Raw genomic sequence first — 125,557 nt, 5'->3', positions numbered from 1 at the left:
TAGAAGCATTTAATTATGGATAGGAATCGCGAAGCCCATAATATATTTATACCCAAGCATTATTTTTCTCCGTCTGGTTACAATATTTGTTACTAGAAACATCGTACAAACACAGCATTTTCTGAACTTCAACAATCAGAGGCTCTTCAAAACTCATTTCAATTGAACAAAATCCACGTGTTGTTTACTAACATTACTTAGATGCATCAATACATCGTTTCTTAACTCTTGTTTTCAGTTCTTCTTCTTCTTTACCACAATATTGTTTCTGATTGGCTGTTATTTCTGACGTCATTAGCGACATCGCCGAAGTGACGAAACAGCCTCGTCGCCAAGTGAGCTGTCGCGCATCGCGGGCGATGTAGTTGTGATTGGCTGGTTTGGTATGACGTCACGTCACGTCACATCGCGCCGCATCGCGGTATTGTGAAAAGGGCTTTACTCACATTTTTCGTATGTTTTACGCATGCGCGCGCATATTCGATGAATTTGCGTTACAAAGAACGATGTTTGTTTATTAAGTAAAGTATAATTTGGAAATTTGTCGTCATTTTTTTTTTTTTTTTTACTGTTTATTAAAGGTATTGTGTGTGTAGACAAAGTTTGAGATTGGAACAGAAATAACGCAAGAAAGTATTGTTTACAAATTAGAAATATGTATGTTTTTGTTTTTTATTATCGCGTATTTTCACGTTTTTTTTTTTGTTATTATCTTAAAAGAGATAATATAAAAAAAGCCGCATTAATGAGATTTAATTGTTTCTTGGTTAACAAAAACTGTTAATTATCAAATATTGTTAATTGTTTATATTCTACTTATTATTATTTACGCGACGTCATAATGTACGCGTACGCAATACGACTCAATTCGTTGGTGCAACATAACATAGCTTTTTAATGCGGTTTCAGAAGTAACGAGTAACGATACGATAGTAACGAGTACTAATTGTTATAGTAACGAATACATACGGGTACGCTTTTTTTCGTTACTTTTACACATCTAGAGAATAATGATAATGGTGTATTGGTGTGACGTGGTCACAAGTTGGAAAAACCTGGAGGATGGGAAAGGGAATATTTGGAAACGTGTGATTATTGGCTAGCACTGTTACTATGCGGGCGTATTTGGAAGATAACGTGGTGAGTCAAAACAAGGATGAAAAAAGGGAGGGGGATGCGGACAAAGAAACCCTTCATGACGTCATGTGTCGCGGACAGTCTATCTATCCAGGCGCCCGCAATGGCACGCACCTACGCAATTCTGTTACAGCGCCCGGAGTTTTTAAGCAATTTGAACAATTTTTTTAATTTTTTCGTATTTGGACAGATGATGCAAAGGCACATATTAATGTATAGTACCTCCATTCTATTACTGACACCACAGAGAGTATTTTTTAATAAGATTCCATTACTATTTACTTGCATTTTTTGGAAATCTATATTATTATTTTAATAAATTGGTGATTTTTGTTGGTTCCTAAAAACCTTTACGTTAAATCGCTGTTTTCGTTAAATCCGTGTTCGCAAAATCGGGGTTCTACTGTATATGCTAAAACTAATATTGTTTCCCGTTATCAACATGCCTCTGGTAACTGATATCTGTCATGGAGTGGATCTAGGTGGTCAGCTACGATAGTTCATTGGTGTTAAGTAGATTGCAGCATGCACCTTTTCCATATTTATGGCAAAAAAAAAGTATTTATTGCCAATTGCCAATGGTTTCTTCAATTCCCCTGTTTCACTTATGATTTTATCAACACTTCTATAATGTATAAACATTGATGGATGCTTTTAGTAAAATACCTAAAAATCCCATCATGTTTTATTACATCATGTGCAAGATTAACAGAAATCAGCAGAAATAAAACAGTTCACACCCATCCTTTTCCCCTTGCCGAGTATAAAGGTTCCTTTGGCCAGAGATAAACCCACAACATTAAGAAAAATTATAAATGGGGTGATGTGAAATGATAATTAAAATATCAATCCCTTGAATATTTTAATGAGTTTGTAAGTTCACTCCACCTCTTTAGATAAACATTTAGGTCAATTGCAAGTTCATGAATTTAAGGGGTTCTGCTTGGTGAACTTGCTGTTACCTGTTTCAATGTTGCCAATGGATCTGAAATGCTCTGCTGGTGCACCGGCTCCAAACCGAGTACAAACTCTGAAAGGAACCTGGGACTGGGTCGTGACGGGACCTTCCTATGGAGCTTGAGCTGCCCAGGGATGTTGACGAGAGAATGCATCCTCGCCAACTCATTCTACAGCCGTCTCCCGCGTTCTCAGTTACCAGTAACTCGCTCGAGACCCAGTTTCCACAACAATTTTTTTGGCCTCCCGCTCTCGTGCCCTGGGGAGGGTGAATTCACCGCGGTCAACTTCAGGTTGGACAGTGAGTTGATTAACCACTCATCATCATAGAGGTGTGGTGATATCACTAGACAAATTTTTTGCTGCTAGTAATGGGTATTGGTCTCATCCAGCCCAGAACTATTAGGTTGCTCTGGGGTCTGGTCTTGGTTCAGACTGCTCGCTAAGGCAGTAAGTGTGGGTGTTAATATACCTGAACTGATGCATGGTGTCACTCTCACTCTACTGCTGGCTGACTGTCCCGCTCCACTGTGTGCACAGCAGGATGACCTTTACCCTAGGCAACACTTGTGTAAAGGTTAATAGGCTGTGAATGGTTTTGTGAAAATTCCTGAATAGTTTCTTCATTTAATAATATTTTTTATGAAATATAAATAAGTTTCAATGTATATGTATGGTGTCGGTTGTATACGTATCACATTTCCAGAGCTCACGACGAAATACTTAGTAAGTCTGAGTAAGATGGCATCTGCCAACAAACAGGTTTAGTTGTATAACATTCATAGAAAAGAGAGGGAGGGAGATAACATTGCAAGGAACACATTTCGACGAGGAAAAGGATGGCACGGACATTAGGAATAATATTTCATACGTTGATCAAGTTAACGAGTTCAAAAGTTTATTAAAATCATTTCAATAGAAAAAAAACCTTCAAAAATCAGTTCCGTGCCAATTGGACTAAAATAATCAAACTTGCTGTATGTGTTCTACTTAAGGCCCTGTCACACTGTCAAATTTTAGCTTCCAACACCTTCCAATATGTTGGTTCCGATATCTTTGAGGGTTGTGACGTCACGTTAAACGTCACTATCGCAGCCATGTTTTACTTATAGGACTGGTTCTAAAATATGTTGGATGTTGGATGGGATCAGCCAATCAGAGTTATCTAAAATAAAGCGGCCGCTTTTGTTTCTGTTTCCGAAGTGTAATAATTTAAATATCAGCAATGGCAAATACTACATGGGAAAGAAATGCAGTAATTGAACTAATACTATTTTATTTCCTGCTGGAATAATTTTTAATATTTTCCTCCAATTGAATCTATGTACGAAAGTGCAGGTTATATATTTGACTTAAATAAGTTACTGTAGTTTTGGAATATTATGGTCCTTAAAACAGAAAACATCTTGTATTCAACTTACGATCATTATTTGATAGCTATACCAGTTTTGCTTATGTTCATGTATTTTTGATACACTAAATTAAAACAGCAAGCATTGCGTACAATATGTGCCATCAGGAATGAGGTATCAACTAGGATATGCATTTCGGAACTTTTACCTACAAATCCAAATTAATAACATCTAAAATCAATTTTAAAATATTTCAATTCAGAGACTTAATGTAACTAAAATTATTTTGGCTTACCCAATCAATCTTTCTTATAAGTTATAAGTCATTGTTCACCTTATTTCACAATAGCAGCTACTCTGTAAGTATTGTCTGGAATTTAGACTCATAATGTCCTAACAATAGATGGTACTGACCTATGTTAAAGCAGCATCTCTGAGTAAGCAAGTAGCTCTGGTGATTTGCAAGAAAGTCCTAGAAATATTAAAATTCTTCCTACGTATTCAATTATTATTATTTAAGTTTTGAAAGTAATACCATTTTTCGTGAATGTAAATATTTGTGGCAGATCCTTTTCAATAGGCCTATACTTCCCAGGCTGTACGAAACAAGCATACCTGGTCTAATATCTCATTTAAAAAATTATTTTAAAGAGATAATGCGACAGGTGAAGTAAGCTTAAAGGCTCAGGTTGAGGTTTGTAACAGTAAATACACTAATTCAAAATAAAACAAAATTGCCAATTTCTAAACACAGCAAAAATTAACACGTTCGCTTTAAAGTATAGGAACAATTTTGATGAAATACAAGTGAAAGTGTCCATACAACAGCAGCTAGTTGGGTGAGAAAATAAGCGGAAATGAGAAGGGATATTCCTACTTGCAGACTTATATTTAATTATATGTTTTATTCTTACTAAACATACTTTTAAATATTGTTTTTGAAGAGCACTATAAATTGCACCACAAATTTCAGGTACAAATTTTGAGATGGTGTTGTGTGGAATACTTGTAGAGAACATAAGGGACTTATATGATTCCCCTGTCCCCAAAAATCTTAATGTAACTGCCAGCCTCTGCTTTGCTGGTATAGACTGGCGCAAATGAGTATCCTTCTTTGCAATGTGAGACTCCACAATTGAAAGAAGAAGATCAAATCTTTCAGAATCCTTTCTTAAATAGTTCTGAAATGAATCGGCATCTTCGTATCGAAGTTCATGACAAAAAGGGGTAAAACACCTTTTGTTTGCCGGCAAAGTATCCACTGTCTCGTCCACCATCTGCGTTTCCTTTTCTTAGATTTCTCTTCTAGTTTACTGACACTTGCTACAATTGCAATTACAGCTTCAGCTTTTGAAACACTTTGATGCTTACTTAATGCAGGCATTTCAAACACCTGGATAACGTAAATTTTAAACTGTATATGATTACAATATACCTAAATTTGAATATAACCTACTAAAAAAAATCCCACGTTCCTTGACCCTAATATTTGTTTTTGATTCTAAATACTGTCATTTACTGTTCTATACAGAATGTTTGGTAGAACGAGCTCACTCAAAGAAAATTGATAGTGTGAAATGACTTCAAATATATTTTACAGTGCTCATCAAATAATATTGAATACAATATATCGTTACCCTAATTGGTAAAGCTCGTAACTCCATTTTTTTGCCAAAATGAAATTTTAATGCCAACTTCTAAAGCAGAACTGGTCGCATCAATCGTATAATACAGAGTAACCAAGCAACATTCTGTTATTGTTATATTTGAGATAAAACAAAACACGTAACTCCAGTATGAATTTTTGCATGTTTGCAGACCTCGTAACTCCAAGCAATAGCAATGTTATTGCAGCAAAAACGTGCAAGTACTATGTTTGATTAATCCGCAAAGTTGTTTAACATTATTTATGCAGATAACTTACTCAAATAATGAAAATTAATGTATTAAGAGATCTTTTACATTTTAAATTAAGTTATGTTGCATGCACAAAATAGCTTTAAACTCTGCAACAAAATGAACAAGGAGTTACGAGGTATACTAATATATGTTTTTAGCAATGCTATAGGTTGTGGTTCAGTGTAACAGGAGTTAAGAGTTAATTTGTATTATTAAATGTGGAAACAGGTCTTAGCATTTCATAGCGTATTCATTTTGGAGATACTGAGAGAGAGTGTAAAAATCGACAGCGCTAAAATATTCTTGTATATTTACAGAATGTCAAGAGGACACCAAATGGTTGCGAAAACCCAAGGAAGTTTAATCATTACAGGAATTTTTTTCTAGCTTGCCTAAAATTGAGTCTCACTATTGCCGTAAGAGGACATCAAAGTTATACCTTGAAACGATTTGGCAATCCAAAAAGGTCTTGTACCTGTTTTACAAAAATGACTGGTGCACAAAGAACAATGTTGCTCCATTATCTGAATGTAAATTTGCACAATGCTTTGAAGACAACTCGTTGAATATATTTTAACCCAAAAAAGATGCTTGTAACTGTAACATTTGTGAATATTTTAAGACAGGCAATTTGACCAATGAAGAATATGAACTACATATTTTAAGGAAAGATGAGGCAAGGTTGGAAAAGGATCAAGACAAAGTAAACCCAAATATCGTCACTTTCACTATGGACTTGCAGGCCTTATTACTTCGTCCTAAATCCAATGTGTCAGCTCTATATATTAGAAGATGAAGTTAGTTGTTCATAACTTCACGATATTCAATGTAAACATAAAAGAGGGGTTTTGTTATCTGTGGCACGAATGTGAAGGTGGAATATCATCAAATGAGTTTGCAACCATTATTTCCAAATTTGTGGTATCTCAGCTAGCTACCTTTGCCTGAAGGCAAGCAGACAATTGTACTGTACAGCGATGGCTGTACTTACCAGAACCGATGTTCCAATGTAGCAAATGCCTTGGTCCATGTTGCATCAAACCACAATGTAACAATTGAACAAAAGTTCTTGGAAGTCGGCTACGCCCATATGGAGGCAGATGCTATGCATTCATGCATTGAACGCAAGCTCAAAAAAACACATTAATGTGCCTGCAGATTATGCAAGTATCTGTACAGAAGCCCGAAAAACTCCTGCACCTTATACAGTGCACTATGTGGATCACAAGTTTTTCAAGAATTTGGATGGAAATGCATGTTACAAAAGTATCAGGCCAGGAACAAGCGTCGGTTCTCCACGAGTTGTGGATATAAATGCTTTGAAGACCAAACTATACAGTTCAAGCTTAATTTTTCAGATGAATGGGAAGATCTACCCCAAAGGAAAAACAACTGTAATTCCTACTGCAGTGGAAAGATTTCCAGACCTCTTCACAAACATGATTTCAATCAAGAAGAGGAAGTTCGATGACTTGCAAAATCTCAATACCACTTTACAATCAGATTATCACAGTTTTTATGATAATCTACTTTATAACTAATCCGTGTTATGCATTTAAAATTCATCTCAAGTTTAAATTATTGTATATTCTGTTTCATATTGTCTTTTCGAAGAAAGTCAATACTTGTGTATTAGTATTTTAGTAAACAGTTTAGTAAACTTTTATTCAAACAGTAAGATCTACTGCTTTTCATTATTGAAGTAATTGTAAGTGAATACAACTCTTTACTATCTTCTTTAGTACCTACCATTTTGTAAATCATCATGTTTGATACCCGATTGAACATTGTGAAAAACACGTGTATCCCAAATAAACTATGTGCAAAACTCGTAACTCCTATAGAAAATTATTTAAGTAAATAATGTGAATGTTACATGTTTAAAATTATGTATGATGGTATTATAATGATAAATTTTAAGTTACTAGTTACTTATTCATTATGGGTAAAATTCTACAATGTTTTTTACTTCTCCTGTAAAATTTGAAATTTTGGAGTTACGAGGTTTACTAATTAGGGTAACGATATTTGAAGACGTATTTCATCCAAAATCATCCTTCAAATTTTGTTGTCCAATATATTAAAACAATATATTTGACAGTGTGACAGAGCCTTAAGTCTACTGTCTTGTAAACAGAGAACTTGTATAATTAAATTGTGTGTCAAATATAGTTGGCCAATATAAATATAATTAACTGCTATTTACTTAAAAAAAATTACAATTGTCTCCAAATATTTCAATGAATATATCAATAATTATTTTGGTTTCAGTGTAGATCTGTTTTTAATTATTAAGATAGGTACTGATAAGATTTTGATTTTGATTTTTGTGCAGATTCATTATTGACGACCCTCGACAGCGCGTCTTGCCAACAGTGCAATGTAGTGCAGTGAGGCGAACAACCAATTCACCGAGCCGAATGTCGCCCGCGTGGCAATTGAAACACAGCCATGTAACTGTATTTATTAATTAATTGTAACTAATGTAACCAAGGAGTGATAGACAATGTTTTTATTGCATTAATTATATAGATTAGCACGACTAGACTGAGAATATGGCTTGTATTATTCCTTTTCCACACGAAACATTTTTGTGGTAAGCGAGCCAGGGTAGCGCATGGAGGCCTCGGGCAGTTTTACATAATCTCGAGTCAGAGATAGGCATGTCCGCACCACGGCGCCCTTTAAACTTTGTTTAATCATTGACCATGTTTCATTAATAGTTTCCAAATATTTTTCCATTGGCTCGGCAGACGAACTTTCCATGGCTGACTTAAATCTACCAATCACTTAACTTAGGTGCCCACACAAGGGATGTTTTAATGGGCTAAGTGAATTTTGTGATTTTAGTTTGAAGTATCAGTATCCCTGCCACTGTGTCCTTCGTATTCCTGACAAACCCATATTTGTGCCAGTTTTCATTGATTTCCTGCACCATCAAATATCATAAATAGATTTCCTTCGCTGTCTTGATTTTAATAATCAGCTGTTTTCCAATTTCTTTTAATCCATTTGATACTATCTCCTTTTGCTTCCTCAGTTTGTTTAACTCTTCCTCCAGCTCCTTTACCATGTCCTTCTGCTCACAAAGTCTGATGATCTCCTTCACCCCTCTTCAAGTTCCCCCTTAAACTTCTACGCCTCAATCTGCAACTCAGTCTCCTTACTCTCAGTTTGCCCCAGCTCCTCCCATTCTGTTTCTCTTACGTGATCCTGTACTTCGTGCCACTCTTTTGGCCAGTATATTATCCTCGCTTATTACGTTTTTTTTATTTTCACCATCACCTGCTCTGGCCTATAAAATCCTTTCTATCAGTCATAGACTCACCTTCTTTCAAATAATCAAACCTTTCCGTTAATTCTAGTTCCTTGCATTGAAGACATAGCAACATTTCGTCCTTCCATTTCCTTGCGTAAGCTTCCACTTACTTTTGCACCACCCCTCCTTCAACCACTTTCTCACAGGGCAGCAATACCTGTCTTTTTTTTTTTTTTTGTGTGGAGGGAGAGGTGTGGTATGGAGCACATGGCGAGATGAGGTGATAAGGCAGGTAGGAAGGCTAAAGGGGAGGAAGGCGGCTGGTACCGATAGGATAGGAAACAGCCATCTCAAATTAGGAGAGAAGGAGGTCTGTAGATACTTACAGGTACTATGCATACAGTAACTGGAGGAGGGATAGCTGCCAAGGCAACAGAAGGAGGCAGTGGTGGAACCTATTTTCAAGGAAGGTGGAGATAAGACAAAACCAAAAGATTAAAGGTCTGTCAGGTGATGGAAAAACTGATAGTGAGGTTGCCGTCGCCCGGGTTCTCGTCTTCGAGACTCGGCTGGGTTCCTAGCGGGAAGGCTGTTTTCTTGCGGAGAAGCGTGTCCGGGAGGGCGCCAGGCTAACGCGGTGGTTAGCCACGAGGTGGGTCGTGAGGTACGAAGGCCCCTGCGTGGCCCACTAGAAATGGCGGTGGTGGTGGTGATGTTAGTGGTCCCTAATGTCTGCTGTACCACTGGCCCTACACAGCAAAGGACGCTGATCCCAAACTGAATTGGAGAAGTTCACAAATAACGTACACGGTTTGGCACTGTCGTTTACACGTCGCGCACGGAGTGTGCGGAGTGGACGTTTAATTAATGTTGGCAATTACCCTTACAATTACAGTCACACGATTTCCCTACATTAAGCACACTATCATTATACACTGGGTGCTCTGATGCGCCATCACTAAAATTACGTCCTCACACCAGTCGAGGTTGAGGGAGAGAGTTTGATTGGAGTCGGCCAATCCCGTAATTTTGAAGGGCGACGCGCAGGCCCACCTTTGTGGACCGCAGCTCGCTATTAAATTAAGTAAAGTCTTCGATTAGATGTGGCCAGTGCCTGTGCACTCGGCAGTTAATTGAAAGTCTGTTATGGCGGACGTCGGCCCGTGCCGTATATTGCACTGCCCCGCATAATGCGTTGTGCGGGGCGTGTTAAGCTTACGTGGCTGGGATAGGACCTACACCGATAAAGGACCGGGCGAATACGGGGAGTGATTAAAAAAGGTTTCGAAGTTGGACTATAGTTACCAGAAGGAAGTTCAGTGAAGACAAAGAGATGATGGCTCCCCGTGGGACGTGCGTCCGTCCCGGTCCGCGAGTCACGCTGTACTGGCGTCTGGCCCTGGCGCGAGGGGAGGGGTGAGCATCCGGTCGTGCCATAGTTTCTAAAGTTCCGTTATTCGTCAAAAGTTATATTAATAACAAAATGTAAGTGGCTCTAAATTCACACAATAAAACTTAATAATTAACTATATATATATATATGTGTGTGTGTGTGTGTGTGTATAAATATATTTTAGAAATTACATGTAACAAGTTTGTATGAAATAAGTTTGAATAATCAGAGTCACACTGGAGACTATTCGTCGCTTGATGACTGCTCCAGTGGCGCTTGATAAATGATAATTTGGGGCAGTTTTAATTAAGTCACATATTACACTATTGAAATCAGGCTGAAGGCCGCAAGTGGAGATCTCACAGCTGTTTTACTAAAAAAACCACACATGAGTGACCCGGGCACTCCTACATTGCACTTGTGTTGCACGGTGTTGTTAATTTAAAGTGGCGTATTCTTTAATGTGCCATCAGCCGGGGTTTCGGGTGCGATTCCCGCGGCGAGTCTAAGGAGCTGTACGTGAAAATTGGGGTGTTTTCCGGGAGGGCGCCAGGCTAGCTCTGTCGTCTAGCCGTGAGTGGGTCAATCGGCACCAGCGTGTCCCCTAGACTCGGTGGCTTGACTTGGGTAAGTAGCGACGGCCGGGTTAATCCCTGCACCGTAGAAAAAAACCAACCCGGAGTCGCATGGGGAGTTGCGCTGAAAAAGGTATTTGGTGATGACTATAGTTACTAGTCGTGAGGAATCAGAGACAAAACTTGAAGGCTCCCCACGGTACGCGCACGTCCGCTCCGGGCCGCGAGCTGATCAGAACGGCCTCAGGCGTTGGCTTGCGGGGGGGGGACACTCCCTCCATGCGCCAAGGTTACGCCGCTCGTCTCATTTGGGTGGAGACTTAGCGAGGGGTGCGTTCCGCCAGCAGGAGCCAGTACTGCGGGCTGAGGCTGGGCTAATGGCCTTCGGTCGGTACGACGTCAAACGCCCCCCCCCCCCCCCCCTCCTGAAGAAGCCCGGCCTTGCACGCGATCAGGCTCTGCGGCGGTTTGCACCCCTAGCATGTCGTTGACTCCCAATCCTGGCGCCTGGGGTGGCTGTGGCTGGTGGGGCCGGCGCTCTGGACCTGGTGGCTGCGGCTGGTGGGACCACATGGAGGCGTGATGAGGTAGGTGGTGGTGTGCAGTGTTGTGGTGGTGTGGTGTGGTGGCCTAGTTTTCACAGCATGTCCAGGCGGTTGGGGCTCTGGGCGGTCGCAGGTCGTAGTGCATGTCCACCGGTGGTCGAGTTTCCTCCGTCGTGCCCTCAGGATAGCGGGGGCCGCGGTGGCACCTCTGGGCCCTCCCGAGATCGTTCTCGGCCAGGTACCCCGGGGGCCGCCTGTTTCTGGCGGGTCTCATCTATTGGTGTGTGGGCGGTTCGTCGGGCGCTTCTGGTGGGTCATGAGGTGTCCAAATGGTGGTTCTGGTGGTGTTGTTGTGGTCTTCCGTCGGTGTTGTACGGCATTTGCTCGCGTCGTGGTTGTTGGATGGCCCTCTAGAGTAAGGTTGCCTCCTTCGTTCGGGTATACCCGGGGTTTCTCCTGCCTCGTCGTCGGGTTCCTCCACGATGGGTGTTGTACCCTCAGGTAGGGTTGCCACCTCCTCCTCTGATGCGTGGGCGATCACTGGCCCAGCCGCACAGAGTTGTAGTTGTTGTCTGGCGGCGCCGAGTACCACGTCGTCGGGTTCGTTGATGATGGTGGCGGTGTCTCCCAATAGGCCCTCCAGATCGCTCAGTGAAACGTCGGTGATGGTCACCTGTCCATGACGGGTCATCTGTCCTAGTTGGCGTGATGTTGTCATCTCGTGCGTGGGATCTTGTGCGTCACTTGGTGTTTCCAGGTCGTCGAGGGCCTCTTCTGGTGTCCTGGTTCGGATGTCGCGGTCATGCTCTCCTATAGCCGGTTCAAGCTCGTCTGCTACCTGTTGTTCATCATCGTGCATGTCGTTGTGTGTCTCGTCGTGGTCGGGTTCTTCCGGCCTCAGCTCACCCGGTGTTGTGGCCAGTCGTAGATCGTCGCGGTGGATCTTCCAGATGCGCTGCCCCCCGAGTCTGATCAGATATGCGGTCATGCCCACGCGTCTCTGGATTTTGTAAGGCCCGCTTCAGCGCGGTGCCAATCCGGCGCAGTAGTTGCGGGGGGCTGCAGACAGCGGGTGGACCCGGGCGTAGACTTGGTCTCCCGCTCGGACTAGGGGTGGCTCCCGCGTGGTCTTGGAGGTGATATTCTATGAGTAGGTCGTTTGTCGTCGTCGTGCGTCTTCATACATGTCTGTCCTGCGCTGGTTGCGTTCCTCCGTCCCTTCTCCATCGTGCAGCGTCCCGTGGGTGGCCCATTCGCCTGGGAGGTGCAGGTTACTCCCTTATACCATCTCTGCAGGCGTGTGGCCGGTGGCTGCGTTCACAAGACGGCGGATACAGAACAGGGCATCCGCGAGGTGTTGGTCCCACTTTGAGTTGTCGTCAGTCAGTCGGAGTTGGATCTTTAATTCCTGGTTCCTGCGTTCGGTGGGGTTTGCTCTGGGATGGTAAGCTGGGGTGGTGTGGTGCTGGATATGCACCCGCGCGCACCAGTCCTGCCATTGCTTGCCGATGAACTGGCTGCCATTATCGGTCAAGGCCGACCGTGGGTAGCCCCACCGAGGCAGGAACTGCTGCGTCATGAGGTGGATGATGGTGGACGCCCTGGCATTGCTGCATGGATATTCCTCTGTCCACCTTGTAAACAAATCCGTCACGACGAGTATGAACCTCTTCCCTCTGGGCGACCTGGGGTAGGGCTTCATCAGGTCAAGTGCGATGGTCTGGAAGGCGTGGGTCGGTTGTCGTGGGTGCTGATGCTGCTCCCCGTAGCGTCGGCGTGCCTTGCGGACCTGGCAGACCTCGCACTCCCGGACGTACTCCCTCACATCCCGTGCCACGCCGGGCCAATGGTAGTGTTGGGAGACTCAGTGTCGTGTCTGGTCCGTACCAGGGTGTCCTGCCAGGTCGTGGTTGTGGTAGAACCCAAGACGTCCTCGCGCGCCTCGGGAGGCACTTTTGGTATTTCACGACCCAGCCGCTCCAAGCGCTAGGTGCAATATCCGGCCGCACTGGTCTCTCCACGTCGGGTGTAGTTCGTCTCCGGCTTGTTGTCGTCGTCGGGTCATTTCGGTTGATTGACGTTGAGCGGTCATGTCCCGTTGGTCGACGTCAGTTGCGGTGTCGATTAGTGGGTCGGTTTGGTTGGCCTCTGTCGTGATCCGTAAACAGGTGTTTAGTGGCGAGAGGTGTTCGGTGTTGGGACCGGGCGGCAGCATGTCCTCCCACTCCTCTTCATCGATGACCTTGTGTTGGTCGCTTGGATGCCGCGACAGAGCGTCTGGCAGCTGGTTTTCTCGCCCTGGCACGTGCTCCACCACGAAGTCGAAGGACTGGAGGAGTAATGCCCACCGTATGAGTTTCCCTTTTCTGCCCTGCATTGTCTGGAGCCAGGTGAGGCAGTGGTTGTCGGTCCGGAGAGTAAAGGTCCGGCCCTCGAGGTGCGGCCGGTACTTTTTTACTGCCCAGATCACCGCCAAAAACTCCTGCTCATTGCTGTGGTATATACGCTCAGCAAGCCCGAACTTCGCGCTGGCGTACTCCACTATGTGCTTGTCTCCTAGGTGGTCAACTTGAAACAGAACGGCGCCTACCCTTAAGGCCCTGGCATCTGTCTGCAGGATGAGTGGGCGTTCGGGGTCAATATGTGCAAGGGTGTGGCAGCGAGTGAACGCGCTCTTCACCTCCTCGAACGCGCGTTGCGCATCGCTGCCCCAGTGGTAGCGCCTTTGCGGTGACAGCAGGTCGGTGAGCGGTGCGATTACACGAGAGAATTCGGGTATGTATACCCTCAGCCAATTGATCAGACCGATAAACCTTTGGAGCTGCTTCCTCGTACGTGGAGCCTCCGCGGTCGCGATCTTCTGGAGATGGCCAGTCTGAGGCTGGCTCCCCTCCGCGTTGATGCGGTGCCCCAGGAATTCCACCTCCTCGGTACCCAGGTGGCATTTAGCGGGGTTCGCGGTCAGGTGGTGGGTAGCGAGTCTCTCGAGCACGAGTGCTAGGTGGCGGTAGTGGTCCTCCCATGTCTCCGAGAAGACGATAACGTCGTCTAGATACGCGAGGGCGAACTGGCCGAGGTACCCTTTTAGCACCCGCATCATCATTGCTTGGAATGTCGCTGGTGCACACTTGAGCCCGAAAGGCATGGCCCTGTACTAGAATCGCCTGCCATCAGGGATGGTGATGGCGGTTTTCTCCCGGTCTTGGTGTTTGATTGGTACTTGCTAGTACCCCGACTTCAGATCTAGCGTGCTGAACACGCGGGCCCTCCCGAGGCCGGATACCGTCATCTCGACGCTGATCTGCGGGGGTGGTGCGCTGATGGTTACAGCGTTGAGGGGGTGAAAATCAGTACAAAAACGCAGGATACCATCCCTCTTGGGGGCCAGAACGATACACGCGTTGTAGGGACTGTTGGAGGGTTAAATCAACCCACTGTGCAGCATTTCAGTGACCTGCTCCCGTAGGATCCTCTGCTCCTTGTAACCATAACCCCGGGGTTATTCATAGATGGGTTTGTCGATGGTGGTCGGGATGGAGTTCTCGGCTACAGTGGTGCGCTGTAGGGGCTCGGCGGTCGCGAACACGTCTCGTTGTTCATGCAGGACTTTGTTGACTGCACTACGGAACTCCGGTGGTACATTGTGTTGGAGGTCGTCTAGGGTTATGGTTGGGCCTGATGGACTAGGTGTTCGACCCACCGCATACACAACGAATCTCTTAGTTCGCCCCACATTGATTTTAGCTGGCCCCATCTCCAACACAGCATCGTGTTCTGTCAGCCTGGTTTCCCTAACACAAGCTCTTCCCCCAAGTCCCCCACAACAACAGCGGTCACTGGTGTAGTTAGCTCCCGAAAGTTTACCTTCACATTCGCGTGTCCCATCATCCGGCGGGCATGGGTGGTGGTTGCCAGCCGGAGCTCGCCCTGGTGTGGGCGGAAGATGCCGGGAGGTACCAGCGAGGGGTGGATGAACACCTGGCTCGCCCTTGTGTCGATGAGGGCGAGGGTCGGGCGTCCATTCACCTCGACGGGTACGCGGAGCAGGTGGTCGCTGGGTTGTGCGAGTTGTCCCATCCTGGGGGGTTGTTGTAACTGGATTGGTCCGCTGTGGCCAGGCTGTTGGGCGTGGTGTATGTCGGCGCGGTAAGTGCGCTCGGCGGTTGAGCGTTGTGTGGTGCTGGGGTCGCCTGGTCCTGTCGTGAGTGTCGTGATGGGTTCTGACATGGTTGGTATACCTGGTGGTCTTCGGTAGCGAGGTGTTGTGATAGGCAGTACTTGTCGTGGCTCGTCGTGGTTGTCACCGGCGCTCATGTGGAGTATGTCGGCATGGTGGATGCACTCGGCGGTTGAGCGTGGTGCGGCACTGGGATCATCGCGTCCTGTCGTGAGTGTCGTGGTGGGTGGTTCGCATTGTGCTGCCCTTGTCGCAGGTGGGTTTGCCGTGGTCGTGGCATCATCTGGTTCGCGTGTCGGTATTGCGGCCGGGGGGCTCCATCTGTGTCCCCCCCTTACTCATTTCCCATCGGCTCTTGGTCGTGTGAGGTGGTGGATGGCCGGCAGGCGGGTTGTGTCGTGCGCCGGGCGTTTGCCCCCCTAGGACAGTCGCTGTGCCAGTGGTACCTGCCCTGGGAGCATCCTAACCTGCACTGCGGCGGTTGATAACTCGCACTGGCTTCTGGCCGCGTCAGGCCGTCGGTTGTGGTTGGGGTGGTGGTGCCTGGATTGCTAGCAGGTGTCGGCGGTTGGGTGGGCTGCTCCGTTCTCGCTCGGGGCCACGTGCGCTCCTTCCCCACATCCTCTGAACATTTTGCTCCATCGCCACCGCGAGTTGCACGTATTACATGACGGTGTTTACGTGGGTGACGCCCATGAACGTCTGGAGCTCGTCCCTCAACAGTAGGGTGATGGTGGGGAGTGCTCTAGTGGGCTCTGCGAGTGGTGCTATGCGCTTGAAGAGCTGTAGCTTGTGTGCCACGTAATTCTCAACGGGTTCGCCAACTCGCTGTGTGTTCCCGTAGAATTGTGCGGTGCATTGCACCATCGTCGCGCCTGCATCGAACCGTTGGCTGAAGGCCTCCGTGAACTCCTGCCAATCCATATCGAATCGGCCCCATAGGCGCCACCATGTCAGGGCGCTTCCTCGCAGCTGTTCGCTGGTCCGCTCGGGTCACTCATCGTTTGGGGTTCCGCTTCGCGTGAGTCGGATTTCACACTGGTGGAGGTATGCGCGAGGGTCCTCGTGAGGCGCACCACTGAATTCGGGTAACTTCGATGAGTACGGGGCGGTTCGCACCGACTACATGCGCATGTTGGTAGGTCGCGTTTCTATGTCGTGCCCAATCGGTTGTGCTGTGGTTTGGTATGGCGGCATGCCGTAACACGTGTTTGGCTTGTTCCCGGTGACTGGCACTGTCAGTGTGGGTTGTGGTTGTATTGTATACCCTGTCTCTAATTTTCCCTTCGAAATCTTCTCCCAGTCTATGTTCCACTGTTCGTGGTTCGCTTGGTTGGTTGGTGACATGGTATTGGTTTGCGCTGCGTATTGGTACGTGCTTTGCCAAGGCAGTGAGCCTGTCAGCAAGTTGGCGGTTCTCGGTTGCTTGCAGTGTGCGCATTTCCCATTGGATGTTTGGTGAAACATAGTTGTGTTGCGACTCTTGGTGCTTTGGACAGCTGTTATCGTTGACATTCCGCGCGCGCCTTAGCGGGTCCGCAGGCTAGGTGCCCAGACAGCTGCACAAAGCGGAGATCGCGATTGGGAGGGCAGGTTGGTTGCGCGCGCCGCTCCAGTGGCCGGGAGAAAGGGGTGGTGCTGACACCCGTGTGAAGGTAGGGGTCGAGAGCGCCCGGACTGCCACACAAAGCGGAGGACCGAACAGGCGTAGTGGAGGAGAGGGAGTGTGGATAGCAATGCGCACCGGCGTCCGAGAGCGCCCGGACAGCCTCACAAAGCGAAGGTCAAGAATGGTCGCGGCGGAGGAGGGGATGCGGATGGACGTGCGAAGCGACGGCCGAGAGCGCCCGGACAGCCGCACAAAGCGGAGGTGAAAAACGGTCATTGGGGGGAGGGGATTTCGGGCTGTGGGGTCTTGCTCCCGCGTCGCGAAGGACGCGAAGCTGGAGGTTGCGGGGGGTGGGGAGAAGCTCCTATGTCCTCTCGCATTGACGCGCCGTCTGTCTGAACCTGATCCGTTCTCGCCCGCAAAATGGCCGTTTCGTGCCCGCTTTGTTGTCTGAGTTGGGAATTTCTTGAAGAATTCTGTTTTGAGATTTCTCCTGGTTTGTTTTCTGTCCGGTTTTGCTTGACGGGTGTTTCTCTTGCTAATTTATTTTTCACTATTTGCCACACGCAGGGGCGCCATTTGCCATCAGCCGGGGTTTCGGGTGCGATTCCCACGGCGAGTCTAAGGAGCTGTAGGTGAAAATTGGGGTGTTTTCCGGGAGGGCGCCAGGCTAGCTCTGTCGTCTAGCCGTGAGTGGGTCGATTGGCCGCAGCGTGTCCCCTAGACTCGGTGGCTTGACTTGGGAAAGTAACGACGGCCGGGTTAATCCCTGCACCGTAGAAAAAAAAACAACCCGGAGTCGCGTGGGGAGTTACGTTGAAAAAGGTATTTGGTGATGACTAAAGTTACCAGTCGTGAGGAATCAGAGACAAAACTTTAAGGCTCCCCACGGTACGTGCACGTCCGCTCCGGGCCGCGAGCTGATCAGAACTGCCTCAGGCGTTGGCGTGCGGAGAGGGGGGACACTCCCTCCATGCGCCAAGGTTACGCCGCTCGTCTCATTTGGGTGGAGACTTGGCGAGGCGTGTGTTCCGCCAGCAGGAGCCATTACTGCGGGCTGAGTCCGGGCTAATGGCCATCGGTCGGTACGACGTCAGATGTGTATTGAATTTACCATGTACGTGACTCGGTTTGTCTTGCCGATTAAGTCAAGGGCATTGATTATACATATGTTCCGCGGCGCTCGTCTGACTCGGGTGGGCCATGGCTAGGGGCGCGTTCCGTTAGCGGGGTCGGATACTGGCGGTTGCAGGTCGGGCTTTAGGGTGGCCTTTGGTCGGACGACGTCAAGGTATATGGTAGAAAAATTTGGAGAGCTGGAATGGATGGATGAGAGGCAACACTGCTTTAGGAAGAGTTTCTTCTGTGGGACACCGATTTCTGGACTTCTGGAGGACTTGGTGGAGGCAGTGGATGAGGGCAATAGACACAATCTTTATTGATTTTGAGGTGTTCGATAGGGTGCCACACAATAAGGTGATGTAGAAGGTGGATAGTCTGATAGAGGCATAGGCGTGCCCAGACATTTCCATTAGGGGGGGCCCTGCTAAATTTTTAAATCAGAAGCTGAATTTAGAATGTTAAATAGCCTAAATACATTCACTCATTGTGTTTATATTTTTGTGCAGTATCAACGAGATATGTTTACTAGTTAATATTTATATCCGTATAATTTTAAAAATCTTGAAAATGTGTTTTCTTTTTCCATAGACAATGTTTAAAGGATACTTACACATTTTCCCCCCTCGAATTTTCCAATAGCTTGGTCCAGATCTACCTTGAAATGAACTTCTTTTTAGTGAATGCAAACACAGCAATTCAGACAACAGAACTTTAACAAACCTCGTAATTTTTTTTTTGCTTGGCCATTTTAAGGGACCTCGTGTTTTAAATAAACTAAGGCGGCTGTATTTCCAGAACGATAAAATGTTTAAAAATATTGTTAATTAGCACGCTGCAACACTGAAACACAGTTTGAGTGTCACAGTGCCAGGAATATACGAATATTAAGGAACGCGTTAGAGAAAATGCCGGTCTGAGTGATTACATTAGGGGGGGCCATGGCCCACCTGGCCCCCCCTGTAGGCACGCCTATGAACTAGAGGACAGTAGGGTGTGAATTAGACAGGGGACTTCCTGAGGAATAGGAAACAGCAGGTGAAGGTGGGTATTGAATAATCAAAAGAGGGGGACGTGACATCAGGGGTACCGCAAGAGAGCATTATGGGGCCTCTGCTGTTCCTAATCATGATGAAAGATATTGTGGTAGGAAATTGATAGCAAACTGAGACTGTTCGCTGATATCTGTGTGATGTATAAAACTCCGGGGGAAGCACACACATGCAGGAAGACTTAAATTAGCTGGAAGTTTGTTAGAGAGCAAATGGAAAAGGAAGTAAATATAATTAAAGTAACAGTGGCAGATTCACAAGGAGTAGTAAAGTTGTTAATCAAATATATAGTTAGAAGGGGGAAGAGATTCAGGAGGTAGGGGGAATACAAGTACCTAGGAGTAACTCTACGGATGTTCTAGGTTGGGGAAAGCAGTGTAGCAGGTGGTAAAAAGGGGAGGAGAGGGCTGGGGCTGATTGCTAGGACACTGAAGGGAACAGGACGGAGAGTAAATGAGAAGGTGTATTCAGTGTTGGTGAGGCCAATGCTTGAATATACAGTGGCAATCCGGGACCTATACCTAGGTATATAAATTAAGGAACTGGAAAGGGTGCATTGTAGAGTGGCTAAATAGGCGATGGGTATGTAGAGGAGGGTAGGGGCGATGGGTGAGACTCACAGGCCATCTGTGATGATGATGGCACTGGAATGGAACACACTACACAGAAGGAGAAAGTAGAGGGATTGCTGAACTTTTTTAGGATAACAATGGGTGAGGGGGGGCTGAGAAATGCTGTGAGACAGGTTGAACAAAGGGGTGTATAAAGGGAGGAGGGATCATGGGTGGAAGATTCAGAGAGAGTGGAGAATGGAAAGAGGAAGGCAAGTATTCCTGTTGAGGACGGGGTGGGAATGGAATGGGATTGAGGGAATGATATTGGATGTGAGAAGAGGAAAGTAATTGAGGAAACCTAATTGGAAGTGTATCAATCAATCAACAATTTCGCAGCCACTCCTCACTTTTCACTACTGATGTCGTCCGACCGAAGGCCACCCTAAAGCCCGACCTGCAACCGCCAGTATCCAACCCCGCTAGCGGAACGCGCCCTTAGCCATGGCCCACCCGAGTCAGGCGAGCATCGCGGAACTTAGGTATTTCAACGCCCTTCATTAATTGGCAAGACAAACCAAGCCAGGTATACAGTAAATTCACCAAACTTTAACGAACCCGCCACATTGAATTAGTAACACCATGCAACACAAGTGCGATGTAGGAGTGTCCGGGTCACTCACGTGTAGCTTTCTACTAAAACAGCTGTGAGTGCAACCCTTGCGGCGTTCAGCCTAAATTCAGTAGTGAAATATGTGACGTAACTCAAACCGCCCCAAATTAGCATTATCATTCGCCACTGGAGTAGTTATCAAGAAACAGACAGTCTCCAGCTTGACTCTAATATTCAAAATTATTTTAAACAAACTCATTAAATGTCATTTCTAAAACATATATACATATTAAATTAATCATTATATTTTATTATGTGAATTTAGAGCCACTTAAATTTAGATAATTATATAGATTTTTTACGAATAACGGAACTTTGGAAACTTTGACGCAACAGGGAGCTCACCCCTCCCCTCGCATCAGGGCCAGACGCCAGTACAGCGCGACTCGCGGACCGGGACGGACGCATGTCCCACGGGGAGCCATCATCTTTCGCATTCATCGAACTTCAATCTGGTAATTATAGTCACAACCGAAACCTTTTCTTAAATACTCCCCGTGTGCGCCCGGTCCTTTTCCAGTGTAGGGCCTAACCCAGCCGCGTCAATTTAACACGCCCCACACAACGCATTACGTGGGGCCGTGCAATATACGGCATGGGCCGACTCCCGCCACCACAGAACTTTACTTAATTGCTTAGTGCACAGGCACTAGCTACATCAAAGCGTAGACGTGTTCTTAATTTAATAGCGAGCCGCGGTCCACACAGGTGGTCCCGCGCGTCGCAGCTTACCAATTACGGGATTAGCCGAATCTAATCGAACACTCTTCCTCATCTGTAACTGGCGTGAGGGCATAATGTCAGTGACGGCGCATCAGAGCGCATAGTGTGTAATGTACAGTGTATTTTGTATTAGGGAATTCGTGTGACTGTAAGTGCCGTGTAGTTTACCAACGTAATTAAAGCCCACTCCGCACCCTCTGTGCGAGACGTTTGAACGACTGCAAAATCGTGTACATTATTTCTAAATCCTCACCAATCCAGTTAGGGATCTGCGTCCTATGCTGTGTAGGGCCAGTGGGGCAACAAGCATTAGGGATCCCTAGCTTCATCACCACCGCCGCAGTTCCTAGTGGGCCACGCAGGGGCCTTCGAACCTCACGACCCACCTCGTGGCTAACCACCGCGTTAGCCTGGCGCCCTCCCGGACACGTTTTCCCGCAACAGCCTTCCCGCTAGGAACACCGCTGAGTCTCGAACACGAGAACCCGGGCGACGGCACTACTTTTTATACTAATCCCGATGTAGTTTCATTATACCTTTCATTAATTTTACCTACGATCCAAATATACCTTCCACCATCCGCCATCTTGCATATTTAGAGTGGGTTCAAAATACCTTTTTGTTATAAATAGTTGCTATTTAAGTTGATGTTTTTACTGTATTTATTTTAAAACTTTCTTCTAAATGCGTTAAAGTTTAAGAAATAGTTAATAAATGATATTGGCCTGCATTGTATTTTCCTTTTATGTTTTATATTTCCCATATATTACATAAATTATAGTTCCATTTAAAAAAAAAGTCTAATGCAATAACATTAATTTTTTTTTTTTTTCCACTTTATAGGTAATGTTATATGATTTCAATGTTTATAAATGAAACTATATTTTGCTGCTTGCTTTGATTTATTTGACTGAAGGCTGTGTATGAAAAAGAAGAAGAAAATAATCTTGTTTGGTTTTTTTTTATTTCTCAAGGTTTTTTCTGCTGCTAGTTCTTAATTTCCCAAGCAAGAATTTGTAGTACGGGTTCGTTTCATTGTTGTGCGCGTTTATGAACTGGTGATGGTACGTGTTCTAAAATATACGTGAGGGGCATGGCTCGTTTAACGGAAGAGATGGTCATAGCTCGGTCAAGAGCATCAGACCTTTCAAACATAAAGAAGTTGAATTGTTGGTAAGTAATATCATTAACGTTTTTATTTTATTTTATTTTCGTTACAATATTATATTATACCTTCAGTTACGATTTTTAATAGTTAAAATGAAACCCCGTAATCTCTGTCCTATAAGTTTAGTAATTTTCTGAACTGTCAATTTGAAATGGGCATTATTAAAAAGGGCATTCATTTTGGTTTTATATACTACTATAGTATGACATTAACATTCAGTTCGGAATTTAGGTCCGGGCATCTTTATTTCAGTCTTCCATGGTTTCTCTGAATGTTGTAACTTAAACCTTACCAGTCATCATGTATAAAAGGCAGACAGGTTGGCATTTTGAAAATACTTTTTCAGTCATGAATAATATCAGGATAATACCATAAACTGTATATTTTTTTACAGGGGCAGTGACCTGCAAGATGTTAGCTTGCTTCGTCGTATGCACAATGTAGAAGTCCTTTCATTAAGGTAGGCCTATTGTAATTTTCTTAGTTGTTTTAAGGACTTTACAAGGGTTGTGCAGGCTGTCTTTAAAGCCACAAAAGTCACAGAATTCATAAACTAGGTTTGAAAATTCGTATAGTGTTTCACATTTTAAATATTTTTTTATCCACTGAATGTTGTAAAAACAATTCTTACAGTGGCACTTCTGAGTAGCTTACTACTAATTTTGCTTGATTATCCTGCGAAATTTCATTTTTCAGTTAACCCAGAATTCTGAAAAAAAATATTCAGTAGGGAGGGCAATGACAGCCAGGAAATGCATGAAGGTGTTAGAGGGAAAAATAAAAAGTTGCAGTGAGCCATTGAGTATTCTCGTGGTTCGTATGTTTCCTCCACCCAGTAAATCCATCAGTGCTACAGTCTCATCTCATCCAGTGGCTTAGCCAGGGGGGGGGGGGGGGGGGTTTATGGGTTCAAACACCCCCCCCCCCCCCCAGCACCAAATCTTCAATTAATTTCTTATTCATCACTCAATCAAATTTCATATTAAAATTTAAAAAAAAAAAACCATTACAATATTTAAATTTAAGTACCGAAAACTTCTAAAATAGCACTATTTTACACCTTAAAATCCTAATTTACCCGGGGGAGGACCCCTGGACTCTTCGCTTTAATATATGGGTTGGGGGGGGGAATGCTTTTTTAACACCACCCATACACAAATCCTGGCTACGCCATCACTCATTGTCTCTAATGAATCTGTTGATATGTAAGCATTCATTCACTCATTCATTCATTCGTAAAAAATTATATTTTCTTATCAGGAGCTATAATAATTTTATTTTGGGAGTGAAGGGGATTGAAACCACTTTCCCCAATGTTTGCTTTCATATTCTTAACCTTTTGTTGGTAGGAATGATATATTTTTTTAGAATTTCAGGGGCGATAGTTAAACTCCCTTCCCAACTTCTCTTCCCTGGCATACACCCAGTGAACCACCACTGCCTCACTACCTGTGTCACTTATGATGCATCACTTAGTGATCTCACACCAGGTCTCAAATTAAACAGAAATGTTGTGTACTTGTCCAGGATCTTTGGATATTTCCTTTCTGGCTTTAACATGGTTACATATTGTAGTGAACTGAATTTTAAATGCCAGTGAACATAGGATGTAAATTGCTCGAACCTTGAATGCGAAATACCTGAAGCTGGTGCAGGCATCACTGGCAAGTTTGCAGAAGTTGTTGCCAATGTCGGTGGGTGTTGGAGTATGTCACTTATTTCGGACTTGTCACTTATTTCGGACTTGTGTCGGCGTTCAGTCAACTTTAAGTCCTTCTCATTTCAGAGTTGGTAGATTTTACACCCTGATTTAACCAACATTTTGATTTGAAACGTCTTTGGAATCAGACCGAAAACATTCGGGTACCAGGATAGAAATTTGGACAGCAACGGAAACATATATATCGTCTCGCCGTAATGACTTCCTATTAGCTTCTCAGATGCAGGTGCAGTGTTACTACTACAACCTTGACTTTGCGTCGCTGGCGAGAGGTTATTTTTTTTTTTACGGGGAGAGGAAATGGTTAATGCAGCGTTGATCTGTGAAAAAAACCGGCGCTCTAGGTCCTTTCCGTTCAGTGTTATAACTAGAGCTTTTCAATATCGATCGGTCTTTATTAATAATAAGCGTACTTTGGACTTACAAATTTAGCCCGCGCAAGAGCCAGCCAATAGTGTAGATAATGCATAATCGTTGTAAAGAGGCGGCTCTGGGCCACACGCAGGCACCCCAATGTCCGGCGCCGAGCGAGCGAGAGGTATAGGGACCGCTACAAAGTGGACGTGTCCGTGAACCGACGCGAGCTCCTCTACCGCCGCTGTACCCGATCTGATGGACGTAGCCGAGGGGGTAGACGACACCCATACATCTTTGTCGAAGACGTATCTTAACTTATGTCGAGTACTGGACGTTTGCTATGTCGAAATAAAGCTCATGTAAGCTTCTTTTCAGCATCTTCCTGTGTTAAAATAAAATACTCAGTTTCTAGCTTTCATTTTGATACAGCAAACTATAAAAGTGCCTCTGTCGTAACCGTTTCAGGTTAAGCCAACGGAAGTGGGCCCCGGCACTTTTCAGTTTGGTAATAACTACACGAAAGAAAAGGAAAAAAAAAAGAATTTCCTAATATCTTATAAAATCCATTCGTGAATATAGTGTCAGCATAACGTTCAATAGTTATTTTTCCCGTACAATAGAGTGAGCGAGGTCGGAAATGGGTAAACACTGAACTCAACTCCAGAGTACCAGGGTTCGTATCCCGTCCGGCCACCCTGATGTGAGTCTTCCGTGGTGTTCGGCCAGGACCGAGTCCTCCCCCGATTTCCTGGTCTGTGTCGCGTGTTGTTCGCCGTCTCTGATGACTCGCTGTCGTTCAGAAGGAATGCCCAAGGAAAAAAATTATAAAAGCGGGGTGGGTAGTATCGCTACACTACCGTAATTTTTCTGCGTGAAAACGTCTCTTGCAGACAATCAGGTATAATTTAACAGGGAAGAAATGAAACTCACCTTTTTATGAATGTATTGATTTATATATTTTTCCCGATTAATCTTAAAATGATACTTTACATTTATCAAGCGTGAATAACTATTTACTGTACTTTACATTTAATACATTTAAAACGGGGTTTCATTTGCTTCGTCTTCACCCATCTGTATCGGGTCTTCATAGTTCGAATTGATTTCTGCCATCCTAGCTTCTGTACTGGTCGACGCAGTCGGTGGCCCTGCAACTGCGTCCAACGGAAAAAGGAAGGAATTATTCCTGATGAGGTCAGGGCGGGATTGAGGGAAAGATACTGGATGTGAGAAGAGGAGTACTTGAGGAAGATGTTTCAGAAATTGGGTCAGTAGGGGGGGGGGGGGGGGGGATGTGTCCTTGCCACCGGGCGGAAGCCCAATCGCAAGTCAAAATCAAGTTAAAAAATAATAATAATAAGTCTACGGTGCTCACGAAGACGCCTCACTCGCTCTGTTGGTAAGCCCTGGCGCTCGTTTGACTCGGTGCGAACCGGCCTGAGCAGTCGAGCCCTTCCCCGCTGCCTCTGGCGCTGAATACTTCTGTAATTGCACGGCATTACCTGAAACAAGCAATTTTAGAACGTTTTTGTAAACTTTCACCCAGCACAACTTTTCACTCGACTTTTTTTTTTCCTGCCTTTTAGAACAACCTCGTTATACAAACGACGCACAAATAACTCATGTAATCCTTTCCTTGGCAAAGTTATGACTAATTCGTTGGTTACGCAGAGTGAATTTCGAGGCTCTTTTTCAACCTCCACTCCCCGCTCAGTGACGTAGGCGCACGATGGCGTAAGTACACTAACAGGCAATGTACAGTGGTCTATTTTCAGAATATATATGCAACACTTGGCGATGCAACCCTTCAGTCACGAGATAATTTTTTGGTGACAATAAGTGTTTCATTGCTAACTGGCAGGATCTTAGTATAGAAGCCTTTTTAAAAACATTTTCACATAAAAAAAATATTCTTTCCTTTTTTTTTTTTTTAAGTAGAGCTAGTCTCATGTACCTTGTCTCAAATTTGACAGCTCTCAAATGCATCATGTACCATTCGTATCCATTTCCCTAACTGTCATTTGCAAAGCATCTCATGAAGTAATGATGTTTGTTTACGAACACTGACATCCATGTGGAGAAGCTGTTTGCAAACATCAGGGCTCCCGCAGACAGGGTTAAATGCAGGGAACTGTAAAGGTATCTTCAAAACCTGGAAGACACGGGAAATTTGACAAAATATAAACTATCAAGCTGGATTAGTAATTTTTAATATATTGTAATCCTCTAATGTGTGAAAACAGGTCTGTATTTTAATCACAATTTCGTGTGTAGTTAAAAACTCATCCGTTTTCATAATTAATTAAACGTAATAACCTTTCAATGAATCAAATGTTTTGATTTAATTAATAGAAGCACAGACAAATGTTAGTCCTTGACATGCTCGAAATATATAATGTATTGTTAAAAAATTTATATTATTTATATTTTATACTAGCTGCTACCCGCGGTTTCAGGGAGTGGGACTCTCGCACCAAGGGTTCCGCACCGACTCGCACTTCGCCAAAATTTTATTATTTTTTGTTATACTTTAGAGTTTGGACCATAATTACACTAAGATTAACTATAGCATTTGTTAACCGTTTTTACGATGGGACTAAAAAAAAGTTGAATAAATGTAGTTATCAAAATCGCTTTATTGAAAGGCATTTGTCACACATTGTCTTGAGATACTAATGTTACTGTATGAGACAGGAGGCCTCAACATGGGGGGAAAAGACTGTTATAGTTTTGAGAGCCAAAAATTTACTTCAATACGTCTCTGTAAACAGTGTTTCGAGACTTATTGTTTTCTGCGTATATGTAGAGATTTTTGGCTCTCGATAATAGGCGAGAAGCCAACATATAGCTGTCCTTGCGAAAAAAATATTGGGTGCCCAGATGTATTCCTGCCACTTTTAGTGTTTTTCCTTGACTTTTGTTAACAGTATTTGAAATTATACTTTTTTTTTTATAGACGAAGGGGTTTAGTTTGTAAAAACGTGTTGGAACGAACCTCTACATGAAATGTTAGGAAGTCACGTTTTAATAACGTTTTATTGACGTTGATCATCCCAAAGGAATAGCCAATTTTTTCGGGATAAAAAGTTGCCTATGTGTTATTACAGCGTGAAGAAGTAAATATCATACACACACAAACATTCTCCAACTCTAGGCAAGACGTGTCGAACGCACCAAACGATAGCGCGTTTAAAATTCAAGGAAACGCCATCTATTGATGAAGTTAGATATAGACTGTTATTAGAGCCTTTAGTTCGCTGGCCGCCGCGAGCTCCAGTAACCGGACGGGTCTCACAAAGGAGAAGGATAGGACGTTGTCAAACCTTATTATATTGTTACGAACGTGAGCAAGGCCGCGACACGTGCAGGTGCACAGCTGGCTGACATCACATGTGGCCGCCGCAACATGAGACGCGCGGTAGATTACAAGGAGCGCCACTTTCCCCCTCCTTCCCTCCGCTCAGCACGCGGCGCTGATAGTTTGATATCTGACACATGACAGCTGGGGAGTCTCGCGCGCCACCTGGCAGTCGTCGACACGTGTTTCGAGAGATTTCTGTCGTCGGGTCGGCGCGGAATGACGCGGCAGGCCCCAGCCGCGCTCGTGAGTTCTAGAAATGGCGTCTGTGATATATAAGACGAGGACGCCGGCCTCAGAGAGTGAGTTCATTCGGGAGTTTTCCCGCGGCGGATTTTCCGGGCGATAGAGCGGCGAAGTCCCTGGACGAAGGTTCTAGGGCAGAGAGTTCAGTTCCGGGCTATAGTGTCGCGGGCGCGGCGGAGTCCCGCGACGGAGATCCACGAGGGGTGCTGCGGCGAGAGTTTCGCCAGAGGTGCGGGCCAGGGAGGTGTGTGGATTGTAAGAACCGAGTGACTGGGGAATAAACATTTCTTTAAGTGTAGTTAATTATTAGACATTTTAGAAGATTATTAGTGATGCAAATATTGGAAATCAATAAAACTGTGTGTGATAAAAATCTTTAAAAGGGATATCCTTTACGAACCCGGTAAATCGTAACAATATGTATGATCAGTCGATCAGTGTGACGGACATAGAGAAATGACACACTCACTGTTTGTATGTCTATGACCTGTGGTTTTCTGTCATAAAAATTAATTGACCCCTTTTTCACTCTACTGGGGATGAATTTCATAGTAATATGTGGCCTATGTGTTAATCCATGTTATGAGCTGTATGCCAAATCTCATCCAAATCTGTTCAGCGATTCGGGAGTCAAGGAGTAACAAACACACACACAAACTTTCGCTTTTATAATATTAGTAGGATTACAGACTGGAAACGTTTGTTGCATAACATTGAAGTGATATTGCACACTGTGTGTTGTGCGGGAAAAGATTTTATGGTAATTTTGATTTATGTGTGGTCACTTTTTGCTTCGGTAATTATTTGTAGTTTAATATTATTATGTTATTCTCACAAAGTCGATTGATGAAACAGGGGAATAAAGTTTGTTCGGACGGGGAAATTTTCTAGAGAAAGAGTGAGATAACCCTGAAACACTGTTTACAGAACAACAGTTGGAGAAAAATACATAGATCATTCAATGGCACTTTTTATTTTTGAGAAGTGTCAAATTCGATGCAAGTTCCATGGCACAGACTGTAGCTAGGCCCAAGCCCGTGTTATTGACTACGTGGCGGGAGGACACTTGCCAGATCCTTGGGAGTGTGGCTCCACTCGTGATCTCACGCACTGACATCGAGAGGACGACCCCTATGACGTCACCGTCTGTCGCGCGAAGAGTCAGGTGGAGCTGCTGTATCGATCTTTCGGGGGCCGGGTCAGGGTCGGTCGACTGTCTTTCGTCCGGTGAATAGGACGGAAAAGTTTTAAACATGACTTACGGCGCACAGTTGAAAAATATGCAGTTTATAAGGTTTACAATACCATGCTAATATGTGTAACAGAAGTTTATCATTTTTGTGTTCAACTAAGAGCAGTTAATTTTAGGGAAACACGACGTTTGTAACAATCAAATGGTGGTAAAAGTGATAGTGTACCTGTTCCAGCGTGTCATTTTGTTTAGACTGGCGTGGTGGTAGAAGTTATGTTGATTTGCATAATTGTCTCAAACTTTATCAACATTTATGAACTCAACGAGGAAAACGAATATTCCCACCAATTAAAGTCTATGGATCAGCTGTACCGTTTTTTTATACTCCCACTGTATTTGCATACATTTAAGCACGAGACCTATGTATCTGAAGGGTCTAGTGGATCTATTTTTTTTTGGTTTGAACACCTTTGTTGAGTGTACGAGGCTAGTACTCTCATCACTCACGGAGCTGATAACAAAGCTCCCGCCGGCCTAGCACTCGCGGAGTGCAAGACTAGTGGCGTGCAAGACGGCGCCTAGGACCCTGGCGTCCACCTCGGCATGTCGCGTGCCCTAGGCGTGTGGCGGCTTCGATCCTTGCCGCGACCGCCAAGGTCGGTGATCCGCCGCCCGCCGCCCGCCCGACACACGGCGGTGCCATCGGCGCGGCGCTGCGGAACAGAACCATCGCACCTGAGGACACTTCGAGGCCACGCGCAGAAAGCTGCGCGACGCGTGCCGCAGGGAGCGTGGTTGGACTGTCGGGAGACCGGGCGGGTGGGCTCATTGGCAGTTGGGGTCGTGGCTGGTATGCCTTACTGGTAAACAATGCTAGCAAGTATTAAATAGAATACTGTATTAATTTTTGACTCGTAAAATTATTTTAATTTTATATTTTGCTGTGATTAAGGTATTTAATGAAACACAACTACTAAACATGTTTATTAGGAATATTCTTTAAAAAAATATGTGAACAGGAATTCATCGATCGTAACTTACGAAAAAGTGTCAAAGTGTACTTTTGTAGCTAAAATTTTTGGCCGGGGTTGGTTATAAAAAAATAACGTAAACGTTATAATTTAACAAATTACTTTTGTGGAGGGCAAATAAAATACATTTCCAAACAATTCTAATACTCTACAAGGGTAAGTAAAATGTGCGTGGTCGCTAGTTAAAAACTGTGTATTTGAATCCATACATGTGTTTTAGGGTAGGTCTTTGCGTAGAGTAAACTCTGAAGTAATAAATCAACACAACTTGTAGCACTGCTAAATTACGTCAGCTGAATTTTAAAAACACTTTAACCAGATGGAATTCATACTTCTCCGTTGTGAGAGCTGGGAGAAAATAAAAATAAAAATTTAAAATTTGGTAAAAAATTCACTAACAGTTAATATTTGCTCAATTAATGGTTCTAAGATACTGAAGAGTACTATTGAGCTTGGCATGGGTAAGGCTGCACTGTTGAATCAAGAATCACTAATGAATTAATAATAAGTAATAACTCGTTGTTATAACAACTTGGTTCACTTACAATGAGTGGTCACATGTTACTTTTTTTAGTGAAAGTATTTATATTATAATTTTAATATTTATTTCATAATAATATTTATTTTAAAATATGTTTAGACCTAAACAATAACAATAAAATAAATTTCAAAGTAATTGCCACCGAGATTCGAACCCCGAACGACTTGGCGGTAGCCTAGTACGCTAGTGACTAAGCTGCTCAACGGCTGCCAACGAAATAAGCTAAGTCGAATGTTAGAAGATTTTTTTTCCTCAAAATTGGATGGCCATTGCGCTTTATTGTTTTGAGGGTTGAACACCCTAAAGGGGTCGTCCCGAAGTTAATTTCACAGGTCGTGCCCTCCCCTTGTTAGTCGGAGTTCCAATGCTGTAATTGTTTGATGTTTCATTACTAGTGCATTAAAAAAAAAGGTTCTGCGTGACAGTACTACTTAACATTCATGAATTAAAAACAAAAGTGTGTGTTTGTTTGTTGAAGTTCTTGCAAACAAATGCACGAGTCAGTATTTACGTTGGGAGCTAATTTTGACAGTTGTGATAACAGATCGTAAGCCAGTGATGGCCTCTTGCGCAGAAGACAAGTATCGGGCATGTCCCGAGCGGCATGTTGTAGTCGCAGGGGTTCATGACGGGCTGTCCGCTGCGCTCTTCTCGCTGATGGGGTGATTACACGCTTTCATTGGCTGTGTACACCTTCACTCGCGTGCGCCCTGGCTGTTGTTGCTTCTCCGTAACACATTGCGACGACGAACATTTTGTATAGGGGGACGCTCGCGGGCGCCTCTAAGCGCAAGGCTGTGGACTGACGGGCAGTATTCTCGTAAATAGGACAGCTATGATTTGTGATTTGTAACCATAACATTATATGACGGAGTAATGAAGATAAAGTTGTAATGCAAGTCCCCCAGAGTGCTTTGTGGAATTTTTACGGAATGTTTCATGCCTAACAATTATTCTGAAAACACGAATTTCAGCCATTTTCACTACAGGCTGATTCATAAATCTCCATTCAAATATAGAAGAGACATTTTCATGTTGTTCGCCAAAATTGGTTAGAGCGACTGTCGTGTTTCGACACGGAAGGGAGAAATGTCGAATACATCCTGTAACAGTAGTATTATATTATACGATTTCTACGGATATTTAAATCACCGCTTTCATAATTAGTATGGGGATATGACTCACCTTATATTCTAGAAACTGCAGTTGAAAAAACTAAATACGGAAACAGAACTACTCATTCGCCCTTAGTGTATCGTTGAGCAGTTTTCAAATCTCGCAGTTTTTTTTTCTGAAGCTCTGTTCACCGTATGTATGCCCATTTCGGGAACTCGACTCACGACGAGGAATAAATTGACAAGGGAATTGGAAATGTTCACATTGAAACCAATGCTAATGGTTCCCTCATGATCGCAATTTCTCCGTGAGGGATAATGTACCTCCCGTCGCTTGGAGAGAGTGGAGAGAGTGGACGGACGAAGCTGTGGCCCTTGCCCGGCCGCGACGCTCCCTTGTAAGGCCGCGCCGAGCGATAGCCGGTCCTTGTTGCGCAACCCGGCGCGCGGCGTGAGTCACGAGTCTGCTGGTGCTCTCTCTCTCCTTGGAACCCTGCAACAACTCCCGTCGTGAAGGCATCCCCAAGTTCAAGTAAAGGGAAGCTGTCGGGAATTCATTTGCCGTATCCGAGCCTCAAGGCTCCCTTAATCAAGAAGGTGGACGAGTTTTCGAAAAATCACGCTGTTAATGTAACGTCTAAGTTAATTGAGAGAGGAATTGGACTTGTGCTGCTTGTAAATAATGATAATTATCATAATGGACGTGCAGGAAGAGTTCTTCTGCATATTTTAACATTTTAAACATTCTAGTGTTAGAATACTACAGCATCCAGCCCAGACATTTGTGTACATTTGACGTTTCGTTAAAGTGATGATTTAATTAACAGTTAAATCGTTTCGTCAGTATTGATGCTATAAAATAACTTCACAGTATAATTTTAAGATTCCTGGTACAGTGTTGGGAGTAATATAATAGCATCATGTTGGCGGTTTTTAAACTTTATTCGTAGGTATATTTGGAAATTTTAAACACGAGAAACGATGTTATTTGCAGTTCCAGTGCTGATGGCATATTTTATGGTTTACTTTTACATTCTTAAAATGAATTTTCGAGAAATATTTTAGTGCTTTCTTTAATTAAGAACGTACTTTGCAAATATTGAAAAACAACGTATGTGGCTCGTTGCTTCCGAATGGTGCTAGACTCATTTTCGGGGTTGTAGCAGTATTTTAGCAAAAACTAAAATGCATAAAACATTTTGGATATATGTCGACTGCCCCCATGTAAGTGGTCTTGTTTACACTGAAGTTATTTATAGTGCAACAGAGCCCGTGCAAGTAACCATTCCTGGGGTTGGATGAACGATGAATGGGTAATTATATTTAGAACATTAGGTCGATGAATTAACATGTTAAATAATGATTGTTCTGGAGTAAAATATTAATTTTTGCACACTAGGAATTTAATGTAGAACAAATTCTTAGTTAATCATAAAGGATTTTTTTTAACTTAAATTAGTTTATCAGTAGTTAGCAATTTTAACCGGTGGTTAAGTTAAGTACTTTAAATGAAAAGCATTTAATCGTGATAACATACGGTTGTATTATTATTAAAATACTGTAAGACCATTGAACGATTGGAAACACGTAAGCTAATGAGGCTGTCTAATGCAATTGGTGTCTCGGCCGTGAATTAGTCTCCCTCCCGTACAGTGTTTTCGCCTTGACCAACAGGCGAGGATGTGTGAATGTAGGGCTGTGGCCAAGGCAGGATAACCCTATATGGCCAGCAAGGTGACCAGTCTGTCAGCTCCAATTACAGCGACTGGTCAGCACTTAAATCATTTGAAAATCCCTTGCGTTTTCATCTATGGTATGCACACGGAGGCTGGGTAAAAATCACCTATTCCTCACTATTGTGGATTGAGGTGCTACATTTTTGTCGAAAAGCTTTGTCGTGGTCGATGCGGAAACATTGCCTCGTGTTGGATGTAGTATCTCTTGGGTTGCGCGGCTTAGGGCAGGGGTAAAGTTCGCACTGACGAGACTCTGAGAAGCCTCAGTCTTTGGTACATTCGCACGGTCTTAGGCTGCAGGAACTAGTGTCTGGTTGTTCGCCTCTCGTATCGCACTATCCCAGGCTTCGGCGAGCAGGATTTTTCTCGGCCGTAGACTACAGTTTGCTGGTCAGTGGGTGGATGGGGCAGCGGCTTAGATATTTCCCGCCTGGCCTGTACCTGCTGACGGGTAGGGGGCTTCTCTCGCCGACAGCCTCGCCTCGTCGCGGCTCTTCCTGTCGGGATCGATGCGGTGAATCGAGGGCGGGTGTCCGGCTCGTCCGTTGGCCTTGGCGACCGGCGACCACTCCCTCGTCCGACCGGTCCGGCGACGACCCTCCCGCCCGGGCACCTCGCCCGCGGTGTGGCCTTAGCCCGTGGCTATTACCTCCTTCATTAACTTCATAGTAGCATTCGCCTTCTGCTGCCCTGAGTATGGTGACTGCAATGTCGACTGGCAGGTCGCAGAACTCCTCGCCTTCGACGTGACTAGATCGCTCAAGCCACGCGACCTCAGGCAGTGGTAGCGAAACCCTGCGATCCTTTAGCCCCGCGTTGTTTAATTGGCTCTGGTTGGACTCTATCCTCCAATAGTTTCATAAACAGGCAAACATGTATCAGCAGAATTAACACTCTCCTCACTACATACAATGGGTATTTCATCAATCCTAAGTTCAGTAAACGTTACACTAAAATTTAATTTAAAATGCCAGTTCGCAGTTGTATTGCTGTGGCGTGCGTGTATGTATATTTGGTGAGAATAAGTGTGGAGGTATTTCGGGCGCAGGCCGGGCATTGCCACCACCTGGCCGTCTGATTGCCACGTGTCTAGTCTCGGTTGGTTTTGAATAAACACTTGCTGTTGTTTTTCGGTTGACTCTTCTCCTGGCCACGAGATTCTCCAGCCGGAGAAGAGAGCGAAGACACGCGCGCATCGTGCATGTTCCGCCTGCTGGATCCTCGTCAGTGGAGAAACCCAGAACCGAATATCGTGGTTGCACCCTCATTAGAAACACGCTGTGGCAACCCGCTAGTGGCAGTGTTCAATTTTATCCGTGATGGACAGCAAGAATTTTTGCAAACCTTCAGTATGATTATAGGTTCCTGCATAGCTGTTCTACTTTCACTTTAAATGGTAAAAAAATAAATAAAAAAAAACTATGTAGCCTAAAACTACTACCAAACCCTGGGCTGGGGGAAGGGACATTTATAATAACAGTAATCTGCCACCGTGGTCAACTTTTTCAAATGTTGCGAAAAAAACTTAAAAGAACTGATAAAATATGACTACATAAATGTGTAATATTCTTGTAACCGCTGAGAGACCAAGGGTCCGGCTTTCTTCATGTTACGTTGCTATGGAGATAACTGTAAACCTGATCTGTTCGTATTGAATTCTTCTTGTAGTCCGGTCAATCTAGACCAAAAAATGAGAGTGAAGGTACATAAAATCCCAACAAGCTGAAAATCAGTAAAATTGTTCAAAACATAATTATAAATAATATTTAAAAGTTCCCCATCATTCCCGTGTAAGGAATTTTTTTTATTCAAGGTCAAAGGTCAAAAAAGTGAGTTTCGCGATTTTCAGCAAAACGGTAAGTTTTATCAAAAAAGTACCTTAGACAAAAATTGTATATCATAAAATTAGCTATAAAAATGTATCAATACTTTTTTTCCTACGAGCCACCGTTTCTGAGATATAACGATTCAAAAAGTTATAAAAGTTATCGTCATAATATGCATGAGTATGCTACGTATATACATCTCTAGAGTTGTTATATATTATATATTATAATATATATTATAATATATATAATATATATAATATATTATATATAATATATTATATATAATATATTATATATATGTATTATAATATATAATATATTATAATATATATTATATATATTATATATATTATATGTTGAAATATTTTTCTATCGGTCATTGTAACTTATACTTAAAATATAAAATATACATAAGTTATAACTATAAGAATATCAGGTAAAATGAAACCCAGTCCCTTAATTTTTAAGCCAGTGTAACTATTTTTACACGCAATAACTGGCTGTGATACGACATCTGCATTTTACAGGAGGGGTAAAACAGCAGTTTTCAAAATTTTTAGAAAGAGTAATTCAACTGAACAAGAAGTTATCACCAACGGCATCCGCTTTCTTCTTTCTATGTACTGAGCTCCTAAAAAAACTACCTGTTTAGATAAGCATCGATATGCATGTTTCGTTAAAAATACTAAAAATAAAAAACAAGTTCAATTAGCTTGTCTTCCTCCAACCTCAGTTGCTGTTCATCAACATCTTTTTCGGGTATATTACCAAGTTGAAGTGTGGCTTGATTATCAGCTAGACCCTACAGACTGGGGTTGGAAGTTGGTCAACAATATATTAGAGCCAGTTCAAATTTTACTCCCACCTGCGCCGGAAAAACTGCTGAACAAAATTTTTTGCAACTGCAAAAAGGGATGCAGTGCTAAATGTGGTTACAAAATGTCGGACATTTTTGTTCTCTGGCATGCACAAATTGTCAAGGCCAGTCGTGCTCTAATGTTGAATCACAAACAATGGAGGATTCGTTTGATTCCGACGAAGTGTCATGCGATACATCGCTATTGATGCAATTTACTTGCATCCAAAATGAAGATGAAGAAGAAGCAGGAGAAGAAGAACAAGAAGAAGATCAAGAAGAAGATCAAGAAGAAGAACAAGAAGAATTTGAAACTTACGAATCAGGCGAATGAACTTCACCACTAAGTACACTACATCATAGGTGGCGTGGAAACTTGTGCATATTCTGACGATAACAACTTTTATAACTTTTTTAATCGTTGTATCTCAGAAACGGTGGCTCGTAGGAAAAACAGAATTAATATATTTTTTATAGATAATTTTATGATCTACAATTTTTGTCTAAGGTACTTTTATGATAAAACTTACCGTTTTGCTGAAAATCGCGAAAAACTCATTTTCTTTACCTTTGACCTTGAATAAAAAAAATTTCCATTCACGGGAATGATGGGGAACTTTTAAATATTATTTATAATTATGTTTTGAACAATTTTACTGATTTTCAGCTTATTGGGATTTTATGCACCGTCTAATGTCTAAATTGACCGGACTATTGAAAGGCTTACTTTTAATTATATTAGGCAATATACTTGTAAGTTTCGTCCTATCAGGGTAAACACAAGCATCAACAAAATCTAGGAACTCAACCGGGGCCCTCCTGGTACCCGGGTTTATTGCCTCCCCCCCGGGCAAAATGCAAGATGAAACAGGGCAGTTGGCTGAAGTGTGTGGGAATCTTGCAAATAGTAACTTTGTGATTTGCTTTATTTTAGGCATTTGTTTTTCAGCAGTCCACTTATGGCGAGATATCAGATTTTGATTTCTCCCTTTAAAACGGTTGATGGGATATGATTTGTTTGTGCTCTGTGGCAACGCAGCGAGTGGTAGAGCCTTGAAATCCAATGGAAAGAGCCGCGGTCTGCCGACTACGGAGCCAGGTCTACACCAGTTACATCCTACGTGTCTTCAGCGTTCAGCGTCTTCAATCGAACCGTCTTCCTTAGCCTGAAAGCAAGCCACACGGAAGGTTTCGTAACATGTTTGATCGCAGGCTGTATGGTACCATCATCGTGTGATACAGGCCTCGGGCCGTGGCCTCGTCTGTCACCACCTTGCAGTCGTCCAGACCTGCAGCCAGTCCATCCCAGCAGCTCGCATCCCAGAGTTACCTAGTTAATTAGGCAGGGAACCGAGCGGCATTATAATTAACTTGCCCGTTGCAGCACAACCTAACCTGTTGTATTGGATTTGCTCTCAAGGAAGCGCTTGTATGAAAGTTGGGAGAGGCCCTGGCGCATCGCCAGGATCAAAGCTTCCGCTTCCGCCCTTTCCCCTTATCATCGCATTAAAATTACGAATGAAAGGAATAAGTAATTGACAGGACAAAAATGTAATTAACTTAGTGACCATTGTTTACTCCTTTCTTATTTAGTTTTGATTAGTCTATAAACTATAATACACAAGTAAATGCTTTAGAAACATTTAAAAAAAAAAAAAAAAAAGTGATTCTTTCCTGAAAATAAGTATTAGTTGGTTACAGTTTTGTTTTCGACAATTTTATTCCTTTGAAATAGGAAAACGGTTTTCTGACGGCGATGAGAATTAACTCCCCAAGTGTCAAAATCACAAATTGAGATAATGTTTATTTTTCAAACCCTTTCCTTCGTAAAATATGTGCAATGGTTTCGATTCCCAAAACTGGTTTAAAATAAAGTAATGATGTGTATTTCGTAACCAGTATATAGCACAGTGCTGGAGGTACAGAATATTTAATCTCAATTACTGTGTTCGGCACGTGAATCACTTCTGTTTACCGTCCTTCAGTTAAATCCCCTTTTTCTTAATTGCCACAGCTGTACTGCATTCACAGAACGTCGTTAATGAGCTGTAACTAACAACAAAATTATGCTGTATGATCTACATATTTTCAAATATTGTATTGGAAACATTCCTATCATTTTATAGATCAATTGAAAATACAATAATTACATAGTTAACCTTAAAAGTGGCGATGTCTTCGATTGTAGTGACGTTGAAACATGCAGTAAGTTAAAAAAAAAAAAAAAAAAAAAAACCTCTTACATAGTCTATAGATTACTGTAACTGATACATGCTATAGCAGGCACATGGCAAGTGTTTGATTGTACAGTGCAACTCAGTTAATACGACCATTTTGAAGTCGACTTCTTAAAGTTATTTCTGTCAACAAGAGCATAACATTCAGCTTTAACATGGCCTGCACTTCACCTGTAAGTATTTTAGGACTAGTAATAAATTATAGCTCTTACGAGTTGTCAGTGAAAGGGGTGTTAGCGTTAGAGGTAAGAGACGGAAGAGGAAGTAGTTATCAGTGGAGCGCGACCTAGAGCCTGAATGATCTCCCTTGGCGTGGCAATTATCTTAGGGTGTTATACCCGTTCAAAATATGTTGACCATATATTGCGATATGTAGATACACGCATCAGCGTCATTACGATGATTGATGATTTTAGAAAAGTAAATTTGTAACCGGGGCGTGCCGTGTCGGCACTATTGGTTCCTTTCAGCTCTGCGTCCGTTCCGAAAAACCCTTTTCCATCGAACTATGGAGCCCAGGTCGCAAGATGCTTGGCCTGCACTGTACACATTTGAACTCCCTCTTGAGAGAAAAAAAAGAGCATAGTAATAATTAATAAGTGTCTAGTTTAGCTGTAATGAACACTTTCTAGTGTACCGGCGCGAAGCTGGATTCGCTGTAGCTCGGCTCGCATCCCAGCGCGCCTCTATCGCCGCGTGCTGGTCACCTTGAGCGCCTTATTGGTAGTGTGCTCACGGCCACTGCGCGGGAATCGGCTGGCATACCCACTTCTGGGCAATGCGCAGTGTTGCCAACCATCTGGTGATGTGAGCGTGACGTGTCGATTTCAAAAATGCGGGCCGAAACTCCTGTTACACGGGATGGAATTATGTTTTCTGGGGGAAGCCGTTAAAAAGTCGTTTATTACTTCGTGAACTACTGGATCCGCCGTTGTACGTACCCATTATCTATGGTGCTATTCCTGAATCTTATATCATCTAGATGTAGGAACAATTCTATTTTTAACGAGCTCTTTACTTTATGTAACCATAACATCTGCGTTTCCGCAAAACGTTCTCACCGTATGAAGTCAACTCATGAATCGTTTATCTCTGAGAGAGTATCGGCGGCGTCTGGCTGAAGATTCGGAACACATTTATTACCATATTTGGCTATATATAATTTGTTAGACAATCGTGTTAGTAGACTACCGGAGTTGTGACATGTATATCTTACTTCAACGGTTCAGCCTTATGGTTTGTGGTGGCTATGACCGATGACTCACTGTAGGCTATGTGCCTTTCTTGTGCGTGGAGAGCTGTGAGGCGAATGAAGTACAAAATTGTAAACGCTTAAATATATTCAATATGTTTTTATTTGAATACATATTCTATTTTACACGTGTAGGCCTACAACATACATAAATTGTATAAAGATAATAAGTCCGTAATGTCACTCACAACTTGCAAATTACGTAATAGTACATGTTATGTAGGCTACTAGGAGAACATTTGAGTACCCAGCCGTCCAATGCCGGAATCTGCGCACATTATCGACATCTGCATGCGTATTGAACAGTTTTTGTGTTTTCAAATGATTTTCAGTTTATTGCGGGTGTGAAATCACAGACCTTTTTGTTTTGTTTATCATTTATATGTAGTAAGAGTGGCATAGAAAATGTATTTGAACGAAAAACAGTAATTGAATTATTTACGCATCCACTATTTTGTACTTCCATGTTATTTACGGCTCTGTACACACAAGTAAGGTTAATACTGTGTAAAATTAAAGTATCAGTATTGTGTTGTGTATTGCGAAGGCACAAAAATTAAATCATTTTCTCACAAGGATGATGATTCAGTAATTGACAATAATTCCTACAGTTTATGTCAAATAATGTAAACATTAAATATCAGATAACGCCAAGTTTTTATTTAAATCGTTCAGTGTGAATTTGTTTATCGCCGCAAAATAAACTCTGTTAAATAAATATGCTCTTTCACCCGGAACATGATACAGCCATTTTACTGTATATATGTAGTAAACAACTTAATCGGTTGGTAAATGTGACTTAAAATACGTAGAAGTATACAATTTTGCATCATGTTTCTGACGCCTTTCTGGGTCTGCGATATTGTAAGCCGAATTCGCTCAGACGCCACGCTCATGTGGTGTACAGTGGGTTATTTCATTTCTATGTAGTCTTAGACGTGTTGTGTGTTGAGGTATCGGTATTATTTTTAAAGAAAACTAATACACGTGGACGTTACGCCGAGGCCAACACAATACGTGTTGAGAACGACACGTTGATGTATTTGAGTACGGAACTGGGGCATGGCGAAGCCGAGCTCTAAAAGTCTGCATTTTCGAAACGATTCACGATATCTGGGAGCCCAACGTCGCATCGACGAGTGGCCGATGTGGGCGCCGCGAACAAAGGAACCAGCCGAGGCGAGGCGCGACTGCCGCAGTTCTGCTCCAGCGACGGGTCGCTGACGTCTGGCAGCCTTGCAATGTCGCCCGGAACTGAACGCTTGCGTAGACGCGCAACCCACTCTGTGGCGCGATCTCGCGTCGTGGGTTCGGCTGGCTTTCCTTTCTTTCCTTGGCGAGTGAGAGGGTTGCGTAAGGCCGCACTCACGACTTGGGCGTGGAAGCTTTGAAAGCGTTATACAGCATCGTGCAAAACTATTATTTTGGTTCTTAAACAACTATATGTACTAGTTCTGTTCTGACATTGATTGCACTGTGAAACCACACCATACAATGATAGTCTCCGTCAATTTTAGGAGATTTAATTACGTGACTTGCATATGGTTTGCACTTTTACGTTTCCCCAGTTAGGACTCAATTTATGAGCGCCGAGTTGGTATTCAAGTAGTTCCGAGCTCAATGTAATCTCGGGGCGCTATAAATAAAAGTAGAGCCTGAACCCAATGCTCATCGTTTCACTTTGCTAGTCCAAAATAATATTTTTCCCAATAGGCTATCGGTTTCTTTAATCCCCAGGAACTGGTTCTGATTTAACCGGTGATGTTGATGATGCCTATACAATCATGTATTCAAGCGTAAGACTGGTAAGAGCATGCACTTAAACAAACAGTCCCTTGTCTTTTACACATAATTGTGTGACTTGGGCATAGTAAAGGTGAAGATAGAGTTTTGCATTGGATAGTAATACAACACTGAGTGTTAGACTGGTAATCCTAATTTGAAATGAGTAATTCTAGAGGTTGGAATGGAACCACTGTGCCATGTCTCGCCATGTAAGCCTTAACAATCGCAATCACAATTACTGAGAACTATAATACACTGTCTTTTCAGGTTAGCGTAGCACGCATACAACCCCGCTTATTCATTAAAAAAAAATTACCTATCGTTTTGGTACTGCGGTTTGTAAACAGTACGTGCACGTGAATGCAATAATCTGGGGCACTTATTTCAGACTAGAACTGCACACTGTTTGTGTTTGCAGAGTAACAGAAGGATATCACGTGGTATTACAACACACATGAAAATAACTTTGGAGTGGCCTTTCATTCGTTGTATCCTTGCAGAAGGCAGTTGTTGCAAGTAGCAGGAAGTCGGGCACCAGGTAACATCGCGGTGGAGGAAACTTTGCCGCACCTGCGTTTGTCAAGGCAATGTTGTTTGCCCTTGACTCCCACTCTGTGGGCCCATTTTCGATGAGCTGGAGCAAAGGAAACTAAAAGGCCACTCACTGATAGTTCGTGTAGACTATCTGTACACATTTTAGTATATTTCAGCGTTGATCGCACTTCATATTTGATGTTTTGTTGCAGCGTGAACAAGATCAACAACCTATCGGACTTCCAGTTCTGCCGCAACCTGCAGGAGCTGTACGTCCGCAAGAATGAGATACGGGACCTGAACCAAATCTGCTACCTCCAGGAGCTGCCGCGCCTCAGGAACCTCTGGCTGGATGAGAACCCATGTGCCAACGCCGAAAAGTAAGTGACCTCAACAGTTGGACCTAGAACAGAAGCCCAAGTAATGGGACAATCATTTCCCACTTTTTGATACATCACAGTTATGCTTATATGGTATTCATGTTTTGGCAAAGTAAAAAGATCCATGTGAGCTATGTCTTATGTTCTTTAGATATATTTTTTTATTTGGCATACACCTTTTGGAGGGACATTAGTATAAGCTCCTTTTTTACATGGAAATTTTATCCTGCAAATGTTTTTCTGGCTTCAGTATAACGTAACAAGTATCTTTACTGAGTAATTTATGAGCTTCTTTTAAACCCTATTAATTGAGTTTATGCCAGGGTTGTATGTTTTAACACATTAAATAATTAAAAATAACTGTAGAAAATGTTAAATACTGTATAGCTTTTGCTTTAAGATAACATTTAATAACAGTATGTTCGTGTTTTTTTTTGTTAGAGTGGTACTCTAAATCAGTGTTGGTATTTTTGATTGGTGGAGCACCAATATCTCCATTATTGAGCTGCTTCAGTATTATTGGGCAGATCATTATAAAATTAATTGAGGATCCTTGCCCTGACAATGTTGTGCCTTGTATGTCATTGTATAAATCAACTGTTACCATAAAAAAAAATAGCAAACAAACAAACTATCCTCGCACCAAGACATCAGGTAATAACATGAGCTCTCAGGGAGCAGGGCCAATCAGACAACTGCTCGCCAGTCATTGACTGTGCCTGGAGAGGGGGACTAAGATATATACCATTTGTTTTCCAGTATCCTCTTATCAGTCTGTGTATTAATTTTTTTTTAAAATAATTCCTTCCACTGACTTAATATGCTGTTTATGTTTTTATTTTTTAACATTGCCTGATTTCAGCTTGTTTTCTGTGTGTTTGCATATTTATCTTTGTTGTCTTTTACCGAGGTTCCTTACGACATACAGCGTAATTAGTAGTGTTTGCATGCTGTAAATGTTTCAAACTTTTTTGCTCAAAATATAGGACACTTTCTTATGTTAATTTTCCCCCTAAATTCTCTGGTTTATTGTCCAGGCAGATGTACTTTCAATGTACTAATTCGGTGTACTCAAGAAATCCTGTTCAGCTTACAAACTGTAGGTAAAACAACGCTGAAAAGATGGACGGCATGTTAAGTAGTGAGAGGGGCCCAGACTCAGCAAGCGCGTGTGCGTGGTGGCAGCTACCGCTTGACGGTGCTGCGCGCCCTGCCACACCTGCAGAAGCTGGACAACTCGGTGGTGAAGCCGGAAGAGGTGCAGGACGCGTGCCGCAAGGGGCTCGAGCTGCTGCACCCCGAGGACATGTCCCCCGACAGCCAGTGGCCCTCGGCGCTCAGCAGCCCCGACTGCAGCCCCGCGCAGGACCAGGTACGCTCTGCCCACCACCCGCTACTCCACTTCATGCTTGGCTTTTGCACTCATTCGCTGTTTAGGTACTGCTCACATCATTCTTCAAGTAAATGAAATCACACTAACATAATTTTTGTTTGGCTACCTATTGCAGTATAAACAATCGTTTTATTGTATGGTTTTCTTGCCTCGTTTGTGTAAGGTCGAAATAACATGTGGCTATTGTCGTGGAACGATCATTCTCTCAGGAAATAGTTTCACGAGTTTAAATGTCTCCTAATATAATTTTTTTCTAGTTCAAAATTATGTGGTTTTTATTGTTCAAACAAAAACAACAGTTTTTTTTAAGTGCCTACACTATTTAGTGTTAAGCTGGTCTTGCCTAGCTGTATCAGCAAACTTTGTAATTCTTAAATGGCAATATTATAGCCTTTCAACTAATTTGTTCTATTGAGTAAATGTAAATTCTGTACATCCCAATGTAAAAAAGGTATTCAAACTTCAATATATGTTGTATTTAATAATATAATTAATATTTGAAAGATGTACATTTTTAAATATTCTTTATTTTTACCATATTTTCATTACAACAAATAAAGAACAAATAAGTTTATATATACACACACACACACACACACACACACACACACACACAAATATATATATATATATATATATATATATATATATATATATATATATATATATATAAAAAAATTGCTTTAAGCTGTGTTTGCTGTATCATTTGGTACATTCTTGGAATATCTAGCAGATGTGTTCGTACATACATACACACACAAAGTGGCAACTTATAAAATGTTTTTGAACCAAGTAGCCTTTTATCTCTTTTCGTATGAAGGTGAAAATTGGTTTTCTAATTTTCATTGCATTCGTTTTCTGTTACATGGCGTGCTGCCACATTCCGTTACCTTCTCAACATACACTATTTGGTTGGAAAGTTCTTTTTATCCTCTACTAATCAATGACTTTCTGGCCCACTTCATCCATCTACTACATGTGGTCTGATGTCCAAGTGTTTCATGTTCTAATGTTAAGTCATGGGAATGTTAAGATTTTTAGAACAGCATGTTAATAGACCATCAAATATAGGTTAAGTTTGTAACTTCGCTTTTCTTCCAGTGGCTAAGGGAAGGAATGCTTTCTTTCAAATGACAACCAAAGTACTGAAGTATTTCGAATATGCTCTTCTAATTTACCTCAAACCATTAACATTGTATGGTAGATTTTTTGTGTAAATTTACTTGCATCATGTAATTAAAAATAAACATTTATTTTGTGGGTGTGCAGTTACTAAAAATAATCGGCCAATAATTTAACATAAAACATTAGCAGCAAGTTATAAAATATAAGTTCTATGGTTAGCTTCTCATTAAAAGTATATGATGTATTGGTTGCTTATCATGGAAATGGGTTACTGGTTTAAAAATTGTAATTGGTATAGAAGTTTGAATGTTATGTATATATTAGAGAAAAAATATTTAAAGTTGGGAAATTCCTTCCCTTTCTTCCTTCTCACCCTATCTTCCAAGCACAATATTTTTAATAAGATGTGGAGACTTAAGTCGGTTTCATTGCCTGCTGCCTGCCTCACTGTTAGTCCTGAGAAAGCACTTACTTATGTGTACTACGTGCAGTTATTGGCTGAGGTTTGGTGTCCAGAGGTAGAATACAAAATTGCTGGTGAGCCATGTGTCAGCTGTTAGAGTTTTGGTGGATTCTCTTTGTTTGTATTTGTAAAATAGTGATGGGATTGGCCGTGGCACTTGTCACGTATTTTATTAATAGTAGTGGTTTCTGTATCATTTAATATGTATGAGTGAACACTAAGGAACAATTGAGTAGGTATCGATAAAAATAAATGAGGCTGGGTTTACGTTATAATTTTTTTTTTACGTCTTCGTTGGAATGCTGTCCTGGTGAATCCTTCTCTTTTTCCCGAGCTCCGTTCACTTCCTTCCCTCGAGTCCGTGTGAGTCGTCCTGACTCACTGTGTTGTTGCGTGGTGATGGGTGGCAGTGAGGTGTTTGCCGCAGGAGTACGAGCAGCGAATGGAGTCTTCGTACTACCCCGACTCGTACTACGAGTACGAAGAGACGGAACGGGTGGCTCGTCCACAGCCTGTCCAGGTGGGCTCTGCACACTGGTCTGTGTGTGCGTCCCTGCAGCTGTGGTTGTTCCGCACGTAGCATGTCGCATGTTCATCTGTTAACTGTCGCCGGGGGGGGGGGGGGGGGGGGGGGGCTGGCTAGGCAAGGCTCGGCTCGACAATGGAGCTCTGGAATATTCTCACTGTGATTGACATGCATGTAATGTTATTTGTTAATGTGGCAGTGAAGTTTTTTTTTGTGTGTTATTTATTTGCATGTAAAGATGAATTTGCACATCATTTCACAGATTTGTATTTAGTAGTATGTTTCTTTGGTCGTCTGTCATTATTGAACGTATACAGTGCAGAATATAACCTTCTATAACTTTTCAAACCTTTGAAGTTTTATGAGAAAAAGATTTAACTAGCTAAACAGAAGGAAAAAAATTGAAGAAAACTGAAATGATTTGAATTTTTTTTAAGTTTATGGATAGATTTGTTGATTACTTTTATGGTTACTAGTTATAATTATAATGTGCTAATTATATGGAAGGACTGTATAAAGTGTAATTTTGTTATATTTTTAAGTGCCATTTATAATTATTTGCAAAAAAAATATATTATAAATACTCTTTAAAGCATTGTGTGTTTGACAGAGATTTCTGTGTAAATGTGTTGTAGCAACAAAATTTTCAGAATATCGATTTCTAATTCCCTGATTGTAATTTCAGATATGCTTATTACTGTTAGTAATATAAACAGCAAACAGTTTAATTTTGCCTTTGACCCTTTTTTGAGTCTTCAATGTACATATATGTTAAAAAAATAATAATTCTCATTGAGTTTGCTCCTATTTTAATATACACAATGTCCATTTTTTTGATGCATGTGTGTAAATACTTTTATTTTCAAATAAATAGGATTTTTTTTTATGAATAAAGAGATAGGTAAAGTTGGTCTTGTGGAGAAAGTAATGTGAATGAAAACAAAGATTCAACTCTGAGTTTAAAAACTAAAAACTGTATCAAAAATGATTTATCTTAAGAACGGACTCCACACTATAATGTGCAAGAATGAAGATGCGGTACTTTTGTAACTTCAACTCCTCAACCAGATCTCAGTGCAATTTTTTTTTTTTTTTTTTTGCAAACCTGAGGCACACAAAAAGTTTAAATTGTTAATAAATCATTTGGTTCATGTTTGCGCTGATCGCATCTGTCGGAAGTTTATGAGACACGTGGGGCTGGGGGTGGTGTGTCGCTAAGAGAGGTGTCGTGTCTGCAGCGGACGCCCCCTCAGAGGCGGCGAGTGTCGGGCGACCGGGACGGGGAGGCGGAGCAGGTCCCCAGGAAACCCTCCACGCCGGCCGACGACCAGGGCTTCTACGACACGGACCGCCGCAACGCCAACTATGAGCCCGACACGCCCATGTGAGTGTCCCCCTCGCCCGCCGCGTGACGTTGTATGGTGAATAGCTGAAGTCAGTACACCGCCAAACATCCAAATGGAGATCAATCCACTGCCGAACACTGAAATGGAATTCATTGGAAATAAATACATAGCAAAACACATAATACAGTGAAATTCACCTCAATTACCTCAGTTTGTCTAATAAAATATAGAAAACCTTTCATTTAAGTTCCTAAATTATTAATACACTAGAACCTCGATAATCCGAGCTGGATGGGACCAGGGCCAACTCGGATTATCAGAACCTCGGATTATTGGAAATACGAATAAAAACACGCAAAATTGATTTCTAATACATATGTCGATGTTTTAATAAAAAGAAAATACAAACATATTAAAAGACAGAATATAAATATATACATAATTATTATTTTTTAAAATAATCTATTATTGTTTTTTGTGTTTTTAATGCTCCTCGCTTCTCAGCTGCTCGTGTGCTCCACTTCTTAAAAAACATTACGTCATTTGGCGTGACGTCATCTTGCTGCTCCACGTATTCGAGTGCCTTTTCTAAGCGTCGAAACCCATCTGTATGGCTAATTTTTTTGTTGGTTTCTTCTTCCTCTTGTTCGTCTTTTTCTGTGTCCTCATCCCGGTTGTTGACCATTTCAATAATTTTCTCATCTGTCAATTCTTCAATTTCATCACTGTCTAACCACTTCTTAACCTCTTCAGCACTGGATTCCATTTCGCAGCCAGGGATTGCCACCATTAAATTCAATAGAGTCATATTATCACAGTCATCTTCAACTGTTTCTTCTTCTTCACTATGTGAAACTCTCGGTTTTATAAGTTTTGACCAGGATTTCTGTATAGTTTCCTGTTTAATTTCTGACCACGCATCAACTAACCAATAGATAATGTCTTTTATATTAACTGTTTTTAGCATATCTACTAATGAAATTTCTTCTTCTTGCAAAATATATGTCAGAAGCATGCGTCTGTACTTTTTCTTTATTGTCGCAATGACGCCTTGGTCCATAGGTTGAATGAGGCTAGTCACATTTGGGGGCAGGAAAACAGTTTTAATTTCATCACTTGACAGCTCTTCTACGTTTGGATGGGATGGAGCGTTGTCAATAACCAACAGTGCTTTTCTCGGTAATTGTCGTTCTTTTAAAAAAGTTTCTACTGAAGGAAAAAATTCCTCAAAGAACCAATTTTTAAAAATGGTCGTATTTATCCACTAGTTCTTTTGATTTTTGTATGCAACGGGTAGTGCGTTCATATTTACATTTTTAAAAGCTCTAGGTTTTTTTGACTTTCCTATCACCAAGGGACGAAGCTTATGTGTCCCAGAGGCATTGGAACATGGCAGAACAGTAATTCGTTCCTTGCTCTTTTTATGCCCAGGAGCAGAAATTTCGTATTTGGATGCTAGACTCTTGTCAGGTAGCATTTTAAAATTTAACCCAGTCTTGTCACAGTTATATAATTGATCATGTGTGTAGCCCCCTTCTTCGATCATGCTTTGAAATTTTTGAACGTAGTTTTCAGCACCAGCAGCATCATCTGAAAGCTTTTCTCCCGTGATATGCAATTGCCGCACACCATATCTTTTTTCCCTTTTATCCAGCCATCCTTTACTGGCATTAAAATTGCTTTCACCTTCTTGTAATTTATTACGAAAATACTGCGCTTTTTCTTGTAATATAGGCCCAGAAAGAGGGACACCTTTTTGCTGCTGTGCTAAAAACCATGAAAACAAAGCTTCACTTGTTTTTTCGTACTCACTTTTTTTCATACGAGATCTGGATGTTGTAGCCTGAGAAAGATTTTTTTGAGTATGCCATAACTCCAATTTCTGTCTGTTGCGCCTCCAGTCACCCACGGTAACAGCACTCACTCCTAAATCACCGCAATTTTTTTAGCGGCTCACCTTTATCAACCCGCGTCAGCGCTTCTAATTTATCACTTAATGATATTTCAGTATGTTTTCTTTTACTCATACTGGTTCGTAATAGAACTGGGACGTAACTACATAGATGTGCTCACGGCGAAGAACTTATGGGAACTAAAAATTGCCCTCTGGATGGAACGCGGGAAGCGACGAGGGGGCGGAGGGTCTAGGGCGACGGAGAAAAGGAGTTTCCCCCCCAATGTTCTAAAAATAGATTCTTGCGACTTCTGACAGGGGTGGGCCGCTACCTGCTATGTACAGTCACTTACCCAATTCACCCCATCGGGCCTTCCTCCTCAATGTAGCCCTGGCCGTCCCTACGTGTATGTGTGTTTGCAAAATTCGTATTTTTTTCTTTCTCATAACCCCCGAAACTGACTCGAATTATTGGGAACTCGGATTATCGGAGCTCGGATTATCGAGACCCTACTGTACTAGAATAATTTAAATGGGTTTAATGTATATTTTTTCGAAGTAAAGTAAATAAAAACAGTCTATAACTGATACCCTACAGAAATAGCTAAAGAGTCCTAAGAGGAACAGCATTATGATATGTATAATTATAATGATTTTTGGTTTTTAAAATTGCATATTGATTTTTAGTTTGTATAAATGTAATTGAAACAATAAGACAGTGACAAAAAGTTTTTTTTTATTTGTATATTTGTTGGCACTGCTTTTTCCCACTGCTTAAAATGTTATGTAGTTTGGTAGTTCTTATAACACAATTTCTTGTTTATTTTTATTTATTTATTTATTAACAAAATACATAGTGCTTTGTTAATCTTATCAAAACATGAAACCATAAAATATCTAGATATTACTGTTGAAAAAAAGGTTAAGCTGTACTTCTTATTTTAATATTTATAATTTTCTCGTGAACTAAGGAACATTACAGAAGATTAATGAATGTTTTTGTTGCCGTTTTTGTGTAACTTACTTTCATTAATATAAGTGATATTGTGCTTGACATGAACATAATATTACGCATGTTTTAATGGCAATAAAAATGAATCCACTACTTTTAATGATAAAAATTTTGGTTTATTATAACACCATAAAATCGTGGCTGTGTAAGCTTACGTCACAGTGGTGCAGTGTATCGCTAGAGCAGAAGCCACTGGCCCATGTCTGTCCACTGCAGACTTTTTACGGATGTATTCATTGCAAACCACTACCTCAGCTTTGCAGGAGCACGCAGTCCCGTGTGAAGTATTTGCATGTTTTTATTGCTTCTGATGTAGCAAATATTTTTATATACACATTTAACTACATATTTGTAGTGCACCTTGTTTTAGTCATATCAGATATCCATGACATTGGTGCTGAGTAACATTTGGAACACCAGGAATATAGGAAAGGAATCTCTCACCCTCACAACATATCCTTGTGACTGGTCCGAGACACTCTTGCAAGTACCAGCAGTACTTGAGCATGGCCTGAAATGCTGAATTGAAGCAGTGCTGTGGATCTGTGGTGGAATGTAAATTGATGTTGCAGCAATATCTGTCATTGATTTGGGCCAAGTCACTACTGTCCTGCTACTATACACAATAGTTTTCAGAGATTGAGTTCAATGAAGTGCCTATTTCTTGACATACAGTGGAAAAAAATGGTTTTGAAGTTGTTCCAATGAAGCAGTCGTCATTTATTATTTTGTAGGGCGCTGACATAACTGTAGATTTATGAAACTAGTTAAGCTTTGGAACAAGCAGTTTGAATTTTGGGTATTTATATGTTATGTATTGTATGTTTTACAATGTGTTTTGAATTTGGTTTCAGGTAATTATTAACAAACTAAAAAAATTATAAAACAATACTGATATAGACCTACTATTCACAATCTCTTTATGTACCTATTTAAATTGAGTTTAGTAAAAAAAATTTTGTTTCATTGCACATATTTATAGTTTAGTTTGTCCCAATAATATTAATGGAAGTGTGTGTGTGTTAGACTATTTGCTGCTGATAGTGTATATGTACATATTGTTCTGTTTTAGGTCTTCCAGAAAGAATAGTAACCACTTTATATCCAGTGAGGTGAGTATTGCTTTGTTAAGTAGTTAATTCTGTAGTCATTGCTTATGATTTGCACACAATTTTGAGCTTTCAGCAAGTTCGAACATTAATGAACTGTTAGACAGAAATAAAATTTCTTAATCACTATGAAGCTAGCTTCATAGTAGAAGCTTTTTTTTTGTGAAGTAATTTATTGTAAAATCAATTTAACAAGTTTGTGTAAAACTATTGATTGATGCTTAAAATAATATATCTTGCAAGACCTCGGTGCCCCACTCTTCTTCCAAACACAACATTGTTCCTTTACTCTTAGGAGATATGTTATAGTATGGGTGTTACTTCCTTGTGGACACTTGTGAATTTAGTAAATAGTACATTCTCATATGATTGATACACTCTCTTGTAACCAGTACAACTGTTTACAGTTATATTATTATTATTATTATTATTTTAACATTAATTGTATATTTCATGAGCCAAGATTATGTATTTGATTATTTTATTGTAAAGAGGACAACCAAAGTATAATAGATATTACACATCTTATTGCCAGAGACAACAAACTTTTAACTTCAGGGTCTTCTAAGAATTATTCTTTGGAAACTTTATTCATTTGGTCATAGTTCAGCACTCTTACACGCTAACATCCAAGTTTTATTTCACTATGCAGTTAATTTGGTTTGCTGATAGCTATAGCTCCTTGGTTGCTAGGGACTGAAAGTAAATAGTTAGAAGGAGGAAGGAGGAGACGCCATCGCCATCTTGCAGCGGGAAGATGTTTTCTCGGGCTGGGGCGAACCAAAGCCTTGGTTGCCGCCCGAGAAATTGAAGATTCGCGTCATCCGCGGTCGTGTACTATCTAGAATTCTCCATTCTACGAGTTGGGAGAATAGTATCTAGACTGAATAAGTCTTAGATAGGGAGTATCGGCGACATCGAGTGCCAACTTCCGCGTCGGTCCCGTTTCGTCCCGTAGTGGTTCCTGACGACTGATGTCAGCGCCAGCTGCGATCGGCCACGACGATTGGTGAGACCGATCCTAATTAAACCAGACTTTCTAGGACGAGAGGGAAGTCGATTCTTCAGCCAGACGCCCGGCTACCTCAGATCTCCTGTAGTTCGCCAATTACAGCTTCCAGCGTCCAGTTGTTCCAGCGTAGCAGCAGACCACCTGGAGGTCCTGGGAAGAGAGCCTTCAAGCCTCCGACAACGTATAGCTAGACCCGGCATGGTATTCAATGTGTTCCAGTGACGTCATTTGCATTTAATTACCGACACCTAGGATTGAACAGAAGTTAACATACAAAATATATTATTTTGGTTGTTCTCGCTTAATCACATGTTAACAGTAACTTCACGCCCATATTCAAGGACCCATTAAAATCATATGTTTTTCCATTATTACTATTTCATTTATAACAAACGTCAGTTAAGTAATGCAAATTTCCACTATTCACACAACACTACCAAATTTTCCTTTTAATAATTACTCTCTGGACAGTAACACAGTGCAGTGACGTGCTAGCTGGATTATCAGTCTGGTAGTCAATCCAGTAGCAGCGTTCCTGGTATCTACTGCGAAGAGGGTAGGCGCCCAAAACCCCGCAAGAACACACCAGTAATTAAAGAGTTGTTGGCCACACACCATATTTAAACCACACTCTTAAAAGAAAATTAAATTTAAGGAACACTGTATTCATGTCAGGCATACAAAATCTTTCCGAGAAAATATTTATACTAACAATAAAATCAACTGTTGTATCATCTTGTTAGTTATTGGCTGCAATTTGTGCATCTGATTAATTTCTCTGATTTTCCATCTCTAGTGTGAAATGTTTATCACATTTACTGATTTTTTTACATTGTGAATTTTTCTGAAAGCTTGTTATACTGTGAATTTACATTTATTTATTTATTTATTTATTTATTTATTTATTTATTTATTTATTTATTTATTTATTTATTTATTTCAAATTGTGACATGCCCACCGACAGTCGTCAGACTTGGTTGGTGGTCATAGTCATAACAAATATACAAGACAAACACAAAAGATATCACCACAAACATATGGACTCCCACCCCCATCTGCACAATAGTGGGTAAGAACAGCACATGGCTAACACACGAAGGGAAAATTTCCATATATTAGCGGTGACAACACATACAACAAACACAACAACAACCACGACAAATACAATAATACCACCAAACATTATTAAGTACATACTACACACAATAATAAACAAAAAAGAGAGAACAAATATCTGTTATTTACTAAGTTATTAATTAAGGCATTTACTAGATTGCAAAATTACAAATTTTAATTCATTCATCTAATAGAATTACAAATCTAATTTATTGTAATTATAAATCAGTCTATAGATAAGGTTGTTTTTGTTGTTAATTGTGCATAAAGTAGATCTTAAATGACTATTAAGGGCCGGTATTATGACCTCCGGCTAAATCTTCAGATTAGCTAGCCTTCAGGTTAGGCTAGCCTCCGGTTAACGAACGAGGGGTGTATTATGTATGACCCATACTTAGCCTGCGGTTGGCTAACCGGAACCTGACGAAGCATGTGGTGTAATAATGGGTGTGTTGGTAATGAAATAAACCAGAATTTGGTAACTTTTGTTGCAAGACAGTTTTTTTTTTCTGCTAGAATGTTAGTCAGCTGTTTGTTTTATTGTGATTCGGAATGTTTACAGCTGCAGTAAAGAAATATGCCGCGAACTTTATCTTGCAACAGATATAATTAAATTAACCAAAAACTACTTCGACGTCAAACCTGCTTTGTATTAAACCATAAAATTACAATTTAAGATTCAAAACCGTGTGTTTTCAACTTTACTCTTGTATTGAAACTCATGATTTTGTTAGGTTTTATATTAAGCCAAAACTAACGAAGTAATTCTATACAAACAAATAAATAGGGATGACATTTTTGCTAGAGATCACTTATTTCTTTCATAAATTTATTTTATAATCAAATAATATAGACCCTGTTTCGGGAAAATACTTGTCGATTTTCATTTCACTGGTGTAGGTTTCATTTTGTACTAATAGTTTCGTATCACGTATCCAAATTAATCCGATCCTGATGGAATTAGTTTGTGGTATAGGATGCTTGCTGTTTTAATTTAGTAGGTCGAGAGATCCTAGACATTTTCACTGGGGAAATAATTATGATTGTAAAATGTTTACGAAAGAAATACATTTTTACAAGACCTGACATAATTTGTTTGTATCGTGATATGTTAGGTATTTTGAGTTATGTACAGGATTTTTCAACATTCTAAATTAAAACAGCAAGTCTAATGTAAAACAAGACCAACATATAAAGGGTCATGCCGATAGGATCAAGGGATAAACTTGGATACGGGAAACAGAATAATTCCAGTGCTGTTTTCGTTTTGCACTTGCGTGGCAGGTAGATAATAAGTACCTAAAGGTTTGTAAGATAGGGAAGGGATAATTGGGTAACATTAATTTTCTCAATTCAATTGTATTCATTGAATTAGAACCATGTCTGAAGTCGTATGAAGTGCATTTCATTCCCGGCATATGTCCACTGTATTACGAATAAAAATTCACAGATACAACTTCCACGAAAACACGCATTTTATAGGTAATAATAACCCTCGTTTTGCAATTTTAAAATTCACTTATTTACACATATTCTTAAGCAGGAAATTTAAGTTTATATACATTGCATACGTTTATGTACTTCGTGATCAATTAAAGTCAAATAATAATACACGACTAGACGAGAATGGAAAGCGTGACTACACTTTCATGCCATGTAATTTTTAATAAAATTTTGACGAATACGGCGAAGCATTTTATATTTAGTAATAAATTATTCCATCGCATCCTGCACATATTCAATAGAATTCCTCAAATAGTCATCATCAGTATCAACAACTAACCTCGCCTGATACAACGCCATTTTATTTTCTGTTGCTTAGCCTCTGGTTAAGCAGCTAGCGGCCGGTTCATCCACCCGCTAGGTTAGCTGGGACTTTAACTGGAAGGTAGACGTTAACAGGGAGTCATAAAACCGAAATAAGAGCTAGCCTGCGGTTAAATTTTAGCCGGAACTTTAGCCGGAGGTCATAAAACCGGCCCTAAATTGTGGTACTCTCAAGACAGAATTTCCAAGGATAAACTTACATTGAATTTTTAAATTGTAGCAATTTTGAATAAAGCGTGCGTAATGTAGTCTCTACAAACTGAGAGAGGTGTAAGGATTGAATAAGGAAATCTCTATAGATTAATTAATTCAATAATTTTATTTTGAATGCTTTCAATTTTATTGCTATCAGTCAACTTGATGTTGTTCCAAATGATAAAGCAAAATTCTAGGTTAGATCTAACTAAAGAAAAATAGAGGGAAAGAATAGAATCTGAATCAGCAACATAAAAAGTGTTGAATTTTATAATGGCCAAAGTTCTTCGGGTAGAAGAATATAGATAGTTAACATGCTTATAAAAAATAACTTGGCATATAGGAAGATTTCAAGATCTTTTATTAATGTAGTTCTGAGATTTGACAGTTCAACAAGTTATATGTAGTCTTATCTGGGTAATATTTCCTCGTAAAGGATATCTTAGTTCTATTCTTGTTAAGTCTCTAAATTGTGTATGCACCAGTTATTGATTTTATTAATATCATGTAGTAATAATAAGCAGTCGTGAGGAGTATTAATTTACCTTTAAATTTTCAAATCGTCTGCAGAAAAGACTCCGGTGGAATTATTTATAGCACTGGTGATATCATTAATAAAGATATTAAAAATAAGAGAGGATAAAGTGCCACCCTTAGGAACTCCAGAATTAGTATTGAAAAGAGAGGAATTATTATTATTTATAGATACAAAAAAACTTCTATTTATCAAATAACTAGAAAACCAATTTATGTATATAGTTATCACATAAACCGAACTGAGATAACTTTTCAAGTAATAAAGTGTAGTGAATAATGTCAAAGGCTTTGTTCAAATCGAAATAGCAGGCATCTATCTGTTTTATATTAACTACTTCGTTATATATGGGATTGAGAAATGTAATTAAGTTAGTAGCTGTAGACATTCCTCTTCAGAAGCCGTGTTGACTACTAGATAATCTATTGTTGAGATGAAAATTTAGAAATTTGGACCTTTTTTTTCCCCAAAATTTTTTGTAAAAACCATTAAGTAGACATTTTGGACGATAATTGGAAACATTAAATTTTGAACCATTGTTATGGATAGGTGTTACCTTTGCTGTTTTCCATTTATTGGAAACACTTGTGATTTTAAACTTGTATTAAAAATATGTTGTAGTAAGGGTGGTAAAAAATGTGAGCAACCTTTCAAAATGAAGTTTGAAATGCCATTAGGTCCTGTTGATTTTGATGTTTTTAGGACCTTAATTCCCCAAAGGACATGACTTTCAGAAGGTTGGTACAGGTACAGAATCAAGTCTTATATCATTAATAGGAATTGGAGAGTTACAAATTGAAGACACAAACACTAGAAAAATATTTAGCTAAAACATTCATTAGACAACACAGAAGAATCACTACACATAACATAATTGATTTTTAAAGATTATTGATCATAATAACCATCCTTCATTAATTTTACATAATACCAACATTTTTTGGGATTACTCTTAATGTTGTTATTAGTTACTCTTGACCAATTGAATCGTTTATTTCAGAAACCACCTAAGTGCGCTTTTTTCAACTTTCGGAAAACTAAAAAAAACTGTTTTGCAGCTTAAGTATAGGTCTAGTCTCCTTCAAATATTTTTTTATCAAATCAAGAACATGCTATTGGAATAATCTATTTTGTTAAATTTTTTTTCCTTCAAGTTTTTGAGTTATAAATTTTTGAAAATTTTTTACTTAGGTGGTTTCTGCAATAAATTAGTGTAATCCAAAGTGATTTTTTTAAAAATTAATATTGAAATTAAGTCAAACGATTAATTTTTACCTGTTTTGGTATCAAAGGTAAGTAACAGACACACTTAAGTATAAACAAGAGTGTTTTTTATTAGGCATTAAACGGAAAATACTCGTACACATGGTCTATTCAGCTTCTGGCATGTCTTCTGGCAACTCGTGGTCAGTTGTTGGCCATTGGATGATGGTGTTGTAGAAGGCTTCATATCCAACAGTGTACTCCATCAACTTTTTAATATCATCAATCTTTTTTTGGTTGATTGGGACCTAAAAACAAAAATCTCACTGTGCAAAACCCGATAAATTTTAAAATTTGTTAAGTATGTCCTACAAAAATGTTTAGCTAACAGTAAAAATATAAACGTTTAAAATGACCTTGGTAAAATAAAGGTAAACATACCTTCCCAAAGGATAAGCTTTCTCTGTTGGTAGTTCCGGAGGGTTGGCAGTTTTTAGCAATGTGTAGGTAGACGTTGCTATTCCTCCAATGTATTCGCTTGCGACCAATTTTCCCGGAGTATCCTTGTTGTAGAGAAACTGCTTGTACTTGGACACTTTGAATGGCTGCTTATTTTCTTTGGGTACGTTCCTGCCTGAAGTTTTGTCCGAATTTGTCATTTTCTTATATGATTTGGGCCACCACTTTTTGAAACTGAGAACATCGTCTGATGTGAGGTGATATACAGTAAATTGGCCACACTTACTAGGTTTTAGCATGAGCTCTGCATATTCATCAGGAGTATAAATCCTGTCCGTCTTTCTCAAGAGACGCTTTATGCTTCCAAAATCTCTGTCACATGGGAAAAATGAGTGGCCACGTACAGGGAAGTTGTGAGTTGTTGTTTCAAACCGTCCTGAGTCACAGAGGTTTAGTAAAAAAACACACAATTGTATGATTTCTTATTTTGGCCTGATGGGCCATTACAAAACAGTATGAGATGCTTCACATTAAGTGGAATGTCACTGAAATAGTTCAGTAGCATTGAACATACTTCGTCTGGGCCTTTGTTTGCTTCGCCCTCATGATAGACATACAGTTTGGAAGCATTAGTTTTCAAATCGTGTAACGAAATCACATTTACCCAGAGCTGCCTCATATAAAAAACCTCCTGTACAGGTATGTGTAGCAAGGGTAAGTTTTGCTTATAGTCGAAGGCTAGTGCGACCGTGTCGTCATCTTTGTTTTTGCTTGCCTCATTCATAGCTTTTTAGAACTTCTTTGCTCGCCTTGAGTGTACCATTTTTTCAGCAGCTACATTTCTTTTAGCATTGTCACTTAAACCCTTGTCTTTCAGTTTGGCCGACAGTCTTTCGCAAGTTGAACACACATCAACTTGTGACCTTCCAAAACAGTAGGCAAAGTTTTCTTTGTAGTATTTGTTGTAGAAACTATACTTTACTTACTTTATTTTTTAGATCAGGGTTGTCTAAAATAAACATTGCATGCATTTTTGCAAAATCAAGCCTAGCGTCAAGATATTTTTTAGGTTTTCCCCCATAATGGGTTTCCTTGACATCAAATTTTTCAATGTGCTGCTGTATTCTCACACAAACGTTAACTGGAAGTGCGTTTCCACTTCTAGATTTTCCCCTCATATCTAAAGGGCTTTTGTGAAGGACAGAACATTTATTTATTCTTTTGACTCTATTGTCAGAAATTTGAAACACTTTCAAGAAAACACCTCTACAAACTTGAGTAAGAACAACATTTACTTTCAAGTTATACTTTTATGAATGGGATTTTTGGTTTGCCAAGTCACCAGTAGGCACGTCAGGGTTTTCTTGAGCTTGCTCATTATTTTCATTAGGGCTGCGGTTTTTGTGTCTACGTTTCACAGGCATTAACTCCATTAAAGCTTGGTTGTATGTGTCTTGGGTGTTTTTACTTTCCAAAGAGTAAAATGTTTCCCATTGTTCTCGTATTATTTCATCCATAAGTTTCAAATAACAATTCAAATGGCACTTACAGTTTACATCATTCTTATGGGCTTTGCTGGGAACTTCTTTTCCTTTGTACGAGACGTACTGCAATCGTTTGAGCCTAGCATTCCGAATAATGTTCCGTTGGTATTTTTCTTCGTGCACAACTCCACGCCTACGCTTGGGATTAGGTTAATCATCCGAACTATCAGACATGGCTTAAGAACTATAATAATGTATGATAAACCACAAAATAACACCTTATTTTTCACCGAAAATGCACGAAAAATAATATTATCCACTTAGTGTTTGGATGTCAGTAACCTTCGATACAAACTACAAACAAAACAGTGAGCCACGGAACACGTGACACTTGTCGTCAAAGCCGCCAACTGTCGCGAGTGAAATCTACCGCAGAAAGAACCTATGCGACGGCGCTTGGGTTCTTTCTGAAATAAACGGATTATTTTCAAGGCTGCCAAATAGCATCGGTGATATGGAACATATGTTATTTCTGCACTAAACGATGTAGTCACCTCCGAAGTGAACAGTACCAACAAAACAACATTTTTTGGAATTTTTGTCGCTTAGGTGGTTTCTGAAATAAACGATTCAATTAATTTTATCCGTTTTATAAGGATTTTCACTTGTTCCCAGTAATAAGAAAAATAATTATAGTAAAAAAGTTATTATTCCTCTTGTACAGTTTGTGAAGTGTTTCTTGGATTTAGAATGACAGTTTAGGATACTAGTAGTAGATTTCTTTAGCCAATTAATATCAGAAACATTAGTCATGGTGAATTAATAATTTATCTTGACTGGATATTAATTTTTCTTCAAATGACTTAAAATAAGCTTGGAATGTGTTTGGAATGCTTTGAGGGAGTAGATAGATGTTACCTAACGTTACATTATTGTTGTTCAAAATTTTAATTTTCAGCCAAACACTTTCAGCTTCATGGAAATCATGGTTTTCAATGGGCTGAACAGAAATAAACTTTAACTGCAATTAACTTCATATTGAGTTACTCATTTCTAAAGATCAAATATTGTTCTGTAAAGTAATGGGAATTTATACTACATTGAACCAGGTTTCCATGATGCATATAATGTCATAATTTGGGTTAACTAGTTTACAAAAAAATTCATTTTATTTTGTTCTTAGTCCTCTGATGTTGTGATAGCCAATTACCCACTCCTTAGATATTACCTGCACTGGAGGTATAATGCAATGCTCCTCCTAGCACCTGGGACAAACTAGAAGCTCCGAGTTGGTAGTTAAAGAATTGGTGGTAGTTTTGATGGAATGGAAGTAGAGCTTGCAATATGGTCTGGGTGAAGTTTTCCATAATAAGGGCTTATTAAGCATCCACTAGGGCATAAGAGGATGATGTTGATTCTTTCAAAATCTTCTTCTAGTACAGAGAAATGGAACGAGGCATGAGTCATGTTTTGTTCGAAGTTTTGTAACTTTCACTTGAGACATGTTAAGTTCATTGGAAATGTAGTCTGTGAATTCAATTTTTAACCGTAGGGTTGAACCTGGTAACAAAGAGGGCTTTCGTCCTTTTATAAATTGGTAGAAGTATTTCTACTACCTACTTTTATTGGAGTTTTCTTTCAGTTCAGATCGCGTTTGGTATCTGCATTCTCGTTAGAACTAGACTTTCGTCCATGTTGCATTACAGTGAATCCTTTACGCGGTTGCCAGGCTTTCCCAATGGTTCAACGACGTCAGATCTCTAGATCTTGACTATAGGATAAATCACTATCAGTCATGGAATTTAAGCGTTGCTTAATTGGAGACAACTCATGCTTTATCTCAGATGTTTCAGATGTAGTATCGATCAATAATGTTTTCAAGATCAAATTTTCATTCTTCAAATCTTCAATTTTATCACAAAGAGATTCAACTAAGTTGGTTATTTCTTAGTTATTTTGTGATTCTGACTTAGGTGCAACTTGTGAAGATTTATCTTGAGAGAATGTTTTCTTATTAGGAGAACGAAACATTGTCAGATACGCGTCTCAAGTTAAATCAGAAATAGAATCATCGTTTGGGGGTACTGGAAACCCCCCAAAATCTGGTAGATCAAGCAGGGAAGAGTTAATTGTGAAAGATACAATATCCCGTAAGGCAGATGATGAACATACACATAGCAAAACAGAGAGTGCACATGCGACATGTCCGTCGGGCACAAGCAGTTGGTCGCTACTTAAACACTTAAATTATGAAATATGTACATTTTGTATTAACTTGTAATTTGTGAATGTCACGATCCATCTCATCAGAGTTGTGATGCATGTCCCTGACAGTGATCATGAGGTACACTTTACTATGATAACTTCTTGCAACATCTTAGCTGAGGAAGGAAACAGTGTTTAAATTGCTGGTCCATTTCACTGTAATGTCTTTCAATAGGATTGATGTAGTGTGAACATGTTGGCTAGGAAAATTTTTTTTGGTTAACATTATGGAATTATTTTGAAATTATATAATGTTGGTCTTTGTTCTGGCTCTGCGTAGAATGATAGTAATTTGACCAAGTGTGCGATCTTGTTTTGGAGAGAAGTGTCGGGCATTCTCTAAAAGGTCATGATCAATGTCTGAGATGCCAGATCTCCTTGTGTCATGAACACATCATCTTGACAATCTATGACCATGCCGACCACACAAGGTACTTAAAGGCTGGTTAATGGTTAAGTTTTCCTTGCGGCAGATGGAGCGTCGTCACGAAGTAACCACCAAGGGGGGAACGCCTAGGGGCAGTGATCCTGATGTCCACCTGCTCCGTAAGAACTCCAGCATCCTCGGTCCTGATTCCAGCACCCCTCCTCATGCACTCTCCTCTCCCAGGTCGGCAGAGTTTCCCAGTGCAGAGGAGAAGCAGGTAAGGCTATCTGTGGAGGACAACACCTCGTAACTGTTGGTAACTGTTGTGTTGCTGATGCACTCGTCTGTCGGGCAGAACATATCTCCGAGCAGTGAAGAGTTGCAGAGGATGAGGAGCAACAGCTCGTACCACCTGAACCAGGACCCTCGCGACAGCGGCAGCGAAGGCAGCGAGTACAACGGCCGAGGAAAGTGGGTGAGTGTTTCCTTCTCTGACTGTCCATGGCATTAAGATACAAAATGGACACCTGGTAGCTTGCAAACATGTGACATACACCAATGCATTTCGTGATCAAAATTACATTTGCAATACAGACAGAATTTATAATATATATGACCAAAAGTGTTCTAGTGAAGATTCTTCGTGCCTTTGAAATAGTCCTGTACTTCACTAAATATAACTTCCCAATAATTTGTTTAATCTTAATTATGAATGTTCAGTCTTGACTTCTGTCACAGATTATTTACATGTGTATGACTCAGAATTCAATGCTGTTAGTGCTCAGAATTTTTTTTCGCTAATTTTCTGTAATGCTTTCTCCTAATTTTTTAAAAATGTGTTTTACACTGCTGAAATGTCAACCAAACATCTTGAAATGTGAACTAATTATTAGTATGTATGTAATTTCCTTATCATTCAAATTATTGACTTTAACTATGTCAGCAATTATGTATCTGCATTTTGCTGCTGTTAGGCACAACAAAACTGTGATGGTTATTTTAGTCACGAAACATTCAACTCTGTCCACTGCAAATGAAAACCTCCAAGTTGCTGTGTTGGAAACTTACACCCACTAGTGTTTAGGTACACCAAATAATTTCCTTAAGGTTTAACTTCACCTGCCATTATATTTTATTGTGAACAATTTTTACAAAGACTCCACTGTGTTTAGCAGCAATTTTTTTTGCCAAATTTATGCTAAATTGTATTTGCTGTTTGTAGAGAGTCAAGCAAGTATTCATTGTTAACATTTTTGCCTGGCTGATTCCAAAAAGTTTACACACACACTCTTTGGATGAGTACGGACAATATTATATGGTGAATTGTAATGAAACCAAAATAACACCAAAAAGGATTTCAATACTAAATACACCATATAACACAAAACTGAAAGTTAATACAACATAAAGCACCAAATTGCAATTTAAACCATGAAATTAATCAGCATTTTTAATCAAAACCATGAATTTGTACCGAAAAGTATGTACTAAAAATATATATAGTATGGAAAAAAAAAACTTATTTTGCAACTGCAATTACTCATTTTTACATTATATTATTGTACAAATTTTATACTCCCAAACACGTTCTGATTGGTTTTTATTGATCCAAGTAGCTCTCTCCTAAAGATACTTATTACAAATTATTTTATTTTAAAAGTGCTGCATGGATCAGTCAAACTGACACTTTTTTGGCAAAACAAATATCATAAAACTTAAGTGTCGTATTTTTTCAATAATATGCTATCATAATGAATAAATATAATTTATAAAAAATAACACTGACATCTGGATTGGAAACAAAATTGGCCTTAAAAAAATAAAACCATAAAATTTTGTCTTTATGATTAGGCTGACTCAGATTCTTTACCCAGAGTGAATTTTAATAGCACTTGCTAACTCTCTAAGACTGGCAATGTGCAGAATAATTTACAAACTATTTAGTACATAGCCTACACTAACTTTCCCAATTATGACTGAAGGATAGCAGTATTAAACTAGCCAATAATCTGCATAATACCAGGGCAATAATGTTCATGAAAGGTAACACTACATTATATTTACGACTCAATTCGGAACATAGGTGAATTTTTTTTCTGTTTGCAGTTGTATCTAAACACCCTTATCGCTTAGATTTAAGTGCTAAAACTGAAATTTTAACTCTTTACCTCCCTTTCATGTTTTGTTCTGTTACAAATGTTTTCAACAGATATTCATTCAGTGTAATATAATGGTTGTAAAAAGTCACACAAGTTTTCATAATTATCACTTGTGTGAATTTTTACATCATTAAATGTGTGGAGGTATCGAGTAAATATTTTAGAAATATTCCTTTAACATTAATAATAAAAAAATAAATTAAAGAATTCAACATGGCGTGTGAGAGCGAGCCTTAAGGATAATGCGTAAGGGTAATACCCGTAACATAATGCTGAAGGTGGATTACCATGAACGACAAACTGAGCCCTTTCGGCATACAAGACGTTAGTGCTGTCACGTTCCCAGGTACATGTTGTACCCCACAAACAAGTGGTACTAGTGGTTGCCAGCAGCCCCAGGGTGTCGGGGACCGGCGGTGTGCAGCTGTCGCACCTGGTTGCAGGCCGAGGACGACGTACGAAGTCAGCAGTACGACCGCAACCTCAAGTCCCACCAGCAGATGGACACCGTCTCCCAGAGGATGTCCAGCAACGGGCACCCCCTCTATCCTCGAAGGCCCACCACCAAGGTCAGTGCCTCGCTGGGCATGTCACGCAGGTTCTCACACTCTTGAGTGAACTGCGGAGGGATTTTCTATGCTACAGGAGATCAAAACATGCTTAGAATTTTTTTTTTCTAACAGTGTCGTATCCGACGGTTCCGACCTATGGGCGATACAATATTATATCTAGATAACAATGATGAGAGTATGTTATCATCTGTAACAGTACTTCCAGAATTACTTGTTGAGTGATAAGTCTAATATATAGCAATCACTGTCATCTAATCTAGAACTAAAGCTCTGAGAACATGTGAACTCGCTACGTAGTTAGACTTATCTAAAAAAATTGATTTAAGGTGGAATAATTGTGAGTACCCATGGCTTATCTTTTGTTAGCTGTTACGTTTTTGCCCAGCCACCTTCCATCGACTCTGTGATTGCTCAAACACATGGCACATGACTGAGTGGTGGCGATGTGTTCCAGAGCTCGAACATCTTGTCGGCGGTGCTGTGTCTCATCAAGGAGCTGGACTACCCGAGCCTGGAGGTCGTCGAGGTTGCCGTCCGCTCTCGCATCGAGGAATTCTGAAAGACTGACCGGCTCCTCGTACACGCTAAATTATTACAGTTCTTTTGAGCTAATTTTTTTTAACATTTTAAAACTATTAATTTTAATGTTTAACATTTTTACTCGTACTATTTTTTGCAGCATGAAATTTGAGGATTTTTTTCCCCTTCTATGAATTTGGCCATTGAATTATGTTAACATGGTTTGTGTTTGAAAATCTCAACTCTATTCTTGCAAATGTTAGTTCCTATTTATTTAGATTTTTTATCTATATGGTTCAATATATTTACACTGATAAATAATATTTTACTAAATATGTTGTTCAGAGGATATATTTTGTAATGTGCAATAAATGTTTTTTAAGGAATGTGATTAGAAGTTTTATATTTGTGTGGATTAAGAAAAGGCTGCAAAAATTAGTAGTTCACATTAAATATAGTTAATATTTGTATTAATAGTTCATAGTGTATGTTTAACTTAAAATTCTAATTGGAAGTGATATTTGTAATCATCTATATTTTGATTTAGACTGTTGGTACACTAAACTAAATTTTGCTCATCTCAAACTCAAATACAGTGCAGGGATATGGGAATTTTTGAGGGAGTAATCAAAGATATTATGGTATTTAAAAAAATTTTGGTGTTGTTAACTTTGTTAAATTGTTATTGGTGACTCACTTATAGTTATTTTGAAAAGCATAATTTGTTTCTGCTCTCAGCCTGTTGAGCATTTTTAAATAACAGTAAATTTTAACATTGATTTAGTCTGAGCAACTTGTATCTATGCCAGTTACAAGCATGTTTAAAATTTAAAAATATAATAAACGTACTTCTACTTAAAATATATGTATATTGTATACAATATTATTATATACCAGACAAAAAATTTATACGGCCTATCCCAAGAAAAAGTACCATTTTCTGACAGTTCTGAAGTGCAGTTTACTATATTTCCATGGAAACAAAGTTTATCACTAATCCTTTGTCTACAATTTTACTCATATGATAAAAGGATTGGTTAAATAATGTAAAAACACTTGAGTTTTAAATGTTTGTTTGAGTACAGAACCATGTTCGTGTTCTCCGAAAAATATTTCATCCTCTATCAGAGCAGATGAGAGAAATAAATTATTTTGGTGTAGTACAACAGTTTTAGTTGTCGTCTTGTTGCTGGTTTTTAGTGGTTACTAAAACTAAGCTACCTCTAAATGCAGGTTATTCGAAAACTCACCATTAATATTTCTTGGTGTGATACAGTACATTACAAAAATTGAGTTTGAAAATGAAGAGGTTGAGTCAGAATTCAACTGATAAACTTGAGCTGCAGCTTCAACATGAAACAATAAGTTGAAAACATACACAACTTTTGGTGTATTGTGCTTCACAAGGTTCCTATACCTAACAGCTGGTTTATTGCAAATAATATAGAAAGTATATAAGATTGAAAGCATCTGTCCAGTATTCAGTTGAATAAAACAAAATAAAAAGTTGTCTTGGTTTATTATCATTAACCCCACCATTTTCAAGAAAGTATACTGTGGTCTTTAATTCAAATTCTTCGGTTTGACACATTCTGTAATACGGAACTGTTCTGAGCCACTTGCTTTCACATTTGTTTGCCTGATGCCTGTGTTTTTAGTTCATTTAGTGTCTATCATGACTGTTAGTTTTCATTTCAGTACAGTGTTTTCTATTTTCTAGTCCTCTACATATCACGTTCACGTAATATTACAACTGTACAAACATTTGATAATCAGGCAAAATTGCTAATTCTGTGTGGGCTTGGTCCCGAATGTGCCCATTTTGTATCGCATGTTTAGATAAAAAAAAACTGTATTGGCTGGCAGGTATGCAACATTTATAACATGAACTGTGCTATAGCAGTCTAACAAAAATATGTGAGAAGTAAGGATGTTGCCCCCAACTATTTTAATAAAATTATTTCAAGACAGTGACAAGTTTGCAGTAGTCACAGAACAATATCCAGATGCTCGAGTTATATCTTGTATATATTCTCTGTAATGTATTTGCAATAAATTTTGTTTTTCAACTCCAACTGAAAGTCGTATTCCAGCATTGCTAAGCACTTTAAACTGTAAGTTGTGGCTTTTTTTTTTTTTTTTTTTTAATTTTTTACTTTTTTTTTTGGTGGCTCTCTATCTCTAGCCAAAATTTTTTTGGCTGAATTCAGTCCCATCCATTAAAAAAAAAATAAACCTATGGCCTAAATTATAGTTGTATCTTCAACAATTTTTGTTTGTTTTTGCTCATTGATCCTTATGCAACACCACATTGCTTGGTTGTTCAGTGCTTCACCAGAAGTCGCCAGGCTTGATGGACTTGCCCAGTCAGCTGATGCAATATTTTGAGTGTTAGGTAGTATGCCATGGGTGTCAGGAAAGTGCATTAATTTGTTCGTGGTGATACTGTTATGTGTAAGAGAAGTCACTCTCTGAAACAAGTGTTTCCCCCTTTAGTGTTAATATATTTTTCTGAGAATTGTTTGTAATTCTTGTGAATATATATTTTTTAATTTTAAAATGTTTTGCAATGTATTGCAAATTTGCCCATAATATTCCAGTGGGGAATTTGTCTCTGATTTTATCTATACAAACATGTAAGAGAGCTATGTTCATTCTTGGCATACTGTCTAGTGTCCCCCTGCTGCCTTGTACTTTAAATTGATGTCACTGTTAACCTCATCAGCAAAATTTTTCCTTCTCAAAAAACTTTGTTAAATGTTAATATATAGCAGTTTGAACTCTGGGTAGTATAAGAGGTCCAAAAAGTTTTAATAACTACTGTCATGGGTGCTCTTCACATACAGGTTGTGTCACAATGCAACCAATCAAATAAACTCTGATTTTCATGGTGTTATATGGCTATTGCTATTGGCAGTAGTATTTAAGTTAACTTTAAAAAAAAAACGTATAAAATAATTAAAATGTCAAATGAGTAAATAAATACTGTATACAAATTCTTAGACCAAGCTAGCAGTGACTGTGATTGCAGGCAAATTGTAAATAGTGGTTGGAAAATTGAAATGCCCTGCTAGGTGTAAATTAATACATGTAAGGGCCACTCATTCACTACTAAACTTGAAAAAATTTAAACAAATAATAAACCATTTAAATTATATTTAAATTCTTTTTACTGTAAAATAGAAACAATTAATAGTTTTGATGGAAAAAAAAAATCATCATCCACTCTAGTCAGGTCTGTAGGGTACTTGAGGCTGTTTTTTTTTATCCTGTCTACCACGCTGTTGCTCTCTGCTCACTCCACTCCTTTTACCGTAGATTCCTTGGCGTGTTATAACCATTTCACATGCATTCACTTTCCCTGTTATTTACTACTCCCTCTTTCTTCAAGAAGTTTCTTTGCAAGGATTCATCTTTAACTGTGTGTGTGTGTGTGTGTGGAGGAGATACCTCATTTTTACGCACTAAGTTGCAGGTTATTCCAAGTCATAACAATTTTCTCAACTTCATCCTCTTAGATTCATTTGAAATTTTGTAGATGCAGCGATGTATAATTTTTTTATATAATATTCATTTAATGAATGGTTAGACTGTTAGAGTGTAAGTGGTGCTTTAGATGTTTTGTACGTTTATGAGAATATATTTATGATAATTCAGTGCCCAAATTAATGTTTAGTTCATTACGTAATACTATGTAGTTCATGACGTAATACACAGTAGGGCTATTTTAAGAATTAAGTTGGGAAAACTGTATCATAATTAAGCCGTATGTCGATTCCATTTCGGGGAGTGACTTTAACAAGGAGGCAAACTCACTGATGTGCTATTATAGCTATGATTATTACCCGTACCTTTCGAATGCACAATATGGTTTGGCCATTAGACAAATATGTGCCTGGGGAATACTTGGTCAAGTTGGTTGCAATGCATGTCACATATAAGGCAAAGTTCGAAAGTGAGCATTGTTTGTAACATGATTTTACTTTAGCAAACTTGATTACTATAACCAAGATAAGTAAATTTTCAAGAATTTTCGGCATATTATGTGGCATTGCAATTTTACAGTGTGTTTTTATGACATAATGTTTTTCAGTAAGTTATTAAGTACATCAGCTGATTATGTATGTTCAAGGTCATGGTGACTTAGTTTTTTATGTGTATTTTATCATTAATTTTGGTATTTAGTTATTTTATTTAGGAAAAGACACTTAACTTTATTTGCCAATTTTCACATTGTTTGTCAGGTTACTATTCATGCAATCATATATTTTAGTATTTTATTTTACTTAAATTTGATCTTTATAACTATATATTTACGTGTGTTGTGACATTTCTAGAACATTGGGTATTTTCTTGGTACAAGAAAGAACAAAGGACAGGTGCATGACACGTGGTGCAAATTTTCCAGACATTTTATCATTTACCAAAATGTCTTGGTGCTTTTCACATGGATTCTCATGAGGAAAAATTGGCAGGTGTTTGCTTCAGGGTGGAGTGAAACTAACTTGTAGTACATGCACATAATAACAGGATGATTATTAAGAAACTCATGTTTTACCAGTTGTTTGTATCATAATTTTACAATTTTAGTACGTTGGAAGTTAATTAAAGTTTTTATGACACATAGCTATTTGAGAAAGTAGGTATCTTGAAGTGATTTGGTAGGATAAGTGAATTTTATTGTTTTTGTAATAACTTGTTTGTTTTATTCTGGAGAGTTTTTAATACATAAAACTAATGGTTAATTTTGTGCAAGAGAAAAGTCTTGATGCTGGTAGTTGTCATTAAATGATGTTTGAGTTGATGTGTTGTGTGAAACAAAGTTTCAATGTTTAAGCTTGTGTGCAGGGGATATATGCTTGACTGGGAACTGAGATGCTTGGCAGACAGTGTTGCAGGCTGTGAAGAGTACGCATGTTTTAAACCATAGACCATTTTGGGTGTTTGTGGGTACATGTGCATATGTGTGTGTGTGTGTGATATGTGGTATCCCTAAACCACTTTTAGTCCTACCTTGAAATTGATTTCTTTTTGTAATTACTTTACAAAACTTGTGAATCCAAAATATTATTTATAGTAACTTTTGTAAAGCACACTAAAGACTAAAACAGTTTAATTTTATGCACATTTTCATTGGACTTAGCAGTATGTTAGGCAGTGTAAAAAGTCATAATTAGGTATGGAATTGATGCTTTCACCCAGCTAAGCAGTGGAAAAAGTCATATTTAAAGTCATATTCTTTGAACCAGCTTTAATACAAGTTTTTTTCCTTAGTCAAGGAACTCGGTATGTATTCATTTTTTCTCGACGTCAATTGTTTTGCTATGACCCAAATTCTTTCACCCCTACTTAAACTGACCAATATATGTTACAGTTTCTGCATCCCTTTTCCATCATTTGAATATGGAAGCATTCTGCGATCACCGTAAAATCCCAATTTTTTTTCTTGTTGTTTTGTACAAAAGCTATGAGATGGAAACATAATGGCACTAGATAACACTTTAAAGCCACGAGGGCAATCACATGATCACATCATTCTGTCTGCAATGCGAATTTGCAGAGAGAAGTGTAGAAAGGGAAAAATTGAAAATAAAAATAACATTTAAGAATTACTGGAGAGAAGTCCAACGTCCTGCTACAGAAAGGAATGCATTCAGTACAATTAATGCTCTACGTGTGAAGTTATGGCTTTTCTAGTAATCAAAGTTGGTGTTATGCTGTGTCATGTAGTTATGTGCAGCTACACAAAAATTGCTGCGATTGTGCGCAGTGTTACTGAATAGCGTCCTTAGCCTGTCTCAGGCTGTCCCAGTAGTTCATTAAAGGACTTAACATTCCTGACTGCATCCTTACTGTGTGTGTTTATAAGACTGTCATATTTCTGTAAAGTGTATCTTGGCCTGCTATAAAGGAATAAAAAAGGCAGTTTTCACGAACTTCTCCTAAACATACCCCCAGCAAGGGAATGATTAAGTTTATGTGATCTTCTAAGTCATTACTCAAAAAATTGGTTTTCACCATCGTAACATTCACTTATGTATGGATTGCTTAGGTACGGACCATTTTACGATAGTGTTTCGCCTCTTACAGATAAAAGCACCAATAATTTTCAGGGTGGTATTCGTACGTGTTGTTACTTGATACATATATACAAGCCAATAAAAATCTTTTAATAAGCAAAAAAAAAAAATGGAATGTTTATTCTGCTCATTTTATTTTGGTGTTATTAGAGTATTTACACTTTTAAGAGAGTTGTGTAATTTGAATGTCAGAATTAATTAAGAAAATATCTGAAATAAAAAGTATAAGGATACAAAATTTTTCTCCAGATAAAATGAAAGGTCTGAGCTTAGCTGAGTGGTACAGAACTGAAATAGAAAATAAGCAGACGGATGCTGTTTCAAGTAAAGAATGAAGCATGAGAAAAGTTGGTTTTTAATTTTTATGTACCATAATGTCCTCTTGTGTGCTATAAATAATTTTTAATAAACTTTCTGATAAGTTAAAACGTTCAAAAGTGGTACATTCCAATAAGAAAATTCATCTAATTAAAACTGGTGCCGGACCAAGTTCAGGTGTAATAATTGATCCAGTTCTTTTAAAGACATGTACTTTGATGGAAAGAAGTTTTACTAGTCTGCGGAATCCCTTCGACAAGGATTTTGCATTCAGTGTTAATGAAAATTTTAGTGTTGAAGGTTGGTATAACAGTAAAAATTTCTTGCTCCACATTAATATCATTTGATAGCCTATCTGTACCATACTTATCTTTCTAAACTAATCCATCCCTTAATTTTGGTATCTGTACCATACTTATCTTTCTAAACTAATCCATCCCTTAATTTTGGTTCTTTATTTGCTTGTATTCCATAATTCCTGCATTCCTACATTTTTCTTCATGCAAAATCTTGCAAATAAATCACTTTAATCTCAGTCCTTCACGATAATTATGCATGTGTGGAAATATTCATGGTCGTGATAGGTGTTTTAAACTTCATACAAAACATTAATTTCAACAATTATGTGTACTTCTTCTGCAAGTTCTTTATGTTTCTCCTCAGCATACATATTATTTAACTTGTTTGAGATAGGTAAGGACTTCTTACAAACTTAAGGGTCTGATTTTGGTTGCCTAAATTAAGCTTTGCTTAAGATTGTATTTCCTTAACCATTGGTGAAACAATTCAGTGTGCTAGGCAGCCCTTAAAAGTTAGGTGATATTGGTGAAACCGGCCATAAGTCTCGTAGAATGTTAAGTTTGTTGGGCAGGTAATCCTGGTCTTTATCAATTTTGTGTTACCTACGGTGTGCTGCATGGTTTGTATCACCTGTAACACGGAGCTAAATACAGACTGGTTTTGGCGTAGTAGTTTGAGAGTGAATGATTCATCATGTTATGTTGTTCCTGCGGCAAACTTGTGTTGAATACTTGAATGTAGTTGTATTCAAGATTTGTGTTGTTTGATGCAGATTTGAGTTAGTTTTGCCACATATTTGTGTATTCTCTCATTGCTGAAACTTTCTCTAGCAAACAGTTGTTGAATACTCAACCACAGACATTTTATATAAATAAGTTGGAGAGAGAATCCTGTCGTGGCCGATTCTTGCATGTTGCTTTCCCTCACTGTTATGCATGTCTTAATTTAAATCATTGTGTTGTAACAAGTCATTTATCTCATTGCGACTTGAGCACAGTACATTTGTACTCGCATATTAAAGATATTATTATGATTATGTACATTAACTTAATATTCAAATAGTTTTATTGATCACATATATTTTAATAAGGTACTAGTTTATAATGTTAAAAGTGATAGGATGTGTATATGTTTATGAAAACAGAGCTGCACTAATGTGTAAATTGTAACAGACATAATTCTGTTGAAAGTTGCAGTTCCCAAATTGTGTTTGTTATTGTATTCCGTCCCAAAGTATTAACATCTTCCGTTTACTTTATCCTTTGCCTGTGTAACTATCTGTGTGATGTGTTAGTACATCTTGATACTGGAAGTTGTGCGTAATGGATGAATGCAATAAGGATTCATAAATGAGATAAATCACAAGCACAATTCTATGTTGTATTTCTCAAGGGTGGTAGAGATATTATCCAGCATTTAGTCACCAGTTTTGAGTGGTTCTAAGTCTTTAAGTTCACTTGCTATTGTTAAGTAAAATTCCGCCACTGCAGTACATACATATGTACACAATGTCCCAGCTGAAGTATTTACCTGCATGCCATTAGGTGATGTAATGTACATTGATTTTTCCTTGTGAAGTATTGAAACTTGTAATGTTTTACAAAATATGACTGATGGTCTACCATAATACATTTTTCTGGTTATAGCTTTAATTGACAATTTTTTTATATGGATTAAGTTAATGTTGCAAATGTCTGTCATATTGTTTAGGCGCAGTTAATGTAAATGGACATGATGTAACAGAGCTACTCTCTATCGGTGCATACCATTGAGATGTTATTTTCATCTGCACACAGGTAAACAACCCATACTGCATTCGGTAGTGTACTTGTATAACTGACAGGTCAGATGTGGTTCAGGCATGTACAGATTGAGCCAAGTTGTTTTCTGATGCAACGCACCATAGTTTGCCAACCCCTGAACATTTACAGTCCTGTAGCAGCAGAAAATATCACAATGCAACTGTATAATTCAAGTTTTGACTTGCACAGTGTGCTTTCCTCTGAATGTGGTATGCAGCGAAATACTTAAAAGGACTTATTATGTACGTTTGATTCATAAAGGGAAACTGTTATCTAAGTATTAAGTTTGTAAATGGATGTCACATGAATTTTGTCTTTTGTTTATAATTTAATTTATTTTCTATCTACCAGTACTAGAATGGACAGTTGATGTGTACTTATTGAGCTAGAATTTCTAGTTCTCATTGAAGTGCGATAAATGTAATTCTTTAAATATGTTTATTGACTTGTCTTCAGTTTGCAACCAGTGTTTTGTGAACTGGAAGCTTCACCAATATGTGTACTCGCAGGTAGTTTGGCTTGTTGAGTGGCCTGTTAGTCATACGAGGAATTACTGAAATTTAAAATCAAATTTGATTGTGGTACCCAATCAACATGCCATTTGTATGTCACACCCAGATGCAAAGAAGTAGGAACCGGGAAAATGGCAAGGATGGGCAGGGTTCAGCCTGGGGTTGGTTCCCCTCCTTTGATCTCAATAAGGAAGGGGAGAAAAAAAAAGTGAATTTGTTTCAGAACCGAGAGTGAAGTATGTAGTATGTTATTTCAGTGCATGCTCTATTGCTGTTACCTGTACCCCGGTTTATGATAGTTCTACCTCCAGTTTAGTGTACAACTTAGCTTCTGGTTGTTTCAAGGGTTTTTTTTTTTGTTTGTTTAAGTACATCTTAGATCTGAAAATGATAATTGAATATTTAAAAAAAAATCAGTAATGGTTTCTATTCCACCTGCTCAGTGATTTTTGGATTTGTGTAGTGCATGATGATTCTGTATGTGGTTATTTTACTTGCTATTGTCCAAAAATTTAAATAAAATAGTAAGGAGATATCTTGCTACCCTTGAAGGGACAACTGATGAATAAGCTTTGTATTTCTTAGTTTATGTGCAACCTCAAATTAGTTACATTAACTAATTTACAGTACCCAGTTTTATCTTTACTGAACTTATTACATTGGAAAAATTAATGTTTCATAATTCTATCAGCAAGTAAATAGTTTAATTTTAAAAAAATAAAATAATTTGTAGTTTTAGTGTGATTGGTTTTATTTCTGCCCATGTCTAGTCCCTGCATGGCTGACTCTCCAATCAATTATCTTGGAAGTTGTTGTTAAGTGATTGCTGATAATCCTGCACCGTGTAATGTTCCATATTTAAACCTGAACTGACTTAACATGACATTATACATGGATGTGAAATTTGGTACATGATTCCAAAAATATTTTGCATCTCAGTTTTGGTTATTTTGCAAGTGATCAAATATTTTTGCAAAAAAAAAAAGTATTTAAAATTTAAAACACTGGTGGAGGCAAGCAGATGTTATTAGCTAAATAATGGGGCTTCATTGAAAACCATGACCCTGAAACTGCTCCAGCAAGGCAACATTTCATAAATGACTTTTTACTGGTTAATATATTTATAGTTGAAAATATTGATGAGGAACCCACACGTATCTTAGAGTTATGAAACTAATGAGTAATGAAGGGGTATGCAATATCAACCATGTCTTAAGATGTGATTTAGGTGCATGCCGATTTGTTGGTTATTGTGTTGCCCAGGTAGCATTGGCTAGCATTTCAGAAACCTTGAATCTATCACATTTTATAAAATTTTGACTGGCCAAGTCAAATGGCTTGTGTGCATAGGTATTTTCTAAGTTTATTACGGTACCCAGTTTCATTAGCCTTAGCCTTTACGACATATGCTAATTGTCTTTTAGATATTGTGGGACAGTATATAATTAGTAGGGAAAAGATTTTATGGTTTTATATTTAAGCTCATTTCATTTATAAAATAGGGAATTATGGTGGTGTTTCTATTTTTGATGAATTCTGTTTATTCATAAATATAGAATATTTTAAAAAAATACCTATGACAGATGTTCCATGATATTTCACCAAAAACAGTTTAATTCTTATTGACATATGATGCACTTTTACCATATAATAATATTTACGAGGGTTATTTTTTTTTTCAACCTCCGATCGGCTGTAATAAAAAAACGGGAATGAATTGGGAAATTATTTTAATGTCAAAAGAAACATACATCTTTACTCTATTTTTCCACATAATCACCGTGCAGATTGAGGCATTTGTCGTACCAATGCACCAGCTTTCCAATACCCTCTGCATAAAATGATGCCTCCTGCCTATTCAGCCATGTTTTAACAGTGCCCTGCAGTGTGATTACAGTTTCATTTCTCCATGGCATGCCCATTAATCGATACCCTAATAGCTCGTACACGAATCGACACGTCTCATAGTGTTTACCCCCTTTCACCAACCATGTGGAGCGGCCAACTCACACCTCAGTTGAAGCTTGATTATGGGAATTTCAACGTGGCTGCAACGATAAACTGTACGGCAAAATGCGAGCTGCGTGGAGTCATCCGTTTCTTACAGGCAGAAGGGCACACCAATGATGAACTGCAGAGCACTGTTAAAACGGGGCTGAATAGGCAGGAGGCATCATTTTATGCAGAGGGTATTGGAAAGCTGGTGCATCGGTACGACAAATGCCTCAATCTGCACGGTGATTATGTGGAAAAATAGAGTAAAGATGTACGTTTCTTTTGACATTAAAATAATTTCCCAATTCATTCCCGTTTTTTTATTACAGCCGATCGGAGGTTGAAAAAAAAATAACCCTCGTAATAAGTATGTCCAACTACTTGGAACAATAAAAATACATTGAAAAGTATTAGTGTATTTGAAAAATGTACCAGTGCTGTAATGTAAAAATGACTAAGGACTGCTGCAAGATCAAAGTTAAATTTTGTACAATCTATTTAGTACATACATTTAGCTACAAATTTCCTGCTACATAAATTAAATTAATTGCATTTACTGTATTAAGATTATTTTTGTGATTTAATTGATGTATTAAAAGTGCTGATTAATTTCATTATTTTAGTTGCATGTTTTATCACAATTCACCATGTAAATATGGCCCTAATAATTAGCTTGCATTCAGTTATTTCTGTAGGAGAACTGTTAATGCCAACCAATTGAACGTATCGTAAGCTACTGCTGTAGGCTTAACGATGTCACATTACGGGGCAGAGTTCGACATACATATAGGCTTCATGTGCCTTACTATGCTCCAACAGTGGTCGTTAATATGATGTGCATCTCAAGCCAACGGCAAAAGTATGATCTGATCTTTGTTTTGAAAGAAATATGTCATAGTATCACCATGACATGGTGCGTATGACCATTGCCATTACCAGCAGTCAGTTACAGTTAAATTTTTTAATAATGTACCCGGAAAAACCCACAGTTTGTTACTTTATGAAAGTACTTTACTGTTGTTACTGAGTGTAAAACATCTTGTTGGGGTACTTCATAATGGTGTTCTACGGCAGTTCGTCCTTAACTTTGTGTAATCAGCCTCGCGTCGCACAGTCCAGGGCAGATCACCAGCCGGTCTAGTCGTCTTCGCAAAGTGCAGTTCCGTAGTCTGCCTCGTCGTAGTCATCCTCGGTGAGGTACCTGATGATGTAGCCGTCGGAGTCGACGCAGAAGCCTTTATTGGCGTTGTCGTACTGCAGCTTGTTGTAGTTGCCGTTGGCCTGGCAGTTGAGGGGCAGCGTGCCCATGCCGGACTCTGGGTAGTACAGCTGGTCACGCGCGCAGTCTGTGGACAATATGGAGATGGTAGAGAGCCCCCCTCTCCCTTCCCACTTCCCAGCAAAGAGTTGGATGCAGTGTTGAAGGAAGAATTCAGTGGGTGAAACGATAATACTGGCTTGCTGCAACAAATTCCACTTTTTCCACTTACAGAAAATTTGTTTTGGACCCCACCAGGAATCCAACCCAAATTGCCTTTGAAGGAAATGAGTGACACTCACTGGTGTTTCTAGCATACCCATAACATTATATAGTGGTAAAATTAAGGTAAAGTTGTAATGCAAGTTAATGTGTGCTTTCAATATTCTGTACCAGATATGTCATGCCTTTACATTATTCTTTAAACATGTGTTTAAGCCATTTTCACTCTTCTGAAAATACAGTTTAAATGAAAAATAGAAACAGAACTACTGATCTGCCCTCAGCGCATTCTTAAAAGCTTTTCGTAAACAGGCCCCCACTTGGATATCTTGAGCAGTTTTAGAATTGTGTGAGTTTTTTCTGGAGATCTGCACACTGGATAGACGAACGCCTTAAAAATTGACATCCACAAAGTTCATTCAGGCAGACATGGGCGAAGGTTGGAAACCACTCTGTACGAAACCTGACTACCACAATGGGTGTGCATCTTTACATGAACACGATGCTTTAGCGATAGCAACTACCCAAAAGAAGCAAGGCCTCTGACGAATTTGACTAGTAGGAGGCTCTAGTTTCAGCCTCGCCTTCTGCACACGTCACTTGCAGTACACTTGGAAGCAACCTTGAATGATCTATCGCGTATCATTCGCCTCACTTAACAATTGCTGCTGGCTGGTTTAATCAATGTACAGTGTACAGTAAAGTCAAACACACAGATTTTTCTCTGCTTTTTTTGATATAAAAATTTCTCCCATGTTGCCCAAGCTAGATAATGATAGTTTCCAAGATACAGTTTCAATTTCTTGGACATAATATAGTAACTAGGTACTGAATCTTTATTATAAGCCTATTGAGACTGACATCTTATGTGCTTGTTTTCATTGCATTGTCCAGTAATAATTAATTTATATCCTAAGAAGGCATATTTAAGAAATACTTCATGCAAAATGTTATTTAGTAATTTATAATTATTTCTCTAATCACTCATAGATAATACCATTTATCTAAGAGTATCATTTGTAGTTCATAATAACCAGACACAAATTTTAAGAATTTTTAATTTTAGAAATTTGGTAAACTAGTATTTTAGTTTTATTTAACTTAGAAATCTGTAAAGCTTGGCTTAGTGAGTACTAATATATTTATTTTATAATTTTTTTATTCAAAAGTTTTTTTGTTACTATTTCTAGACTAATAAAAAAAATATTAATCAGGGATGTTCAAAAATACTGCAGTGCCTGACTAACCATTTAGTAGGATTTTCAAACAACAAAATAGTTTTGATGGGATTACCAAATGTAAAAAGTAACCTGCTTTAAAACAAGAAACACTGTAATACTGTAATAAAATGAAAAACAACAGTAATGTATAAACTCGGAGTGAATTAAAAATGGCGGCAGCACAGCAATATAACAAAAATCAGCAGTCAAGAATTCACCCAATAAATCTGGTGAACACAGGTGGCCAATTGATGCCAGATTAAAGATCTTTCACTGAAATTAATTTTTCTGTTGAAATTGAAATGGTTACAAGGCAACAGTCAGAAATGTAAATGTGACCTTTTAAATAAGTGTTGTGAAAGGCAGTACTTACTGCAGTCGATGGTACTGATACTCGACACTTGGCCCTGACCACTCAGGATAGTGTTGTTTCTTGACTTGCAGTAGACTCTGAAGAGAACAAAATAGTATTGTGTTAATGTATCTTACAAACTCTTTAACTTGCATATTCAGTCATCTTTAACTATTGTTTTATTTTATACTGCAACTCATCACATCTGTATCAACCACAAACCGCTATACATTTATTAAATGCAGAAAAAAAAATTTAAAAATATTTCAGCTATTGTTACACATAATTTATCCCTGTTTATGGGAGAATGGACTAAGGCTGGCTTGCACAGTCATGACCTGAGACATGAACTGAGACCTGATTGCTTCCGAATTGGAGCTTCCACGGATTATGAATTCATGTACAGATGATCACATGTAGGTGAATCTCATGAAGTGTTTAATTTGTTAGAATGGGTGCAAACTTAGTAAATAAAAAATGTACACATAAGTTAAGTTTCTTCAGCACTTTTTAGTAATTTTAATTAATCACTTCATTTATCACCCTTTATTATGAGCTGCTTATAGATACATACACACAGATGTGTGAGATGTGTGCCAATTTATCTAGTAAATGAGTAGACGTATTCTAATTCAAAAACATGCTTGTAAACTATTAAGCTAGCTCTTATAGTTGCATGTATCCATGTGACAATATTCTAGATAGAATGTGGGGCCAATCATAGCTTGAGTTTCTTAGGCTTTGATGTTTGTTACTGGCCAGGAATACCAGAGGGTGTCTATATGCAGCATCCAAACGCTGTGGCTATTGTGCAAGGAAAGTCAATATACTTTCATTAAACTGCAGTTTATGCTACATTATGGCACAGTAATTACAAAACCCATTTGTTTGGAAAAATTATTGATTTTAGTACAAGAAGAGGAGGATGAGCTAGTATATATTGTAATCAACATAATAATTTGTTTTGACAATGTTTTGCACAGGATAACACGAAGGATACAATGACTGAAGATCCAAAATCATCTGTTGTATATTTTTTCTCAATTTTCAGGTACATACTCTTAAATAATAAAAAATAACCAGTTCTGAATATAAAACCATACAATCATGAGATTTATGCAGTGTATCCGCATCCCCAGTGGCGAGGGGTGAGTTTTACACAAGGGGAAGCTACTACTGGTGTAGGAACATCCGTACCATTCGTAAAGTGGGGGGTCCGGGGGTCCTCTCCCGAGGAAAATTGAATTTATAGTGGCAAATTGGTGCTATTTAAGTGGTTTTAGTGCCTAAACATATAATATACACCTGGTAGACATATTAATATTTTTATGGTATAATTTGTTTGAGTGAAGAATTTAACAAAGATACCTTTATCAAACCCGAAGACTTACCCAGTCAATATCTGTATTATTTTTTATACCGGGAGAATTATAACATGCATTACAATTCTCATTGACAGAAAATATAATTTCTATTTCAATACTAATTAAATCTTTAATATAACAAATTATAGCATTCCAGTAATATTTATGACAACACATTAGATTTTTTAAAATGCAAAAGTGTATCTACACAAACAGTAAATAACGATTTAGAATTAACATTTTTAATGATTTTCACAAACTCACCTATGATGCGCAACGTCCCAGCTGTTTAGATCACTACGCCTCAAAGCAGTTTACACTCTTCGCGGGTACTTGCCTTATAGGTTAATATAGGCCTTCTGTATCGATTTTATACAACAAACAACAAAACTACCCTAACTTTTGTACACAAAATTCATTCTTCTCTCCTTTTTTTTCACAAATTCCGCCGTGACACATTCATAAAAATCAACTGACAGTTTTATTTTTGACAAAAGTTTCTTCTCTATAGAGAAAAGTGCGAGACCAGATAGTCTGTTTTGCCCCATTGTGTTTCGTGAGTAAGTTTTTATTCGTTTTAATGTATAAAATGAACGCTCCACAGATGATGTTGTAAACGGTATTGTTGCCACCAACACACACAATTTATGGAACTGTGGAAGAGCATCTTGTAAATCATTGTCATGAATGTATTTAAGAAAATTTTGAACACTTTTGGTTTTCATAGCATCTCGACTATACACAACTTTGAGTTCAGACCGTAGCTTATCAAGTTCAAAATAACTGCCATAATATTCAATTAGGGACTTAAACTGGATCTCAGGAAAACTCTGTGAAAACTGCTGGAATTTTGAAGCATTTACAAGTTCTAAAAATTTTAATTTATTGATGTTTTCGAAACGAGTTTCGATTTGTGTGATGATATTGTCTAATATTTCGGCATATAGTCTCGAATACTCTCGCGTTGGGTCTTCTACTTCTTTGTGTTTCCGACGTTTATTTTCTAATTCTAGGCCGAATTTTAGCGTGTCACAGAAAACACTTTCAAAATCGTTTCTGAGTAGACAGAGAAATGCTTTCGTTTCTTGTATTTCCTGAATACAGAAACTGATGTCGAGTTGTTTGGTCTGCAGTATATTATACAGGTGCCCAGTGCTGTAAAAAATCTTAGAAAATAGAACTAGGAAAAACACATTTTCAAAACTTTCTAGAAAACTGATGAAACCTTTTGCTGAAGAAATAGTGTCATTATCCCATTCTTGTGGATGTTCTGTTATTGTGGTAAACATTTCCAAAAGGGAATCTCGATTACTGAATGCAGTGTTAACAAGTCTATCATTATAATTCCATCTTGTTGGTGCAACACCTGGCAGCCGTTTCCCAACTATCTTATCTAGCAATGCTACCCGCTTAGTAGAGTGCGAAAAAAAAGCAGAAAGTCCAGAAAGGGTGCTGAAGAACACTCTACACTTGCTAATGTTATTTACAGACTGCGTTAAGACAAGGTTCAAAACGTGTGCTGCGCAATGTACAAACAAAGCACTCGGGAATTGGTCACGTACCAGTTTCTGTACGGAATTTAAATTTCCTGCCATAACTGCAGCTCCATCATAAGACTGTGCGATAAGTTTGCTCCCACAGTTAGCTAATGCAACTACGTCAATTGCATGGCCAGATATGGCTCTCGCTGACCTATTACAGCTAACATCAGTGAATCCATAAAATCTCTCGTTTATTTCTCCATCACTACTTACAAATCTAAAAACAGTGGACAACTGAGAAAGTTTAGCACAGTCTGATGTCTCGTCGAGTAAAATTGACACAAAAACTGATTTTTCAATTTCCTTTTTAATTTCAGCCAACACAACATTCTGAATGGATTCTATTAGATCGTTTTGAATGTTGCATGACATACCAGAAAATACTGTGGACGTCTCAAGATGCTGCGACAATACTGGATCATAAGTCGCAATTAAAGCAAGTAATTCTCCATAATTACCACGGTTTTCCGATTCTTTTGTTTCGTCATGACCACGGAATGGCAATTCCTGCACACCTAAGAAACAAACAACATCTATTAAACGCTTCAAAATTTCTCTGTTTCTTTTAACTTGTTCGTTATGTCGTTGTGTGCTTAATTGTTTGGATCTATCTAAACCAAGATCGACTCTATGTTTCCCAAATTCTTTAAGAGACAAAAACGAGTTTATGTGAACTTCAGAACGTTCGTGTTTTTTAACAGCATTACAAAGATTGTTGAGGTCACAATACCCAGTAGAAGTCCATGTGTTGACTTCTTTTGAAAACAACAAACATGGCCAGCAAAACAGTTTGTTTAGGCTGTTGCATCCCGCTAACCACAAATGTTTTTGATAGACATTTTTTTGGAAATGGCGCACAAAACTGCCTTTCTTACGTGTTGTCGTAATAGTAACTTCTGGTGTCGGCCTACCTTCTTTAATAATGTCACATCTATCCTGAAAAGTGTAGGCACTGCAGGAAAAATTCTTCGCTCGTAATCCACACACACCACACTTACATTCACGTTTTTCTGTTTCATCATTCATTTTATTTTCTCGGTTCTTAGTCTCACAATTAACTTTCTTATTTCGGTTATCGGTGTATACTGTAAAGCCTACATTGCTAACGAATATGGAATAAATTCTAAGTAGCAAAACTAAAATTAATAAAATCAATAGGTACGAGTTATGTGATAGCGTTACCGCGCGCGCAAACAAACGTACTGAGTTCGTATCTCGCCACCTGCCGTGCCGAACTGTAGCGGACATAGCCGAAGCAGTCGGCGGAAGAATTCCACCACCGTCTGCTTCGGCCAAGTTCGCTTCTGTTCGGCAAGAAAGCGTTACCTTCGTAGCTTCTACCACGTGTTTTTACAGCCTTCATTGGTTACGATATTGCCTCGAACCTTGGTACCGTGCCACCCCCCCCCTCCCCCCCACCCGATAGGAAACTACTGCGGCAGCTTTCCTGCTGAAAGCGGTCCTACCAGCGCTTCTAAACCTAGCAACGCTTCTAAAACAGCATGTTTTGTGTGTCAACGTTTCTTATAGCGCACAGCGCACAGTGTTGGGTCCCAAGAAGATAGTGTAAAAAATACATACACCTAACTGCACGAGCCAAAGTAAAATACTATTCTGAATAAAATATTTATTTAAAAAATACAATGTCTGGAAACTGCCTGGGCAAGCACTGCTTGCCTTGCTTGCCCTGACGAGACGCCACTGCGCATCCCAGACTGCCCCAGAAAGCTAATGGGTGATTCTGACACATGTCCAATAAGGAAACTAATGTAATGTCCAGAGTCAAAAAGTCAAGGTGTTAACTACTTAACATGACAGGCAGTTCTGAGCTGCAGCGGCATCCAGATGCAATGACTGGACGAAGTCCTTGCATAACCTGCCTTTAGGCAGTTGAATTATATTATATTATTATAAACCTTTAAGTTTACCCTAGTGGCACAGGTTTCACAGGGTAAACTACTAGATTTATAGCATCTTAGAAACCAACACTATAGACTGGCTTTGAACTCTGTAACTTGAATTTGGGAGTTGATCTCTTACCACTACTCAACCAAAACTGCTACCTTTGAGACAACCCCAAAGATAGAGTAATCAGCGACAGATACGAAGTTTGAAACATTTTGCAAAATATCAAGACAATATGTTACTGTTTGAGAAAACACATAGCCTATGGCTACTGCTGATGGCCCGTATGTCAGTGAGTTAGTGTCAGTAGTAATGTTAATTTTTTTGAATACAAGAGTTAAATTTAATCCCTCCCTCCTCGTGGCCCCTGAAAAAAAAATTCATGTATCTGCCACAGAGAGCAATGTAAGAAGACAATGCCCGGTGAACACTGTGGCAACTCGACAGTCATCACTGTGGAGTGGGAGTTTGGGACGTGGGCGTAGTAACACGACAGTGCCAGGTACTCACAGGTTGGAGCTGACCTGGACGCTGCCGTAGCTGCCGTCGCGATCGCAGTTCAGCGCCGCCATGCTGTCCATGTTGGTGCCGTGGTGCTGCAGCTCCTCACGGATGTTGATCACCGCGATGTACTGGCTCTCGCACTGCCGCAGGTACTGCGACCCCACCAGCGTTGCGTTGTCTGCACAGTGTCATTCTCACATCAAAGTGAGCTTTCAGTTTTGTTTTATATTCCTGCTTATAAATTTTTATTCTAATTTTGATAAATTACAAGTTGCCTGGACATCAATCTATTTCAAAGTTATAATTTATTTCTTATATCTTTTTTTTTTTGGCAGTGGCCAACAAAGGCCAGCAGTGTTACGGATTTTTTGTACTACTTATTACTAACATTCTATGTGCTTCCATGCACTTGGATGCATTATGCAATATTCCAGACCTTGGATTTCCTGCAGGTAGCTTAACCACACAAGTTACATTATTAAGATTTTCTTAATTCTTTGAGAGGTTGTGTATACAATCAGTGTACGGTACAGATATCTTGTTACGTCCACTGCAGTAGCAATTCTCAAGTACAATCCAAATTTGCAGCAGACGGTTGTAACAATTTCTGCGTAGTGTAAGTTATGGACGGACGAACTCACAGCACGGCAGCTGAGTCATGAGGGTGGCGGGCACGACGCGAGAGTTGGGCAGCCCTGTGTTCGGCTCGGCGCACCAGCACAGCCCGGAGTCGCACTGCAGCCGCTCGTAGTTGCCGCGCTGGTCGCAGTGCAGCGTCACGTTTAGCCGGCCCGCCGCGCGCAGCTCTGTCGCCCGCCGGCTGCACGCTGCCGCCAGACAGTGCACTTCTGGGGTAGAATAGCTCACAGAGAAAATTTTAAAAATAAACTCTTCGAATCAACAATTTCAAACCAACTAGGAACTTAAATTTTGGCGGTGGTTTTGCTAATTTATTTATATATTTATTTATATATAGAATAAAAAATAATAATGGGTGAGAAGTCTGGACGGCCCTTTAAGTTGAACACGATGTAAGTTGATATGGTGTAGGTAAAAGAGTTAAAAAGAGTCCTGCTACTTACCGCAAGTCATATTTTTAGCTTTCGTCCACCATTCTTGTCCAAATATCCTCCCGCCCGTACTGTTGCTGCAGAAACACCTGGAAATTGAAATAATATTATATATGTATATATATGTAAATAAATGTATATATACAATATATTTTTATAATAACGTTCTTTATATTTCAACGCCAATTAAATGCAAGTCAGTAGTATAGAATAGGGCATACTGGCACGGGGTTCAGGGTGTGGTGTGTGGCGGTTTCTTCTGCCTTGAAACCTACATCGCCAATGACGTCACGGCGGCCATCTTGGATGACCTTGACCTTTGACCTTAAATTTGCAAAAATCCCTCCAAATTTGCCAAAATTTCCATTTTTTGGAAAAAAAAAATCCTGCCAAAAATCCTTAAAAAATTCCACAATTCAAAAATTAGGATTTCTAAAAACCTCAAAATACTTTTTGCCTTAGAAGGAACACAATGTCCTAAAAACGGCTTAAGCATGGATCCTAGAAAGAAAAAGACGAATGTCGGTGACATTGTGCGAATCTGCAAGCAGAAAGGCATCTTCGAGAAAGGTTTCAATGCGAACTGGTGTTCTGAACTTATCCGTGTGACACATGTTCGTGAATCGGAGCCTAGGACCTACTACCTCGAAGATTTGGACCACAAACCGATTCGTGGCGGCTTCTATGCCGAAGAGATTCAGCCTACATTGTATACTGATACGTACTTGGTGTAGAAAATTATAAAGCGTAGAAATGGGCGATCCTACGTCAAGTGGTGGGGCTTTCCACCATTCTTTAATTTGTGGGTAGCGGATGCAGAAATGAGAAATCCTTAAGAATTTAGTAATTTATCTGTGTTTTTTTGTTGTAGGTACTTGTAGTAGTGTAGAATTTATGTAGATAATAAAAAATTTTGTTTTTAAAGAACTTGTGGTGTTTTCTTTCTCGAACCTGTCACTTTTGTGGTATTTTAAATTAAATTACTTAATTTTGTGCATTGCCCAACCATCGATTCAATATGTTATTTAATTAGTGATTTTTTCGATGAATATTAGAATTCTATCCAAATGTATGGGTCCACAAATACAAATTTCCAAGATGGCGGTCATAACAGCTTACTGAAGGCTGGTAGTAGAAGATTTTAAGTCTCTTTTAGGATTTTAAATCTGATTTATTGAAATTATTATTTATTGCATCAATCAAATATCGAACCAAGTACAGGAACCGATCGAAGCAATTTGTAAATTGATTGTAAATTTTTTTGGAATTTTTCCCGAATCTCTAGCTAAATAATTACAAAATTCCAAAATGGCATCCAAATGACAAGATGGCGAGTGTCACAATAATAAATGATTACTGCACTCTAGCAGGTAAGAATTAAACTAACATGGTGTCTGCACACTCTAGCAGACGAAAGCAATATGGTGTCCTCCAGCGGACGAAGACAAGATGGTGGATGTGATGTCATACCAGCTGAAAATATATACAGTAAACTCCCTATTATCCGCGCCTGCTACGAAAAAATACAGCACATATGTAAATCTGTATTTTATTACAAGTGATCAAATTTGAACTCTACTGACTAGTGTATTGTGTGCAGTATATAGTAAAATGCCACAGACCTTCTCGGAACTCACTCAGTAGACTGGCATGCGTTGCTATTTTTGTCTTTGCCGCGCTTTGTTTCTAGTCGTATGGTTGAGGGGAAGCCTACAACTAACGTAGTTTCGGTTCCCTGCAAGAATTTCCGAAGATTTCCGAAGTTTTGCGTTTTGGTATTAACGCCACTTCAGCCGCTAAATCAGAAGTTTCCAATGAAAACACGCATGTTGTGACTGACCTGCCCTAACCTAACCCTTCGATTTTTTTAATTTCAATTTTTGAGAGAAATCCGAAGTTGCACGAACGTGGTAGGGAACCGAAACTACGTGAGTTGTAGGCTTCCCATGGTTGAGCACTTTTATGTTTACATTACTGAAATGTATTGTATGTTAATTATTCAGTAAATTACTAACATTTTAGCATCATTAAAAATATTTTTACTATTAATTGTAACTTTTACTGAACATAAATTTTTAGATTTTTAAGTAGAAATTAATGTTTCCTTATTTGTTTCCCATTTTCGGCTCTTTTGCGGATTATCCGCGATTTTCACTATCCGCAGTGCCCCTGCCACTTAATTTCGCGGATAACCGGGAGGGTACTGTACCTTAGTACCTTGGTATTAGTGATGGGAGGTTAGTCTGCAAACGGCTACCGTGGAGGAAGGCCAATGATTTTTTTTTATTTTTGACCTCCCGAGACTGAACCGAGGACTCCGAGCTCCATGGCGTAAGTGTACATTTAATTTTAAAAATATTTTTTTTATTTAATTTTTATTATTAAGTTCGATTAATTAATTAATTTATAAATTTTTTAATTTTTCCCGATTTCCTAACATAAAATTTACGGATTTTCAAGATGGCGGCCGTAATGGAAATTGCAACGGTGACGTCATCATTCAATATAGTGGTCATAATCCTATATGACATCAGAGGCTTTAAGGCATGGATGCTTAAGCCTCTTTTAGGAATTTGGGTACTTTCTAAGGCAAAAAGTATTTTGAGGTTTTTCGAAATCCTAATTTTTGAATTGTGGAATTTTTTGAGAATTTTTGGCGGGATTTTTTTTTTTCCAAAAAAATATGGAAATTTGGGCGATTTTTGGCAAATTTTGAGGTTCAAGGTCAAAGTTAAAGGTCAAGATCATCCAAGATGGCCGCCGTGACGTCATCGGAGTTGTAGGTTTCAAGGCAGAAGAAACCGCCACACACCACACCCTGAACCCTGTGTCAGTATGCCCTATTCTATACTACTCAAGTCACCGCAGATGTCACACAGTCTTTCGTATTTTGTACTTATTCTTTTATCTTTCCCGGTGGCGACCTTAGTCTTTGCAGGACCCTGGGCCAATTACTTTCGCAGGGCCGTAATATTTTGGAGGGGAATCTCCCTAGCGTGTCTGGAAAGGAGGATGGGGGAGGGGTTATGGAATATCACTCAGACATAACGGTTTTTCGAGGACCCGAACCCAGAAAGTATGAAAAATAAACTTTTTTTTCAAGCTAACCAGGAATTTAAATTTCAACAACGGTTTTACTGTATAAAAAAGTTAAATTTTTAACAGATAAATAATAAGAAAAATTATGTTATTTTTTGAGCTATAGAAATTCAAATAAATCACGTCTACGTTTTATAATGTATAGGTACTTACAATTAAATAAAAATAAATTACAGTTTTACTGGTAATGCAATGGCCCGGGCTGGACTGTCTCCTCGTTCGTGTCTCGCCACAAGGCGCTACACCGAGTCTCGTCGGGTCTCTGCCGGGCCTCGAACCCTGGACGAGGCCGTGACGTCCAGTGGCCAGTCATTCGTATTTCACGACTCCCTAGTCACAGTACTCACGTCAAATGTTTTCAATGCATGCGAAGCATGGCCCCCACATTCGATTACGGGCCCTGGACCCAGGATCGGAGACGCCCCCCTCCCTTCAAAATTTTACAGTCACGTGCTACATTACAATTGCATGGTTATTTCTTACCTACACTCTTTTTAGAATGTTATTTAACCTGAAAATACAGGGTATTATTATGGTTACTATTTTATAAGTCGAAACTAAGCTTTATTTACAAAATTATTTTACTTTAAAACAACCACAGCGAGTTTTTATATTTATTTCACACACTGAGATAAATGAAGATAGCTACAGAAAAGTAAAATAAGGCTGGGCCCGTGCCCTGGACCCAGGGGTCCACCCAACCCCACCCTCGTGGGGGCCATGATGCGACGGCGAGGCGGCAGGCGAGTGGGGCTGACCTGCCGGTGGGCTGCTCGCCCTTGCACTGCTTGCTGCTGAAGGACCCGTCCGGGTCGCAGGTCGGCTTCCACTTCACGCTCGCGGAGGTCCGCTCGTAGTCGCACGACTCTGCAACACGCGTCGCCCTGTTGCCCCACACCCCGTCACACCGTCACACCGTCAAACACACCCGACTACACCTGCCAACACAGTTGGAGTTCGAGCGTTGGTCGGAAAACGGCTTACAATTTCCCCCATCAAACAAATTTGGACGGATGACATCAAATATGTTTTAAATCATGTCACACTATCAAAGTTTATGTTTGTGAGCTATCTCAGACTTTTCCATTTTAATCTCATTTTTGAAATTTAAAAAATTCATTACAGTGCTGGATGAAATGTTTTAACTTGTTATACTATTTGTGCAATTATTTAATTTTTTAACATGTAACAATTTAACTCACGATAATGATCGTTTCATAATAAAATAAATGTTCAGTGATTTTTTTTGAAAAAAAAAAAAAAAAAAGCTATAGCTCGCCTTGACATTTTCTGTAAATGTAGTGGTATAAGAAAAATGTTGCGGAATTGGCGGGTCTTAACCTGACACGAAAAACTAAGCTCGCATTGGCAAGGACATGCGACGAGGGGCGTAAGCGCTGTGTGTTTTGGCACTTGGTTTTGAGACGCCTGTTTCTTTCGCCTCGCATCGAAAACGCAAGTGACCTTGTCCTAGCTGGAGTGCCCTTGGGAAACCCGGGCGCTATCAGTTGATGTGCGAGTCCTACTTGACTGGTATGCCGCGAGAAATCTGTAATGAACATGTTTCACACCTCTGTGTTTTTAATTTCATACCAAGAGACATTTCCCGGAGCCGATGAAAGTCTTTCGTATTTCAATATATTCTTTTTGACCAAAAAAAACTGCTTTCACACGCGCAAAAATCACCACCCCGCCCAGAGCTGTTTCGTAGAGTTTTAAAGGTATCTATTTTGTAAGTAAATTTTTGTAAAACGCCGTTAGGTAACTAGAATTGTTGTATGTTATTAACTGGTGTAGATGTGTAACTGAAAAAAGTTATAAATTTAATAAGTTAATAATTTACCAGAGGAGTATAGCGTATTTTTTTTGTTAAATGCGTATAAAATATTGCCGTTGAAAAATTTCCCTCGCATCTTTGCCATATCACATTCGAACACTAGTGCATGCGTTGAAGTGGCGTCGCCGCTGACGCACTCTCCTCCTCTACCGGTTCCCCCACCAGGTACCTAACTATTCCCCTCGTGCGATCGGATTTTTCGTAACGCTCGAAAATTATACGCCCCTCAGCAAAGAAGTTTCAATTCAATACATAAAATCACGGCATTGACTTTTCATCGCTAATAGATGCTTAGAAAATATGTGTTGATGAAACTGAAGCCCGTGCACAACATGCAAGAGCGCTACGGCGAGGAACAGCCCTTGGATCATAGCGTCGACAAGATGGCGCGTGAGACGGGTGGCAGACGGCGGTCCCGGGAACGAGCATTAGGGGGAGGCGGAGTACTCACGCTTCACCACGATGCACAACGACGTCTTGGCGCTGCACTTCAGACCAGGAGCGCAGCGCTGTGTTGCGTTGCACGCCGCCCCTTTGACTGCGAACACCACCATGTTCCAGCCACAACACTCTCGCGCGTCTCCTGTTCAACTCATTCTCATCACCGTAACACAATTCAAGCACACAAACATCATAAAAAAATATTCACTATATTGTATTGTTTTTAATTTAGTGCAAAGGCTGGTGTACCAAAAAATTATCTCCTTAACGGTCATAATCACCGTTATTTTTATGAAGATGAACGCATCGTGCATCTGGGTGCTCATGCATATTATTGGAATTGTATGTAAAACAATGCCCTTATAATTTACACATACTCACGCATGTCTAATCTTGTGTAACCTACGTACATACAATTTACTATGTATTACAAATTATTATTAATTACAAGTTATCATTCCTTCTCTCGGATTCTTGCTCTGAAAAGTGAAATTCGAACTCTCTTTCTCTCTCTCATGACCCCGCTGTAGGAAAAATTCCTTAATGGAATAGAAAGTTTTTTTTTTCGGAGGTGGTAATGTCTTAGGGGTCGTCCATTAATCACGTGATTTTTTTTAGCAAATTTTTAACCCCCCCTCCCCCCTAGTGATTTGTGGTGAGGTTTCAGACTAACCCCCCCCCCCCCCCCAATAAATCACGTGTATTTTTTTGGTACAAAATATGTTTTAAAAATTTAAGAATATTATCTTTAAATATAGGTATAATCTAATTTAATTCTGGAAAATTAAGCACAGTGATAAAAATGTCCACACACACATTAAGGTTGCAGGTTTATTCTCACTGGCATAAAAATAATAAAGGAAAGGCTTATATGTGATTTACGCATGTATTCGGCGCCAAAATCACAGTCTTACTGGCGACTGGCAAGCCGAGCTGGGTAGTTCATGTTGCGGCGGGCGGGGATATTGTTGCCTGGCTACGGCGAGTCAAGGTCACGCGTCGCTTTTCGGTTTAGTAGAAATCGGGCGAAAAAATAAATACACGTGATATCTCTCTACAACCCCCCTCCCCCCTTGTGATATTTCGTGATTTTTTCCGACAACCCCCCCCCCCCCTTTTTAGAACCTCACGTGATTAATGGACGATCCCTTATATCTACATATATAGACATAGACCTGCAGAATAACTTAAGGTACACACTATTTAAAGTTATAACAGAAGAAAAAATCGTTTGCGGAAAGAACATGTATCGAGTTGGGAATTGTTTGTTTGTTTGTTTGTTTATCGTCTTTATTGGTGGCGAAGTTAAGGCGGTACGCCTTCTCTTACACTTAACCACTTTTCTGCAATTACATCAAATATTTGAATATAAAAAACTAAGCATGACATAGACTAAATATTAAGAGAACAAATTAAAATTTCAACTTAATGTTCAAATATTAACTATTACAAAAGATTCAACCATAACTAATTATAAAGTAATTAAAAACTAAGCATAGACATACATAAAAAGGAAAGTAATTAAACATACAGCAAAAAGTATCAAAACCGAAAAAAAAAAAACATTAGGTGCTACTACATTAAAACCAGTCACTCTCACATTCACACACAGAATCAAGCAGTAGGGTAGCAGTGAAGTGGTCATGGTAAGCAGTTGTTACAAATATGTTTTTTCAGCCTGTACTTAAAGGATGCTAGATTTTTTGTTTGCCTTGTCGCTTGGTCTAATTTATTCCAGAGCCTGCTACTCACGGTTGCAAAAGATCCCGACAGACATTTGGATGAGTGCACTGGGATAGATAGCATTGGGTTGCGTGTGGATCGCGTGTCATGGCTATGGTAACTATGTAGGTAATTAATACCGGCTGACATATAATGAGGTGATACCTGCTGCAGCACCTTATAAGCAAGGATAAGTATGTGCATTTTGCGTCTTTGTGCGAGAGTGAGCCATTTTAACTGCTGGTAGTATTGGGTTAGATGATCACGTAATTTAAGGTTAAAAATGTATCTTACGCAGCAGTTTTGGAGCTTCTGTAGTCGCTTAGCTAGTTTATATGTTAGATCAGGAAAGAGGACATCGCAGTAATCAAAGTGGGGCATAATTAATGTTTGAACAAGCATGGTTTTAATACTAAGTGGAAGCAAATTTTTTAACCGTCGTAAGCAGTGAAGGGAAAAATGTACCTTCTTACAAATTTGCATTATCTGCTCCCTCCAGGTTAAGGTTGTGTTTATCAGGACTCCCAGATTTCTTACGACGTTAGAGAACTGAATATCAACTCCTTGGAGCGTTAAGTTACAGTATTTGTTAGGAATTAATTCAGTGAGCTTTTGAGGAGAACCAATTAATATTGCTTGGGTTTTATTTGCATTCAGCCTGAGTTTATTAACTTTTGCCCACTTAGAGACAGAATCGAGATCATCATTGACAGAACAAATTGACTGATTGATATTGGTTGCTTTTGCGTGAATATATATTTGCACATCATCGGCATACATGTGGTATTGGCAATGTTTTAAGCATTTAGGTAGATCATTTATGAATATAGTAAATAAAAGTGGCCCAAGAATTGAACCCTGAGGGACACCTGCTACTATTGGGAGCCACGTGGATACTTCGGTATTGAGAACGACACATTGGTAACGACCACCTAGGTAGGAATTGAACCATGTACAAACACTATGAGAAAAATTATATTGAATTGACATTTTTCGTACAATAAGATTGTGATCTACTGAATCAAATGCTTTACTAAAGTCAAGCAACGTTAGGATCGTTATTTCACGCCTATCAATAGCATGACGTATCCATGACGTATCCAGGAAGATAACAGCGACTCGTTTATTGCTGCAGGGAGCAGATTATCACGGCTTTATCTTGGAGTGCGAGCAATCTCGCCGGACTCGATGATAAAGGTGACATTCCGCTGCAGAAAAGGCGTTCAATACTTGGTTACCTCGCTGTGCCTCCCGTGACTTAATACAGTCTTCGAATGTTTGCTATTTATAAGCCCGCGAAGACAAATCTACCACGTTATTACCGATTTCACTAACATTTCGCCAACATGTTATCCGTGCGAGAACACCAGGGCACTGTAATGATTGTCTCATAGCCCCATAAACATTAATATTTAAGTACTCCGAATAATAATTGACTGAACGAACCGCTAGAAATACATCTACACTCTAGCATGGTAGAGCGGAGTCGCCAAGGAGTCGCCGAGTCGAACTCGGAGTTTTCCTCAATTGGGAAACGTGGCGAACGTTGCCATGAGTTGGTTGGTTTTCTCTGGGTGTTCTCGTTTTCCCCCACCCATTCATTCTGTCATTACTCCAATTTGATCTGATCACCCATCATCATCTCTTGTGACCTCGAAGTTGAAGAAACCTAAAGCCTATTCATTTCATTCTATGAAGTTTGATGAGTAATGTAGCTACACTCGGACGGATAAATCGCACGTCCAACTTCAACCATGACAAGGCTGTTTCTTCTTGCAGTGCCAATCAGGAATCATATTTATCCAGAGTTAAGTTAATATTGTTTTGTCATACGACAAAGTATAATTGAAAAGTCACTATCATACCGTACGAGTAACAGTAACGTGAAAATGTACTCATTCGGTCAGAATATTTACTTTTTCAGGTCAAAACTTGTTAATGATTTTTTGTGGGAAAAGAGCTCTTTCGAGTGACAGCCCAATGCCATAAGAATCTCACTCCAGAAGGAAAACAATGAATGGATTTTGATTTTCCCTTTTTTAACTCGAAAATAAAAAGAAACATCTGGGTTGTATTTTTGAATAATTATAAATACTCAGTCGCAAAAAAAAGTAAGCTACTTTTTAGAGTGCAATAATTTTTCTTGGGATTAAGGCACGGTCTCAAAGGCCATGTTAATATTTTCCTTGCTTTTTTTGTAAAGGCTATTTCTAAAATTACTTGCATTTGTTGTTGTCACAAATATATTCAACAGATATTCGCTTAGTCTAATATCATGGGTGTAAACAGTAGAGCAAGTGATGATAATTAAAAAGATTTGCATACCTTTTTACACCAATGATATTACATAAAGGTAATATATGTTGAAAATATTTGTAGCAGAACAACAATGCAAGGAAGTTATCGAGTTAGAATTGTATAAACAGCCATTAAATAAGGAATGACAAAAAAAACCGTAAGCTAGTGTTTCAGTACTCGCCAGAGATGTGTAACATCTAACCTCGGTAACGAGCAAATTCAAGTGTTATCGTGTCTTTAAAATAATGCCGAGCGTGATAAATATACGAAACTTATGTTTCCAATTAAATTTCTAGACACGAAACACGTCGTTTCTGCACCCGCCGCTAGAATTCGTTGTCGGAGCAGCTAAGTCGACTATCGAATCATTCGATTTGCAGATTGAAATTTTAAATTATATAATGAAATGATCCGATAAAAGCGAAACATACTTGAAAAAATTACTAAACCCCGGTTTTGGACCTGAATTTTGACAAGTAATTTTATTAAAATATTGCCCATATTGTTAAACTTCATTAAACAGTTAATACTACCAAATTTCCCTTTTTATTTATAGAATTTGGTTCACACCAGCCGCCACAGATCTCAGCACCGTAGTTACACATTTCCGTCCCATGCGACTTCTGTTCCATTCACGAAATTACTCCTAACAAATGCCGTATAACGAGAGCTAAGATGTTACACATAACAAATTTACATGGCGTTTGGGACAGCGAAGTCATAAGAGACTAACACAAAACGATACAAAATGACACTGGAGAAGGAATTTTAAGAGACCATCCCATCATTTTCCTGAAGTGATCTCAGGGAAAAATTGAAAAACGCAATCAGAATAGCCGGGCCAGGTTTAAAACCGTGTCCTCTGGACTGTCAGTCCTTTTCTCCATGCGAAGTTTAGGCTAAACTGTATTGAGCTTAACGGAAACAGTCCTGATTGAAAACTCTTGAACCCACACGTACAACGACGTGTGTATTTTACTCGAGTTTTGTTTCTGCAGTGTTGGTGAGCTTGACTCTTGAGTTGGAGCGCCTGCCAACGACGCAGAACGTTCTTCAGGCGCGACGAGGCCTAGTGTGCGAAGAAAAGCACGAACGTGTTCCACTCGCCACAGTTCAAATTACTACCGTAGGGCAAGGCAGGTTCATCCGCTTGACAGACTTCAAATATTTATGTTCTCGACCCTCAACATAAATAACATGAAACTACCTCGCCACAGCAAGTGGTCGCACACCCACCGTGTTACGGCAAAACATAGGAACTGGACTGACCAATTAGCTGCCATTGCTGCAAATCGCTACGTTGAAAAACTACAGCCGAGTTACTTTTTTTATAAAAAATATAGTTGTACGTATTTTAAAGTTTGTACGACTTGACACCAGCGTGATACTTTTTTTTTATGTACATATATAAGGTAACAAATGTCAAGAAGTGGAGGAACGGAACATATACATACGTAAGGATTACGGACACAATCACTTGTTCCTCTACTGCGGTGGTGGACACCTGCACTGTTTTCAAAGGTCATATATCATTTTTGAAACTAATCCGAGGGCTAGGCACATTTGCATTTATATTTTTAATTTATTACAACAATTTTTAGGGTCGTATTAATCTGTGAACCAATAAATATATTGGTGTGGTATGTGATGGAGAAACGAAAAATAATCATCATAACAATGAAACATACAACAAATTAAAAAAATCTAAGAATAACTACCAATAAACCATATATTATATAAAAAAAAATATTTTTTAAAAAATATTTATGTGAGAACATCATGGCTTTATAGCAGTGTCTGATAGATTGATTAATATACATATGCACACAAACAAAGCTATACACGACAGCTTATCTGTTTATTGTAAGACTATTTAGGCCGGATACGGCCTGCGGGTTACCAGTTGGCCAAAATTGCTCTACTGTGTCTGTCTCCTAAAAACATTTAACTTTGCATAGACAATATGCGTTTTGAAATGTTCTAGACTTCATTGTTCAGCCTAAAATGCAGCTGCGTTACATAAAAACTAAATTGGTTTTAAGCTGATTCCAGCACACTTAAAATATATCTATACCGAAACAAGCGGCAGTTTTAATTAGCTGCCGCTCTTTCACAAAGTAAGGAGTGGAGAAAATGACTGTTCACATCGCACACGTCTACCCATTTAACGGTTTCGAGCTGGGGGATCTGTTGAGGAAATTATCCAATAAAGCAGATGACCATCTTTTCTGGTGTGAAACTATTTAAGTGTCTGTCCAACTGTGCGCACGCATTTCCAAAGCGCAGTAAATTTGGATCCCACCTCCGCCAGCCAATCAGAGACGAGCAGAGGAACGGAGACCAACTTAAACTACGCCTAGACCTTATTCAACTGTTCGAATAATAGTATTCTAACGCGTGAACACTGAATAAATATGTACGCGTATATTATTCTTCAACTTAATTTTTCATTTCCAAGTTAACTTCATCCCCACACCCCCCAAGAAGTATATTTCTTCCACAAAGGTTAGAGGTTGAAATTAAACACTTGTACATTTATCCATTGGTGTTTTAATGGGAGGTAGTCTTTATTTCCCTGTGAGTCCCTATTGGCTAGAGACGGAGGGTAGGATGAATACGCTTTTACACTAGTCTATCGCAGAAATGGGGGTGGTTACCCCCCCCCCCCCAACCCAGACACGAACATTTGGACACTCGGAAAAGCGGTATTCACATTTGCAAAAAAAAAAAAAAAATGATCGTATGGTATTACATAAATGAATGAGGTTTAAAAATCTGGAATTATATCGTAAAGCGAAGATTTATTGCTCTTATAGTGCGTGTGAAGCTTCTCAAACATTCAGTATAACACCTAGAAAATCAAATTTCAAATGATGATAAGTGTAATCCCCTGAAAACTCGGCCCTGGCTTATGGTGAGCTGGGCTCGAACCCCTTCCCCCGAAGTGTCCCGTCGCGAGAGGCGAACACGAGACGCCGGTGTCGGTAACACGAGCCGGCCCGGCTGGGGGAGCAGTCCAGCCAACAGTCGAACTATATTTACAACCACATGCTTGCTCAAAAACAACTACAATCATGTAGAAACAACCAGAACTCGCTCGGCTGCGAAGACTAAACAAACACGCCCTAAAACTGCAAGCTGTCTCCCTCCCTCGTCCGACAAGTTTCAGTCTTCGGCGTCTCTTGGTTTCGGAACAAAAAAATACCACAGAGAGGTGCAGAAGAGGAAGAGGTAAGACAAAGACTCACACAACGCTCTTGCGATCTGGAATAGCACGATTGTACAGCGGCCTGTCGCGTCAGAGGGATCTGGGCCTAACAATAACAATGAAGCGTGTGCTGTTAAATGCGAATTTTTTCACTCGCAACTGAATAAATACTAATTACATAGGCATAGTCAGGAATTGTGAAATAGAAAGAAGATATAAAAATAAATTTTGATTGGCCTGTTTTTCTGTCTCTGTGTGTTATGGAAAGGGGGGTGGGGGGTGTTTATGAAAAGCCCCCCACAGAGAATTTCTTAGAAATATTATGTTTTAAAACTTATTTTTAGGCTACCTGAGTACACTTGAGTGCTTTCTTAAAACGTGAAATTCTAAAATAAAAATGAAAGTGGCCCTTAACAATAAAACTGCTTATGATTATGACATAAAACGTAATCTAATTTTGCATATTAATTGAGCCAAACATGAGTCATTTAACTGCTTTCGAGGGGGAGGGGGGGGGCCTGACTATGTAATAATCGCGGCGGATAAAAATATGCAGCTATTGTAGCTCGAATCAATTAAGCTGCAACCATAATAGCGACGGCGCGACGCGAAGGACGTGTTATTGCGAACATGAGGTTCTCACCCACACGACAAACAATAATAAATTATTACATATAAAAAATATTTCTTGCCATTAAATGTCGCCAAACATACGGCAGCCATCAATGATTGCAGGTTTTCATTTTTAATTGACATGTTTCATTAAAATTTTACAGTCAACTGTAAAAATAACTATGAGTGAAAACGTTTTAGAGATTCCACAAATAAATATTGTAAACAAAACCTTAAAAATACACTAATAATAATGCACCGATTAAATCAATCATACGAAAACAAAAATTCTGACGCTAATTTCAGTAACGTCGGGAAGTCCGCCGTGTCCGCCATTAATATCGCGTTTGTGTAACTACAATCATTCTACAGCAGTGGAACGTTGATTACACTGGGTTTGTTTGTATAGGCTGAAAGAATAACGTTTGTTAACCAACTTTATACATACAGTAATTATTGGAAATTCCTACGGTATTCGTATTGCTATTATTTGTACTTGTTTAAGTTATGCATGTATTGATTGTTTTTATCGAGAAAATGATGAAAAATCAGATACATTGAGACAGTAAGATAATCAACACTACATAACAGTTAGTTTATTATTTAATTCCTTATGCAGCAGTTATTTCATATGTTTATTCTTATGATTAATTTTTCTATTAACCAACATTAAAACATAATATATTTTACCTTGATGCATATATCTACTACAAATGGTTCGCAGGTCGTCCAGTGTTTGTCTTAGCACGCATGCTCTTTGGTGTTGCAACGGAATTGGAACGGAAGCATTAGGGACAGTGTTGCCAGGTTGAGGGATAAATCCCTCAGAGTAGGGATTTTTTGCATTGAAAGGGATGGAGGGATTTTAAGCCGACCAGGTCATAAATGTAGGGATTTTCGGAGAGGTGAATGTCGTCTTTTCTTGTTTGCGCTGCAGACACCTTTTAATGAGAATATTCAGTCTTTCGATATTTTTGTCGGCGAAGTTGGTGCATCTACAGCATCTATTTGTAACAGGAATAGATGTGTCTTATGTTTTGTTACATATTGTCTTTGATGTTTTGTATGGTTTGTTTACACATTTCGTGTTAGTGCAAATTGTATTGGTTACTGTATCATAATTACTGAATTAGTATTACCTTTCTATAGCAGCATCTGGAGGTTGAAGACGAAGTGTATGTATGTTTCCTATATTTAAGTGATAATGTGTGACCCTGAAGCAGGGTCTTCTACCCCGAAAAGGGTCAGAAAAGAACCGGGAAATGAGAAAAAGTCGTGGCGCAAGCAACCATTTGTAGATTCCTGGTTGGAAGAGCCGCAATTTAAAGGTTGGTTATCAAAGGCCAGTGATAATTATAAAGCAAAATGTTTGTGTTGCAAAAAAGAATTGGTAGCAGGGAAAAGCGAGTTGGAAAGACACGGCGATACTCCTACTCACAAAACAAATGCATTGCAAATAAAAAATGTTCCAAAAATTAGCGATTTGTTTCGCAGAACATCGGGTACAGAAGAAACTAAAACAAAATTTGCCGAACTGAAAATAGTATATGATGTTATTGAGCATGACAGAAGTTTTAACTCAATGGAACACATTGTACAATTGAATCAGGTAGCTTTGCCAGATTCAACAATAGCACGCAGTATTAAATTGCACAGAACGAAAATAACATCACTCGTGAATAATGTTGTTGGTAGGGCCGTCCAACAAAAAAATGCAGAAGTATTGAAAGGAAATTTCTTTTCTATTCTAGTTGATGAAAGCACTGACATTGGCAACAATAAAAATTTGTGTATTCTCGCAAAGAGCATCGGTGCAAATGGAATTACCATGAATACGTTCCTACTTGATTATGTAAAAATTAAGGATGCATCAGCAGAAAATTTGTTTCAGGTATTTAAACACTGCATGTCTAAGTACGGTTTGCTCTTTGAAAACATTGTTGGGTATTGTAGTGACAATGCAAATGTCATGGCTGGTGAAAATAATTCATTTGTTACCCGTCTGCTGAAAGAAAATGACGGTATTATTGTGTTTGGATGTATCTGCCATTCTTTAAATTTAGTGGCTAGTGCTGCATCAGAATGTCTACCGAAAAATGTTGAATCATTGTTGCATTTGATTTTTTCGTATTTTTCACGTAGTCCAAAACGCCAGGGCATTCTTGAAGAACTTCAAGACTTTATGAGAGCTTGCCAGGTGAGGATGATCAATCCATCTAAAACAAGATGGTTAGCACTAGGTAACTGTATCGCAAGAGTTTTAAGTCAGTGGCCAGTGTTGTTTTCTCTCTTTGCAGAGGCAAAAAGTGAAGATAAGAATACAGTGGCCGACATCATCTTTGCAGACCTAAATAATCCGTACACCAAAGCCTACTTGCAGTTTTTGAATTTTGTTTTACCAACATTTAATTCATTCAACAAACTATTTCAGTCCGATAAAGTACTAATCCATTGTTTTGCTAATGAAGCTGAAAGATTTTTAAGATTGCTAGCTTCAAATTTCCTGAAACCAGAACTGATTTTAGGAGATAGTTTGTTCACATGTAATGCCAAGCATCCTTCTAATATCTTGCCATTAATTGACATCAAAATAGGGGCAGCAGCAGAAGAAACCATAAGTGATTTGAAAACAAGATTTGACCATGATGTAAGCAAAGATGTAGAATATTTTCGCCTCAGATGCTTGCAATTTCACCAGGTTGCTTTTCAGGAAACACAGAAAAGAGTGCCATTACAACAAGGCTGCATTCGTGCTTTGAATTTTCTACAGCCCTCAAATGCCTTGGGAGTTGATAAGTCAATTCAAAGAGCGAATATCGAGTTATCGCCACTTATCAAAAAATTTGAATCCAAAATTGATCCTATTGCAACTAAAGACGAATGGGATCACATGTCTAATTATTTTTCTAGTGAGGAAAAAACTGCATTCTTGAATTTGCCAATACTAGAATTTTGGAGGGAAATTGAAGTATGTGAAAATTTCAATGCTGAACTTCAGTTTAAAAATATTGGCAAACTTGCAAGAATTTGTTTGTCGTTACCACATTCCAATGCTTCTGTTGAACGTATATTCTCTATGGTTTCAGACATTAAAACAAAAAAGAGAAATAAATTATTTGCATCCACAGTTGCATCCCTTGTTCGTGTCAAGTTAGACATGCAAAACATGAAGAAAGCATGCTATGAATACCCAGTAACTGAAAAAATGCTGGAGTTGTTCAACGAAAACATGTACAAGAAGGATCACAAGGAAACTGAAATTGCTGGACTTTTGGCTGCTGAAGACGAAGAAGATGAAACTGTTATCTAATGTCAAAGTCTTTAGAACAAAAAAAAAGTGAAATATTTAAGGTAGAATTGAATAGAAAATGTTGTGTGTGGACTAGGTGTATCCTACTTCATTAAAAACTATTTTTACATATTATTAATACCATATTGTATTATTATTACTTGTCCTATAACAAAAAAATAATAATGTAGGGATTTTTTAAGGCTTGGAGGGATTTTCTAAGTAGTCTGCAGGGATTTTTGCATTGGGGAACCTGGCAACACTGATTAGGGAGAATGAGACTGGCCAGTAGCGAATACACATTGTTGAAGACGAACTCCGCGTGTGAGGCAATTCTGGGGCCCTAGAAACCCGTGCGGATAACAGGAAGATTTCCGCGACGACCGCGAGTGGTAGTTTATTCATCTGAACGTGTCTTTTTCAGGATGTCGGCAACATTCTTCTTGCTAGACATAGGGCAGTGACTAAGCTTCCGCGTCGCGCGAGATTCGTTCCTACCGTCTGCAGAATTGGTTGAGGTACCAATATTCTTCCGTTGCTGACGCCGATTTGGTCAACTTCGGTGAGAGCATTCCAAGTCCTAACATTTTACAGCTACCGAGGACTACAGAAGCTGAGAAATCAACGCCTACTTCATTCGTAGCTTCTGAATTGTCTTTTCAGCTAGTACCAGACTGCGCTATGACCTGGAGGTCCTGAGCTACTGAGTTCCCACCTCGCCGATTACCGGACAGTCTGCAATTCTATTGACATCACAGTATTATAGTTTGCTGTATTATCCAACCCAGGACCGTACACACGGAATCTGGTGTTACTACAATCAGATCCTATATCTGACGTCCTAATATAATAGTAAAAAAATAAATATAGTTGAAAAAACTAAAGAAACATGCTTTTAAAGATTATCAAACTAAAAAGTAAAAAATAATTTTAAAATTAAATTTATGACAATAGTATATAAGCAATACTAGTATAAATGAGAAAAAAGCTTGAGGCGCTTTGTGCCATATTTTTTGAATATTAAGCGCCCCATGCTTTTTTCTCATTTATACTAGTATTGCTTATATACTATTGTCATAAATTTAATTTTAAAATTATTTTTTACTTTTTAGTTTGATAATCTTTAAAAGCATGTTTCTTTAGTTTTTTAAACTATATTTATTTTTAACTTTTTAGTTTGATATTCTTTAAAAGCATGTTTTTTAGTTTTTTAAACTATATTTATTTTTAACTTTTTAGTTTGATATTCTTTAAAAGCATGTTTTTTTAGTTTTTTAAACTATATTTATGTATAATTATCATAGGGAAATGAGTTACCGACACTACCTATTACCATCTGAGATAACTATTTGGAGTTGCAACGTCACAAAGAAATGGTAAAGTCTCTACGAATCATTTGCAGTTAGATGTATGGATATAATATTAGAATTTACCGGGGGAAAAAAAAACATTTTTTTTTTCGGCGTGGCCGGGAGTAGAACCCATGATCTTTGAATCCGAAAGCTGACGTCACAGCTCGTCACAGACCGCTCGGCTAACGAACGTAATGAAATGGGTGGGACATTTTACTGTGATGAGTCACTCACTCTTAGTCGAAAGAGTTACAGACGGACAGACAAACATACAGGTGAAGCTAATATAAAGCATGTAAAAATACAATAAAGATTCACCAGTTAGTGTGCTTAAAAATACAATAAAGATTCACCAGTTAGTGTGCTTAAATAAGTAAATTTATGATGGAAATATTGCAACTGTCACTTAAAGGCCTTAATAGTTAACGTAACGAATACATTCTATGAGCATAAGTTGTCTTTTTATTTCAGTTTTGATTTGATGCATCATAATAACACCTAGCACCTATAGCTTTGCAGCAGTGGCGTGCCCAGGATTTTGCTCTAGGGGGGGGGGGGGGTCAGGCAGAAGGCTAGGGCCTTTCCGGGGGGCCTGGGGGGTATGGAATACCCCTCAGCTAGGCGGGGGTCTGGGGGTTTTCCCCCGGGAAAATTTTGAATAATACGTGTTCAATATTGCTGATTTAGGTTATCTAAAAATACTGGCTGTAACCTCATAAAAGTAAATATTTATTTTTTTCATTTTATGAATTATATATTAAAATATTTTTAGCCCTGGGAAGGGGGGGGGGTCCGGTCCCGCTCGTCCCCCCCCCCCTAGGCACGCCACTGCTTTGCGGCAATCAACACAATATATGTACACTACACAAGGTTTTATTCCATATCTTTTTATGTTAATTTTTTGTCGTCCTTCCTCGCATGTGAAAGACGTTAATTATTACTTTTAATAATTAATCCAGCCGGGATACCTATAGTAGAGGATACACAGGTATTCTCAGCTTGGGCTCAACCATCACAGAGGAGAGTAAAATACTTTAACGATGAAGTCAGAAGAGGAGGCCCCGCCTCCCAAGATTATAATGATCTCGGAGCCATTGGACTCTCAAAATAAGGATGCGTGGTCCATTACAAAACTGCCCTCGAACATTGTAAGGAACAAAAAAAAAATGTGGTGGGAGAGTGCGGAAGTATCATATTTTCCTACAAGAGCTATTCAATGAAATAACATTTAACATAAGACTGCCATCAGTTGAATTTTGGAACTTTGGCGAGAGTTATGATCAGTAGCGCAAGCAGAATTTTAATTGGTGGTGGGGGGTAAGGGGAGACATAACCACTTTGCCCACTGTTTGCTTTCAAATTCTGTCGTTTTGTCGGGTGGGAAAGATGTTTAGGTTTTGGAAAGGAGGGGGTATACTGTGTTGTGAGGTATGTAGACCGTGCTCACTGGAGAAGCGGTAGCAGCCAGGGCAGCAGCCGCAGTACGAGGCGTTGCTCTGCAGGCTGTAGTAGTACTGCGAGGAGACCGCCGCCGTCAGCTTGTCGCAGTCGGCCTGCGTCACGTCGGTGAGGCAGCGCACGCCATCGCACGTCTCCGGGCACGAGACCCGGCCCGGCGCCAGGCTCGCCAGGCACGCTAGCAGCACCGCCGCGCGCTGCATGGCCGCACACTGGCGCCTCTGAGGCCGCGCGCCGCCTTATCTACCTGCCTCCCCCGCGCCGCGTCTGAGCAGTCTCTGTCGGTGTTGGATGTCGCTGATAAGCGTTTCCGGGCCCTGGGCAGCAGGGGCGTAACCAGGGGGGGGGGGGGGGGGGTTAGGGGTTAAACACCCCCCCCCCCTAGCCTAAATCTTTAATTAATTTTTTATTCATCACTCAAACAAATTTCATATTAAAATTAATAAAAATTTTATCATTGCAATATTTAAATTTAAGTACCGAACACTGCTAAAATAGCACTATTTTACACCTTAAAATCCAAATTTTCCCGGGGGGGGGGGGGGGGGGGCATGCTTCTTAACACCCCCCATACACAAATCCTGGCTACGCCACTGCTGGGCAGTCCCACTGCGAAGCGGAGTGAAGCGATAGAGGCGTGGAGTGCGGACGTAGGCCTATTTACGTAACGTGAATTTTTTTTTCCGAGGTGTGCTGTTACTATTTTCAGAATGCACAGAAAGTAATGATTTATTTTAATGATATTATTTATAAAAACTTATTATTTTGATTGTTATTATTATTATGAAATTTTATTATTTAATTTATATATTGTTCGCCCGCAAAAGTTATTTAAATATATTTTTATTAATTATGTATATCTACGAGAGCTATGCTCTATGACCTGAAATGGACTTATATGGACAGTCAATTGAGTATACCCCTCTAAGGACTAATGAACTTAACGAATGAACGATGATTTTATTCGGGGTATTACTTTAAGAAATTTTCATTGTTGGAAATTTTCGTTTTAAATTTACCGAATTTCTGTGTTTTCAATTGTATTGATAAGTGTTATTTACGGTATTCCTATTGTAAATTACGCTAACCGATTTTTGTTTCGGCCAATGAGAGGCCGTGTTTTAAATGTGAGGCGTCTAGAACGTCTTAATTAATAAAGAATATTGGTTGTATGAAGGCGTCTGATGCCGACGCAAAGGCGCTAGGCCTATTTTAAATTTGAAAGATAGCTAGCTAAATTATGCCATCCGACACTCAGGATGAGCTTAAACGACGTATAAATAAATAATGTGTAAGATTATAAGGGCATATTCTGACGGATATGTTATTAGGAGTGAAAAATCTGTAAGTAAAGACCTTGCATTTTGTATCGCCCATAGACATACCCAGCTGTATGTAATTTCGTCGTAAATCACTCCGATTTGACTACAAACTGATTAGTTTTCACATAAAAGGTGTCAATTATTCTGAACTACGTCATGAATTGTTATTTCCAAGATTTAAATTATTATTTTATTTTGTGATACCCAGAGGTGAAATGGCGTCAAAACTAGAAGAAGCAGAGGATTTAAATAAGCAAAATAAAAGTTATTTTTCCTCAACTGTTTTCAAATAATCATGTTGGCTTAGATAACAGGATTGCTAGTCTTTTAATCTAATGGGTTCGGAAGCGAATCACCTTAAAACGTAGCGGGAAACAATGGCCCTCAGAGAAACCGGCACGGGTTAGACGCTGGGAAAGGGGGAGGGATGACTCGAATTTGCAACAATGCGCCAGTAGAATAAAAAATGGCAGCTCGTCAGACGCGGACCTTTTCGTTGGAGTATTTATGATTCCCGTGGTGGCAAGAGAAGTGAGCAGATGTGTGGAAACTGACACCACACAGCTGTGTGAATTTGACCCTGTGCGCCTTCATTGTTTAGGCCTGTGCCATACCATTGAATATATATCATGTACATATATATTCAATGGTCATACTGTGTGGTTGAACTGGAGTGCTGCAATTTTCTACTCGCTGTTTGCGATGCGCATTGAGTGGCCGAAGAAACTATACGTGTGGCAGCAGAAAAAAAAAAGTATAGGTATCTAGTGATTTGAAAGTTTTCGATCTGATCTAGATTATTCCCTATCAGTTACAAATTCTAGATATTGTTACGCAAATAAATTTCCAGACGCCGGCCGTCTTTAAAACAGATAACGGCTGCGTGGGTATCCCAACTCCTGTTTATAAAAAATAAATCTCTCTCTGGCACTAAACATGCATGTTAAAAGAGCACTATTTTTAAAATAAAATTTTGGATTTTTACTATACAGATGGCGGAAGACTAATTGGTCCAACACAATTCTCGCCGAGCCTTTCTGAGAGTAGTTTATACGACAATGATCATCCTTATCGCCTTATCATAAATTAAAATATATTTCCAAACATTTATAAATGTCTCCAAGGACTTAACAGCGAGGTGGCACAGAAGACGCTAGACTCGCATCCCAGAGGACCCGGCTTCGAATCCTGATTTCGGTCTTCCAAGTCAGTATTGGAACGTGTTAGCGTCTTTAATTTGTTTAAAACTGAGCTGCAACACAGCGTTTACGCAACTCAACGGGCGATAGTGATTTCACAAAGGTAGCTTAAGCGTTGAATAGTATCAGTAAATAGATATAGTACGTATTACGCCAAACAACAAATTTAAATATTTTTAGTTACTGCCTTTGAATAAGTGAAAATTAAAACTGGAATAGGAATGTCTTAAAAAAAAAAAAAAAAAAAAAAAAAAATCTTTGGGAGTTCTGGCGAAGAAACATAACCCTTGGGTCAGTCTCATGGAAGAAAGGAAAGACATAAACGGAAGTCAGACGCGTGTCTCGATGCAGCAAAAAAATGCTACGCAAGACGAGCTCTAATGAAAGGGTTTTGTTAGGTGGGTTGGGGTGGGGGGAAGGTGGAGGGGGTAAGAAAATAAAAACAAAATAGGCGCCAATAGTCGCGGAGGAACACAACTCGAGCGGTTTTATTACGCAGCTGGGTCTTTTATCGACGCGTGTTTCTGCGTCCGCGGTGTTTTATTGCGGCCTGACGGCGGCGGCTGGAAGCAGCGGGGGAGGACTGGAGGACTCGAGGACTGGACGAAGAGGAGAAGGGGGGGGGGGGGAGGTTCGCAGGAGGAATCGCGCGCTCACTCACCGCCTCGAGGCCCGAGGACCGTGTTCGACGCCCGCCATGAGCGCCGGCTTCACCTACTTCTCGCCGCCACCCGCTGCTGCCTGCGAGGACATGGACTCGCCTCAGTACGTGCCGTTCGACAACACGCCTCCGCTGGTGCAACTCGAGTCCTCAGGTACCACACCCTGTCCATTCATCTCTTTTCAGCCATTTATCTACATCAATCACGAATTTAAGATTTTTTTCTGATTTTGATATATTTTTAAAGTCAATTTGTTTGATGAGGAAATAGCTGAGACCCCGCCTCTTAACATTTATATGCACAACAATGCATCATACAATTCTAAACTGTTAACTCTACCACTGCAGTTCGTAACTGCGTACATATTACAAGTTGACTTTCCCATTGTTTAACAGTACACAATAGCTATTTTTAAGGGAACAAATGGTATTTTTGTTTACAACGTTATGGAGATCAGAATTTGGAAAGACTAATGTGTTCGTAAAAACACTGAAACAATCTAATTTGCTCTTATATGTAATTTCCTAGTTTTTTTTAAGTGTCCACAGTGATGGTAGTCGTAAATTAAAAGGAGGCTTAACGGTCCGCGACGTCAAGTAAGTTTATCCCGCCATTCTCCACGGCAACACCGTAAGTAACCCTTGGATAAGTACGACCAAATCGCATACCACTCTTTTTTTCTTACTATATAGTAATACATATCCTACTAATATAATTCTCTGTCGCTACTAAGAATTACAACTGAGAAATGAACCTAGCAGTGTTTGTAACAATGCAACTAAAATGTGGTACTGACAAATGCAATAACCATTCTGATGCCGTATATAAATATTAAAACAGTCTATCGATTAAAATACGTGCGGCAACAATAAAAGTACATTTAATGATAAATATACTTTTGTAACCATAAATATTAATTTCATTTCCAGGCTTGCTCGAAAACAGTAATGTGAATCTACACTGTTTCAATTCGTGGATTGCATGCTTTTAAAAAATTAAAATACTTTAGAAAAATGACTAAATTAACTAAATGCTGAAAAACGCAGAAATATTGGAAATAATTCTGAACAGTAAAAAGTTAAAAATTAATGTCAATGAAATGGAAATTTTGTTTCTATTTGGATGCAGTGGTGTTAAGACCTAAGGACGTCAGCATGAAATTGTATTAGTGGAATGTAGCGTGATTTAAAAAGACCTTTGTTTAAAGTGTTTTGGAAGTTATAATGATTTTAATTCGGCAGTAACTTGTCTTAATTTTGTGTTAACGTAATTTTGACAGGGTGTCGAAAATGTATCGCAAATCTTCACTTAAACGTTACAAGAATGAAAAATATATGTTACAAAACGTGTTAGAGGTTAATAATAATGGCATGGGAATGAATAATCTAAGAGAGCAAGCATATGTTTATTTATTAATATAGATTAATAAAATCATAATAAATAATACAATATATTAAGTAATTAATTAATCTAAATCGCTCTCATCCCTTATTCTCCAAGTTATGGATGCCGTTTCACCCCTGGGTTATGATTATTTATTTTATGGTACTTTTTTTTTTTTGCCTAGGCGCCCATAGCTTATCAGATCTGCGAACGTCTTGTGGGTAGTATGTGTCTCAGACGCTGGTCTTGCCTACGCCGCGTCAACAATACTTGCCTCCTACTGCACAGAACTCAACGTCATGCCTCCCTCCATTTACGGATCGTGTTCCGCGGAAGATTGTGCGAGATAAGTCAGCTGTGTCCACGTTTCTCATCCAAGATAAGGTGTTTTCCTCGTGTCATAAGCGAATAGCACAACGTCTCGTGATAACAAACAAGAATAGTTAGCCACACTCTGCGCCGTACTGCGTTAATTTAAACGTCTGGAGGAAAAGTGGTAAGTCGTGAGTTGGTTATTTAAAGCTTGTGAATTTCGAAACAAACAAGAGAAGATAACTTTACACCTAACGCCCCCCTTTCTGATACGTAGTCTGCCGCAAAAATACTCCCTACAAAAGCTTCGGAAACAATGCCGCTATTACGGAAAGGCGGCCAGTTTTTGCATCAGGCCTACGAACACAACACAACATTCAGGCGAAAATCTCACGTCCGCAACTGTGGCGACTGCATTACTCCACGCGATCAGCCTGTAACGTAATCTCCGTGTCGGGTGGACCAGCCGTGAGTCAGCCGACCGCAACGCAGACGCCAACAATGGCGCGATAAGGACTTCTCGGCTGATCAATCCTGCGCTGCCCGCGCCAAACGACGTGGTGGCTGGGAACGCGGGGTTCGCGGTATGGGCTGCCCAGGACGGCACATGCTCACGCAGCTTGATGCCGTTGTGAAAATATCGTTCACGCACACATGGAGATGGATGCTAGCGTGAAACTGTCGTGCAGCTTTGAAGTGATCCATGACGGAGAAATAGAATTTCGTCTTGTAGTGCCGTGACGAGTAAGTTAAAAACGAATGTTTACTTGTAATAATATTATAAGCAACTGCAAGAGGTCCATCCAGATGGTTGTGGGAAAACGATCGACAACAAGCTACTCCTGGGAAATAAACGACGTTGCAAGACGTTTTAATCTTATGGCACTTTTTTTTTTTAAGTTTGTGCTATAATCATATTTTTCAAGTTTTTAAATCAGCCGAATTTGTAACTGACTCCAACTGTTCGCACTTTTTTTTTAAAGTACCGAACTGCCTGTCCGTAGCTTGCGATGTACAGTACTATGAACCAGGGGCTTAGCCAGGGGGAGGGGGGCTAGGGGTTCAACCCCCCCCCCCTTTTAGCACCAAATATTTAATTAATTTCTTATTCATCACTCAAACAAATTTCATAATAAAATTAATAAAATATTTACCATTACAATATTTAAATTTAAGTACCGAAAACTGCTAAAATAGCACTATTTTACATCTTAAAATCCAAATTTTCCCGGGGGGGGGGGGGAAGACCCCCGGACCCACCGCTTTAATACGTTGGGGGGGGGGGGGGGTTTACATGCTTCTTAACACCCCCCATACACAAATCCTGGCTACGCCACTGCTATGAACGTATCACTTTCGTGCAAGAAACTCGACGCATTTCCAACTCTTGATTGGCTGAACATATATCACTACACATAGCGCTTTATAAATCTCATGAAGCTGGTAATGTTTATTAAAGTGCACATGAATGTCATGTTAAGGGGAAAATAATATGTGAAAATAAGTTTATTTACAAAACGTTTTTATGTAAGTGATATGTCACTAACTAATATTTGTCAAAGCTCCATGAATACACGTGCATGACTGCAATATACTTCCGCGGCCATTAACAGTCAATATTTTCATAACAGTCAGTATACAGCCAGTAAGAGTATAGTTTCAGGTATTCGAGCCGTGTAATTCTGGTAGCCAACCAGTCGACAATCGCCAAGACGTTAGGGACAGACGTACCGGTTCATGCTCGTGGCTCCGTTTTAATGTCGTCTCTCTGCGAGCAGAGGCATGATTGCAGCTGTAAAGATATTTCACATGTAACTTTATCAGTATTTAATATCGAAGCGTGGTGATTCTGTAGTAAGGCAATGTACTCGCATCCCGAAGGACTCGACATGACCATCAAGAGAAACAAAGGGCAGGAACAAATATGTTTCTCTTTCCCCTCGTCCTATTATTTTTTTAACGTACATTTTTTTTTAAATCCCACAGTTAAAAAAAAATTGAAAGACGGCAAATGTTACTGTGGCCATAACTGTACACATTAGCTGCAGCATCGTATTTTATTTGTAAGGTTACATGTGATTTCTATTAGCAAAATACTTGTAAACCCAAACATGAAAAAAGTCTCGAAATTAAGCCGTTATTATTATACTTTGTGTTACGATACTACACACCACTGGATAGAGAAATATCTTTTAAGACATCAAAATAAGAAAAATTGTTTTAAACCTAAAATATGGTCAATATTTCACCTAACTCTGAGAGTTAAATAAGTACTTACACTGTTGTTTCGCGTAGGTAGTTGACAGTATCTAGCTGTATTGGTTGAAATTAGAATTAAACAGTATGAATATGTCAAAAATATGATTTAAAAAAATATTTATGTTATCATCTGGGTTTCTTATAGGTAATTTATTTTGCTTCTAAAAAAAAAAAATTGGTTGTCTGTAAAGTCGGGTGTAATTTGAATTATTATGTGTAACTGTAAAACACCATTGTTCGTACAAAAACGTATTTGAAATTTCAACATTACTTTTAAATAACCGTACCGATTGTGCTGAAAATCGGTGGACGATCGTTAAATTACATAATAATAATAATTCAAACGACGAAAATATGATTGAAAAGTCAAACCGATGGTTGTTCCAATCGAGTGGAAGAGAGATATATGCGGCACAATGAACGTAACGGGACAAATAACCGGTGATTTCATCGTGATATGGCCGTTGGCAATTAACGTAACGGGACACATCGTAGTGGGACAATGTGCATTACGGGACACTTTTTCGTGCGTGCAGCCGGCGTTCATCGATTTATTAGACGTCACATAAAAAAAAATTGGTTGTCTGTAAAGTCGGTTTACGGACGATAGTTTAACGTGAGAACGTCATAACAAAACATTGATGAAATGATTGATCCAGAAGAAAAGGAAATATCATATTCGGCCTGAGACTGAGCCGTAATAGGTTTTTGCAACCAAACCATTTAGGCATTAAAAAGATTATATTATTTGAGGAATAATTTTTTTTTTTAAATTTTTTCCACTTTTGTATGATAAAATCTACCTCTGCATACTTTTATGAATAAAATTGAATCATTTTTATTGAATTATCACTATTTTGTATGGATACAAAGGAGTGAAATGAAATGTACTATTTAATTAATAAATTTACTTTTATTTGAATTCATTATTCAAATATATTTATTACTTTTGAAATGTTACGTGCGTTGTATTTATTTTTACAAGTACAAAAAAAAATTTACATCTACCGGGAATCGAACCGACAACCTTACAACTAGATGATAGCGCCGCTGATCGCTCACCCACGAGGCTATATTCGATTATTAATAGTTTCAAATGTTATATATATCTATAAAAATTTTGTTCAAGGTAGGGGAATAATATTATTTCGTTTTTATAATTCGATTTTATAACACATACGCATCCCAAATACACCAAACTTATTTATAATGTGTTACAATATTTTTTAAAACATTGTGCAAAAGATCCCGGTTGTAATTTGAATTATTATGCGTAACTGTAAAACACCATTGTTGGTTCAAAACGTATTTGAATTTTCAACATTACTTTTAAATAACTGTACTGATTGTGCTGAAAATCGGTGGACAATCGTTAAATTATATAATATTAATAATAATTCAAACGACGAAAATATAATTGAAAAGTCAAATCGATGGTCGTTCCAATCGAGTGGAAGAGAGATGCCACGCATGCGTAGGCCCTACAATGAGCATGAAGAGAGATGCGCAGATGCCACGCATGCGTACAAGACAAGCAAATAGGACACATCCGTAGTGGGACATCCGTAGTGGGACACTTTTTCGTGCGTGCAGGCGGCGTTCATCGATTTATTAGACGTCACGTCAAAAATAAACCTTTTAAAGTAAATAAATATTAACCGTTGTTACCTACTTACAACTCTACTAATGATGAAGACAATATCTATAACACTGGTCACGCTTTTTGGAATGACTAGTGAATGTGTCCATTAGATGCGAAAAACAGACAGCATGGCTTCAATGAGATAATCAGAAATCAGTACCTATACCTTGGGTGTGTTGGGCAAGTCCTGCCACGACCTCTGTATTCCATGGTTTTTTGAAGTCATTCCCGGAAAATACAGGAATGATTCTTTATTACTTCATTTTAAGACACTGAACTATTTTGAAATTTATTGTTACAAAAAATAATTTAATAAATACTCAGTATTCAATATTAATATAAACATTTGTATAAGATAAGTATTTAATTAAGTAGGTACCTATAACAATCGAAATAAAGTTTAATTATTAATGAAAATCAATAAGTATGATTCATGGTTGGTATAATTTATTAATTTTAATTATTTATAAATAATTAATAATTTATAATTTAGGGGACAAATAATACATGCGGAAACATAACCTCACTTATATAAATACACTTAAAACTCCATTTGAAAAAGATTATAACAATTTGTATCATTAATATTCACAATAAATAAATATTTTTAATTATATGTACCTACCATTATTCAATATCAATCACTACATTTCTGAACGCAACAACATATGAACTTAAACATTAAAAATACTTGAAAAAAAATACTGAACTCCGGCTTGGACCTGATTTTTGACAAGGAATTTTATTAAAATACTACCTAACCACCTTGTTTAATTTTATTAAAAAGTTGATACTATATAGTTTTCGTACATGTTAGATGACTATCAATTATTAAATTTTAAATGATAGTTGAACTACCTATTAGTTATAAATTTTTATTGTTTATTACCTACCTATGCGAATCTTTATGGATATTCAGTTCCTAACCAATGTAATTTTTAAAATATTATTTTTAATAAAAGTAGAGAATATAGGCCTACATAGTATGAAATAATCAATCCCACTCTTCTTTCCCCCCACCGCAGCATTTTACCCTGGACGGCTCAAAAGCCCGCATACTTTACCTGTGTGAACAGGTGCTGTCTTATAGAGGAAAGCTGGTGAGCCAGTTCTTTCAAACATTTTCTTAGAGCATGACGACGAAGGACGAACACGATTACGCATTGTGTGCTGTACTGAACTTGGCATTCTGTATGTGGACAGCTACTCTACCATGTATAGGATTGTAGTAGAGTAGTCAGGAGAGTTCAGTTCCCCTATTTGCTATCCCGTTTACTCTACAAACCCGTGTAATCGCTCCAATATTGATCAACTGGAAAGGTCGAGTTACTGGCTCACTTCTCAGGCCAGCTACTAAATAGCCTACATTTAAACCTGGAGGTTGGTCATTTTGTCACCACGGAAGTAACATCATGCAGTGTCATTTTCACCTCGTGAAACTTTGGTTTAAATAATAACTTAGTTCTTTCTGGCAAAATAACCATTGTAAACCAACAATATTTAGGCTCAACTAATAAATAACAAAACAAAAATGTCTATTTGCCAACTTTTATCTCATATTTTTAAAGTAATCACATAAACTATTATGAAACTTTGTGTCCTCTTTTTCAGAAGGTTGCAGGAAGGTGGAAACAGAAAACTTTTTCTGCTTCATCAATAGAGAGATGAAAAAACTGCAGAAGAAAGTAGAAGAGATGCCCCCTGGATATTACCACGTCGATTACAACTACATTACCTCACTGTTCAGCAACAGCAACACGTTCAAAGAGTCTTTCCTGTTCCCTGACAGCAGTGCAACCAACATTGCAAAACTCCACACAGCCAGTAAATCACGAGCCATCTCCGTAGCTAGTCCTTTCAGCAACTTTACTAAAAAAATCCCGTCTGAAAGGTAATTTAGTGTTAAAATTCTGTGATCAAAACGTAACTCAAACCAACAGATAGCCATGGGTGCCGCAATCAGATGGGTAGAGAGAGAGGGGGGGGAGAGAGAGAGAGAGAGAGAGAGAGAGAGAGAGAGAGAGAGAGAGAGAGAGAGAGAGAGAGAGAGAGAGACCCCCCCCAACCCTCTAATTAATATAAAATTTAGCCCATGAAAGGGACTTTTGATGAAATTAAATGTTCAAAATGTTAGCGTTAATGTAGATTACAGGCTGTGTTACTTTGAACCTCTAGTCTGATGTTTCGTTTACACTAGTCACGCCCGAGCCCTGGCCGGCCGCACAGCCCTAAAACCAACTAAAATATGTATTTAACCAAGCTATGGAATGGAACTGTTTTACGTCACATAGTTAAACAAGGACGGTACCTCCGCGGTCATTACGAACTTAATATAGAAAATATTTTAATTTTATTTCTAGCCAGATGTTGAAAGGAACTCAACTATAATACATAATTCAGCGAAACTGTCTAAAACATGGTTATTGGTTGAAAGAAGGAAAAAAAAAAAAAAACAATTATTGATCGTTTCTTGTGGTCCCCTTCCCCCCCATTTTTACCCACACAAAAAAAAAGTGCTTGTGGCACCCATGGATAAAATAAGCCTTGCTACAACTTTAATTCTGCATTTTTAACAGCGTTAAGATTTATACTTTATATAGTTTTTAGTTTTCAATCTTAAGAGTTAGTTTAAAAATTGGCCAATATCAAACGTTTGAGAATTTCTTGCACATTATTTTTTTTTGGAAAAAAAAGTTGTCCCAATGTGGTACCCTGCAAGGCATATTTAAAGTTGGTTAATGCCATTACTTAGTATTTTTGTAAATATACACTGACTGACAAAAAATTAAGCACTTAAAATGCTTAGTGGAAATGAAACTTCTATTGTTGTAAGGTCACCTGACTGTATTGCAGTGATGACAATACCATATCAAATGGACCAGAGTTGGCCATGTGGATGTAAAGTTGGCCTCATTTCAGTCGAATGTTGTAGCGCCCCTAAGGATTTCTATACATGTGCTGATACAGTTATGGAAGAAGTCATATAGGCATACAGCTGTTGTATCCTCTCCTGATGCAAGTCAGCTAGCAGATTTGTAACTGGGTCCATTCGACATCCGAGCTGATCGCACATGTTCTTTTGGAGACAGATAAAGAGATCTCGCTGGTCACACAAATGCCTCAACACAACACAGGAGATTCGCAGACACACTTTCTATGTGGACAAGCGTTTTATCTTTAAAAGACTGTACCAGCAAGGTGGTAACACATGAGGCCATGTGATACCATTGATGTACCACTGTGTCGTCAGTCCTCCAAACCACCACCAAAGTTGACCTGAAGTAATACGTAATGACGCCAGGGTTAATACTAACGTCTCTCTACATCACTGGCAGATTTAATTTATTTCTTCGACACAAACATAAATTCATGGTGGAACATTAGTTCATGCCTCTTGGTTATGATGTCTGATGGTGGTGAACTCATTGTGTTTGCCAGTCATCTAGATGCATTGTGGGATGACATAGGATGTAGCAGTGTGTTCAGTATCTGCTTGGCATCCAAATAGGGCAACATTTTCTGGATGTTTATTATGGGCTATTCAAACCTTCACGCGACGATTTGTCTGGAGTCTGGAGACTTGCGTCAAGTTTTGGTAATGCTGTCCAGGACGTCTAGACTGCATTCACCAGATAACAATGGTGGTGCAACTAATGTACTCTAGTAGCCGTTCTAGGTGTTGCAGAACATTGTTACTCTGATTGGTTACACATGAACATTTCCCAAATTATATCTGACTCTGACCATTCTTTTTGAGTGCTTAACTTTGTTGTTTGTCAGTGTGCAACAGTGCAGGTTGTGAAGCTCTTTGTCAGTTTCAGCCGCTCGTCTATCACGAGGCAGCCCTGTAGCTTGCTGCAGTGGTCGACGAAAGCCAGCGAGACTGACGAAGCTCCGCTACCTGCCGTCATGACTCACCACAAGCACTTCCTGATGGACGACCTTCCCGTGGAGCAAGGCGCGGACGTCATCGCGGACGGTGACGCAGGGTTCTGCCAGAAGCCTCTGTCGTACTCGGAGGCGCTGAAGGAGGTTGCACATGTCACGCCCCAGCAGGACTACGACAAGTCCTCCCCACCCGTCACGCCTCTCTTACCGAGCTCTTACTACCAAAGTAAAAGTAAGAAAGCACTTTCTGTAAAATATTTTAAATGGTATTTTGGATTGGGCGTATCATCACTCGGTCATTCAACTGCCTTACACTGTTGGCGTTGGGGGCTCTCACCAGGGAACCCCCTCTGGCATCTTCTACAGTGGACACAACTGAGGTGAGGTACGCTGTTATGGCGCGCTTGTGTTTGTCCTGACTTTCTTCATCCCACCACTGATGCATTGCCGTCATTTCATTTTTCCCTGCATGATACACCACTTCATATGTGGTGGTACTAAATGACTAACTTTACATCTGCAAAGCTAACTAACTAGTTTTTAAAAATACGGGCTTTGAAAATAGGACCTGCACGGTAAGTTGTGCGAAATGGTATGTACACTTTAGTTTTTGATTACACAGTTTTCATTAGTTCTTCATACTAACCAAATTAAAGATTTAGTTAAAACTGTGATGGCCAACTTCACTCATTTCTAGGGACATATATAATGTTTTAAAATAACGTGAGGGCAAGGGATATCATTTTTAAAACCTATCCAAAGGCCAGACCCATTTTTATTAATATTAACTGTCTTACAAAATTTTTAATGTTGTATTATTCTGTTGATTTACTAATTAATGTAATATGTGTCAAGTATTCTACATATAAAAAATTTCTTTGTTGAGAAATGTTTTAAGCAGACTGCCAATTGGCCATCACTGGTTTAAAACTTAAAACATTATAATGCTTTTTTGTCCTATGATTACAGCATTCTTGGCATAAATTTCTGTAAAATATTTAGTGTCAAAATTTAAACACTAATCAAAAGAAAAATCAACCACACATATGCCAGCAGTATTTATTACACTGTATGTACCCTGCTGCAGACTTTACAGTGCAGATGTCAATTATAACAGCTGCTCATTTACAGCTACTGAAATAAAATTATAGGTGTGCAAATACAAGATGCATGGTAGAACATTTTCATTCAAAATATACAGTGGGAACTTTAAATTCAACAATAATTATTTAAGACAAATTAATGATTGAACCGTGAAGTAGAAAAACTAGAAAGTATACTTTGCATGTTGTCCTTGAACCTAGGTACAGAATACCATCTCATTTCGCTAAACAAAAAGCAGCTGCTTTTAACAGCAAGCCAATGTATTAACCCCAAATGTATCAGGTTACATGCATGAGTATGGCTGTACGAACATTGTCGCTTGGGCTAAGTAAGCACGTTATTCCATACCAAGAACTATGAAGAGTTTGTAGAAATAACATGTAAACAGATTAAATTATAGCATCTGTTGCTCATAGTGCAAAAACTACAATCTTTATGGACCTAGACAGTAGGTATACAAAAATTTATTTAAAGAGTAAATTCAAGTTTTGATATATATATTTAAAGATTACCTACTTAACTGACTATGTGTCATCAGTGCTGTAAAATAAAAATGAGTAAATAATTTTTTTTGCCAAAATATTGTAATTTCATCAGACACCTTACTTACAGGTAAGGTTTAATAATTTTTAAATAACTGTAGAACATACTTATAAAACATAAGTGTTACTTCCCAATGTTAAAACTTAAAAGATGATGTCATAATGTCATAACATGCACAAATACTGTAGCAAATGGAACAGATATAATTTATATATTACATTACAGCATTGCCTCATTACAGCTTAGAGAAGACAGTAGCTATGACATATGTGTGGCAATGTTATCTTTTTCTTCTATTACTAAGTTATATTTAATTTTAGTTCATTGTCTTGTTGGCAACATGATCATTAGAGACAATATACGAACACAGAACCAGAATTTAGAAGTGCATTAAAGCAATATAATTAAAGTTTAATATTTTTGTTTACTTGTAAGGATAACAAAATAAAACAATTAAAAGAACTTGAAAACTAAAATATAAAAACTAGAAAAATTGGGCAGCATGTTACATTTAGAGCAACAAATTATCACAAAAGTTTAATCTTAAATATTAAAGTTGCACAGATGATTCAAGCAACACTACCACGGTGAATGCTTGGAAAGAGGGTCTCTTATGATAGTCATACCTTAAAAAACACAATAATGAAGGATCAGGATGTGAAAGTAGAGGTAACCGGAGTACTCGCACAAAACAAGCCAGCCACTGGCAATGTCAAAACAAGCTAAATATCTAGCGCTTATCAACCTGAGATTGTACCTTGTACCTGTCTAACAACCGACTGCTCGGACTTGACCGCTGATGACGAGTGTGGGCTGTGTGATAGACAGGACTGGCTGTCGCTTCTGCTGGAGGAACAACGAGCCCCCAGCAGTGTACACCAGCCACAACCTGCACGACTCAGACACGGGCAGGATCGTCACCTGCCCCGTGCTGCTACGACATGTCTGCGAGATGTGCGGAGCGACGGGAGTACAAGCCCACACCCGCTCCCACTGCCCAATCTCGAGGCAACTGAGCGTTGGCCGAAATACCATCTCTACCACGCTTGCCATCAAGTCCACGTACCGCCAGAGCAATGGCGAGGCTCGGAAGCCCTGCCGCAACATGTTCCCTGGTATATAGTGCAGTGCTGTGGCTGCAACGTGACTCTGCCATTCCCCTTGGTATGGGCGGATACTCACCCAGACCACCTGCCACTCCTGCGTGGCTGCCACCAACCACTCCCACATCCTCTTCAACTGATGAGTTACCACCATTCATTCCAACAACCATACTACCACCACAACAACCATTATTACTATCATTACATTTAACCACTTCCTCTTCCACAAATGCAACACATCTTTCTACTTAGCTTTGAACCAACACACCAATGCCAAAGACACCTTCAACCATCACACCACTACCATCATCCACTTTTATACCATCACTTTTATGCCTGCTACCACTACCATTACAACCATCATTACCATCATCAAGTACACCTTCCACAAATGCTAAACCCCTCTTCACTTAGCTTTGCACCAACACACCAATACCAGACACACCTTAAACCATCAAACCACTACCATCAAACATTTCCATGCCCTCTTCAACAAACAGGCTACTACCACCATTACGTTTACCTGCTTCCTCTTCCACAAATGCAATACCCCTCTCCACATAGCGTTGAACCAACACACCAATACCAGAGACACCATCAACGATCATGCTGCTATCACCATTTCAATTCACTCCTCTTCTAAGAAATCTCTGTTCATCCATTCCACTTATGATAAATGTATCCCGTGTCAATTTCCCCCATACAATGAACATACTAGCACCCACTTTTAAAAATACTTTCTAACCACTCTCTATTTACTTCTGCTTCAACTAACACACTAACTTAAGCTTCAATAAAAACTACTGCCCATTCAATCCCCATGCCCAAACTGCCTGTTTCTCTGCTGCTTCTGCCTTACACGAGGTCAGCTACCAGTCTCCTACCTTTAATTATATTCTTCTCCCTCCACTTTCTACCTCTGTTTGTCTCCTACCTCACTGATCAGTGTGATGCAGCAACATGTTCATCTGCCTCCTCTTTATTTCCTCCTGTTTTGTCAGCTTCATTTTCAAGCCTTTTATTTTTCTCCACACACATGTGTACTAACCATTTCATTCCATCTCTTAATAAACCTCTTGTACCCTTAACTATCATTTCAAGCTGTAAACAATGTATGATTCACAATTTGTCAACAGATCTCAGTTATGTGATAGTGGTTATCAGTATTATGGTTTGAATTTTTGTACTTTTATTTATATTACTTCATACTGTTTAATTTTAATTTATAACACTTGTAGTTTCTGGGTACAGAATTTTACATATGCATATTCATATGTACAATATACAGTACTGTGCATATATATTTACACTTAAAAGAGCAGCCACCTTATAAATTTTAAACGAAACTCAGGGAAAGACATTCTATTGCATTATTTCTGTTCCGTATCTTCCAAGATCCAGCTCTGACGTAATAAAGCTGACTGAGCCTTCAACTGGCTGGAAAGATTTGACGTGGGCAGTGGCTACATGGGAATGCTTTAATGGAAGTAGTTTTATCCCAATGTGCAACATCTGTTACTGTCTTTTATGGTTTAAATGTATGGATTAACGTATTGAAGTTGAACACTTTTAAAATGATAACAGAATACAAGTGGCACGAGAGCAAGGCATTACCACAAAGTTTCAGCTGCACTTCATACCTGCCCTTACCACTGTGAGTTTCAGTCATGGGCACGCTCAGCGGCCAAACCGCTGCAGCAGTGTTAGGAGTCTCATGTCCGCGGCAGTTGTAGCTTTGTCTCCGCTGCCTGGCAGCAAGCCGTCAGAGTGACAACCATGACGGCTACACAATGTGTGAATGTTAAAACTACTGATGGAAGCACATGCAGTGTTAGTGGGAGTGAGGGAGTCTGCAGTATGTGAGGATTTATGAAGTTCATGCCAAATTTTTTGTATTGTAACCTGGTAGGGAATTTCGTTTCTCTAAAATGTTTAATATTAAAAATGTACCTATACAGCACTACAAACAAAAAATCAAATAGCTCACGTGCAAAAATAAATGAATGCCATGAGCCAAGAGATAACGTGTTATTCAGCAGAACACTCCATGTTGCTAAGTGGTGTGGAATGCTGCGGAAGCTCTACCTGCAGAATGCACTTAACTACTTTGCACTGCAGTGGATCATTTAGTGTTTTCTGAAGGTCCTTTATTATATAGTCTTTGATTATTGAAAAGTCATACTCAATAACATCTTTTATTTAGTAGTATGTATTGAATCCACAAAATTTATCATGTGGTAGATGATTACATGTCTTTTTGTGATTGTGTGTATTCATTTAGAATCATTTTGTTCTTTTGGTAGAAATTTATGGTTATTGTTTGAGAAAAGAGGAAAACTCTCAGAAATTTCCAAGGTACCGGTATTTGGAAAAAAAAGTAGACATTTCTCTGAATTCAATAACAGAAACTTTTTTACTCACCAGTATATGAACTATTGCCCTGCAGTTTTTCTGGAAGTAAAATTTAATGGTTCCAGTTTTGATTTAGTACTGCAAAATAACTATTACCTATGTATTTTATGTATATTTTGGTAATATAAAATATCAAAACTTAGCAGGTAAAATAAACATATTCAAACAAAAAACTTAGCTGCCATATTTGGTAAGTAATTTTAACATTTGAGCAGTTTATGTTGAAACTTGAAATAAATGTGTGTATTTTATAGATTAATTTTAAGATGACATTTTTCTATGTATTTTCAATGTAAATAATTACATTGTGCATGTGTGAACAATGTGAGGTCTCTTCAACAACGTGACATTTTCAACAAATACAAAAGTCATAAACACACTGAATTGATTTCTTACATTTTGCAGAATAACCTATATTTTTTAAAGTATAATATCTATGTGTATTTTGGCTGAAGTGTTACTTTATTGAAGAAAGACTGAAGCCAGTTGTAATGTGCTAACTATCACTTAATCTATCATTGTTGTTAGAACCTCACTGGTACTGTTATTGTAGTGGTTTTTTTCTACATATTAATTGTGATTATAGCAAATCAAAGAATCATGAAAGTGCCTTAATTTTATATGTTTTTAATAATATTTTTATAAGAGTGTTTGAAGGTACCTAGAATAAAAAAAAAGTAGTGGTTAGCAACTTTTATTGTTTTGTGTCACAATGTGGTCAAGTTTTTAAATATACAAATATAGTGAAGTCTAGTTTTTACTGTTTTTGTGGGTTTGAAATTACTTTTTAATTTGGAAAAGCTAGATGCAAAAATATTATCTTGAAAATTTTTAATGTACAAAACATTAACATTGTATATTTTCCTTCCCACAACTAGAAATTTAATTCATCAATTTTTATATTTTCTAACACAGAAAAAATGACTTGACTTAATTTTTCTACTCATGTCATTCAAGAGTTATATAGTTGTATAAAAGAAAACATTTTTTAAAAGTTTTTTTTTGTGATTGTTTTAATGAGATAGGCCACCAATAACATAAGTTCAAAAAAAGTGTTTAAAAATGTCGATAAACTACTTAAGGAAAAGATAGTTCAATAATTGTATGTTCTGTGTGGTGAAATTTTTGATAACTGTGCATTTTATTAACAAGTACGGTATTGATAAAAATGAATAAAGTTGTGTTTCCTTTATACATATGTAGGTACTTTATGTTAAGAAACCTCATTAATATTCAATAAATATGGTAACTACTACACTGACTCAGTTTTGAGTAAGAAAATAAGTTAATTAATTGTTATGACTTGAGTTAATGATTTTGATCAACATTGTTTTACATGTATCTGTTTCATTAAAATTTAATTTTTAGGATAAAATAAAGCTTGCTGTGAAAATGTAAATTTATTTATCACATCACATCACTACATTAGTACATGTTATTGACTACGATGAAATCTACTTTTCACTGTTAAAGTACACCTCAAGTGCACACGATCTGTCTCCTGTGTCGAGGGCAATTTTAGTGCTGCATTGAACAATGAAGATTCTCTGTGCCGCTGACAGTCAGCCAAGCATTCCTATCGTTGGAACACTTATGTCACATGTGCTATAATCACCTGTATTCTACCCATACAACTCTACCTCATGGCATTGGGGCATGAATACAAGTATAATTCTACCAAATAATCAGCATTAATAAATGCTCAAGTGGTTATATGCTCACACCAATCTTCGCCTCTCTTGTCTCATCAAGTGACATAAAACCACTCTTTTACCTGGCACCTGTATTTTGCCTATGCTTCCCATCTGTGCTGTGCGCTGGATAACTTGGAATTTTGACAAAATGATCTCATCAGTTGTCAGATGCACGGGCAATCTGAGAACTTTTCACCTGTCATTGGCCGAGCCATCTGTTTTTCAGTGTCCTCTATTGGTGCCTGATGACGGGAACAGATTTCCGTTCCTGAAACGTCACAAGTGTTTTCTTTGTCTTGGGATGCCTGAGTTTGTCTGTGCTGTCGTCATGTTGTCTGAATACGATTTAATTTCATCGCTGGGTTCACATTTTTGTTTCTGTATTGTCCAGGTTATCTGTTTAGTATCATCGATGGGTTCCTCTGTCGATCGCTGTGTGGTTCAAAGTTGTTTTTGTATGTATTAAAAAGTTTTTGCTGCAAATGTCTTGTCGTCAGTTCACTGTTCGTCAGTGCTGTCTTAACATTTAACATTTGACATTGATTTTGGCTTGTTTTCTATGTATTTATGCTTCTTTCTTGTCTGTTCTTTGGGTTATCTCTACGACATACAGTGCATACTAGCAATGACATATGTCCAAAATAATGATTTAAATCAATCTTCTCCATTGCAAGCATCATTCAAAGAACTTAAATGATTCTGTTGTTGAACAAGTACGACAAAGATGAGTACGAATCGGTCTTAGTTTTCACCTAACAGCATTTTTAAGAATAATTAAATAATAAAAGTTACAAGTTGCCTTGTTCAATATCAGGTATTTTATTTGGTCTTAAACGTATCTGCGACAATGAGGTCTTTACAGAACACAGACCAAGCATGATGCCACAGAATGAGGATAATGAGAAAAAACAAAAAAACGAATCATCCTAGTATTTTCCTGGACTGATTTTGAAAAAAAGAAGACAAAGAAGTAGAAATCAGAATGATTGGAATGGGATATTTGAACCCTCTGGAATACCAGGCCAGTGTCTTTCAAATGTGCTACCTCGCTTCATTCAACTGCAGAACCAGTGGTTGCCAAGCTTTCAGATATTGTGTGTGGCGTTCCAGTACTTTGCCAGTGCAGCCTTACACCATCACTATTCCTTCCTGTTCCCTCAACTATTCAGAACAAAATATCTTGACAGGTAGCTTTCATGAGTTGTCTGTTTGCATGAAGCAGGGAAATGGGAGACAGACTGCATCCAAACAAGCTGTTAGGGTCAAAACAATGTTGGAAATTATTTTTTGTAAATGCACCTTAAATTTTAATGTTTTCAAATATTTTTTGGTATT

The 125,557-nt window shown here is 39.0% G+C and overlaps 3 protein-coding genes across 7 annotated transcripts; 2 read left to right on the top strand and 1 right to left on the bottom strand.

Moving 5' to 3' along the window:
- Nucleotides 1–21,959: 21,959 nt before the first annotated feature.
- LOC134533068 (cilia- and flagella-associated protein 410) lies at nucleotides 21,960–66,449 on the top strand. Of its 4 annotated transcripts, XM_063370272.1 has the most exons (11): nucleotides 21,965–22,194; nucleotides 22,584–22,649; nucleotides 42,191–42,358; nucleotides 43,544–43,730; nucleotides 45,767–45,859; nucleotides 47,104–47,249; nucleotides 51,190–51,229; nucleotides 61,797–61,967; nucleotides 62,046–62,165; nucleotides 64,293–64,418; nucleotides 64,876–66,449. In XM_063370272.1, exons 1-11 carry the CDS (start codon nucleotides 22,115–22,117, stop codon nucleotides 64,978–64,980), a joined length of 1,302 nt encoding a protein of 433 aa, XP_063226342.1. In that variant the 5' UTR covers nucleotides 21,965–22,114; the 3' UTR covers nucleotides 64,981–66,449. The 4 variants fall into 4 exon arrangements, with proteins under 4 accessions (XP_063226343.1, XP_063226344.1, XP_063226342.1 ...); XM_063370273.1 differs by lacking the exon at nucleotides 45,767–45,859 and having other exon boundaries at nucleotides 21,960–22,194; XM_063370274.1 differs by lacking the exon at nucleotides 61,797–61,967 and having other exon boundaries at nucleotides 21,960–22,194.
- Nucleotides 66,450–76,936: 10,487 nt separating this feature from the next.
- On the bottom strand, nucleotides 76,937–104,982 carry LOC134533069 (uncharacterized). The gene is made up of 8 exons (XM_063370276.1): nucleotides 104,689–104,982; nucleotides 90,771–90,857; nucleotides 89,241–89,349; nucleotides 85,396–85,472; nucleotides 84,955–85,140; nucleotides 84,320–84,491; nucleotides 79,021–79,097; nucleotides 76,937–77,293 (listed from the first exon to the last, which is right to left on the bottom strand). Exons 1-8 carry the CDS (start codon nucleotides 104,900–104,902, stop codon nucleotides 77,085–77,087), a joined length of 1,131 nt encoding a protein of 376 aa, XP_063226346.1. The 5' UTR covers nucleotides 104,903–104,982; the 3' UTR covers nucleotides 76,937–77,084.
- A 2,782-nt stretch (nucleotides 104,983–107,764) lies between these two features.
- LOC134533070 (uncharacterized) lies at nucleotides 107,765–125,133 on the top strand. 2 transcript variants are annotated; one of them, XM_063370278.1, is made up of 4 exons: nucleotides 107,765–108,035; nucleotides 115,090–115,369; nucleotides 117,294–117,598; nucleotides 119,842–125,133. In XM_063370278.1, exons 1-4 carry the CDS (start codon nucleotides 107,918–107,920, stop codon nucleotides 120,027–120,029), a joined length of 891 nt encoding a protein of 296 aa, XP_063226348.1. In that variant the 5' UTR covers nucleotides 107,765–107,917; the 3' UTR covers nucleotides 120,030–125,133. The 2 variants fall into 2 exon arrangements, with proteins under 2 accessions (XP_063226348.1, XP_063226347.1); XM_063370277.1 differs by having other exon boundaries at nucleotides 119,838–125,133.
- The last annotated feature ends 424 nt before the right edge of the window (nucleotides 125,134–125,557 follow it).

Source organism: Bacillus rossius, chromosome 6, assembly GCF_032445375.1.
Source record: "Bacillus rossius redtenbacheri isolate Brsri chromosome 6, Brsri_v3, whole genome shotgun sequence".
NCBI classification, from domain to species: Eukaryota; Metazoa; Arthropoda; class Insecta; order Phasmatodea; family Bacillidae; genus Bacillus; species Bacillus rossius.
Note: the sequence above shows the minus strand (reverse complement) of the source record. Positions and strands in the feature narration are given on the sequence as shown.

Excerpts from the sequence above, each read along its gene's own strand:
- LOC134533068 (XM_063370272.1), top strand. The coding sequence starts at position 22,115 with ATGGCTCGTTTAACGGAAGAGATGGTCATAGCTCGGTCAAGAGCATCA. Across the intron at positions 22,195-22,583 it reads ATAAAGAAGTTGAATTGTTG|GGGCAGTGACCTGCAAGATG; the intron begins GTAAGTAATATC and ends ATTTTTTTACAG. Across the intron at positions 47,250-51,189 it reads TATGAGCCCGACACGCCCAT|GTCTTCCAGAAAGAATAGTA; the intron begins GTGAGTGTCCCC and ends GTTCTGTTTTAG.
- LOC134533069 (XM_063370276.1), bottom strand. The coding sequence starts at position 104,902 with ATGCAGCGCGCGGCGGTGCTGCTAGCGTGCCTGGCGAGCCTGGCGCCG. Across the intron at positions 90,858-104,688 it reads TGGCTGCTACCGCTTCTCCA|TCAAAGGGGCGGCGTGCAAC; the intron begins GTGAGCACGGTC and ends TGGTGTTCGCAG. Across the intron at positions 77,294-79,020 it reads TATCAGTACCATCGACTGCA|ACTGCGCGCGTGACCAGCTG; the intron begins GTAAGTACTGCC and ends TATTGTCCACAG.
- LOC134533070 (XM_063370277.1), top strand. The coding sequence starts at position 107,918 with ATGAGCGCCGGCTTCACCTACTTCTCGCCGCCACCCGCTGCTGCCTGC. Across the intron at positions 108,036-115,089 it reads GGTGCAACTCGAGTCCTCAG|AAGGTTGCAGGAAGGTGGAA; the intron begins GTACCACACCCT and ends CCTCTTTTTCAG. Across the intron at positions 117,599-119,837 it reads CTCTTACTACCAAAGTAAAA|ACAGGACTGGCTGTCGCTTC; the intron begins GTAAGAAAGCAC and ends GCTGTGTGATAG.